This window comes from Odocoileus virginianus, chromosome 8, assembly GCF_023699985.2.
Source record: "Odocoileus virginianus isolate 20LAN1187 ecotype Illinois chromosome 8, Ovbor_1.2, whole genome shotgun sequence".
Lineage (NCBI taxonomy): Eukaryota > Metazoa > Chordata > Mammalia > Artiodactyla > Cervidae > Odocoileus > Odocoileus virginianus.
Genome location: NC_069681.1, coordinates 39,384,443 through 39,528,621, shown reverse-complemented (window position 1 = coordinate 39,528,621; position 144,179 = coordinate 39,384,443). Strand labels below are relative to the sequence as shown.

At 41.2% G+C, this 144,179-nt stretch overlaps 2 protein-coding genes and 1 long non-coding RNA gene across 4 annotated transcripts; 2 read left to right on the top strand and 1 right to left on the bottom strand.

The window, feature by feature from the left end:
• Positions 1 to 3,475: 3,475 nt before the first annotated feature.
• Positions 3,476 to 9,196, bottom strand: SOX21 (SRY-box transcription factor 21). Of its 2 annotated transcripts, none has more exons than XM_070471517.1 (2): positions 7,496 to 9,196; positions 3,476 to 4,789 (listed from the first exon to the last, which is right to left on the bottom strand). In XM_070471517.1, the coding sequence occupies exon 1, from the start codon at positions 9,181 to 9,183 to the stop codon at positions 8,350 to 8,352; it is 834 nt and encodes a 277-aa protein (XP_070327618.1). In that variant the 5' UTR covers positions 9,184 to 9,196; the 3' UTR covers positions 3,476 to 4,789; positions 7,496 to 8,349. The 2 variants fall into 2 exon arrangements, with proteins under 2 accessions (XP_070327618.1, XP_020740081.2); XM_020884422.2 differs by lacking the exon at positions 3,476 to 4,789 and having other exon boundaries at positions 6,779 to 7,760; positions 8,296 to 9,196.
• Positions 9,171 to 12,558, top strand: LOC110131647 (uncharacterized). The gene is made up of 5 exons (XM_070471518.1): positions 9,171 to 9,707; positions 10,424 to 10,547; positions 10,822 to 11,050; positions 11,553 to 11,749; positions 11,874 to 12,558. The coding sequence occupies exons 1-4, from the start codon at positions 9,369 to 9,371 to the stop codon at positions 11,650 to 11,652; spliced, it is 792 nt and encodes a 263-aa protein (XP_070327619.1). The 5' UTR covers positions 9,171 to 9,368; the 3' UTR covers positions 11,653 to 11,749; positions 11,874 to 12,558.
• Positions 12,559 to 32,701: 20,143 nt separating this feature from the next.
• LOC139036241 (uncharacterized) lies at positions 32,702 to 94,463 on the top strand. Its single transcript, XR_011488947.1, has 3 exons — positions 32,702 to 32,872; positions 85,691 to 85,780; positions 94,112 to 94,463. It is a non-coding gene; the product is annotated as an uncharacterized lncRNA (long non-coding RNA).
• Positions 94,464 to 144,179: the final 49,716 nt, after the last annotated feature.

Here is a 144,179-nt window from a genome sequence, read left to right as displayed (position 1 = left end):
TGGTGGTTCAGGCGGTAAAGAATACGCCTGCGATGCGGGAGACCCGGGTTCGATCCCTGGATTGGAAAGATCCCCTGGAGAAGGGAACGGGCTACCTACTCCAGTATTCTTGCCTGGAGAATCCCATGGGCAGAGGAGCCTGGCTACAGTCCATGGGGTCACAAAGAGTCGGACACGACTGGGCGACTTTCACTTGCAAGCGTTAATATGGTGGGGGGGAGAGGCCGGCCGCACTTTGAAAGACTCCTCTTTTTCACGTGGCTCCAGCTACAGGAGAAGTCCCCGAGTCCACAGGACTTTCAGGATCCTCCCCCCGCTTCCAGAACCCTCGGTGGTGCGGCACCTTCCAGAGGCCACGCCATCATCGCTTCCCGAAGTCTTCCCTTCCCGACGAGGCAGTCTCTGGCCTCAGTTGGGGCTGAACCAGCGGTGGAGGGTGGGGGGAAATGTGCTGAGGAGTTAGGGTTGGGGGAGGCTGAGGTCTGCGATCCTTCACCTCCTCTGCGGTTCAGCTCGTCCCGCCGCACATCAGCCCTGGCAGCGCCCTCCCCAGGTGTTGAACCTGAGGGCAAGAGGGAGTGTCAGTAGGAAGGCTGTTCTTTTTCTCGTGATTTTTCCCCCCGTCTTCATCCTCTCTTCCTTTCTGCCTTCTCGCCCGAAAGGCACTTTTCCTGTGCTTCCCTGTGTGATCTTCCGTGTCCTCTCCCGGCCTCTATGTGCGCTCTGTCAGTCCCCGTCATGAGCCGGTCCTTGCGGGCACAGGGAGGCCGTCGAGGCCATTTAGATGGTCCAGTTCAAAACACACACCATAACCCAAACTTCAGGCAAGTGGGAGAGAGCGTGTGCAAACGTTTGCTGGGCAGAATTCGCGTGTTTGTGCGCGAATATAACCCCACCCAGTTTGCCCCGACTTCTGATGTCCGCGTAGGTCTCTAGTCTGTCGGAGACTACTCTTAACCTCGGGGGTTAGCATTTGATGACACATAAACCGAGGTCCGCTCCCAACCGTGTGTGTTTGTGTGTGTGTGTGTTTGTGTGTGTGTGTGTGTGTGTGTTCTTGTTCCCATCTGCCCGTGATGAGCTCCTGAATTCAGTGGCACTACCTGTGGGGGACTCCACGGAGGACAGGCTGGGCTCCCTGCGGAGGTCGCGGTGATGACATTGTAGGAAGCGCCCCCCACCCCCCCCACCTTCTGGGAGCCCTGTTAAACGTATTTCCTCTTCTGAAAACATATTTCTCTCCACTCCTGACCTTATGAAAAGATGGCCCCAGTGGAGCACCCGATCTGAAAAGCCTCACTTGGTCTCTGTTATCATAGGCTGCGCCTCTCCTTTCGGGATTTCAAGCTTTCTGAGAGTGGCTAATTACCTTGGGGTGATCCCAAAGTAAAACGGTGGGGTGAGGTGTGTCGGGAGGAGGGTGTTCGAGTGAAATTGACAACCCAGTAATATCATTCCACGAAGAGAGTCTGAAGACGTCCTCATAATTTCCCCTAAGAAATCTGGTTTTACTGGTCGATCTCAGTAGGAGAATTCTTTGCCTAGAGGCTTGAAATGAGTAATAGGCCATGAGTTTCCAAGTCCTCATGTATGATAATAAATACATTCAAGGAGAGCAACCGGGTGTTTACAATTAGCACCTCAACTTCTTCTGTTTGTCAAAAAGTCCCTAAATAACCCCTCCCCTAATCAAGCGAGGACCCCAAAGGAGGTAGAAATCTGGTGGAGAAATCTTCAAAAGGAATTAAAAAACCAAAGCCGATTTTATTTCCTTCAGCCGAGTGTGAACGACGGAGCTGCCTCAGCAAGGGTGATGCAGCCTACCTGACAAAGCGTGCAGTGACCGGCTGGGCGAAGAGGAAGGAGTCACAAAAAGGAAAGCATTAAAGCTATTGCCTTGTGGGTGCCACTTCCCTGCTCTGTGCCTAGGTGATTGGCAAAGGCCCGGTGGCCACCTTGAACCTGGAAACCCACTCCAACAGGTCACTGCCTCCACCAATGCCCATCACCCCATCACTGTGCGTTTTATCGCTTCAAAGTGACTCCCAACCAGTTTATCCGAATAGAACGCTTCGGAAGTTTTTTTCCCCCCAGGTTTGTCAGTTTCTAAGAACTTTCATGTTTTAAGTGAAGCTGAAACCGCGAAAGCTTGGGTTAAACTTTAAAATATGCGAGGCTTCCGAGCGGCCCCCATCACTTGGAAAGGCTCAATTGCTTTTTTAAAAAGAAGGAGGTAGGGGAGAACACTGCTTTTAAAGTTCGGGACACTTCCCCTTTTATCCCAACAATTCAGAAGCAGTTGTCATATTTTCCCAAAACCCAGCTTCTCGCCCGCCGTCGGGGAGGTCGAAGCGCTGGTGCTGAGTGCCCTCTGAGCCTCCGCTTGTTGGCAGGGACTTGTCAGCCCTGCCGTCTACAATTTGTCTTGTTCGTTTAAGTTAGGGCATGGCTGAAAGCCGCTGGAAAGTTCGACGGCTGGGTGGCCCAGCAGCCGGGCCGGCTCGGCGGTCAACTATAGAACATAAAACAGTTGACAAAGTTACCGACGCCCGCCTGGGGGACAGCGCAGGGAGCCTGAGGACAACCGAGATCTCCGCGGGTTCGCGCCCTGCCTCCGCCAGCAATTCAGGCCAGGAGGTCCTCTGGCCCGTGGGGTTCAGTTAAAGGCTTAGAGGGGAAAGGGGAGCGGAGGCCAAAGGGAGAGATCCGCTAGAAAGAGCTAAGCTTTAAGAGTATTCTAATTCTTTCAGGAAGTGTTAGTCTCTCAGTCATGTCTGACTCTGCCATCCCATGGACTGTATAGCCTGCCAGGTTCCTCTATCCGTGGAATTCTCCAGGCAAGAATACTGGAGTGGGTAGCCATTCCCTTCACTAAGGGGATCTTCCAGACCCAGAGATCGAACCCAGGTCTCTTGCATTGCAGGCAGATTCTTTACCGTCTGAGCCGGAGGGAAGCCCAATTGTTTAAGGTGGTGCGTATTATGTTCTTCGCGCTTAGGGATGGATTTGGGGACAGAGAATGAATGGGGTGGGGCAGTAGTTGCCCATCGGTTGTTTGGTCTCCCCATCTTTTCCAGCGGCCCAGATAGACTGAAGACAAAAGCCTCAAAACGCTTGTGGTGACCTTTCCTCCTGGACGGCTACCTTAAAAAAGTGAAGGTGGGGGCGGTGAAACGCAAAAGCCCTCCTTGGTATTCTCCTCCCCCACATCTGCGAGAAGGCTAGGGTTTCTCCATTTAATTTACATGCCTTCATTCATTCCATAACTATTCATTCGACACCTACCACGTACCAGACGCTGTATTAGACTCTCAAAATGCAGTATAAATGGAATTCAGGCCCCAAACCCAGAGTCTAAGGATCGGCTCCCTGGAATGTTCTAAAATCAGCATGCATCTTGGAATGGCCACACTCCCTGCTCCACGGATTCCAACGCTGGGCAAAGGGACACGAGGAAACATAACTTCTGCATAACTTTGACTTCTCCTTTCCTTTATTCTTTTTTTTTTAAGTAGCAAAGGACCATTAATTAGAAGAATAATTACTGCTACCCGACATTATCCCAACCTGTTCAATTTCTATCTGTTGCAGACAATGCTAATAATGGCAATTATTGCTTCTATAAACACCCCGAGGCAGCACTCTCCTCCCTGCAGTGTGTGTGTGTGTTTAAAGAATATATATAAAAAGTTCCCCCGCTCATTTGCATAGCTTCATCTTTACCTTTTCCCATTCAGCCCTTGCAAAAAAAGCATATCTATTCAAAGCCCTTGCAAAAAGCATATCTATTCAAAGGGCATTTAGTCCATTTCTTTCTTGGCCGGTAAACCTATTCATCAATTGTTCTGCCTTGTAGATCGCATTCTAATGCTAATCTAGCGTGTTAAATATCTTTTTGTTCCCCTTTCACCGTTTTGTCATTCAGTTTATCCAGTTTTGGTCACCCATTTTATTTATTTATGCGCCTGCTCCTATTCAGGGGCTCATGTATTTTTTATTATGTTGTTTCACTGTCACGCAGTGTCAACTTAGTCTATTCAATGGGGGCTACTTGAAGGCCGGAGGGACAAAGCGTGTACACATTGCGCCGCTATTCATTCCGGCCAGCTGGATCGGCTGAAAAAAAAACCTTGTGAAAAGAAACGCCTCACAATGGACACAGTAGAAGTGCACAATGCTAACAGTTTTCCAAATACCACTGATTGGTTTCTTCACAATGAGGAGAAAGCCGCCGCTTTTTCTTAGCTCCACTTCAACAAACAACACTCTCACAAAACCTCCCAACCCTGCGTTTTGTTCCCGGACAAAACCTCCTCGACTGTCTAAACGCTCCCACTGAAGGACAAAAAAAAGGATAAAAAAAAAGCCCTCTTTTCACTATCCCCCCCTTTTTTTTTCTTGCAAGAGAGAAAAAAAGAATGGGGGGGGGGGTGGAGGGATTGTCAGTGAATTAATAATATCAGTCTTTTAAAAGAAGAGGGCTGACCTTTGAGATGCACTGGGCTGAGGGAGAAAGAACGGGGAGAGATTAATAAAGTTTGGTTGGCGCGCTCTCTGCCTCCGTGGGGCTGCGGGCGCAAGAAAGACCCGGACTCTTGCGGCGGGCGAGATGCGGGAACTTCACTCGCCGGGAGGGTGCGGCCGAGCGGCGCTCTGATTGGCTGGCGCGCGAGGGTCCTATCTGCTCGGGGAAGACGGTCAAATCTTCTCTCCATCTTCTGCGCCCCTCGCCTAAGGCTACGCAGAGCCCGGCGGTGAGAGGGAGATCCACGCTGTTTTGTTCTACTTTCTTGCGGGGGCGGGGGAGGGGGAGACGGGTAGGGGAGAAAGGGAGGAGGAAATTGTCAAATGAAGTGACAACAGCGGCCAGCCCTACGGCTCCCTGGAAGCCATCCCTCCCCTCCGCACTGCAGCATTCCTCCCCCTGACCCCCCCACCCCCACCCCAGCTAAGTCCTTACGGTTCCACAGAACAATTCCACCTGTTTGCTCAAAGCCTGAGGGCAACACGCCTGGCCCCTTGGGTGTGAGGCTTGTTTAAAGCCCTTAGGCAGCCGTGACTACCTAAGGAATGTCATCGCTTTTTTAAACCTTAAACGAAAACTTCAAGAGCAAAACGAAGGAAAGCAGGAGATGAGAGAAGAAGGGAAAGAGACAGATGGTTAGAGAGCAAGCGAGAGATCTGGAGCAGGCAGCAGCTCTTTGCCTAGTCCCAGGGCTCTATGTATGGGTCACTTTCTGACTCACACACACCCGGCCTTTTCTCCACGCCCTCTTGCCCTCGAGTCGCACCCCCTTTCTTCTGCACAATCTAATTCAGAGAGAGACTTTTTCTAGGCGCAACTAGTTAGCAAGACCACTGGAGTCAGAGGGGTGGTAAACCAGTCACCCCTGTGGCCCTGTGGACTACTCAAACAGCCGCACAACCTGTTGGCGGTGTGGCCCTCTGCGCTCACCCCCAGCATCCTTCCCCCTCCTCCCCAACGCATCTCTCTAGTCCTATTCTCATTCACCAACATTCTGGAGCGCTGCTCCCAGAAAACGCAGATCATTAGAGAAAGGGGAGGGGGCGGGAGGGGGCGGGGAACTCTTCAGGCCGGTGGGGCCGAGCTGGAAGGCTCAGGGAGGTAACTAAGATTTAGGGCTGGGGTGATTTCCAGCGAGCCGCAGGAAGTTCCGTGTTGAGAAGTGATGGGCTGCTACAAAAGGGAAAGACGGAGCCTTGAAAGGATTTAATTAACCGTGTCAGGGATAATTACCCCTGGACAGTCCAAATTAGTTTTGCATAATCGCTCAGAACCATATGAATTAACTTATAATATTGCAAAGAGCTCGGGGAATAACAGGAGAAGGATCGTTTTAATTAGTGAATCAGGGTCAAACCAGCAGAGCCTATTTCTCACATTTCCAAACTTTTCATGGTTCTTAAAATATTATTCCGTAGGGGGAAAACAATGACTTTAAAGAGAGTTGGGTAGCTTATAAAGACGTGGAGCTCCAGAGACTGTCTCTTTTGGAGAAACTAGTTTAGGACTAGTTGAGTCTTGTATCTTTAGAATTTCTATCTTGGTGGGGCGAAAATAAAGATCTCCCTCCAGGTAATTTTTTTTCTCCTGATAGTCTTCCTGGCATCTTCTAATTTCTTTTTTGAAATTAAAACCTGGTATGATTTCAAACCTTTCTCCAGTGAAAGCTTGTGCAGCTTTGGAAATTCAACCCTCTCCATTAGAATTTGTTGTTTCTATTTTAATGCCATTAGCATGACAGACTAAAGCCTTAAAGAGGTCAAAAGTTGTACAAAGTCTTAATTCAGGGATCATCCTTACAAATAAAATCTTAAGGTGTAAATAAGGAATATACCAAAGATACAAGAACAAATTACACTGATTTAAGCAGTGGGGCTCTCCTGCTAACAAGATAAAGTGGTCAGGCAACTTTCGCCTCTTAAAATGTTACTGGAAACTAGTGAAATGCTTTAAACGGTCTGGATGTTTTCAATGGGCTCTGTTCTACTGGTTCATGAATGCCTTTTTTTCCCCCCAAGATAATACAACTACTTGGTTTTTTTTTTTTTATCTTCTTTCCTATTCACGATTAAAAATGTGATAAATCAGGTTTTTGGCTCTGAATAACAATGGCTTGATTTAGATTTCCTAGTAAATCTATTCAAAAGTGAAACAAAGACTGCCTTTGGAGGATACCTTACACTTCACCTGGACCAGGCACGTAAGGGCAATTCAGATAAAAATCTTGTTAGGAACTCAACAAGAAATAGAGGATTTTCTCTTTTCCCTGGTTCAGGCTTTATTTAAACTCTTTGTTCAAAAAAAATGAACAGAGTGATAGTCGGGTTCTAATTTACAGATATAGTTTAGACGTCTAATATTAAATTAGAAGATCACACAAGAAAAACCATTTACACATAAAGGTTAAAACCAATACTTAAACTTTCAAAAACTTTATATTACATAAAGCCAAAATGAAACTAAATACATGTTAGCCAACTTCATTCACAAACAGTAGTCAAAATATATACACTTAAAAAGAAAAAAGCTACAAATGAGGTTCTTTTCTCTAAAATGTGTTTTATCATCATTTGCAAATGAATTGCAGGTGATCTAAAAAATAAACTAATTAGGGAGGGAACTCCAAAACACATTTAAGCGGTTTGAGTTGGTGGAGAAATGCTAGCTCAAAGAAGAGATATCTGTCAAAACAATTCTGGTTTTTGTTTTGTTTTGCTAAATAATAAATATATAATTACCACTCAGACAAAAAAGTCTGATTTAGTCTTAGATAAAATTGCGGGTCTGAAATAGTCCCGCAATTTTTAAAAGTTAACTTTGACATTAGTTCAAAATGTTTGAGAGTCGAAAACTGACTCAAATTTAGGGCAACGCAAATAACACATTTTCAGGCTTAATGCTTTCACGGACATATACACATTTACAATCTGAAGGTGAAACTCAGCGATAATGAGAAAATAGGAACAATACCTTTTTCTGTGTAAACTGTGTCAAAAATTCTAGCGAGTGGACTCAGGAAGACTTCTAGTAGATTTTTTTTTTTTTTAAGGGAGAAAATCCAATTGACAACTTTTCATTTCACACACATTTCTTGTTTGCGGTCCTTGCTCCTGAGAAAGAGCTCTTGGTCTGATTTGCATATGGCAGGATAAACAAAAGAAACCGTGATCGTCTCACACACAAAAGGCCAGATTCGAGCCGGTCACTGGTCAAGAATGGATCCGGTCTAGGGGTTCTGCTTGAGAGAACAGAGATTTGCAAAGTTCAAATAGTACAAATAGGGAGCAAGGCTGCTCGGAGCCATCCCGTTCCGAGAAACTAATGACACAGATCAGCTTTTCCCTTGTGCTAACCATTTCAGACCTAACGTTTGAACAGAGTGCATGCAACACAGACCAGGAGAAAAGAATAATAATAAAAGAAAAACAATGGGCAACAAAAGCAAAACCGACAGTAAACTTCCCACAGAGAAAGCTGGAAAGCCCAACATGTAAAAAAAAAAAAGTTACTCCTCCACCTCTGTGGGCCAAAACGCAACAGGTTCCGAAGTGCAAAGCAAACAGCCACTGCTGTCGGATACAACTGCCCTCTTGAAAGTTGTCTGCGGGGTGCAGGTCTGAAAGGATCCTGTCGAATTCACACGCACACTCGCCCGCGCACTCGCGCGCTCGGCCACTCGCGCCCCGACTGGCATCTATACACTTTATGTACACACACACCTGGGGGCTCCCGTCGCGGGAGGGCGCGTGGGGAGGCCGCAGAGCTCGTACCTATACATATGTACACGTGGGCACACCGGTCCCGGCGAGGCCACCCCGCGGGGGTCATAGCGCGGCGGCGTAGGCCGCGGGGTAGGGGTCTAGTTGGGGCTTGCCCATGCCCGGCAGCAGGATGTAGGCGAGCGGCGGCTGCAGCCCGGGGCTGGGCCACGCGCTGCAGTTGCACGGGATCATGTAGCCCGGGTTGCCCGGGCTGGGGTGCGAGTGCGTGTGCCCCCCGGCGGCCGCGGCCGCCGCTGCAGCCGCCGCCGCCGCGCCGTGGAAGGCGCCGGCGCCCGCGGTCGGGTAGCCCAGCGACGACGCGTACGGGAGGCCGGACGAGGACGACGAGATCTCTGCCATCTTGGAGCCCAGGTCGAGCAGCGAGTAGGGGCTGCCGGCGGCGGCGGCGGCGGCGGCCGCAGCGGCGGCGGCGGCCGACTGCGGGAAGAAGACGCGCGCCGCTGCAGCGGCGGCGGCGGCGGCCGCCTTTTCAGGGTTGGCGAGCAGCGACTCGGGCACCAGGCCGCCGCTGCCCGCGCCCGCGTGCAGCCCGGCGCCCGCCTTGAGCGCCGGATGCTCGGCGTCGGCCACGCCGCCCAGGCCATAGGGCACCGGGAAGGCGAACTTGTCCTTCTTGAGCAGCGTCTTGGGCTTGCGCCGCGGCCGGTACTTGTAGTCGGGGTGCTCCTTCATGTGCATGGCGCGCAGGCGCTTCGCCTCGTCGATGAACGGCCGCTTCTCCGACTCGGTGAGCAGCTTCCACTCAGCGCCCAGGCGCTTGCTGATCTCCGAGTTGTGCATCTTGGGGTTCTCCTGGGCCATCTTGCGCCGCTGAGCCCGCGACCACACCATGAAGGCGTTCATGGGCCGCTTGACGTGGTCCACCGGCTTGGACATGCTGTCGCCCTGCCGCGGCTGCAGCCCGCCGCCGCCCGGGCCGTCGCTCTCGGCCCGGAGGAAATCAATGTTGGCTGTCGGCGGGGACCCGTTCGGCCCGCCGCCCCCCAGTTTTCACACCGGCGTCGCTCCCGCCGGGAGGAGGGGGCCGAGGGACCAGCCCCGGGCCGCGTCGCGCCCCCTGGATGTTCTGCTGTCTCCGGCCGGCCAGGCGCTCGGGGGTGGGGAAAACAAAATCCTCCCCGGGGCACGAGAACTTCTCGGCGGTGTCCCCACCCCCACGGTGGCAGTTTGCCCTTTTCTTTGTGTCCTTCCTGTCCGGTGGCGTCCGCTCGCGAACTCCCCGCAGGTGGCCGCCACCCAGCAGCACGGTCCTCCTCCTCGGTCTTTCCCCTGTTAAATGCACAGCGGCCCCGAAAGTTGCGTCGCGGAGGCGCCACCAAGTTGAGCTGAGGAGTCAGCCGCCGCGTGCTGCCAAGTGCCAAAGGGGGCTCTCGGCGGCTGGAGTGTTTGGGTTCTCCTCGGTGACTTTCTCATTTGACAGTGGCAGATGGGGGTGGGGGAGGAGGGGGGGGCGGCCGGGAGGAGGAAGAGGAGGGGGTCCCGGCGCACCGAGGGAACGCAGAGCGCCGCAATGGATATAAATACAAATACCGCGGCACCGGCCGGTCTTCCTCGCTTGCAGCAGGCGGGGTGCGCTGATGGGAACCCCCCTGGTGGGCTGGGGTTTGGGGGGGGAGCTTTCCACACCCCAGCACCTGCCTCGTGGGTCTTCCTCTCCGGCTGCGGGTCGGGGCAGGAGGTTAGCTGAGGATTCAGCAAGCTTGGGATCGATCTCCCGGCCTCAAAGGAAATCCTCCCGGCTCGCCGGGGCGGCGCGTCTCGCTGTCCCTGGGGCCATGCTGGCTCGGCTCTCTCCAAGCCCCTCCTGGCGCGCCGGCCGACTCGGGCACCCGGAGCGCGCTGGGCGCGGAGCCGCGGGCCAGGCACCGGCCGCGTCCCACTCGGTCCTCTGGGCCTCCGCCCGGGACTTGCAACTAACTTCGCCCAAGTTTCCTGCGCCGGCGCCGCCGCGCCCCTCTCGGCGCGCTCGCCTCGGAGCGTGCGCCCGCGTGTGCTCCGCACCCGGAGCCCCTCTGGGCGGGCTTTCTCGGCCGGAGCCGAGCGGGCGGAGGTGCAAGGGGGGCGGGGGGTGGCGGATGGGTGGGTAGGATTTAAAGAAGGCGCGCCATCACCTCAGTTCGCAGGTCCGCGCTGGGGCTGCTCCCAAATTGCCCCTCTCCTGCAGCACTGGGGGCCCCTTTCCGGCCCAGGTCGCCTTCCCGCCGCTCCCGAGGCGACAGGAGCCCTGTGCACAGGCTCAGGTGAGTGTCGCTACCTGCGTGTACACGTGCCCGAAGCCGGCGCTGGGTGTGCATGGCCGGCCGCCGCTGAGTGTGTGTATATCTGGGGGCATGCGGAGGAGGTGGAGCCCAGCACTTGGGGAGGGAGGAGGGACCAGCCGATCCGCCTCCCGCTCCCACACCCTCAGGACCGCGAATTAGACAGGATCCCCGCCGCCTCTCCCCCTCCTCACTCCCCCCCCCCCAACCCCCACCCTCGTACTCCTCCTCCCACCCGCTTTTCGCTTGAGAACAGGTTTAGGCGAGCGGAGAGTTCGGAGCGCGCCGCCGAGTTTGCGCACTGTTTGGCTTCCGCCACCCCTGGGGTCGTCCCGGCGGCCCCTGCCGGCCGGAGCAGCGGTGGTCGCGGTTCTGGGATCCTCTGCCCTTGGAGGAAGGAGGCGCGCACGTGGAGGAGAGCCTCGCGCGCTTCGGAGGAAGAGGGGACGCAGCCCAGAAAATGCTGGAGACTTCCTAGCAAGAAGGTGCTTCCTTGGAGGTCCAGATGTTACTTGCCGCAGATGCTTCGCGAATTTTCTGGCACTGGTGATGCACCCAGTGGGAGGTAGTGGAGTGAAAGATAACTGAGGAGGGGCTGAGCGTGCGCCTGGCAACCCTTTCGAGAAGGAACTAGCCCAGACTGACAACTGGCATCCTTGGCTGACTCTTCAGATCTTTTAAAATTCTGGGGGTTTGTTTTTATTCTAGTCGCTAGTCATCCATATGCTGATCGGTTTATGGTACAGTTAGCCTCACAGTATTTCACGCACAGATAGGATGAAGGTGTTCAAAATCAGTAAGAAGTATAAAACGTTTCTCTGAAAGACAGAAGTGAAACGTACTAGTCAGTGTGTACTGGAATATTTTTATGCTGTTAAGAACAATTTCCTTTGGTAGGAGCAGCTTTTTCCTTTATATTTGACAATGCAAAGATCAAACAGCATGATTTTGTTTGCAGATTTTCCTTACTTCTTGGTATGCTTGCAGCACACCTTCTAACACGATCAGTCTGGAAGTTGCATTCACAAGTTGGCCTGCCCTTCAGGGGAAACTTTCTTGCCTCTTTGGCAGTGTGGATTTGACCTAGCCATGTGGTGTGTACAAGTAGGAAGTTCTACAATCAGTTAACTCTTTTAAGTTTTCCCTGCAATTCATGTCCAGTTCGAACACAAACACATATGCAGGTATGAAGAACTGATTGAACTTAAATGAAAACATTTTTAGGCCATCAGTTTTATTTAAAAGTTAGCCTTGTTTTATTGCTCATTTTAATAATAGAAAAGTGATTGTTGCTTTTTTTTTTTTTAGTTGCTGTGATGACATACAGAAATGCAAATCATCAGTGAAATGTATGGGAGTGACTCTCTTTCTTAAGATACCACACAAATGTTTACTTTGCATCAGCCCTTGTATTGCTAAAACAATTGGACTGATTTCTTTAGAACCATATTCCTTTACAGGCTCTATAAAGACACTCTGTTCACAGACTCTGGGTGGAGCAACTGTTAAAACCCTAGCAGGAGTAATTATATAGACTTGAGTATTAAATATACTGTTTTGTGATGATAAACTATGAAACTATCATCCCCGAGCTTTTAACCTACTAACTTATATAATAGGTTTGAGACAAAATATACACTGTCATACAAAGGACATATATATGTACAGGGGCACAAGATGTGAAAACTGTTACTAAGATTATTGTGAATAAAGTTGAGTCTAATCTTGAAAATTATTTTGATATATACAAAAGGATAAAGACTGAGAAACATTTTTATATTGGTGAGTTAAATTATTGTGTATTTTCAAATTTAAGTTTAGAAATCAATTGCAATAAATTATTACCATGAAATGTTTGCATATATGATTGAAATGTATGCCTGTATGTCAAATATCTTATAAAAATAAAATGTATAAGCTTCCTAGGATATGGTTTTATGAATTGTGTGGTATTGCCTGTTTAGTGATATTAAATGAACCAGATTTGAAAGTTCTTAAGTTCATGAATGTTGAACTGTGGGGAGAAAAAAAAAAAAGATGTTCCCGTACCTAAAAAGAAAATGGTTATTTGTGTGCTTGTTTGCTATTCCCGTAATACAGTTTCACACTAGGAAAGGTATGGTTTTCAGTTTTGGTTTTTAGGGGATCAGTATTCTTGGCCTAGAGCCTTTTCATCCAGGGAGAGGTCCCCAGGATAAACCCTCATGGGGAACAGCAGCAAATCACGGCTGCTATTCACGGGCCTTCATGCCTCTTGACTGAGTCTGGTTAAGCTTTTCTCCATAAGTTTTCTTGCCATTCCCTTTCTTATGTACTGAAATGACGATTTAGTTTTAATGTCCACAGAGCTTACGTTTGAACTCATGGAACCTTATATATTTGTTCTTTTACATTTCTCTGCCTGCGTGTATGCTCAGTCGCACCTGACTTTTTGTGACCTCGTGGACTGTAGCCCACCAGGCTCTTCTGTCCGTGGGATTCCCCAGGCAAGAATACTCGAGTGGGTTGCCATTTCCTTCTTCAGGGGACTTTCCTGACCCAGGGATCGAACCCGGTCTCCTGCATTGGCAGGCGGATTCTTTACCACTGTTCTTGTACATTGTGACCTAAAAGCGAAAAAATACCAAGATATAGGAAAGAGAGCAGTCTGTCTGAGTGGACAGTGAAGGAAAAATACATTGAAAGAGAATTAGAAGTTCTATGGGCTTTATATTGCCAAGTGGATGGCAAGCACCCAAAGGACCGTGTACTCCATCCGTGGAGCCTATACAGGCTCTGTATTTGCCTTGTGGCCAAGGAATACCCGTGACCACAAATACATCTATTCTGCAGCTGAGAGGCAGACCCTTTCTCAGACAAAGTTTGGGGAAAAGTCTGCAAAGTCACTTTCTTCTTTTTCCCTTAGATCCTCCCTGTGAATGGTCTTTTTTCAATTCTAAAACTTTCACTAGGAGGCAGCAATGAGATTGTTGGGGAATTTTTTTTTTTTAAATACCTTGGCAATGCCAAAGTGACTGGCTTTCTTCTTCTTTCTCTTTCTCTCCTATAAAAGGGAGGGAGGATATTTGGATCCCAACAAAAGACAGGGGCTCAGAGTGAGCTAAATCATTTTTCTCCCTTCATCGATTCCATCTCCGTTCTCACTGGATTTTCACCCAGATGGCTCATTGTTACATTTTTCTAGAACCATGGAGGTGAAACCCCAGCAAAGAAAGCAAACTGGCACGAGGTGCCCAGGTGGAAGTGACAGGGTGGGAAAGGTGATGCCTTCAAATGCAGAAGCCAAGTCATGACACCTGGAGCACTGGGAGCAGACACTGGAGTTAAGGGAACTTTGGGCTTCTGGTCTTAAGCAAGTGCAAGGAAAGAATTCATAAGCTTTCAACCTGCATGGAAAAGTAATACAGCCTGTTTGTCCTGTTAAGGAGGAAATGAGCAAACTGACAAAAGCCAGTCTCAGGCTTTTGTTACAGTTCTCTAATCCTACTCCTTTAGTTCCCTAGTTGTGTTCCTATCATCCCCACCCCGACCTGCCCCCCCATAAGGGGGGAAGAAAACCCCAAACACATGGTCCACATAAAACCTGAGAGATGAGGAATTAAGTCAGGTAGTCATGGTTAGAGTGAATGGCTGCAAGAGCGACCTTTGACTGGTTACTGCTAAATTTTCATTCTTTTGAGATTTCTGTCCCTTTATTCTTACTGCTCCTGCCATACTGGGACTATACAAATCAATTATGAGAATGCCTTTCTTCATTCCTCCTTAGCAGTACTCAACTCAGGCTGGCATTTTCTAAATCAAGTTTGCCTAGATGGCAGAGCAAGAAATACAAAATTTAAAAGCCCATTGTCCCCCTCCACCCCCCCCCCCCCCCGCCTCCCCCAAATAAAACAGCTAAGGGGAAAAAGCCAATACAAATAATCCAAGACAGACAACTTCACAAAGTACAATTTCAGTTCCTGAGAATACTGTGAAAGCAATTGACTTTTCTCTAGGATAAGTGCTTTTTTTTTTTAAGTGGAAGAGAACTAACATTGAACAAAACCAGAAATGACTGAGGAGGGTTGAACAGTCAGCATATCATATAATGAAGAATCCTTCCAACTCATAGTTTTCAAATGAGGAGACTGGATTCTGGTGTGGTAGGCTTACTTGTAAATTTCACCACCGTGTGTGCCCCGGTTGATTTTGAGAAAGATAGGAATACTGCTTAAGTCTTCCAGCAGGGTGTTGGATAGGCCATGTTTCTGATTTTACAGAGTCCCTCTGTCTGGCTGTTCTTTCCAGCTTCCAGACCTCCTTGATCTGTGTGTTACTCTCTCTTAGGTTCAGTTTCCTATCTGAGGATGGATCTGCTTTGATAAGCAGTTTGATTTTAACTATCATTTAGTGAGTTCTTAAGACACCATCCCTTTTGCATACACTATCTTATTTAATTTTTAGGAAAGCTCTATGAGGTAAGAGTTATCTCAATTTGCAGTTGGGAAATGGAGCCTTAGAACTGATGTGTAAGTAACTCACCCAAAGTCACACAAACGCAAGTGAAAGACATGGGGTGTGAACTAAGCTGATGCTCTTCACCAGCACCACTCTGAGCTGAAGAAGCAGCTGCTTCCTGGCTCAGATTCCCAATCCCACCTACTTCCTCAAGCCTCCTTGTGATTCACTCAGCACCATGCTTCCTCTGAGAGGGAGTGGCCGAAGGGAATCCTCCCAGTAAGGTGGCCCATGCCTACAGCAACATGCTGCCCGAGGTCCAGTCCTGGCGCCGAGCAGTCAGCTCCCCAGCTGGCTCCTGTGGTGGTCAGCACGGGCTTGGTCTCAGCTGCCACTCAATACCCCTCACTCCCCAGGCTTCCCACTGCAAACTCTGACTGATTGCCAGTGCCAAACAGAACCCAATCTCTACCCTTTCTCTGATAGCCACTGACTGCTAAAAGGGAAGCCTTTAACAATGATATCTAATCTCAGTCTGTATATTTCCCCAACCCTACTTGTCCAAACCACTCTCTCTCCTTCCCTCTTTCTGTCCCTCCTTCATCCCTCTCTTTCTTTTATGAAATCCAAGTGCATGAAACTGGTTTAATCACAATTCCCAGTGCTTGATACACTCTCATAATTGCTCCATCAGTAACTGTCTTTTCTTCTTCCTTCCTTCCCTCTTTTCTTCCTTCCTTCCTTTCTTTCTTTCTCCCTGTCTCTCTTTCCTTCTTTCATCATGTAATAAATGCCTATGAATCCACCATCCAAAACAGAATCTGCTGGTATACCTATTATAAGGGCTTCCCTGGTTGCTCAGCTGGTAAAGAATCCACCTGCAATGCAGGAGACCCTGGTTCTATTTCTGGGTCAGTAAGATCCCCTGGAGAAGGGAATGGTTACCCACTCCAGTATTCTGGCCTGGAGAATTCCATGGATTGTTTAGTCCATGGGGTTGCAAAGAGTCGGACAGGATGGAGCAACTTTCACTTTCATACCTGTACAAAACCAAATCTTCTCCCCCAGGAAACTTCACACTACATCTATGTTTATCATTTTTAAGTATGTTTTTCTTTATATTTTAACTTTAAGTGTTATTATAAGTTAAAACTTTTCTATGTAATCTTTAGTGATGAACTTTTTTCTTTTAATTATGTTTGGATTCAATGTTAATGCATGTCACTGAGTTGATTCATGTGCTGCCTAATATTTAATTGTGCATATAAACCACAATGTATTTGCTTATACTCTCCTGTTAATGAGCATGTGGGCTGTTTCCAGTTTCTAACGATGTGCACTTGTTGCTGTGGGTTTCCCAGGTGGCTCAGTGGTAAAGAATCTACTTGCCAAGCAGGAGACATGGGTACAATCGCTGGGTTGGGAAGATTCCCTGGAGGATGAAATGGCAACCTACTCCAGTATTCTTGCCTGGAAAATGCCATGGACAGAGCAGCATGGTGGGCTACAGTCCATAGGGTGGCAAAGAGTTCGACATAAATGAGTGACTGAGCACACTCACACACACTGTCTGCTATAGACATCTTGTTCATGTCTACGACTGTGTATATGTGAGGTATTTTATAAGCAAAAAACTGTAAAAATGGGAAATTCATCTAGTACTGTACCCTTTTTCCAAGTGTGTCCCCTTGTGTATCTGTTTACTTTTGACTTTTCTGCAGGCATTTAGAGAGTTGTTTTTTTTTTTTATATTTTGTCCGAAGCTTATGATTATTATCTAAGTGAGAGTTGGTCTTCTAGAAGCTATTTTTCCATTCCAGAATCTATCTGATATTGGTTTATTTGTATGGTATAAGTCTTGATTTCTTTCCATATGGACATTCAATTTTTTGAACCAGTCATTGTAAAGGCTGGCTTTATATGATTATTATCTAAGTGAGAGTTGGTCTTCTAGGAGCTATTTTTCCATTCCAGAATCTATCTGAAATTGATTTATTTGTATGGTATAAGTCTTGATTTCTTTCCATATGGACATTCATTTTTTTAGAACCAGTCATTGTAAAGGCTGGCTTTCTATACTGCTCACTATTGCTCCCTTTGCTGTAGGATGTGAGCTGGTTTCTGAATTCTCTATTTTGCTTCATAGTTTTCAGTTTTTCAGTTTTTGCACTAGTGTTGCACTATCCTAATTCTGGCTGAGCAAGTACTTTCGTTTCTTCTTATTGAAAAGTATCATGGCTGCTCTTGACCTTTCCTTGTCCATATACATTTGATTTATTTTTTATTGGAGTATAGTTGCTTTACAATGTTGTGTTAGCTTCTACTGTACGATGAAGTGAACCAGCTATATGTATACATATATCCCCTCCCTCTAGAACCTCCGTCCCACCCTTGTATGTACACTTTAGAACAGATTGTCAGATTCCAAATATTCTTTAAAAACCCAAGTATTTTTAATTTAAAAGCTTAAATTGGGGTATAATTATATTAGTTTCAAGAAAAAAACATAATTATTTGATATTTGTATATATTGCAAAATGATCACCATAATAATTCTAGGTAACATTTGTCACAGTATATAGTTATACATTTTTTCTTGTGATGAGAACTTTTAAGATTTACTAAAACCCAAATATTTTTAAAAGCCTTTTAGTTAAGATTGTTATGAATCTCTGGGTTGACTTAGGGAGCATTGACATGTTTACAATTTTAGCACTTCTAATCCATGAGCTTAGCATTTTTGGTTAATTTTGTTGTTTTTTAATTTCTCTGAGTAATATCTTACAGTTTTCTGGTAGAATTATTACTTATCTGTTATTACCAGGTTTTAAAATTTATCTTTTGATACTAGAGAAATACTGTGTTTTATGATGACATATATATTTTAAAATATAATATCTTTTAAATAATCTTAATTAAAATTAATTTAATTAAAAATAATTTTATTTTCTGTTTGCTGCTGGTCTGTAGAAATACAATTGATTTTTGTCTGCTGACTTTGCAAGTGGCAACCTTGTGAAACCATTTTTAATTCAAGTAATTTTTATTCGTGGTTTATTTTGGATTTTATACATACAAATTATGTCATCTGTGAATATTGAGAGTGTTCTTTCTTCCTTTCCAATTCTGATACATTCTACTTCTTTTTCTTACCTTTCTGCACCGTCTAGACTCTTTGGTTCATTACTGAACAAGAAGTCGTGATAGTAGATGCTCTTATCTTTTTCCTTATCTATTTCCTGATAAATGTATGGCATCGTGGCAGGGAGGGTCTCCACATTTTTTCCAGGGCTTGAGGCTTTTAGCAATCTAGTTCTGTTCTGGTCCCACTGTCGCCCAATCACACACATCTACACATTTTTCCTGGAATTCTGCTTGGTTATGCTTTTCTTAGTTACTTGACCAACCAAACCATCCAGGCTTTCTCTAGAACCAGAAAGCCACATGTTTGGGTCCATGAACCCTGCATACTAGAGGTGTAACTCTATTGGTATAAATTTCTCTGTCCTCCATTCCTCCATCAGACTGGCAGAGGTTTTGCCAAATACCGCTGCTCACCACCCGCCTGGTTACTATGCTGGCCTTTTTGCCCCAACTTGTTTTTATGCTGTTGTGCTATCTTGCATTCCTCGCATTAGGAACCACAGCCCTTCTATCTGCACCATTAGGGGCTGAGGAGCCAGTTTCCTGTGGCTTCTTGCACCACCTTTGGGGAGAGTGCCTGCTTGGTCCAGTGTGTCTAGGACAGGCCCAGCCCCCCATCACTCCACAGTCCATGCCTCAGTGAGGACATTTGCTGTATTCAGCACATAACAATCCCTTTCTCTGGAGGCAGGGTGAAATAACCCATGAGCAAGCAAATGCCATAATGCCTTCTAATTTTTGTGACTTGCATGTGGTAAGAGGGCACAAGGCAGGAATCAGAAGCATTAAAGGATGGTGGTTTGGCTGATAGCAATCGGCATCTAATCATTCCAGCTGCCTGAAAAGGTGACTCATGACCTCAGTGGACTTATGGCCCCCCTGGTATTTGTAGAGCCGAATTGTATTTTAATGCTTTGTTTGTGCACTAAAGTGTTTCCATACACTAACTTCCTAGTTGACGTGTCCTTTTGTTCATTATCAGCCTCCAATTTCACATTCCAGGCCGTTGTCAGGAGTGGCCAGACGCTTCGGTCACGGGCATGCCTGCAGCGCCGCTTTTCAATGCACTTTGAAAACAGTATTTGACGTTTATGCATGTACATTGTCTGCTAGCAAATACATCCATTGCTGTCAGACAAAGCCTTGTGTTTGATAAAAATTTGTCTTTGTTTATTTACTTGAGGCAAAAGGGGGCTCTCATGGTGTCACAGGGCTTGCTTTTTAATACAATTCTGCGTCTATTATTGGGGCATGTGGGAGCGACTTAAGAGGCTGGCAACAACCTGACAAGAAAATATTATCCGATTGATTCATTAATAGTAATCTGAAGTTGCTTTGTCTGTAAACATACCTCCAGGAGGCTGGCTGACTACATTCGTCTTTATGCTTCTCTATACCCTGAACCAACTGTTATTCTAGTGTAAGTACTTGCTTGTTTGCAACTATTAACTCATTATGTCTTTCATTAACTAACTTTAAACATCCTAAGGGCAGAAACCATATCTTATTTGATCTTGATACCTAAGTACCTAGAGAGGTTCTTGGCATTGAATAGGTGCTCAATAAATTGTTGAATAAGTGAATCAGCCACATGGTCTGTGTGTGGACAGCCAAGGAGAGGTGGAGGGTTTAGCTGCATGATTCAGGTGCAAGATTATTAAGCTAATCTTAATTAATTATTTAATTAATTAATCTTAATGAAGTCTAGAGTAGGCCTGGAAGTGAGATACTAAGTCGTGTTTTTGATATCCCTAGTGAAACTCCCATGTGCTTACCCTCTATCATCAGGGTATTTCAAGTATAATCTACTCCGTCCCACCCCCAAATAATTTGGTCATTATATGAGTCCTTAATCTTAAATTGCTCTTGAGGATATGTCTGTAACAAAGATAACAGCTTTTAAACTTCAACTCCAAAAATTGATTCACCTCTTTTTTTGAAAGCTCCTTGTTATAAAATGAAAATTTATAGTTGAATTAAATCAACATATACTCTTATATTTTTACAAAATGAATGAACTATTTAAAGAACTGGTGGTTGTATTTTGATGTAATGCACTAGATTTGCTAACAGAAATTTTTTGATGTTTTATTGGGAAGATTTATTTTATTTTACTTTACTTTTGGCTGCACTGGGTCTTCTTTGTGGCACATGGGCTTAGTCGCCCCACACCATGTGGGATCTTAGTTCCCCAGCCAGAGATTGAACCCACATCCCCTGCATTAGAAGGTGGATTCTTAACCACTGGACCACCAGGGAGATCCCTAAACAAAAAGAGTTTTTAATGCATTTAGATCTGAAGCAGTGAATCCTCAAGGAGCTCTCAACTATGTCAGACTCTCAGTTGTGCCAGGAGTCATCGATTTTCAAAACCATCTTTGAGTCACAAAGCAAGGTATGGGAAGAGGGCCGGTGAAGGGTGACTTAAAGATATTGTTCTGAACTCTGCTATTGACTGAATTGAGCTGTATCCGCCCCAAATCCATAGGTTGAAGCCCCAGCTTCCAGAATGGCTGTATTTGGAGATGGGGCCTCTAAGGAAGTTATTAAAATTTAAAAAGGTCATAAAGGTGGGGTCCTGATCCCATAGGATTAGAGTTCTTGTAAGAAGAGACATCAGAGAGCTTGCTCACGCCCTCTGAGTGCACTTGGAAGAAAGGCCTTGTGAGGCCAAAGTGACCGTCTGTAAACCAGAGAGAACCCTGATGGAACATTGATTTTAGATTTCTCAGCCTTCAGAACTGTGGGAAAAAATTTTTCTGTTGTTTAAGTCATCTAGCCTGAGGTATTTTGTTATGGCAAATTGAACCAACCCGGGTTCTATATATACGCTTCTGTAATGTTTGATATTTTACAGCAAAAATTTATTTTTGTATTAGTTTTATCATACATACACAAAATAAATGAAACTCTCACCCACTGACAACTTTGCTTCACCTCACCCCAGAAATTAAGGTTTTCATTATGGGGTGGATAAAGTCTTTTGTTATCCTCAGATTATGCTAGTTCTGTTTATAAGTACAAAATGGTTCAGTGATGTTATCTGTGAGAACTGGTAAGTTTTCGATCTTATTTCTTAGATAAGTAGGGCTCTGGGATTTTGAGCTTGGACTCAGGTCTTCTATCTTGGAGTACAAGGCAGAGTCTTTGAGACAGGATTTTGTTTGAGTGAGTCTGCCATGCTTCAGATAATGACCAGAGAGGTAAAATTTGTTTGTGTGGGGCTGGCTGAAAAAAACTACTATGAGCATTCACATTTCCCTACTTTTAAGAACTCTTGCTGTTAAGTCTACCTGGAGTTGGGATGGTAGGCTGAGGATTAAATATGTGAATATTTACTTTTGTATTACCGTAGAAACTTAATTTTGTTTCTAACAACCTGTGCTCAATGGCTACAGACTTTATGGTAGATTAAAGATTGAGGCACATTCTCTGTTACTTCTTCATTAAGAAGTGAAGTCTGATAACTTACCCTATGAACATAGGCTTACTTAGCAACTTGCTTGGTCAACAGGACACAGCAAAATTTTCATCCTGGGACTTCTGAGTCTTGGTTGTAAAAAGTCTTGCAGCTTCCACTTGGATCGCTTGATCTTTGGAAGCCCTGGGCTGTCTCAGTTCCCATTGCTTTGAGACAGCTTGTGTGGAGATATTTTGTGATTGTCAGCACCTATAGATTCAAACTTTCTGGTTATCCCTGCCAATGTGCCCAATACTCTAATGAGTAATGCTGTCTCGGATTCTGCAGAGCAGCTCATCCACCAGCAGAATACCACCAGATAACCATTTTATGCCATGTGGGAAAGAAGAATCACCCAGCTGAGCCCTGCCCACATATGTGACCTACAAATTCATGAGATATAAGAAAATGCTTGTACTAAGGAACTAAGTTTTGAGATAGCTTGTATGCATTAATGAATAACTAGAATAGCCTTCATCTGATCATCAATGTCTAGAGGTACATAAATAAACAAACTAATTTACTGCTTTACAAGTTGATTCTGTTGAAGATTTCTTGGTTTCCTTTAACCCAGATAAGCCAGATTTAATAAATCAATAATAATTAAAGGAGGAAGGCTGCAGGAGAAGACTTTTTCTTGCTGCAAAGGGAATGGCTTAATGCTGGAGAAATACTGTAGTTGGCAGCCCATGCCTCTACCTTGATGAAATTAAAGACAGATCTGGGGGGAGGAGGAGGGAGAAGCTAGCAACCCCTATGAATAGCTGGGTCTTCTCCATTGTAATTTCTTCTGGTTCCCAGTTCAGTAAGTTCAGTTCAGTTCAGTTCAGTCACTCTGTCCTGTCCAGTTCTTTGAGACCCCATGGACCACAGCCAGACTTCCCTGTCCATCAGCAACTCGCTCAAACTCATGTCCATTGAGCCAGTGATGCCATCCAACCATCTCATCTGCTGACATCCCCTTCTCCTCCTGCCTTCAGTCTTTTCCAGCATCAGGGTCTTTTCCAATAAATCAGTTCTTCATATCAGGTGAACAAAGTATTGGAGCTTCAGCTTCAGCATCAATCCTTACAATGAATATTCAGGACTGATTTCCTTTAGGAGTGACTGGTTTGATCTCCTTGCTGTCCAAGGGACTCTCAAGAGTCTTCTCCAACACCACAGTTCAAAAGTACCAATTCTTCAGTGCTCAGCTTTCTTTATGGTCCAACTCTCACATCCATACATGACTACTGGGAAAAAACATAGCTCTGACTATATGGAACTTTGTAGGTAATGTCTCTGCTCTTTAATATGCTCTCTAGGTTGGTCATAGCTTTTCTTCCAAGGAGCAAGCATCTTTTAATTTTATGGCTTCAGTCACCACCTGCAGTGATTTTGGAGCCCTAGAAAATAAAGTCTGTCACTGTTTCCATTGTTTCCATCTATTTGCCATGAAGTGATGGGGTCAGATGCCATGATCTTACTTTTTTGAATGCTGAGTTTTAAGCCAGCTTTTTCACTCTCTTCTTTTACTTTCTTCAAGAAGTTCTTTAGTTCCTCTTCGATTTCTGCGATAAGGGTGATGTCATCTGCATATCTGAGGTTATTGATATTTCTCCCAGAAATCTTGATTCCAGCTTGTGCTTCATCCAGCCCAGCATTTCACATGATGCACTCTGTTTATAAGCTAAATTAAATTAAGGTGGCAATATACAGCCTTGACCTACTCCTTTCCCAATTTTGAACTAGTCCATTTTTCCATGTCCGGTTCTGACTGTTGCTTCTTGACCTGTATACAGATTTCTCAGGAGGCAGGTAAGGTGGTCTGGTATTCCCATCTCTTTGAGAATTTTCCACATTTTGTTGTGATCCACATAGTCAAAGGCTTTCACATAGTCAATAAAGCAGAAGTAGATGTTTTTCTGAAATTCTCTAGCTCTTTCTATGATCCAACAGATGTTCTCAGTATGAATCTTAATTTTTAATCCTGAAAAAAAATTAGCCTTTTCTCAGTCACTGCCTAGATCAAGTTAAGTTTTCTCTTCCAGCCAGGCGTAAAGGAGAGAGACCAACTTTCTATGGCCCATATGTCACTTTTCATTTTTATGTGTATAGTTTACAGGAAATCTATAGTATTAGAATATCTTAATTAAAAAGATGAACACACAGACTTTGAATATTTTATATTCCATGGTAATATTTTTCTAGTATCAGGAAGATTCTAGAGTCTCTAAACGTAACTCCAGTTTTAGGTTATATTCAGAATTACATTTCTTTTTCTTTTCAAGCTCTTAATTTCTAGTTTTATTTTATTTTGAAATATGTGTGAATAAATTCTCTTCATTGGATTGAGGAAATAATATTATTTAATGACAGTCACTTACACAGCTAACAATGATTTTTTTTTTAAGTAGAAGCAGAAAATGTTGCTATAGGACACAAAAATGTTACTAAAAAATCAGCATGTAATAGTACACTTCAATGATATTTCTTTGGTGAGGTTCTACTTCTACTCTTGTTGCTTTAGCCATGACCTTTTGCTTTCATCTCTTTTTGGAGATATGTTGCTTAAGGAAAATATTAGTAATGTCTACAGAGATGGATTAATAAATTCCATAGCTGATTGAACTCCTACTCAATCTGATGAATCAGTGGTTTTTGTGGTTTCTGCCATCAGCAGAGCCCATCAATTAAAATGCATACTGCAATTAATGAATTTTTAATTATAAACACTCTGAATAGGACACTGTCATAGAGAATAAACAATATGTGTTTAAAAGGCAGGTAGGAGCAACACAATATAAGGAACACTGAACTGGGAATCCAACATTCATTCGTGTTTGGGTTCCGTGTTGATGTTGTACTGCTTGCTAGCGTAACTTTTGTAGCCTCTATCTTATTATCTGTAAAATGAGAGTAATATTACCTGTGTTAGCTAACTCATAAGGTTGTTGTGAAGGTTAGAATGAAATGAGGCAATGCAAATAAAGAGTGCATTGTTATTTTCAGATAAAATATCACTAGAGAAGAAAGCATATATTTATTAGGAATCAATCCCATTATTCTCTAGCTGCCTCACCTCCACTCAGCTCTAGGAAACCACTAATCTCTTTTCTGTCTGTATCAGTTCAGTTCAGTTCAGTTCAGTTGCTCAGTCGTGTCCGACTCTTTGTGACCCCATGGACCACGGCACACCAGGCCTCCCTGTCCATCACCAACTCCGGGAGTTTATGCAAACTCATGTCCCTTGAGTCAGTGATGCCATCCAACCATCTCATCCTCTGTCATCACCTTCTCCTCCCACCTTCAATCTTTCCAGCATCAGGGTCTTTTCAAATGAGTCAGCTCTTCACATAAGGTGGCTAAAATATTGGAGTTTCACCTTCAACATCAGTCCTTCCAATGAACATCCAGGACTGATCTCCTTTAGGATGGACTGGTTGGATCTCCTTGCAGTCCAAGGGACTCTCAAGAGTCTTATCCAACACCACAGTTCAAAAGCATCAATTCTTTGCTGCTCAGCTTTCTTTATAGTCCAACTCTCACATCCATACATGACCGCTGGAAAAACCATAGCCTTGACTAGATGGACCTTTGTTGGCAAAGTAATGTCTCTGGTTTTTAATATGCTATCTAGGTTGGTCATAACTTTCCTTCCAAGGAGTAAGCATCTTTTAATTTCATGGCTGAAGTCACCATCTGCAGTGCTTTTAGAACCCAAGAAAATAAAGTCAGCCACTGTTTCCAGTTTCCCCATCCATTTGCCATGAAATGGTGGGACCAGGTGCCGTGATCTTCGTTTTCTGAATGTTGAGCTTTAAGCCAACGTTTTCACTCTCCTCTTTCACTTTCATCAAGAGGTTCTTTAGTTCTTCACTTTCTGCCATAAGGGTGGTGTCATCTGCATTTCTGAGGTTATTGATATTTCTCCCGGCAATCTTGATTCCAGCTTGTGCTTCCTCCAGCCCAGCATTTCTCGTGATGTCCTCTACATATAAGTTAAATAAGCAGGGTGACAATATACAGCCTTGACATACTTCTTTTCCTATTTGGAACCAGTCTGTTGTTCCACGTCCAGTTCTAACTGTTGCTTCCTGACCTGCATACAGATTTCTCAAGAGGTAGGTCAGGTGGTCTGGTATGCCCATCTCTCAGAATTTTCCACGGTTTATTGTGATCCATACAGTTAAAGGCTTTGGTATAGTCAATAAAACAGAAAGAGATATTTTCCTGGAACTCTCTTGCTTTTTCGATGATCCAGCGGATATTGGCAATTTGATCTCTGTTTCCTCTGCATTTTCTACAACCAGTTTGAATATCTGGAAGTTCATGGTTCATGTGTTGCTGAAGCCTGGCTTGGAGATTCTTGAGCATTACTTTACCAGCGTGTGAGATGAGTGCAATTGTGTGGTAGTTTGAGTATTCTTTGGCATTGCCTTTCTTTGGGATTGGAATGAAAACTGACCTTTTCCAGTCCTGTGGCCACTGCTGAGTTTTCCAAATTTGCTGGCATATTGAGTGCAGCACTTTCACAGCATCATCTTTTAGGATTTCAAATAGCTCAACTGGAATTCGATACCTCCACTGGCTTTGTAGTGATGCTTCCTAAGGCCCACTTGACTTCATATTCCAGGATGTCTGGCTCTAGGTGAGTGATCACACCATCGTGATTATCTGCGTCGTGAAGATCTTTTTTATACAGTTCTTCTGTGTATTCTTGCCACCTCTTCTTAATATCTTCTGCTTCTGTTAGGTCCATACCATTTCTGTCCTTTATTGAGCCCATCTGCATGAAATGTTCCCTTGGTATCTCTAATTTTCTTGAAGAGATCTCCAGTCTTTCCCATTCTATTCTTTTCCTCTATTCCTTTGCACTGATTGCTAAGGAAGGCTTTCTTCTCTCTCCTTGCTATTCTTTGGAATTCTGCATTCAAATGGATATATCTTTCCTTTTCTCCTTTGCTTTTCGCTTCTCTTCTTTTCACAGCTATTTGTAAGGCCCCCCCAGACAGCCATTTTGCTTTTTTGCATTTCTTTTTCTTGGGGATGGTCTTGATCCCTGTCTCCTATACAGTGTAATGAACCTCCATCCATAGTTCATGAGGCACTCTATCTATCAGATCTAGTCCCTTAAGTCTATTCCCCGCTTCCCTTGTATAATCGTAAGGGATTTGATTTAGGTCATACCTGAATGGTCTAGTGGTTTTCCCTACTTTCTTCAAGTCTGAATTTGTCAATAGGGAGTTCATGCTTTGCCTATTTTGGACATTTCATGTAAGTATGATAACTTAATAAATGGGCATTTTTGAGAGGCTTCTTTCACTCACCAGAATTTGTTCAAGGTTTATCTGAAGGAGTCTTTTGGGCCTAGAAAAGAGAACAACAGTCTCAAAGGCCCCTCGCTGAATCATCGAACTTCAGAGAAAGCAAAGCATAACTTTAGTTCCCTCCTGATGCTCCAGGCCAGCTGCATCTATCTGGGACTTATCTCCCCCTGTCCGGAAACCTACCACCCCCTTCACCCGCCCAGAAGACTCATCACCCCCTGCCCAACTACAAGTGTCATCTCAACAAAAGAATACTCAAAATATCCCACCTGATTGACGTTTCCCTTATCGCTTCCACAAACCTCCCTATAAGTATGAAGCCTCCCTGATCCCTTTTGGCGCTCAGCCTGGTTGTTAGGCCGACTGTCGCCCCTCCTTGCCTGAGTAAAGGTAACCTACTTCTGTTGAGGCCGTCTTCCCTTTTCTGCCTCGCTGGAACTGCACCTTACATTATCCATGTTGTAGCATGTAAGAATGGTTCATTCAGTTTTATTGTTGAATATATTCTATGGCAACCCACTCCAGTATTTTCATCTGGAGAATTCCATCGACAGAGGAGGCTGGAGGGCTACGGTCCATAGGGTTGCAAAGAGTCGGACACAACTGAAGCAACTGAACATGCGTAAATATACTGCATTTTATTTATCATTCAGTCACTTGACATACATTTTGGTTGTTTCTACAGTTTGGCTATTATGAATAATGCTGCCATGAACATTTATGGAGAAGTTTTTGTGTGAATATCCATTTTAATTTTTCTTGTATGTACACCTAGCAATAAACTTGCTGGTCATATGATAACTCTGTGTTTAACCTTTTGATGAACTCCTCATCTGGAGAATGATAATAATAATAACTGTCTTAACTAACTGTCTAATTTCCAAAGCAGTTATATCATTGTAAATTCCTATTAGCAATGTATGAGGGTTCCAAGTTTTCCACATTCTGGTCAACACTTGTTATTATCTGTCTTTTTGATTGCAGTTATCCTAGTTGGTGTAAAATGGTTTGTCATTATAGTTTTGATTTGATTTGCATACTTTGTATAATTTCAAACGTTTAAGATTTGTTTTGGATTATTTCATGGCCTATCATATGGTATCCTGGAGAATATTCCATTTGTACTTGAAAAGAATGTATATTCTACTGTTATTGGGTAGGGTGTTCAATAGATGTCTTCTTTGCCTAATTTGTTTGATCTTTTAGTTGTTCTATCTAGTATCCAAAGTGGGGAATCAAAGTCTCCAAATATTTCTGAATTGTTTCTCTTTTCCTTCAATTCTGTCAGTTTTTGCTTTATGTATTTTGGGGTTTGTTGTTACGTACATACATATTTATAATTGTTATATCTTCTGATTTATTGACACTTTTATCATTATATAATATCACAATTTATATTTCTATCAACATTGTAAGTTATGTTTTGTCTGATATGAATACAGTCTTTCCAGTTTTCTTATAGTTGCTATTTGCCAAATGTATCTTTTTCAATCCTTTTAACTCTTTATTTGTTTGAATCTTTGGTTCTGACATGTGTGACCTAAATACATTATATATTTGGGTCTTTTAAAAAAAATCTAGTCTGACTATCTCTGCCATTTGATTAGATGATTTAACCAATTAGAGCTTAATTTATTATTGATATACTTGAATTTATGTCTATCAGCTTACTTTTTCTATATGTCGCATTTTTTTTTGTTGTTTCTTTCTATTTTCTTAACTACTTTCTTGTGCACTGTGTGACTGTTTTCTAGTTTAGCATTTTAATTCCTTAAGTTAGTTGCACATTGGGATGGGGCTAAGTGAGGATATATGTGTAAATCTATTTCCACTACTGTGTGAATTATTCAGATACTTTTCATCAACACAAAGGAAGATATTATCAGATAAATAATACATAAGAGAGAGTACTGTTCCCATGGCATGAAAGAATGCAGAGGGGAAATACAGACCTTATTATATGAGACAGGAAATTCTGCTTAAAGGTTAAAAATATTATGGTTAAATGCATTGAGAATTAACTTAAGAAGGAATATCTGTCTGTGAAAAGCTGACATATAATTTATACAAAGCTACAAAAACTCAAATTATTAGTAGATGTAATTATTTTCTTAATGCTGGTGTAATTTATCAGTGTCCATGGAATTATATGGAATCTCCAAGGATAATATTTCAAAATTAGAGGTAAATTCTAGATCTGCCTCTGCCATTATTTTCCCACTCAATTTTTTATTCACTATGCTTAAAACACTTTGTATCTATAAGGAACTATATGACTTTTCTTATACAAACTATTTAACTTCTTATTCATAAAATAAAAGGATTAGATTTGGTAATCTCTCAGGATATTTTTCCTGCCCTAAAATCTGATTCTAAAAGGCACATTTAAAGTGATCATTCCCTCATTAATTCAGCAAATGTTTCTTGATCATCTCTAGGTGTGAAGCATTGTTTTGGAAACAGTGACCCTGGTAGATGTAATTCCTGCTTTCATGAAAGTAGCATACATTTAAACAAATAACAACAAGGATGATGTCTTTCATGAAAGAGAAAGCATACAATGTTGTAGGAATATAGGTCAGAATTTTCCAACCAACCCTGGTGGAATAGGGGATCTTTCAAAGAAGGTTTCCCTGAGGAAGTGAACTTGATCCTACAACTTGAAGGATGAGGAAGTGTTAACTGAAAAGAGACAGTTTAATAGAGGGAAGAAAACATGTTTGAAGCTCAGGGATGAAAGATAGCTTAAAAGGGGTTTGAGAAACTTATAAAAATCCAACATGGCCAGGATTCAAGGCCTAAATGAGAGAATGAGGCTGGATGGGAAGAAGGGAGATCTCACAGAGAGCCTTATGTCAGCTGCTTAAAGAGGATGTCCATGGATGTCTACTTCATCCATGGACAATAGCAGGATATCTAAGCTGAACTGAATTTGTCTTTAAAAAGATGACTCTGGCTGTGGAGCAGAGGGGAAACTGGAGGTCTATGAAGTGTATGGATCATCTGCACTGGGTGTGTGTGAGGATGGAGTGAAGTGAGTGATTTGAAAGATATACAGAAAATTAGGTGGAAAATATTTGCTGATTGAATGGGGAAGCTAATTAAATAACTAATAAATTAGAACTTTACTTCTTGCTTAAAATGATTTAATATACCTTATGAAGATGTTTACAACTTAGACAGGTAATATATATTTACATAGTTTCTAAAATGAGGACTAGGGAAAATAAGAATTTACAATATAGCAGCCAGGAAAATTAGTCCTTGAAATAAAAGCCCTAAACTTCTATTAAAAAAAAAAAAGAGAAATGAATGCCAAATGTGGGAAGTTTGGGCATATTTGTGATTATCTCAAGAACTGAGAAGCAAGAAAATGTATTTGCCTTCATGAATGTGTGCTCAAGTCACTAAGGCATGTCTGACTGTTTGTAACCCATAGACTGTAGCCCGCCAAGCTCCTCTGTCCGTGGAATTTCCCAGGCAAGAATAGTGTTGCCTGAGGAGATGGTCTTTAATAATGGAATGCTGCTGCTGCTGCTAAGTCGCTGCAGTCGTGTCTGACTCTGTGCAACCCCACAAACAGCAGCCCACCAGGTACCCCTGTCCCTGGGATTCTCCAGGCAAGAACACTGGACTGGGTTGCCATTTCCTTCTCCAATGCATGAAAAGGAAAAGTGAAAGTGAAGCTGCTCAGTCGTGTCCGACTCTGAGCGACATCATGGACTGTAGTCCACCAGGCTCCTCCGTCCATGGGATCTTCCAGGCAAGAGTACTGGAGTGGGGTGCCATTGCCTTCTCCATAATAATGGAATAGTGGTTTTCATTTCAATGTGCACGCTCAGGTGTGAAAGATCTTCTGCTTCTCTTTATCTTCCATGAATGAATTTGATGGACAGGGTGGCTTTGAGGACAGGGTGGCAGAACGGGAACATCAGTTGCTCTGGGGGTCTCATCAAATTCCTGCAGTGCCGTTCAACCCTTTGGATCCCTCTGTGACTTCCATGCACTATCTGGGATTCAGGGGTCTGAGTCAAGTATGGGACTTGGATATCAGTTAGGTCTCATTAGGTAAACAGAAGCCACACTAGGTCGTTTAAATAGAAGGGACTTGATATGGAATTTGTTTCATAGGTGACGATAGACTGAAAGAGCAAATAGGAATCACAGAGTAACCAGAGATAATACAGGAAGTCACCACCACCCCTAGCAATAGAATAATAAAAGGAGAATTGGGTGTACCAGGATCTAGAAGTCTGGAAGGGGTCCGGCAGAATCTGTCCTTAGATTTCTAAGTAGGAGTTAAGACGTACCTTGGAATGTGAAGCTTGGAATGATGGCGGAACCTTGGAATGATGAGGCTGATGCTGGTTACATAAAAAGAATGTGTAGGCAGAGGCCAACTGCTGTTGTTGGGGTCATGCAGACAAGACCCCAAAAAAGGAGTGGGGTTTTCACCCTCTCCTTCCATCCTTTAATCTTCCCCTAGAGCCGTCCTGTGGCAGAGCATAGCTAGGATGCCAGATGACACAGGGGAAACAAAACTTTAGAGTCCTAGTTCTTGCACCATAGGTCAAAACATAGAAGGGTGATTTGGAACTGAGATCATCAGGTAAATAACAGGCCTATAGGGGACCATGTTCCTGGCAACCTTGCTGTCTCATGGATCCTTCTCCTTCCTGCTGCTCATCCTCTCCCCCAACCTGAGGGGCCTCCTTTCTGCCACTGGCTTTTCAAAGTCTCTCAAATCCTGCTGCAGCTCTGTCCTTTCTTGCAATCATCTGTAGGAAATGTTCCTGGTCCATGAGAACTGGAGCCTGAATCATTAACAACCAAAAGACCAATTCTCCTTTCCTTGAGGACAGATCTCCAGGGGAGTGATGGTAAATGTTTGCGTTCTGTCCTTCTTATATAGAGAAGAAAATAAAAACAAAGATGTCACCTTCTGTAATAAAGCCGAGAAGCCGATGATGTCCACAGTTCTGACTGTGGTGATCACATTCACACTCGCCCTTGATGACATCCAAAGCTTATTCCCAGGAACCTTATGTTGGAAAAAAGGCTTTGTAGATGTGATTAAGTTAAGGCCTTTGAGATACGGGGGTTGTTCTGGATTATCTGGGTGGGCCCAGTGTCTCCCCTGGAGTCCACCAGGTCTTCGCTAGTGGCTCAGACAGTAAAGAATCCACCTGCAGTGCACGGAGACCCAAGTTTGATCCCCGGGTTGGGAAGATCCCCTGGAGAAGGGAATGGCTACCCACTCCAGTATTCTTGCATGGAGAATCCCATGGACAGAGGAGCCTGGTAGGCTATAGTCCATGGGGTCTCAAAGCATTGGACATGACTGAGTGACTAACACTGGTTCAAGTGTAATCATACTGTCCTAAGGAGGAAGTAGGGGGATCAGAGTCAGAGAAGGAGGCCATGGAGGCAGAAGTTGGGGAGCTGTAGGGACAGGAGTCGAGAAGTGCAGGTGGCTTCTAGAAACTAGAAAAAGCAAGAGCCTTCCTACCACTTCCAGAAGGAAAGCAGCCCTTCTGACACCTCAATTGAGCCCAAGCCCCATAAGACTCATTTCAGACTTCCGACTTCCCCATCTGTGTTGTTTTAGCAAAGTTTGTGGTAGCTTGTTACAGCAGAGATAGAAAACTAGTACACTGACCGTCTTCTGCATGGCTACAGCTGAGTCTTCGTCCCTGGGCTAAAACCTGTACAAGCACCAGTTACATTAAATTCACTCAACACCTCAATAAGGTTGAATAGTATTATTCTCATTTCACAGATGAGAAAACAGATCCAGAGAGATGAAATGAATAAGCCCCGCATACTCCGGAGCCGTATGGTCAGCATGGATGGAGTCGGCACTGGGAGGCTGTGAGTCTGTATTAAAAGTCTGTACCTCTAACCCCGATGAGAACTGCCTCCCCTTGAAGCCTGTTAACGGGACTATTGCATAAAAGGTGAGCAGTTTTGTGTATATGTCTACACGTTTGCATATTAGCAAGCAGAGCAACAAAGTGTTAAATGTGTTGGTTGAAATGGCACCTTGAAGTTTTGTTTATGATATATATATATATTTAATTTAATTGATTGATTTACTTTGTTTATGTTAGACTGAGTCTTCATTGCACACAGGCTTTTCTTCAGCTGCGGCAAGCAGGGGCTGCTCTTCATTGCGGTGCATGGGCTGCTTGTTGGAATGGCTTCTCTTGCTGCAGGGCGCAAGCTCTGGAGTATGGGCTTCAGCCACTGTGGTGCCCCAGCTTAGCTGCTCTGAGGCATGTGGAATCTCCCCAGACCAGGAGTCAAACCCATGTCCTGTGCATTGGCAGGTGGATTCTTATCCACTGCACCACCAGGGAAGTCCTATATGCATTTTCCACTAAATATTTTTTTAATTTCTGATTTAACTCAAATCAGAATCTCAATGAGTCCTGCATATTACATATGATTGCTGTCCCTTTAGCGTCTTTTAATCTAAACAGTTTTCTTCCCTTTTGTTTTCATGTTGCTTGTTTATTTTTTCATGCTGCGTATTTCTTGGTTTGTTTGGAGAGGAAGTGGAACTGACAATCTGCTGAAATAACCATGTTCTTATCCTACTTTTAATTTTATATCTTTAAATGTCTGATAAATAAAATTATTTTTCCTGTTTGCATCCCAAATATTATGCACTTTGCCATCATATTGTTGTTGTTTAGTACTTAAGCCGTATTTGACTCTTTGTGACCCCACGGACTGTCGCCCTCCAGACTCCTCTGTCCATGGGCTTTCTCCAGGGAAGAATACTGAAACAGGTTGCCATTTCCTTTTTGAGGGGATCTTCCCGACCTAGGGATCCAACCCATGTCTTCTTCATTGGCAGGCAGATTCTTTACTGCTGAGCCACCATGGAAGCCACTTGCCATCATATAGCCACTTTAATTAGACTTCAATTAGTATTGTATTATTTTTGAGACCCAATTACAGCAGCTTGAAAGGTATTTTTATATTCTGCGAAACACTGCCACACGTTGAGTTTATAACCTCCCCTTTTTCTTCAATTTCCATGAGGATATTCAGACTTTTAAAAAATCCACAGATGATAATGTTTAACCATGCTACCCTTTAGTAATCCAAATTTTACCAAATCATCTTGGTATATCAGTTGTCACTGTGTTATATTTTGATGACACTGAAGTCCCTCTTTAGATTGCTCAGAAAAATATGTAAGCAAATAAGAATACAAGGTAGATGGTCTCTGAAACACATAACGTATATAGAAATATCAAGTGGATCTCCTGCTAAAGTGATAGCATATTTAGATTTGATATGTCAGGAGTCACTTATGTACTGAACATAGAACATGACTGATCTGCAATGACCAAAACTCTTATCTATTGCCTCCTTTATAGCCATCATAAACATATAAATGTTTTATTCCAATGTGTACTGCATATAGCCAGGTTCTATTTCTGATGCAGTTAGCATTTATGTTTTTATTCCACTTGAGAAGTTTTTGGACCATGAACTCTTCCTTCTTTTATATTATCCAGCAAGTTTGGAAACCAATGCAACAGCTGAGATGTTTTATTTTCACTCGATTGGCTTCCATAGGTACATCATGATTGATCAAAGAACTATAATGTATAATGTATATATATACATGCTACTGGGAATACACAGCTAAAACAAAACATACCCGAATCTCCTTATTTAGAGGGAGTTGAAAGAGAGAGATCATAGGAAAGTCAGCAAGTGCAATTCAGACTCATCTTTCTCTTTGGCAACCGTCTCCCTATCTACTTTTCATATGTTTCCAGTATGTTTGGACACAGGAATTTAATCTGCATACTAGGAAGCCCAGTGCTATTGGAAGCTGATGAGATGGTGTTTGTTACAACTTCATTCAGTTATGGGGTGGAAGGGAGGTTAAAGGATGAAGAAGAATAAGGGAAGGCTGAAAAGAAGAGGGGAGTCAAGAGAGACTGTAGGTAGACAATGAGAAAACCAATGGAGACTAGAAACATGAAGAAAATAAAGTACCTTTAGGGTGGAACAGAATTTTAAAGCAAGTAACTCAAAACTCACTAACAAAAGTTTGCATAAATTGCAAACGTTGAGTTTGATTAAAAGATAATCTCTTCTAAGTCATAACAGACTTCTCTTTATTTTATTCTCCTATTCTAAAGTTTCATTGTGTTCATAGCTCAGCTTTTCATTACTCTTAAAAAGAAGAAAGTCAATTAGTATTTTCATTGGTTGCAAGGTTACCTTCTTTTGTAGATATTATTTTATAAATATAACCTTGGCTAACCATTATTGTAATTCACATAAAATAACAAGGCAAAATACTAAAAGGCGACATTTTGCTATTTCACATTATAGTCATTCATTTTTACCCTTTGTTAGACAAATATACATATGTACCCAGATCCTAATGCCTGGACAAATCATTTTCACCCTTTATGGCATTATTTTTAGATATTTAGGTTAATATTTTTAGATACTTAGGTTACTATTTATAAATAATCTCTTCTTTCAGTATAATCCATGATTTCTCTTTATGTAAAATTAAATACTAATTTGTAAAAGCTGTAAGTTAAGATTGAACATTTTTAACTTAGCCAAAGCTATAAAGTTCAGTTTATGCATTCTTGAGCTATTCATAAGCCCATTTTCAATACTCTTGTGTTATAGAAGTATTAAATTACAGCTTTGCAGTAGATTAGGTTTCTTTGTATTATAGTATTTATACATCTGGTTGGTCTATTATCCATTTTCTCCGTACTATCTTATAAACTGATTAGGACATAACTCTTTTCTCTATTGTATTTATAAGAGCCCACCATAGCATGGATTTAAAAAGCAAAATTAAATACCTAATATTTCTGGCTTAGAAAATCATTGGTTCTCAATCCCTGTATTGTAATTCTGTCTATAGATCTACCTACCTACATTGAGCTTTAAAAAGAAAATGCAATTAGAGACACAGATTGCTGTGAAGGAGGAATTATATTCTGCCAACAGTAATGAGTAAAATTTCCCCATTCCTGACCCCAGATAGGCCATCTTTGAGTCTCATTATAGGAAGACTTGGATGACACTCATGTCTTAATACAATACGTAATATATAAGTATGTTCACAGATCACTTGGCATTTCTTTGGGCTTTAAGAAGCTGAGCCTTTGTGTCCTAAAATTATAGGCACATAATCCGTGAATCTGCTGTGTGGCCAAAAAAAAGAAAAAGACTTGAGCATGCTCTTTTTGTTTGCTGAAGACTCAATATGCAATATGAAAGCGAGATGTTTTGTATTTTACTAAGCGATAAAATGTCATTCAAGTGATAATACCCTTCACCACTTAGCAGTTTCCAGCTTTCATGTTTAAGAAAAACAGACTAGGTGGACTGGTTAAATCCAGCTAAAGGTAAGGGGGCTTTGAAAGCGCTTACTTATGGTTTTGGGGATCTGGCTATATAGTCTACCAAAAATGGGTATGCCAATTTAGAAATGCAAGCTGGGCAGAAATGGGCAGTGGTGAAGGTTTGGGTATGTAGGAAAATGTGCCTGGAAATTGGCCTGATTTGTAAAATCCAGGGTCATTTTCATTTGAAAACAATGAGAGTAAGAGTTGAAACTGTTCCTGTTGTCCTTCCCCTGAGCTTCCCATAGTGGCCAGGACTTCGTACTCTCTGTGAAAGTGAAAGTGAAAGTCACTCAGTCATGTCTGACTCTGCGACCCCATGGACTATACAGTCTGTGGAATTCTCCAGGCCAGAATACTGGAGTGGGTAGCCTTTCCCTTCTCCAGGGGATCTTCCCGACCCAGGGATCGAAGCCCAGGTCTCCCACATTGCAGGCAGATTCTTTGCCAGCTGAGCCACATTACTCTCTGTGATGGTTTCCTCATTGTCCCTCTGCACAGTTGTTCTATGAGCTTCTTCGGGGCAAGGACGCGGTTTATCTGAGCAGTAGCCCAGTCACAGTGGCTGGCTCAGTGGCAGGCACTTAGTAGCTGTTTGTGAAATGTATGTAGAATGAAATGAGTGAGTGAGTGAATACAACGAGCTTCTTTTGAGATATTCTTACACTCCTGTCTATGAGCTCCATGGACCAAACCCTCCACTGGGCATATATGTGTGTGTATGCATGCTTAGTCACTCAATTACATCTGACTCTTTGAGACCCCCATGGACTGTAGCTCCCCCCAGGCTCCTCTGTCCATGGAATTTTCCAGTCAAGATTACTAGAGCAGGTTGCCATTTCCTACTTCAGGGGATCTTTCCCACCCAGGGATAGAACCTGAGTCTCTTGCTCCTCCGGCACTGGCAGGCAGATTCTTTACCACTGCGTCACCTGGGAAGCCCACATCACAAATACTCAGAGGTTTGTTGCTTGATAGACTTGAGAGGAGCATTCAGATTTGTAGATGGGAAACCAAAAGTCACCAATAACTTACTTACATTTAGCATGCTTTTTCTTTCTAATAATATGTCTTCAAGTATCTTAATATAATTGTCCCAACGGCCTTTTAGCTCATCCCCTGGGTACACTTGCACAGTCTTAGAAAGGGAATGTAGGGATCAAAAAGTTGCCTGTATAATTAGCTTATACTCCTTTGCCTTGGCTGCATAGAAAGTCTGGAAAATCCTAATGAGTATTGAGAGGTGTTAAAAGAAGGTTGCAGACTTAGTCACAGATCACTCATATTATCTGATGTCTTCTCAGTCTTCCTCCTTTCTCCTCTCTCTCTCATTTCCTTTCCCATTACTCCTCTTCCCATCTTATCTCTTGTCCTCTTCTGCCTGTAGGAGCTTCCCAACCTACGAAAATGTGCACTGGACCGTGGCCTGTATAGTCCCTGGAATTGTTCTCAGGGTAAAAAACCTTCATGAGTGTTAGAAACAATTAACATTTCCATTTACAACTAGACCCAAAGCTTTCTGAGTGGCAAAGATGTAAATTTATTTTAACCTTAAACCTAACGTATAATTTTTGTGTGAGAAACCAGTAGTGGGAGACTAGTGTGATTGGGAGATACATTTCAATTAATTCTTCCACCAATACCTTATCTCTTCTGCATCAGAACCTTTTATAGTGGTAAAATTAACAATTATGCAGCTGATGGCTGGCTAAATCCACCGGGGGACTGGAGAGAGCCTCAGATAACACGACACATATAAATCATTCAGGAGAACAATTCATGAAAGAAAAGTTATCTATGTTTGGGATGACATTGGAAGAGCTAAATAGGAGTCGATTTGAAGAAGGGACATTTAGGCCCATTGTCCAGCTTGCCTTTTTTTTTCTAATTGTGTCATAATATACATTTTTAAAATTAATTATCCATTAGTGGCAAGATAAATGTGTCTTCTTGCATGAAGGAAATAGCAGCCTTGGTGGTGAAAGATTATTTTACCTGAGTAGCACTCAGAAAGAAAGCTGTTACCAGGTAAAGTGGCAACCATCCTTTGAAGAAGCACAATGAAGGGTGACAGGCAAGCCCATGTTTACCAAACTGCATAGAGGACAAGTGGACTTCAGCCCACCGGTCAGTTACATCTGGAGAGGGAACCATGCCTGGAATGGTATTACACCAGACCACACACATCACCATGTAGTGAGGACTTCAGACTACAGCAACCCATGAAAACTGGATCCTAGGGAGTACCAAGCAGTATTTGCAGGATTTATTGTCCTTAATATTTGGCAAGCACCTGGAGGACTGACCTCATGCCTAAATCTTCAGTCACCTTTAAAAGACGTCTATGCCGGTACTTTTTATAAGTGTCTTGTTCCTGATGTGGGGAAAAGATATATGCATGCATGGATTCTGGGACAAGCTAGAATTTACTTATTTTTATTGGGGTATAACTGATTATGACAATGACATGGTTAGATAGCATCACCAACTCAATGGACATGAGTTTGAATAAACTCCAGGAGACAGTGAAGGACAGGGAAGCCTGGCGTGCTGCAGTCCGTGGGGTCACAAAGAGTAAGACATGACTTAGAGACTGAACAACAACAACAACAAAAACAAAAACAAAAACTTAGTATATTAACAACGTTGTGATAGTTTCAGATGGACAGCAAAAGGAACTCAGCCATATGTATACATGTATCCATTCTCCCCCAAACTTTCCTCCCATCTGGGCTGCCACATACCATTGAGCAGAATTCACTGTGATATACATTAGGACCTCAATGGTTATCCATTCTAAATATAGCAGTGTGTATATGTCTATCCAAAACTCGTTAACTCTCTCCTCCCTCCATCTTACCTTGGGCAACCATAAGTTCAGAAACAAACCGGAATTCAATAGGACCAATTGCCCCATTCTACAGTCTTGCAAGGGATCTGTTTTATTTATTTATGGGCTCAGTCGCTTCAGTCATGTCTGACCCTTTGCAACCCCATGGACTATAGCCCACCAGGCTCCTCTATCTATGGGATTCTGCAGGCAAAAATACTGGAGGGGGTTGCCATGCCCTCCTCTGTGGAATCTTCCCGACCCAGGGACTGAACCCATGTCTCTTATGTCACCTGCTTTGGCAGTCAGGTTCTTTACCTCTAGCACCACCTGGGACACCCAAGTACACGTATAGCTATGACAATATTATGTATGTAATAAAACACCCTTTGTCCTTATACATTGTAGCTTGAATTGTTTGCTTGATTCCTTCTGTTATTTCCATAATTTCAAGGTTAAAAAACTCCTCCAGGTTTTGTCACCGAAGGATGGTTAGACAGATTAGATCCTGCCAGACCACTTTCCTCCTTTGCCCAGTGAAACCTCTTCCATACAGATAACTAAAGATAAAATCATCTGAGAATTTTACAACATGTTAAATATTGAGAGTGAACAATGTTCTGAGCCCCTGACAAATATTCCACTTTTTAAGAAACTGACTTTAGCTGTTATCATGTATGAAGTCATATGTGCTGGTACTTAACACATTGTACAGCGCTTGTCATATAGCAGACACCTCAAAAATGTGTTTCCTTCCTACCTTTCCTATATTAAGAGGTATCTATTCCTTCCCATGAGACTATTTTCTCATTGGCAGAGATGCTTTGTTACCTGACTGTTAAACTACAGCCCCTGGGCCAGGGCTTGGTACAGAATTGACCTCAAATACCTAGTTGATGCTTGAACAACTGAAAGAATGAATACACTCTCAATGAACAGTATAACTAGAAAAGGTAGGGTAAGTCCCATTTTTCAACCTTAATTAGTATTTGTCAACACATTTTACAAATTCTGTAGGCCTACTTTTATATACTTGTGTTCCAGGCTATTAAGACGTTTAGTTCAGTCTCTCAGTCGTGTCCAAATCTTTGCAACCTCATGAGATGCAGCACACCAGGCCTCCCTGTCCAACACCAACTCCTGGAGTTCACCCAAACTCATGTCCATTGAGTCGGTGATGCCATCCAACCATCTCATCCTCTGTCGTCCCCTTCTCCTCCTGCCCCCAATCTTACCCAGTATCAGGGTCTTTTCAAATGAGTCAGCTCTTCACATCAGGTGGCCAAAGTATAGGAGTTTCAGCTTCAATGTCAGTCCCACTGATGCACACCCAGGACTGATCTCCTTTAGGATGGACTGGTTGGATCTCCTTGCAGTCCAAGGGACTCTCAAGAGTCTTATCCAACAACACAGTTCAAAAGCATCAATTCTTCGGTGCTCAGCTTTCTTTATAGTCCAACTCTCACATCCATACATGACCACTGGAAAAACCATAGCCTTGACTAGACGGACCTTTGTTGGCAAAGTAATGTCTCTGCTTTTTAATATGCTGTCTAGGTTGGTCATAACTTTCCTTCCAAGGAGCAAGCGTCTTTTAATTTCATGGCTGCAATCACTATCTGCAGTGATTTTGGAGCCCCCCAAAATAAAGTCTCTCACTGTTACCACTGTTTCCCCATCTATTTGCCATATATAACTAATTCCATTCTCTTTCAAACTGACTCTCAAGATTTGATGGTTCAAGGGTTACTTTTAGATTACTTTCAACTCATCATCATTTTCCCAGGCACATATGCAATTCCTTTCCCTGTGTGTGAGGGACCCGAGTTATAGTCGGTACTGAAGTAAGAGCTGTTGAATTTGAAATCAGATTCTTTTCTTTTCCACAGTTCTTATGAATGATCCCATAATCTTCTTTACCTCATCTTATGTATTTTGAACAACTACTTTTGAACAACTTCATTCTCTCTACTGAAGCTTGCATTGTTTCTCTTCTAGAATGGCAGATTTAGTACTAGCTTTTAGACAGAATATTTTCATCAAATATTAACATTACAAAGGTGTGCATCTTTAATTAGTAAAAATTATTCTTTTTCCGTATTTCATGATTTCAAAGAGCTCTCTAAGTTTCGTTTTGCCTTCCTCTTCTTAAAATCACCTGGGCATTGCATCTCTTCTCCCTGCCTAGCAGTGTGCTCTTTCCAGTATTCTTCCTTCTCCTGGGACTCAGACTCTGCTAGACTTGCTTCTCATGGGCTGCGGTCTTTCCCTTTATTGATGGTTTCCTCTACCACCCCCACCTTTGCCTCTTTTCCTTTTCCTTCCTTCCGTTTCTCTTTTGGGAGACTTCAGACAAAGCTCTCCAGGCTAAGGAAGGGTTTTTCATCTTGCTCTCAGTAACACTTATCTCCCTTCTCTCTGTGGTTTTCCTGACTAGTTTCCAAACGATCACTTGTGTTTCATTTTCTCCTGTGTCCCTTCATGAAATCTGTTTTATTAACCTTCCCCACCACTCCAGCCCTGTTCTCTTCAACCCGTGTCCTCCTCTTACACCCAGAGAACTTCATGCACTTTTTAGGACTTCTGCTTCCTGTTTTGGTTTCCATGTTCATTCTGGGCCCTTAGAGCTGGCACAGGGGAGACCTGCCTGAGCTTACCAGCAAACCTGTGTCCTTTTTTATTACAAAGAGCAGACATAGCCCCACAGCAAAGACATTGTGGGAAAGCAATTTTTGTGTGTGTGGTTTTCCGTACCTGCTTTAGTTTTTTGGTGACTCTGAAAACCAAAACAAAGCAAACAAGACCACCAAACAACCAAACACTGACAAGTTTTTAAACAGTAATAGTCCCGCTTGCCTCAATTCTACGTTTGTGTCTGTATTTCCAGTCAAAAGTTTACCATTATTTTTATGGAAATTATTAATGCAGCAAAAAAGCTTTCTGTTGCGATCATGATGTTTTCTATGCCCATGGTTTTATTCCTGAAGAGAATGAATTGCGTTCTGAATTATTAGGGCTGTCTTTCCAAAGTACTTATCCTTTTCTCTCAATGCTGTGTCCAACCTTATGTTTTTCCCTAATCACATGAATCACCCATTAAACTCTTTGTTTCCTGGAATTTGAATTGGAAAAGTTCTTGTTTAAAGAAAAAACTCAGTAAGTTTTTGTTGGATGAATGGGGAAACCTTAATTTATCTCATGCCAGTTGTAATAATAATTAATGTCTTCATCTCTGCCACTATTACATCATCTTTACCACAACAGCTAACACTTACTTGCTCTTTGCCAGGGACTAACCCTTTAAAGACATTATCTAATCATAGTAGTTGCATGTAAGTTTGTTTTTCTTTAGAATAGCTTAATTTAGATTTCAAGCCTTCATTCTATTAAGATTGTCATGCTTTATCTCGGATACGTCAGGGTTTCCCGTTTTCTGGTGTCATTTCTAAAAATCACGGTTGTGACAGACACTATTTTTTTTTTTTAATTTACTTTCTAGTTTTTGGCTATACCACAGAGCATATGGGACCTTAGTTCCCCAACCAGGGATTGAACCTGTATCTCCTAGAGTGGAAGGGCAGAGTCTTAACCACTGGACCACCAGGGAAGTCCCAACTTTGCAACCAATGTAACTCCCTCAACTGTGTTGTTAACAGCATGCTGATATATTTTAATAAGTATAATATTAATATTATACTTTAATATATTTAATTTTAATAACATATAATTAATATTATATATTGATATACTTTGATAAGTAAGCAAAGTGTCCAACTTACTACTCCCATTTCTCTGCCTCAGTTGCGGCTAGCTTAACCAATTCTGGCCAAGGAGACATGAGAGAAAGCCAGCTGGAACTTCTAGGGTAGCTTTTGCGTCCACAAGGCTTGATGCTGGCTCCTCCCTCTCTCCTTTCTGCTTTGATCTCAGATGTAATACCTGGAGCAGGGGTAGCAATGTTGTGGCCATGCAGAAAAGGCCCTAAAGAACCAATTTGAGTAATCATCTGTTTTTGGACTTCCCATTATGTAAGAAAAATAAGTGACTATTTTTTTAAAGCCACTGGAATTGTCTTTTATGCTTCTTACAGCTGAATGTAGTATTCCTAAGTAATACAGGAGGGTTATGGAGTGCTATAAATGCAAACCTCCTTCATCGATAGCACTTCAGTGCTGTCATTCTTCAGGCACTAACACCTCATCTAGACCAGCATTGTCATTTAACACAGGCCATAACTGAGGTCCCTTGTACCTGGCTAATGGTTGTTTTACACTCTGCAAGTTTGTATTCTGGTTCTTTGCCATGATGGTGCTGGTGGTGGTGGCAAGGATGTCATTTGTTTTGGTGCCATTCTGGGATATGAGAGTATTTGCAAAGCTGATGATAGGTCTGTCTGTGGTGGACTGTTACAATGGTTGCTCCTGTTTAACCATCCCATTGGGTATTCATGCTGTGTGTAGACCTTTTCCATTTTGACTCTAGGCTTGGTCTCTTGACTTGTTTTGGCCAATGACACATTAGCAGGCTTGGTTTACACAGAGGTTCAATAAGCTGCCTGTACACTGGGGCTTGTCTGCTTGGAATGTTCCCAGACATCATGGTCTGAGAAGCCTAGTCTCATAGAGAGACCACTGTAGGAGAACAGAGACACTCCAGTTGACCTTTAGCTGAACAATCAGTCAACAGCTTGTAGAAACCAGAAGACATGCGAGTGAGCCATCTTGGGTATTCCAAGCCTGCTGAGCCTCCAAATGACAAATTTGAACCATGTCGAGCAGAAGAATTGCCTAACTGAGCCCTGGCAATCCATAGAATCATGAGCATAATAAAACGCTTGTTGATTTAAGCCATCAAAGTTTGGGATGATTTGTTACCCAATAATAGATAACTAGAAATTGTCCCTTTCCCCTAGATACACCATGATTTAGAGAATTGCAGTATTGTAATGACTAGCACAGCTCTAAATTTTTTTTAAAGATAAGTATTTGATTTTGACTTTTTGCTTCAAGGCTTAGATATAATTTTTTGTACGTATGGAACACAAGAAGCCTGATACATTCATGAGCCAATTCAAAACACTGCATTTTCTATTTTATTTTACTTAGCATTTATATAGTACTCATTATCACAAAATATAGGTGCTTTACAATGTTATTATTTAGCATTTATATAGCACTTTTTGCTTTCAGTGTATGCTACAAATTAATGTTTATGATTGCAAACTGACTATAGTCATTTAAATTTTAAAATTATTTCATAATCTTCCTTGTAGAGGATAAAATGTATAACCAATATCGGGCTTAATTTATATGTCCCTTGAGAATGTGCATATGTTGACTGTGTAGAGGGCTGGGTCCAAGACAATGAGTAGAAATGGGGCATCAATGCAATTGTGACAAAGACCACACCAGAAAATCTGAATTGAAAAAATGAGTCCCAGCCAATTGCAATGTTTGATACAAATATCCTTTCAAGCAGTATTTGATACAAATATCCCAGAAACCATAACTATTTGCACAGCAATTCAAGCTGGAGTAAGTACACCACAGTAGACCAGAGCAGAAGTTCTGGAATAAGACAACTGGAGAATGTTTTCAACCTCTCAGATTATGAACTTTTTTTTTAAGACTTCTTTTTTCATGTGGACCATTTTTAAAGTCTTTATTGAATTTGTTACAGTATGCTTCTCTCTTATGTTTTGTGTTTTTGACCAAAAGGCATGTGGAATCTTAGCTCCCAGACAAGGGATCAAACCTGCACCCCCTGCATTGGAAGCTGAAGCCTTAACCACTGGATCACCAGGGAAGTCCCAGAGATTACTAGCTATTTATCCATAAAGCAGATATTGATTTTATAGAGTGATTGTGATAATGAAATTGGATAACACCAGGAAAAACACTTTGTGTAGGCCTGATACAGTGAAAATGTGTAAAAAGTTAAAGCTATTCTTATTACTAAGATTCTGTTAGTTACTAGCTGAGAATTAATTGTTTAGTGTCACAGAGCTCCCTTGGTTTGAAGGATGAAGGAATGCTCCAGCCCTTAGGTGATGAAAGTGCCAATTGTACTCTATTATACTCTACCATCTTGTACTCTCCACAAATGATCATAAGGAGTGAATCCATTGTAGGGTTTAATAAACCTCTGGTCTTTTTTGTCAGCAGAGAAGACGATGTCTTGCTCTGCTTAAGAATGCTCTTTATTGTTATGAAAGGAGATGTGGTCTAGGATTTCTCCACTGGTGGGAGGAGAGAGCATCTGGCTTTCTGGTGAACCACCACTGCCCTGCTATACCCTGGGGAGTAGAGATTTTCTTACTTAACAGCAGAGTCACCAAGATAGTAGTCCTTTGTTCCTAACAACGGGAGGAGTGACCTTGGCATCAAAATTCCCTATTGGGCAAGCACACACTTAACTGGTACTGTCCAGGTTCAAGGAAGAAAATAGAGCCATCTTCCCTCTATTTCTGACAAAAAGGAAGTTGCTGAATCATTGTTAAATGGCTCTTTACACCATCTTAGTGTCAAAGTTATCATTTGAATTCAATCTTACGTTCTAAAAAGACATAGTCTTTACGTGCGTGCGTGCTCAGTCTTGTCTGACTCTTTGTGACCCCATGGACTGTAGCCCACCAGGCTCCTCTGTCCATGGGGATTCTCCAGGCAAGAATACTGGAGTATTCTCCAGTATTGCTCTCCTCTAGTGGATCTTCCCAACTCAGGGATCGAACCTGCAGTGTCCTACGTCTCCTGCATTGCAGGTAGATTCTTTACTGCTTGAGCCATCATGGAAGCCTATGGTCTTTACAGAGCTACCCAAAGAGTTCTCCTGTATATTCTTAGGTTTTTACTTTCTACAATTATCAGTATTACAAAATACTTGATTTGGTTCCCAAACCATTTGTCCAGTTGCTTGATCATAACATTTAGGGGCTTGGTTTCCTACCAGAGATTCATGTTTTCAGCTTGTTTTCAGATATAGCAAGGCAGAAACCTGGGCTTGAAAAAAAGAGTATGCATCTGAATGCTTTTGCACTTAAAAAAAATCTTCAAAACTGGAAGTCAGATAGAATGATAATGTAGAAATTATTCTGTTACCTCTTTTTTTCTTTTCTTTTAGAGATTGTTAACCACAGGTGTACAGTTTTCTAAAATGCATTTATACTTTCGAAGTGAAATGTAAAATAGTGGGCTTGTGCATTTGTTTCAGGAGACCCGCTGTCTTCAGAAGGAGCAGTTTTAATGACTCTTGAAGTTTTGTTTCTGTTTTGAAATTTATTGGTTCTGAAAAGCCGTGCAAACATTTGTTTGAATATTTTATTAATTCTTATACAGATAATTGATAAAACCACCAAACTTTTCTGAGGTGGTCTTGAATCATGAGACTTCATCATTCTTGTGTGCTAAGTCACTTCAGTGTCCAACTCTTTGTGACCTTATGGACCATAACCCACCAGGCTCTTCTGTGCATGGGATCCTCCAGGCAAGAATACTGGAGTGGGTTGCCATGCCCTCCTCCAGGGGATTTTCCCGACCCAGGAATTGAACCTGAGTCTCTTATGTCTCCTCATTGGCAGGCAGGTTCTTTACCACTAGTGCCACCTGGGAAGGCATTTTCAAATCTTCTTTTAATACTTAAGGATTTGGCCTTTGTGTCATTCTCAACTTCATTCTCCCCTCAAAACAAGAGCTTCGGAGAAAAACATGAAAGGTGAAAACTAAATTTAAAAAATGAGAGGGATTTCCCTGGTGGTCTAGTGGCTAAGATTCTGTACTCCCAATGCAGGAGGCCCTGGTTCAATCCCTGGTCAGGGAACTAGATTTCACATGCTGCAATTAAAAGACCTCTTATGCCTCAGTGAAGATGGAAGATCCTGAGTGCTGCAACTAAGACCTGGTGTACCCAAATAAATAAATAAATATTTTAGAAATTAAAAACAGGTTAACCTTGAACTGTGCTATGGGCATAAATATAAAGTGTCAAGTGAGGACAGTATTTAAGAGTCCTGTCCTTTTGATGCCTTTGTAAGATCCTAAAGGCTGATTCCTGACCAAGTAGGCAGGAAAGCCTGCATAATTGGGGAGATGTTTCAGTAAGAGCTGAAACACAGTGGAAAGAGGAAGAACTGGAATTCAAGAAGAGCTAATAGGGAATATTTAAGAAGAAAAAAAGATGATAGGAAATATGTTTGAAGTGAGAAATAATTGATACTTGAATATGATGCATGCAAAAGGGTAAAAAAGAAGCCCACAAAAGAGGTCTTAAAGAAATGTGGAAAAGCCCTGGAGATGAAATGTTATATAAATATTGCTAGTCAGTTATAATCAACCATGGCAAAGCCACATGTTTTGTAACTGAAAGAACTGACAAAGGCAAAACGACCAACTCAGCACTGGATAAAGGGAGTTGGGGGAAAGAGCATTTATTAATTGCAAAAAATTAAATAAATAGGTGGAAGGAGACTGGTATTTAGGGTGGCTGAGGCAAAAATACAAGGATATCATGGATGGCATGAAAATGTTGAGAAAGTAGAATAAATGCTAGATCAAAAGATTTGGAAAACAACAGACTTCCTCCTTGGAGTTATGCTAGCATTAAATAAGGACTACTTATAAAGAACAATTATAGCCCAATTCAGGAAGACTTAGAAAAAGGAGAGCCCATCAGCAAATAAAATCCAAAGAACAATATCTGTGGCAATCAGAGGGCACAGGTAAAATACTTAACACCATTCTTACCAGGTAGGTCTCCTGGTAAAAACTCTTGGTGCTCCCGACTGCCCACTGCTCAATGAACCCACCCTCAGGGTATCTGTTCTGAATCTTCTGTCCTGCATCCTCTGCTGCTGCTGCTGCTAAGTCACTTCAGTCGTGTCCAACTCTGCCACCCCATACCACCTGCCATTTCCCCCACTGAGAATCGCCCTGCTCAGGGCGCTTGTCCTCTGTCTCTTTTTCAAGATCTGTCCCTAAATCTCCTCTCCTCACCCCAGCCTTTATGTCTCATATAGCAAATACAGCTCAGATCACATCCTCTGCTGTTAATTTGTTCAGCAAGTACGTATGGACCGCCTCCGATGTACCTGGAACTTTTCTAGACTCTACAATGATAGAGTTATTCTACAGTGATGATACAACAGACAGAAATCCTTGTCTTTGTGGAGCATATTTTAGTGAGGGGAGGGTGAAGAGACATCCCGTGAATAATTAAATGCAATAATATTCGTGAAACATTTGCCTCTTTCCTGTATTCGTTTCCATGATTGCTGTAAATAATTTCTAAATATTTTGGGTAACTCAAAAAACAACAGAAATTTATTATTTCAGTGTTCTGGAGGCCTGAAGTCTGAATCGAGGTACTGGTGGGCCCCCCCTACCTCTGGAGCTCTGGGGGGATCCTCTTCTGCCTCTTGAGGCTTCTGGGGGCTCCCAGGGTGCCTGGAGGACACAGCACTCCAGTCTCTATCTCAGTGGTCACATTGCCTGCTCCCCTTCTCTCACACAAGGACACTCGTCCCTGGATTTAGGGCTCACTGTCAATGAGGTCAGGATAATCTTAAGATTATTATTAAAGACCCTTTTTCCAAATAAGGTCACTTCTCAGGTTCCAGGAATTTGCATAGATATCTTTAGGGAGGGCCATTTGGGGACTACCACATCTCCAAAGTCTATCTAGAAGGAATTTCCAATTTTTTTTGAAAGCACACAAGCCATTTATGGTTTTTTTTTTTTTTTAAATCAGACTCTGTTTGGATATGGCCACCTATGGCCTTGTTTTTCATCTTTCTGATCCAGCAATTCTGCCCTTCAAAACAGATTGCAGTTGCTTTACATCTTTGCCCACTGCTTCTACTCTTGTCCAGATGGTATCGCTTTTTTGCCCATATTCCTTGCCATAGCTGCCCCTCTGTCCTTCCTCCCCATCTCGCCCCTTTACCGATGTGGTTCCATGGCCCAAGTGGAAACTTTTCCGGGAGTCCACCAGAGCCTCTGCAGGTCTATCCGACTAATGTCACCTGCTCACATATGCTTCCCATGAAGACCCTAGTTAACATTCAATGTATCATGATCAAAATGATTATGATTTATCCATTTTATCAAAATGGTTTATAGGCTTCTTGTCTGTCTTCCTGCACTGCACTGAAAGGTAACGGCCATCGGAAGAGTTTTTTTTTTTTTGAGCAAGTTAAGTGGACATCATGAACATAGGATTTAAAATGAACTTCCCAGGTAGCTTCAAGACTCTAAACCAAAGCCCTCCCTGTTCAGGCATGGTCTCATCTGCAATTGGGTGAGCCACGTGTGCCCTTTAGAAGGATTGCCCTGCAGCAGGGCATCTTCACACAGGCCCTCAGCTAGGTTTAGCAAACTGCGCTCCCTTAGGCAGGAGAAGGATTAAAACCTTTTGGAGGACTTCCCTTGCATTCCAGTGGTTAAGAATCTTCCTGCCAATACAGTGGACACATGTTTGATCCCTGGTCCGGGAAGATCCCATCTGCCTCAGAGGAACAAAGCCTGCCACAGCTGCTGAGCCCGCCCGCTGTAGCTCCTGAAACACGTTTGCCAAGAGCCTGTGCTCAGTAACAAGAGAAAGTGAAAGTGAAGTCGCTCAGTCGTGTCCAGCTCTTTTGTGACCCCATGGACTGTAGCCTACCAGTCTCCTCTGTCCTTGGAATTTTCCAGGCAAGAATACTGGAATGGGTTGCCATTTCCTTCTCCAGAGGATCTTCCCAACCCAGGGATTGAACCCCGATCTCCTGCATTGCAAGCAGACACTTCACCATCTGAGGCACCAGGGAAGCAACCAACAAGAGAAGCCGCTGCAGTGAGAGGCCACAGCGAAGAGGAGCCCCCTCTCTGCAGCTAGAGAAAGCCCATGCGCAGCAATGACCCAGCGCAGCCAACAGTTTAAAAATAAATACCTAAAACCATTTCGAAACATTTCCACAGGGATCAAATAAGGAATTTCTGGCTGATCTTTAATCCACCTAAATTTCAATAGTCATTTTATCTGAATCTTCAAGCACTCAGGTGGATTTTTCTCTAATTTGGTGGCTCCTCCAGCGTGGCCCCCAGATCAATGCCATTAACACCACCTGGGAGCTCCAGAGAACTACAGATTCGGGAGAGTCCCACTTTCCAGGCGGCTCAGACAGTGAAGAGTCGCCTTTAATGTGGGAGAACAGGGTTTGATCCCTGGGTTGGGAAGATCACCTGCAGACGGAAATGGCAACCCACTACAGTATCTTGTCCATGGACAGATCTCCATGGACAAATCTCATGGACAGAGGAACCTGGCGGGCTACAGCCCATGAGGTCACAAAGAGTCGGACATGACTGAGCAACTAACATACACACATACTCACCCCAGACCTAGGGAAAGGGAAGTTTTGGGGGCAAGCCACTGTGGCTTTGCAAGCCTTCCAAGTGTTTCTAATTCTTGATAAATTTGAGCACTAGTGCTGTAATTGATTTTAATGACTTTAACCACTCTCATTGTGTTAGGATAATTTTAATCCCATCCTTGTCATTTGAGTATTAAGCAGCCTCTTGTAATGTCACATCTTCTTTTTTTAGTAATTGAAACTTCTTGGGAAATTTCTTTTCCATATATGAATATACACATGGAATATATACTATGTATGTAGTATGTGAATATGTGTAATATATTTATATAACTCAGAAGAAAACACTGGATACATGCCAAGGTGTTGTCTGGAAATACCCCAGTTTAGGTGATCTTTATTTTTTTCTTTACATTAGCAAAATGTAATAATAATTTTTATTTTTTAAGTTATTTTTCTCTGCATCACAAACTAGTTGAGCTGAAGGAGCTCCTTCTATGAGCTCATAGAACATTCTTTCTGTAGAATTATATTAATTTTTTAAAAATCATATGAAAAAAACCCAGGAAAGACAAAGGGCTAACCCCCCTACTTTAAAGAAGAGAAGGAAAAAACCCAGTGAATCCATTAGAAAAATGAACAAAGGAACCATCAGATAAAGAAATATAAATGGTCCTTAAATATGTGAAGAGATACCATCCACCTCCATAATAGGAAAAATATAGATTAAAGCTATACTTAAATACCATTTTAACTTTATTAGATTAAATTAAATACAAAAGTTGGACAAAATACCCATTGGTCAAGTAGAGAAACAGGATCTCACAAACATTCCTATTGAGAGTTCAAAATAGTACAACTACTACTGGAGTTAATTTGACAAAATCTATCAAAATGACAAATGCAAGTCAAAGAAAAACAAATACTGCATGGTCTCACTCATATGTGAAATTGAAAAAAAAAAAAAAACAAGCCCCCCAAAACCAAGCTTGTAGACAGAGAGCAGATTGGTGATTGCCACAGGGAAGGGTGGAGAGAAATGGGTGAAGGGGGTCAACCCATACAAAGTTCCAGTTATAAAATAAACAAGTCCCGGTATATAATCCCTGGTGGCTCAGATGGTAAAGAATCCTCCTCCAACACAGGAGACTTGGGTTTGACCCCTGGGTTGGGAAGATACCCTGGATGAGTGCATGGCAACCCACTCCAGTATTCTTGCCTGGAGAATCCCCATGGACAGAGGAGCCTGGCAGGCTACAGCCCATTGGGTTGCAAAGAGTCAGACATGACTTAGCGACTAAGCATACACATGACTATAGTTAGTAAGATGTATTGCATAAATGAAAGTTGCTAAAAGAGTAAACCTTTTTAATTTAAAGATTTAAATAAAAATTTAATTTTAAATTTAAAGTTTAAAAAATTAAGATTTAAATTTAAATAAATCTTAAAAATTTTCATCACAAGTAAAAGATTTGTGTAACTATGTATGATGGCGAATGTTTAGTCTTGTGGTGATCCTTCTTAAAGGGATAGGTGTTACTCTTAGAGCTGTAAAAAGTGATGCAGAAATTTTGCTTGTTTTTTCAAAGGTAATATATTCATATGGTTCAGAAATAAAAATATTTAACAGGGCACACATTGCCTCTGCGCCTGTCCTGTTGCCCCAATCCCTCTATGAAAACTACCTGTAGCCTCCTATATTACCCTTATCTTTAGCATTAAGCAATTTTCAAACCCCCAACCATTTTTCCTTCACAGTCTCTTCTGTTTGCACTTCCTCCTTTCTATTCCCTTGGACCGCTCCCAACGTTCATGTTCATGTTCAGGGGGGTGCTTGTGTAAGCTAGTGCAACAGCGTCCAAGTCTCTCTGCTTGTCTTTCTTTTCTCTGTTCTGTTTGCCAGGCTATCACCAAATTAATCTCCACCAGATCTTATTTCAATCATGTCATTCCCCTATTTAAAAAGTTTGTTTTTTTTTTTTTTTTTAAATAAAGAGACACCTACCAAATCTAGTCCAGACTCTGTCTTTTGGAGTGTAGTCTCGGGAAGAGCTGAGCCCTGACTAGGAAGGAGATAACAGCTTCCCTCCCAATACTACTACTAAGTCACTTCAGTCGTGTCCGACTCTGTGCGACCCCATAGACGGCAGCCCACCAGGCTCCCCCGTCCCTGGGATTCTCCAGGCAAGAACACTGGAGTGGGTTGCCATTTCCTTCTCCAATGCGTGAAAGTGAAAAGTGAAAGTGAAGTCGCTCAGTTGTGTCTGACTCTTAGCAACCCCATGGACCACAGCCCACCAGGCTCCTCCTTCCATGGGATTTTCCAGGCAAGAGTACTGGAGTGGGCTGCCATTGCCTTCTCCTCCCTCCCAATAATCAGGGAGTAAAAGAAAAGACAGTTTTTTTAGAGAAAGAAACAAAATTCAAAAGAAAAATTTTCTGACTGCAAATCTTCTACACTTAACCACAAGGCTAAGGTAACACCTTGCTAAAATTTTTCAACTACGTTTATTTCACTGTGAAATTGGATGGCCCACCCTCCCACCATGCTGGAAGGGCTCTGCAGGGAAGGTGCTTATAAAGAGCCCATATGAAAAAGGACCACTTCTCCACATCCTCCTGTCTTTGCAATCCTTCCCTAGTTTTGCTGACAGTGCAAAAATCTAAAGAGAAAAGGACAAGTATGAAAGCACAAGTAGTGAACTATCCCAGCGCTGTGTCGGTTGCCAGTCAATGATGGCGCCCGTCAATGATGGTGCTCATCACAGGTACGGATGAAGTTCAGGAATTGTGTGTTAGATGACTGTCTTCTGAGCTCCTCTTCACAAACCCTCCAGAATGGTTGCCAGGGCGCCCGTGATTACTGTGGCATAACTGTCATCTTAGCCTGACCGCCAGAATCACCTGTTGAGCACATCCCGAGAGCCTGGTCCTCTATGTGCCCCGTGTGTAAAGAATGAAAGAAGAGTGAAGGCTGCAGTCCTTCTATTAATTTAGGGGTGACTTTCAAAATTCACCAGGAAGAATGAACTTTTCTGTTAACATTTCTTTTTTATGGTGACAAATATTTTTGTTTTTTAGATAGATTGCATGATTTGGGAGCACCGAACTAAAACATAAACATTTTTACACTGCCAAATTCAAATAACTGTATTTAAAGAGTTCTAATCAACTTATTATAAGAAATAATTGCAATGTATGAGAGCTGACTCATTGGAAAAGACCCTGATGCTGGGAAAGATTGAACGTAGGAGGAGAGGGGGGCAACAGAGGATGAGATGGTTGGATGGCATCACTGACTTGATGACCATGAGTTTGAGCAAACTGCAGGAGGTAGTGAAGGACAGGGAAGCCTGGGGTGCTGCAGTCCATGAGGTCAAAAAGAGTTGGACATGACTTAGTGACTGAACTGTTAACATTTCTTAAGAACAAATCATCTTTATTCTCTACTTCAGAGTCTAAGAAACTCCTTTCAATAATACATTGATATTTTAAAAATATATATTGATATTCTGAAGTCAAGTTTGAAGGTGACAAGATGGTATTCCTGTTGTGGGTTTCTCTGGTAGCTCAGATGGTAAAAAATCTGCCCACAATGCGGGAAACCTGGGTACCATCCCTGGGTTGGGAAGATCCCCTGGAGAAGGAAATGGCTGCCCACTCCGATATTCTTGCCTGGAAAATCCCATGGACAGAGGAGCCTGATGGGTTACAATCCATGGGGTCGCAGAGTAAGACATGACTGAGTGACTAACACTTTTTAAAATTTCACTGAGAAGAATGAACTTTTCTGTTAAAATTTCTCAGGAACAAATCTGCTTTATTTTCTACTTTAGAGTCTAAGAAAGCCTTTTCAATAATATATTGATATTTTAAAAATCTATTGATATTTTGAAGTCAAGTTTGAAGATAACAAGGTGGTATTCCTGTTGTTCAAATCAAATGACTTAACTATGATCCCATTTAAAATTGATGCTTTCACCTTGGGGTATTTGAAAATGAGGTGCATCTCTTTTTATCTTTCCAATGGCAGCCCCTTGGAAAATTTGTATGAGCACAAGTCTAAGAATTAGGAACTCTTGGTTCTGCCCCTGACTCACTGGGTTACCCAACTTAACCTCACTGTTTCCTCATCTGTAAAATGGGGATAATGATACTTACCTCTCTCACTGGAGTGTCAGGAGTATTAATTAGTGTTTGTCAAGTGCTTTGAGATCCTCAGATGAAAGGTCCCATGGAAGCACCGTATAAAGTATTATTATACAAAGCCTCCCTCCCTCCCACTTTCACTGAGCAGTGATTACCAATCCCCGCCAACTCTAAATGGCGGTAATGCCGCAGTCAGACACGACAAGGCAAGTTTTATTGGTCCATTAGGACATGCCTATTTGAGGGAATTAGTTTTGTGAAAATGGTTATTATGCCAAGGACTTTTTATTTTAGGCAGTTGTTGGTGTTAATAGTTAATAGTCAAATATTAAGCTATTTGGAAAGGCTGGTTTCACGTTTCAATTGGGGAGTCAGGCCTTGTGACCATGCCACTTATATCTAAAGAAGCTTAGGCATGTGGTGGAGGAGGATTTACTTCCCATAAAATGAAATTATATTTATATGGAAGGCCGACTTCAGTTTCTGAGAAACCAGCTGGGGAGTGAAGACAATGCTTGCCACTTAATTAGGAAATGAAGAAGTGTCTCCCACATACTGTAATTTTCTGGATTCCAATTTCAAAGGATTCGTAATTTGCAAAAAAAAAAATTAATTCTCTCATTAGAGTCATATTTAATCCATGGCAGCAAGCTAAATCAATTCTTGGTACCTCTTTTTTTTTTTTCCCATTCTTTTGTGGATCAGTATTACATATAGCATTTGAGAATTAACAGACTGCAGAGAGGGGGCAAATGTCTTATAGGTGATGGCTGGAGTGAAATAATGTATGTTCTTTGAAGAATTAAAGCACCATTCATTCATCTTGTTCTAGGTTTATTTTTTGATCTCCCATCAGGCTTAGCATTTTCCTGGTTCAAAAGTAACTGTTTATTTCCTCTTTGGGAAATGAAATTAGTTTGATAAGTCTATTTCAAAAGTTACGTGAGCTATTAATGTGATGACCTTATATAAAAGTTAGATGACACATTCATATTTTCATACCTGCATACTTCATTTTTTTGTTTAAAAAAAAAAAATAAAAATTTCAGAAGAACCAATATTCTTCAATTATAGCAGAATTGTGTTCTTATAATTTGTCTGAAAGGCAAGACAAATAAAGAAGTGACATGTTTTTATCAAGCTTTTCTTTCTTAATATGGGAAGTAGTCAACTATTTTCCTATCATGTAGATCACAAGGTAACATTTCATCATGAGATGAATTCATATCATGTTTATAAATACTGTATGACCTCATTTAGATTCATTTCTAATTTGTTCTAATTTGGATGTGAAGAGTAGAACCACCACTGTTTTGCCCATGAAACCAGCTTCTTAAGCAAATTCATTGAGCAAGGGAAACACTTTCTTAAGAGTGAGGTCTAACATTGTCTAGGGTCTGAGAAACCAGTTAGTAGTATTGTTGGCATACAAAGCGTATGCCAATTACAAATGACTCTTATCTACCTGTTAACAGACTTAGCAGTCCTCTTTTGCACTTAGGGCCCATTAACCTGACCATAATTTTGCTATGTTTGCTTATTAAAATATATACACACACTTTTTTTAAAATCACAGCTCTAAGTGACTGAATCAGTTTTCTCCTCTGTGTTCTGTTATTTTTAAAATTTTTTCATTAACATTGAAGATTATTTAATTATTGTTTTTAAAGATTTTTTGATGTGGACCATTTTTAAAGTCTTTACTGTGTTTGTTATAGTATTGCTTTTATTTTATGCTTTGGTTTTTTGGCCATGAGGCATGTGGGATCTTCACTCCCCAACTAGGGATCGAACCCGCACCCCCTCCAAGGGAAGGCAAAGTCTTAACCACTGGATGGCCAGGGAAGTCCCCCAAATTATTCATTCATTCAACAAACACCACATCACTGAGAATGCCATTGTCCTGGACTGGAGATAGTGGGAGGGAGGGGTGGGGAGGCAGAAAATTTACTACAAAAAATTTTTGTGTCGTGTTACATTGGAGGAGAATCTCATTTATTCTCATGGATTCTAGGGAGGGCAGATGTAGAGACCGTGAGGTCACTGTACACCTTGCAGAGAAGATTGAATGAAGTTGTGGGGAGTGGGGAGAAAGGGGGAGGGTGCAAAGAAATGAATAGATGGCTGGAGTGATTAGCAAGGCTGGAATGCCTGGTGGGGGTGGACAGAAGTAGGGGAGCAAGGCACGGCTTGGATCAAAAATGGCTCCTGATTCATGCTCACTATGTCAGCTTTTATCCTAACAATATATCCTGGAGGGTTTTAGTTGTGTGATGTGGTCAGCTTTAAGGTTAGAATGGTGTCAGATTAATTTTGCTCAGCACTTCCCAGATCTGATTCTTCCGAATGACTAAAAAACATAAAACAAAAGCAAAACCCTTTAATTTTACTTATTTTAGAAAATTTAAATGTTAAAACACTAAAATCAAGCATATGAAAAGGTAAATTATCCCCTTTCTCCTTCACACTCTCACTAACATCAAAGGTCCCAAATACATATAAACTTGCAATCGGTTTGTTGTACACTTGAAACTAATTATAATATAGTACGTCAACGATACTTCAATAAAAAAGCTTATTCCCACTTATTTTTATGTTTCTCTCCAGTATTTAGATAAACACAAGCAAATATGAATATGAATTCTTGTTTCCTTACCTTTCTTAGCCCAAAGGCAGAAATTTTGGATGTTTTTTGTTTTTAAATTTCGTTTGGAAGGAGTAACCTCAAGAATCTTAATTTTTTAGTTTTTTAGTTTTATTTTTTAGTTTTTATTTTTTTAAAATTTTTTAGAAAGGCATTTTACTTAAAATATAGCCATGTGTACATGTCAACCCCAAATTTCCAGTCTATCCCTCCCTTCCACTCTTTACTCCCAGTGACCATAGTTCATTCTCTAAGTCTGTGTCTGTTTCTGTTTAGTAAATAAGTTCATTTGTATCATTTTTTAAAATTCTGCATATAAGTGATATCATATGATATTTGTCTTTCTCTGCCTGACTTACTTCACTTAGCATGACAATCTCCAGTTTTATCCATGTTGCTGCGAATGGCATGACTTCATTCTTTTTAATGGCTGAGCAATATTCCACTGTATATGTGTTAGCAATCTATATTTTATAAGGTTCCTTGTTGATGCTGATCATCAGACAGAAACCACTGGCCTTGGGGATGAATGGGAAGGGTATAAGTTTGTGAGCAGAAGCCCAGTTTGAAAGCAGTGGAGAGGGAAGTAAGGTAAACTTCCAGAGATATTTGGGATCTTTAGGATGGGAAATCATATTGTCATCAAAATTTTAAAAATATTCATCCCAGGTATATTCAATTCTGTATAGGTCAGGTTTCACCATTACAGTCCCAAAGTGGGGATGGGGAAAGGGTAGGTATTGCAGGAGGAGAATGTGGGTAGGGAATGTTGGCTAGGTAGAGAAGGTTCAGGCAGGAAGGCACCCTTGAGCCATCCAAAACCTGATACCAACAACAGACACAAGGTCACAAAAGAACTATCCTGATAGCCCCAAGGCCCCAGTCTTCCCTCTCACCTTGATGTACATGCTGAGCTGCCATTTTGGAATGGAGCAGAGGGAGAGCCAATACATCTGAAAAAGTGAGTGTTGATCCAAAAGAGAGTACGTTACCCTAAGCATATGCTTCAGTTAGTGGGTCAGGCTGAGCTGAGTATTGCCAACAATGAAAAGCAGGTGAATTATCATGGGGGAAGAAAGAAGAGATTGTTTTCTTTCATACTTACATAATGTAAGTACACTTGCAACTCCACTATGACACTATTCACATTTTTTTCAATAGTACACAGGATTTCATGCTTCTTTCAAGACCACAGCATTCAAAGATGGTGACGAGAGTTTTGCCCAAGGCTCAGAAAAGTACTAGAAAAATATGCAGGTCAGAGAATTGAGTTGATTACAGGGATGTTTATGAGCCCCATTGCATGAAGGTGGGAATCAGGAAGGCTCTTAAAGAATTACAAGCTCAGTGGTGAGATTAGTTTTAGAGCTGCCACTCATGAGGCTTTCTCTCCTTAAGACCATTCTTTTCTCATTTATATTCACTTTTGTATTTTGCTATTTAAGTGCAAGAACACTGTTTCATTAATAGAGCTTTACAAATAGCGGTACCTCTAGATCCCTGAATGCCAGGGTCATTGAGGATTGGGCAACCTGAATATCTGTAGCCTGGCTGGAGAATTTGCTGTGTTGCTGATGACAGAGGGTTGATCTTTTTTTTTTTTTTTCCTCCAAAAAGTGAACTGCTTGTTTTGATTGGCACATTAGAGAAATCATTGTCTCTTTAAGACTGGAAGAATCCCTGCTCTCAGCAAGGATAGGATTCCTTGGTAGAAAAAAATGGACCACTAAGAAAATATACCTTTCAGCGTAGCTGCTTTCCTAGATACGCACTTTTCCTCCAAGTGAAGTAACTGCTGTCGCAGTTTCCAGATCAGAGTCCGCAAACCAATTACATCATTTGTTGTCGTTGCTGTTTAGTCATTAAGTTGTGTTTGACTTTTTGCGATTTCCAGGGTCTGTAGCCCGCCAGGCTCCTCTGTCCATGGGATTCTCCAGGTGAAGATACTGGAGTAGGTTGCCATTTCCTTTTCCAGGGGATCTTCCCGACTCAAGGATCGAACCAAAGTCTCCAGCATTGCAGTTGGATTCATTACTGCTAAGCCACCAGGAAAGCCCTACAGGTATTCACATATCACTAAAAAAATTAGATCTGCAGTGTCCCTATCCTAAAATAGCTTATTCTGTCAACTGAGGTACAAGATACAAGATCAGACACAATTTTTTTCTTGGTCTCCTAAAATGCTTATGTGGTCCAAGAACTTGTCAGTAAATGAGGTGTGCCAAATTCTTCATAAAGAATTTGATGTGAATTACTAGATCATGAAGTTTGTGTGATTCTTAGGTAAATGGCTTAATTGTATAGTATTTTTTATTAGGTATAGTTGTAAGATTCTGTATTATATAATTTGGTTGCTATTGCCCTTCAATAAAGACTTTTAATAGTAATGTAAGCCTTGAGTATGTGGTGATGCCAAGGGCTTTAACCATTAAATGTAACTATTATTAGACCAATAAAATATGCCCCTAATGTCTCCTAGTACAGATGTTACCTGTTTTTCAGGAAAAGTGATTTTAAGGAAAAAATTAAAAATAAAAGCTATTTAAATAATACCTTACTATAGGATGAGTAATTTGGAGAAAAAATAAGATACAGCTATGAATTAAAATATTTCAAGTGAAGAAGTCAAGCACTTGTTATAGAGGAAAAAAGATGGATGAGATATATTGTTTACAATTGTTTAATTTTTATGTCATTCATGCTATATAGGTGTTTTTGAGTTTTTTTTTTTTAATTCATTTTGTTCCTTAAATCCTTTCATCCTAGCTTCAATCTTTTCTTCCTTTTTGTAAAAAGAAAAGCTCTCACAGATGCCAAATTTGCATTTCCAGTTTGTTTTCGGGTGAAGTAAAAACACAAGCAGAATATTAGCTGTTTAAAATTATTATAAAATTGTTAAAGTTGCCCAGATGCTGTGAAAATTGATGGGATAAATGTCAGGGGAAATTTTACTTGGATAGCATTTCAGAGACTTCTTGAGCTCTTCAGTTTCACGACAGATTTCTCCTCTTCAGCCTACTTTTGGAAGCATTTGGGTGGAGATGGGGAGAAAGTGAGCTACTTGTCAAAGTTATTCCCTGCAAGAATATGATGGTTTGGAACCTCTGTACTTTGGGCAGGTTTCTATAAGTTGAGTCAAGGCCCAGGAATCATTCAAGGAAATGGATAAAAAAATAGATTAAGGTCTTTGTGTGAACAGATTCAAATTACAACTAATATTTATTGAGTGTCTGTTATTTTCCCAAACCTGTTTTAAGTGATGAGTGGCTTTATGGGTGGCTCAATTGGTAAAGAATCTGTTTACAATGCAGAAGACTAGGGTTCGATCCCTGGGTTGGAAAGAGCCCCTGAAGAAGGAAATGGAGACCCACTCCAGTATTCTTGCTGGGGAAATACCATGGACAGAGGAGCCTGGAGGGCTACAGTCCATGGGGTTGCAAAGAGTTGGACACGACTTAGCAACTAAAGCACTGACCATCTACAAGTGCTGAGGACCCAGCAGTGAAGGTGGCAATTCTGATGGGATTTTACTCACAATTATGCATGGTAATTCACATCTGATGAATCAAAAAATAGGTGGTTTTGAACCGGAAGCATCAGTTCTCTCTTAATCTTTGGGAAAAAGAAATGTAGCTTCTTTTTTTAAAAAACATAATTTCTAACACTTTCACATTTCATCTTTTTTTCGAGTTCCCACATTCAGCTGGGTGAAAGTGGGGAAGTCATTTATTTACTTTCAGCCTTCATATCTGCATCTAAAGTTAGGGAATTCAGTGGAACAGAAGATCTCAAAGAGGTTCTGAAACTGCTGTGTATATTAGAGTCCCCAGAGAGCTCAATAAAACACACGTTCTGAGCCCCACCCCCAGACTTTCTGACTCAGTAGGTCTGGGATGGGGATGAATTTGTATTTCTTTAAGTTTCTACCACAAACATGCCCATCCAGGATGACTTTTGGAACCACTGGTCTAGGATATTTTGACCTACCCAATATTCTCCGACTTTAATATGTTTCAAACATGATATGGACATGAACTTTCTCATTTCTAACTTCATCAAAAGAGTCTTCTCAAGATAATTCCATCTAAGGCTGTACAGACTAGCACCTAGACAACTTCCTTGATAATCCTTCATGCCAGTGTTGATTTTCAAAATGTGGACACTGTGAGAACCAGAACAACTCCCTTACACCCAGGGACGGATGAACACCATCTTCATTTCTGGGTCCACATCTTATTTATTTACTGTTAAGTGATAACCCAGCTCCACTGCACTAAAACTCTCTGCCCTTCCCCCTCCCCTCTTCTCCTCCGGTGATCCTGCAGATCTTTAATCTTTTGGCAGGTGGGGAATGGGGGGAAAGTAGGGAGAAGAATATCTCTTTGGCACTTAAAGTCAGGAAGGAACGTTGATAAGTGGATGGGTCACTGAAATCCAGGTCAGGCTGAGTTCTCATAGAGTCTATAAGTCTACCTGTGGGCTCTGTGTATAGATGTTTTGATGTCTTTGTGGAGGATGGTGAGTCTAGAATGATCCCTTACGTGACACAAGTGATAAGAAACTGGAGAAATCCCCAGGACCAGATCAATATCCTTTGGTTTCTTATTTTGTTCTCTTTCATCCTTACATAAAATTTCCCCATATCTAGTCACATCTCTTTGATTGACACCTGGCGTGGAAATCTTCTGCTCTTTCCATTGGTGGCTCAGGGGAACCTAGAACTCTGAGCAATGCTGGTGACTTGCTCTTGGTTCCTCAGATCGTGTCTGTTGGGCTGTCTCAGACCTTAGATGAGGGCAGCAGTGGGCCTCCTCACGGCCCCCTAAGCATCCCCAGTGGCTGTGAGTCCCTGGTCAGCCCATGTCTAGCTGCACCTGTCACACTCGGTTTATACTTTTCCTTCCTAAATCTTCATTAGGCCACACATTCATCAACAACCACATACACGATACTGATATCCACATCTCATCTCTCATTCTGCTTTTTTTAAAAAATTAATTAATTTATTTATATTTTGGAGGCTAATTACTTTACAATATTGTAGTGGTTTTTGCCATACATTGACATGAATCAACCATGGGTGTACATGTGTCCCCCATCCTGAACCCCCTCCCACCTCCCTCCCCGTCCCATCCATCAGGGTCATCCCAGTGTACCAGCTTTGAGTGCCCTGTTTCATGCATCAAATCTGGACTGGTGATCTATTTCACATATGGTAATATACATGTTTCAGTGCTATTCTCTCAGATCATCCCACCCTCTCCTCCCACAGAGTCCAAAAGTCTGTTCTTTATATCTGTGTCTCTTTTGCTGTCTCGCATATAGGGTCATCATTACCATCTTTCTAAATTCCATATATATGCATTAGTATACTGTATTGGTGTTTTTCTTTCTGACTTACTTCACTCTGTATAATAGGCTCTAGTTTCATCCACCTCATTAGAATTGATTCAAATGCATTCTTTTTAATAGCTGAGTAATATTCCATTGTGTATATGTACCACAGCTTTCTTATCCATTCATCTGCTGATGGACATCTAGGTTGCTTCCATGTCCTGGCTATTATAAACAGTGCTGCGATGAACATTGGGGTACACATGTCTTTTTCAATTCTGGTTTCCTCAGTGTGGATGCCCAGCAGCAGGATTGTTGGGTCATATGGCAGTTCTATTTCCAGTTTTTTAAGGAATCTCCACATGTTCTCCATAGTGGCTGTTCTAATTTACATTCCCGCTATTCTGCTTTTAAACTGGAGGGTATTCTCTTGGGGACATGGGACCACAAGTTTTGAAATCATCTATTTAGGGGACTTTTGAGTTTATCCAAAAGCATCACAGTTAGGAGGGTGCTTTGGGGCTTCAAGGGGTGAGAGCAGGGAGCAGTTTGGACCAACTCTCGCTTAGCTTTTTTTGGTCTGTTTTATATATTAAGATTCAACATAGGGTTTTATTTTTTAAAAATTAAGTATATTAAAAAAAATAGCAGGTTGAAACCCACTCATACTCTGGGAGATGGTAACGGACAGGGAAACCAGGCATGCTGCAGTCCATGGAGTCACCAAGAGTTGGACACAACTTGGCCACTGAACAACAACAACCCATCGTACATCTGAGAAAACAGCCTCAGAAACTGGCCCAAGTTCTTGCAGTCAGTTAGCTAGGAGGAAGGTATGTGTGCATGCATGCTAAATCGCTCAGTTGTGTCCAACTCTTTGTAACCTCATGGATTGTAGCCTGCCAGGCTCCCCAGTCCTTGGGATTTTCCAGGCAAGAATGCTGGAGTGGGTTACCATGCTTTGCTCCAGGGGGTCTTCCCAACCCAGGGATTGAACCTGAGTCTCTTATGTAGCCTACATTGGCAGGTGGGTTCGTAACCATTAGCACCAGCTGGGAAGCTCCAGAGGAAGGTATGGCCTCTACAAATTCAGGTACCATCCAGGTGTGTGACTAACAGTCATTTTCAGGTGCTCAGATTCATTATATTTATATTCAGATAAAATTCACATAAAATGAGTCATTTTAAAGTGTATAATTCAGTGGCATTTATTACATTCACAATGTTGTGTAACCATCACCTCTATTGAGTTCTGGAATATCTTAGTCACCCCAAAAGGAAACCCCACACCCATTCACCAACTACTTCCCATCCCCCTGGCCACCCCCAGCTCTTGACAATACCAAATCTTCTTTCTGTCTCTGTGGTTTTACCTGTTCTGGGTATTTCATATTTACGAAATCTTATAATATGTGGTCCTTTGTGTCTGGCTTCTTTCACATGCCATATTTCCAAGGTTCATCCACATCATAGCATGTATCAGCACTGCATTCTTCTTTATGGTTGAATAGTATTCCAGTATATGGATATACTACATTTTGTTTATTGTAGCTTCTTTATTTTAATTTTCTTTTCTAAGGATCCTAATATTATTCCTGGACATATGTTGCCTATATCACTGAATCCATGGGATGGGAAAAAAGTAAAGATAATAGCTGAATTACTGAATGCAGGGCTTTGTCCTCAATCCTCCATGGCTGTTGCTGGTCCCCATAGCAACTAGTTGAGTCCTGACCTTAAATCAGCCACTTCATTCCCCTGTGCCTCAGTTTCCTCGGCTGTAAAGTGGGCTTGATGACTGTTTGCTCCCTGCCCCAGAGGGAGTAAAGAGTTAACGCTCGTTAAAAGGTTTGAGGTTCTCAGATGTTAGGTACCATATATCATGTATAAATACATTGTATCAACATAATAAGCATCTACCAGGAATCCAGTTTGTTTTTTCTAGCCACGTGTTAAAAAACTGGCAAACATCAGTCAATTTTCTCAGGTGTGCTGTGTATGCTTCTCCTTCTAGCACCTGCCTCACTCCTAGGCAGGGTACCTGAAAGGGCTCTTGCCGCTGCCTCCTCCAATGTATTACCTGCTCATCAATTCTTGAAAGAATATGGGTATTAAAAATCATTGAACACCACTGTGTGCTAAATGTAAAACCCTTGGTTCTATAACCTCATTTGATCCCCACTGTGGCTGTTATGGTATAGATGCTACTGCAATTAGAATTAGCCTTCTTTAATAGCTCAGATGGTGAAGAATCTGCCTGCAATGCAGGAGACCCAGGCTCGATCCGTGGGTTGGGAAGATCCCCTGGAGAAGGGAATGGCTAGCCACTCCAGTGTTTTTGCCTGGAGAATTCCATGGACAGAGGAACCTACCGGGCTATAGTCCATGGGGTCACAAAAAGTCAGACGCAAATGAGTGACTAACACTTTGACAATTAGAGTATGAGGCTTACAGTGGGAATTTGCTGTTTGATGCAGGGAGCTCAGCCTGGTGCCCTGTGACAACCTAGAGGAGTGGTATGGGGTGGGAGGTGGGAGGGAGATTCAAGAGGGAAGGGACATATGTGCACCTACGGCTGATTCGTGTTGATGTATGGCAGAAGCCAACACAACATTGTAAAACAATTATCCTCCAATTAAAGATAAATAAATTAAAGAAAAACTTTGGGGTGTAGAGAAAGAAAGAAAGAAAGAAAGAAAAAAAAGAATGTGAGGCATGTGAGGTCCAGTGAATTTATGTGTCTGGGCAAAGTTGCAAAGCCAGGAGCAGGTGGAGATGCCATCCAATCCTAGTTGTGTGAACTCTTTCTGTTCTGTGCTGCTTCTCCTCCTAAATTGACTGTTTCCTTTCCCGAGAAGATTGGAATGGCCGTGTTGGACCCTGTGCAATCTGAAAGGCCTCGGGAGAATTATAAAATAGAATGAAAGAAGCAAACTGCACCAGGTTGAATAGTGCCCCTTCCCCCAACTCACGTCCACCCAGAACTTTAGAATGTGACCTTTTTGGAAACAGAATCCTCGCAGATATAACTGGTTAAGATGAAGGCATACTGGTTTAATCTGGACCCTAAACCCAAGGACTATAGTCTTTATAAGAGAAACGAGAGGGCTAGACAGACTCAGGGACACACAGAGGGAAGACGGCCAGGTGATGACAGAGATTGGAGACCCATAAGCCAAGGAACACCGAGGATTGCCGGCGATGACCAGAAGCTAGGAAGAGGCAAGGACAGATTATTCTAGAACCTTTGGGGGCAGGGAGGGGGGAAAGAGGGTCCTGCCAAAACCTTGATTTCAGACTTCCAGCCTCCAGAACTGTAAGCCAATAAATTTCTGTCATTTTAAATCATCCAATTTGTGATCATTTATTACAGTAGCTCTTGGAAACCTTCCTACAGAAGTTTGTGTGGAGTCTTCCAACGGACTATTAATTTCACAAAGTCACAGTTGAATGGAAAGATGTTCTGAACAGAACTTCCCAGGTGGTTAAATTAATGAAAAATTGAAACTTTGCAAAAATAAAATTCACTGCACATGTACATCCATTAGCTTCATGGCAATGATGCTTGTCGAGAAATGTTGATATAAGTGGAAAAGAAAATAAAGGAATAAAATGACATATTTCTGTAAATAATGGGATTAAAGGGATAGACTAGAAACATAGATTTGATGCTCAGGGAAGTGAAAATTTCTAGTGTTTATAACAGTTCATTCAATAAAGGAGGAAAATGAGCTGAAAACAAAACACTCAAGAAATATATTGAAAAACAAGAAAGTGTAAAAACCTGTCTGAACTAAAATATTGATTAGTACATGTTTACCAAGACTAGTTTCCTGGTTAATGAGCCTAGAAATTGAAGGTAACCTGGACTTTTTCTCTCTTGGGCAATAGGGATTAAGTATTTAAATTAAATATTGCAGACAAATAAAATTTATCAGAGTAAACGAATTGACTACGGAGGCTTTTTGGTTGTGTTGCTCTTTATTAACTGGCTCATCCTATTCCTCACTGCAGAAGCCTATGGAAAGGACTGTCATCAAATTTTAGCCAAAAAGAAACTAGTTTCCAGGCTGAGGTAGTCAGTCATGATTTTCATTCTGTTAGAGTCAAAAGAGCAAAGGATAATGACCTGAAATTCTGGTTTCTAATCCAAATTCTCATCAACAAGCCTGCAACCTTCACTAAGACTCCTATCTCCACAATTCTCAGTTTTCTCTTCTATTTCATGGAAGTACTGAGCTATGATATATAATAATAACTGCATCTGCTGAAATAGCCCTTCCAGGCAAATGAAGAGACCAAGAATGATAAAGTTGCTATGGGATGCACAGTGATAAGGATAGGAACCAGATCAAAGGGTACAGTTGCATGTGTTCTTCATACATACTATTCTCTAGCGCACGGTCATCTCATTGCGGTGGCTTCTCTTGTTGTGGAACATGGGCTCTAGGCACACAGGCTTTAATGGTTGTATCTCAGAGGCATAGTTGCCCCTCAGCATGTGGGATCTTGCCGGGTCAGGGATGGAACCCATGTTCCCTGCATTGGCAGATGGATTCTTATCCACTGTACCACTGGGGAAGTCCAAAAATGTCATTCTTAAGGAAACAGACAAATGCATTAACGTTTTGAACCAAAACATCTGACCTAAACAAAAACTGCAGTCTAAAATTAGTGAGAATGGGACAAGACGAATGCATTTAGTAAATGGAGCTGGGGTTATTGTTATAATCTTCTATGTACAAACACATGCATATAGAACTTTCAAAATGCCTTACTTTGGCAGATACTCAAAAAAGATTGGGTGAATAAACGCTTTCCTATTGCATGATACCAATATTCTCCCTTCCTGTCTCATTTTTGGTTTGTCTTCATTGTGCTTTTGTAGGGGGTTGTTTTGTGCTTTATTCTTGTTTTAAATTTAAATTTATTTTTCATTTTTTGGCTGTGCCTCATGGCATGTGAGATCTTAGTTCCCCAATCAGGGATCGAATATGCACCCCTAAGAGTGGAATCATGGAGTGTTAGCCACTGGACTGCCAGGGAAGTTTTGTGTTTTAGATTTGGAAGTAGCATCATATGAAATTGGTCACCCAGGCACTTCTCTGCTGTTTCTCTGCTAGCTTCTAACACATCCATTCAGCTAAGCTTTTGATGAACCACATGAAACTTCTTCCATTCAAGACTCCCAGGACTTCATTCTGAAAATACAAATATGTCTCTTCATGCCAAGTGCAAACTGAAAAACAAACAAACACACCCAATTCAATTTTTTAAGTAAAACCAACATCACAAATTATTTTTCAGGGCCAAATTTTTATTGTCTAGAGGTTCAGAGTATCACAAGTTGAATTTGGGCAAATAAAGACAAAGTTTCATTTTCTTGGCAGAGCTGTTTCTATAGGAAACTCACATAATCAGAATTTCTTCAGCAATCACATCTAACAATTCCTGAAGTACATAAAACTGCCAGCCCTCATCTCCATCAACTTGTAGTATCCTGGACATTACAGGCCATTTGATGTAGCGGAAGGCAGAGTTTACAGTTAGAATTTGGCAGGAGGACTAAAGTTTGTCACTTACCCTTTTGTGCCATTCTATCTTAAACTTGTGGGAATGATCACCATTATCTACAGATTCAGTTCATATTCTGGACACTGAATATTCAATTTGCAGAAATGATTATTAAAGGGGCTTTCAGATCCATGGATGAAAAACATGAGATAAGTACAGAGTATTATTATTATTATTAGTCTTGATTATTGTTATTATTATGATGGCTGGCTGTTATTATTAGTTTTATTGGAACCTGTGAAGATTAATAGTTGTGCTGATGATCTTGAAGTTCTTAGCTCCTTTGTCAATACTACTTGATCTATTTAGCTTTAAACTGTTAAGGATTTAAGCCAATTGAACTATTGGAGCTTGGCGAAAATAGCTCCAACAGAGTTGGAGGGTGAATCATATCAGATTTTGTGAGCAAGATGCAAGGTAATACTCAAAAAAATGTGAAAAGCTCTCTTTATTGGTGCCCCTCCTATCACTACGCTGAGACAGAACATTTTCATATTCTATGGAAATCAACCACCTTATAAGGAGGATAATTTGGCAAAAATCTACTCTGTTGACAGTTTGTATATAGGTTTTGAGTCTAGATTCTCTAAATGTGCGTGCATGGTAGGTTGCTTCAGTAGTGTCTGACTCTTTGTGACCCCATGGACTATAGCCCACTAGACTCCTCTGTCCGTGGGATTCTTCAGGAAAGAATACTGGCATGGGTTGCTATTTCCTACTTCAGGGGATCTTCCCAACCCAGGGATTGATCCTGAGTCTCTTATGTCTCCTGAATTGGCAGGCAGGTTCTTTACTGCTAGAGCCACCTAGGAAGCCCAGGCTCTCTAAATATATATGTATTCAATTCAGGGAGATTTTTTGGGGATGGAAATTATCCATTCTCCATGTTTCTGTATTTCTATATTATTTATCAGTTAGTCTGCAGAATGACAGTTTATGTACATGTTATTTCTACCTTCAGCAATTCTGAACCTCGTTGAAGAGAAGACAGATAAGTCAACAGTGAAATACCTTATGATGAGTTCTGTGAGAGGAATACAGATAGCACACTATAGGACCTCAGAAGATAATCACCCAGTCTATGGAACCAGGGCATCTGGTACAAGGAAATGATGATGATAGGAAGGGAAAAGGAGAGAAAGGGGTTCTCAGAGCAGGTGAACCAAGTAGTGGAAGCTTCTGAAAGAAGGAAAGTAAATTTCATGATGCGTTTTAAGAAATTTCATGTGTCTGGAGAAAAATGAGACATTATTGGTCCTAGTCCCCTCTGGAGCCCAAGAGCCCCAGTCATAGTTGCCCCAGAGCACTTTACTGCTTGTACATGGTTAACAATAGGAACTGTCTATGTGGATTTCTCTGCTTAGACCACATTTTAGACATAGTTATTTGGGGACAAGTTCAAAAAGTTTTAAATTGCCTTATTTTAAAAATGAATTTAAAAAACTGTAAAACTCCTTGAAAAAAACAGGTATAAGTCTCTGTGAACTTGGATTGGATAAACACCTAAAGCATGAGCTATATATATATGTGTGTGTGTGTGTGTGTGTATACACACACACACACACACACACACACACAAATGTATATATATACACATATTCTCCAAGCAAGAATACTGGAGTGGGTTGCCATTTTCTACTCCAGGGGATCTTCCCAACCCATATATACGTGTATATATATATGTACATATATATACATATGGTTTATACATATATATATTGCACATCATCAAAATAAAAAACTTTTGTGCATCAAAGGATGTTATCAAGAAAGTAAAACAACAACCCACAGAATGGAAGAAAATATTTACAAATTCTATACCTTATACGTGTCTTATAGTATCCAGAATACATAAAGAACACATGCACACATACCAGTGTATGTACATACATGTATACACACAAATGTATGTTTTACATTTACACATGTACACACACATACACACACACACACACACTTTCCCCTGCTTGATTTCATTCATCATCAGTGTGATGAAACACTGATTCCAAGTGAAACGAAAACATACAAACAAAATTAATCCCAGTTCAGGCCTATATGAAAGGCCAAACTCAGTCTGCTTTAGATGACAAAAGAACCAAGGATAAAACCCCTCCACTCTTAAACAGGCTATTTTGTTTTAAACTCTGGACTTCAGGTATCAGCTCGAAGCAGCCTTTCCCCTTCCCCATAATGGATTGCCTTCGGCCTGTCTTTGGCTGTAATCAAAGTTCGACTCAATAGTAACAAATGGCTCAAGTGTTGAGGCTCCACTTGACAGGCTATAATTAGAAATACTTTCCTTGACCTTTTATAAGCTACGATCCCCCACGAAATTGTGCGGAATCACATTTAAAAATTGCTCTTGCATCTTTTGTGAGTACAGGCAAGATTACAGGATACTTTTATTTTAGAATAATTACATAGTGACCTTCAGAGTTATTTGCAAAGGTCATATTCTCTTCACATACCCTTGATTCCCTTTCAGTGTTTCCTTTTGTCCCGCCAGACATAAATTTAGCAAAGGAAGAAGAAAGCGAGTATTTTTTCTGCGGATGGAAACTGAAGAAGATAGTTCAAAGTCCCCATAGGCACCCAGAGGGCTGTGGGCTATGATAGACTATTTTCTACCATTTAGCTCCTGCATTATCACTACTCCTTTTTCTTCATTATTCTCCACTTATCACATGCGGCATCACTGCAGAGCCCAAATAGAGAGTTGTAATTACCCGGCTACCACCTGATAGCACCCCTTCTATCATCTTTATCTCACCAGGCCTTGCTGTTTCATCATTGGATAAAACTTGCCCGTGGCAACGCCTGTGATAGTGCATCTCAGAGATACATTTAAAGTTTACTCATTTATCGCAGAAAAATGCTGAACCCAGGCAATTATTAGATACACTTGCCGGTTTATTTGTTCAGTAAGGTTAACTTTCACTACCTTTTGTATCAGCCATTTTTTCCTTTTCTTCTTGGAAACACCGAGGTCACAACTGGTTACTGAAGTGGGATTGTGATGAAATTGTCCAGCATCAAGAATACTGAGACTGCCTATGGGTGTAGGTGTGTGCGTGCACACCAGTGTACACGCTCGGACACCACCATGCTGCCCATGGAACTCAAGCGTCCCTCTCATCAGGCACACCTAAACAGGGCAGCACCCTGCTTTTAAGGGGCTCTTTGCTCTGAGAGAGTTGCTGCATACCAAGACATTAGAAAGCATCACTTTTTGTAAAAGGTGGACTTGCTGATGATTTAAAAAGTCAAAGCACAGAAAAGTAGATTTCTAAAAAAGTATAAGAAGGTTATCATGGGTACCTCTTTGACAGATTCCTTGAGCTTTTCCTTTGCCAACCAAGGATATAGCCCAGGGGTAGAATTTCCCTTGTCATTTCAAGAATAAGTGGTGTGTGTGTGCATCTCTGTGGATGTGTGTGTGAGTGCATCACACATGCAGTCTTATTCTGGTTAGTGCAATTAGAGGGATGTGCTTATATGCATTTTTCTGTATTTCTATTTTATATGTGATAATTTACTTAGCTGATGGCCACTGTCCTTATTAAAGTCTGTTGGGAATTCAAGAGGATATTTTTAACAGTATTATTGGAGTATAATTGATATAGGAAAATGCCATACATTCTTTTTTTAAATTTTTTTTTGAGGGATAATCGCTTTACAGAATTGTATTGTTTTCTGTCAAACCTCAACATGAATATATCCCCTTCCTTTTGAACCTCCCTCCCATCTCCCTCCCCATCCCACCCATCCAGGTTGATACAGAGCCGCTGTTTGAGTTTCCTGAGCCATACAGCAAATTCCCGTTGGCTGTCTATTTTACATATAGTAATGTAGGTTTCCGTTTCACTCTTTCCATACATCTCACCTCTCCCCATGTCCACAAGTCTATTCTCTATGTCTGTTTCTCCACTGCTGCCCTGTAAATAAATTCTCAGTACCATGTTTCTAGATTCCATATATATGCATTCGAATACAATATTTATCTTTCTCTTTCTGACTCACTTCACTCTGTATAATAGGTTCTAGGTTCATCCACCTCATCAGAATGGGCTCAAATGCATTTCTTTTATGGCTGAGTAATATTCCATTGTGCATATGTGCCACAATTTCTTTATCCATTCATCTGTCAATGAACATTTAGGTTGCTTCCATTTTCTAGCTATTATAACTAGCGCTGCAATGAACAATGGGATACATGTGTCTTGGAAAATACCATACATTCTTAATGTGTATAATGTGAGGAGTTTGGACATAGGCATACATCTGTGTATTACAGTCAGGCAGACAAACCTATCTATCTTCTTCAAAAGTGCCCTCCTTTTTTGTTGTTTATGGTAAGAATAAGTAATGGTAAGAACAAGTAAGATGAGATCTATCCTCTCAATACATTTTTAAGTACATAGTATGTGTTAACCCTAGGAGCTATGTTGCCCAGCAGATCTCTAGAACTTGTTCATCTTGCATAACTGAGACTTTAAATCCATTTAACAAAAAAGCATTTTTTTTTACTCTGGCAGAAAGACCTATTATGAAGAAAATAAATTCTAGTTCTAATTTTTGTAACACTTTTATATATGCTGAGAATGGTAGTGGTAAAACTAGTTAATATGAAATGAACTTAATTTAATCAGTGAAAAAGTCAGTGAAATGAGCAAAAATTATTCACATTCATTTTAACAATAACAATTGCACATAAGTGGACTTTAAAAAACTCAAGGAGAGTTCATTTGAATAAGTAACAACTTGAAAAATTCTTTTATCTTACACAATTTTGCAAGCAATCCTACCCTTTTTGGAAAAAGCAGATTTGTGTGTGTGGTTGGACTTTGATACTAATAAAAGGTGCACATTTCCCAAGTGTTGGATTTAAAATGTGGTTTTACAGATGTGTTTTTTGAAATTATATCCCTCATGAATATTTAATCCGACTTGATTAATTTGCTTTATGAGATGATCTATTTAAAACAGCAAATAGTAATTCTTCATAATAACCATTCTCCATCAGTTCACTATAGATACACACACACACATACACACACACACACACACACACACACATACACATGGATAGCAGTGTACCCTTTACCTGATTTACCAATTTGCTTAGAAGTCCTTCTGCTCCAGTTTGGTTTCTCTTTGACATGAAGATAAATTCGAATTGTGCCCTGCACGTCTGTAAAACACTTCTTTCACAGAGTAGTTCTGAAGAGTGGAGGCTTGAGAGAAGTAATGTAGCCGTCCATGAGAAATAAAACTACTATAGATACATGAGGTTTTACTATTGAGTCTGGAGGCTCACATAGAATAAGAATGAATTTCATTGAGTCTCATTTTTTCTGGAATTTTGACCATGTTTTGTTTGTTTCTGTTTGAGTTATTTTATGCTATTCTTGGATTGACTTGCACGTGTGTGTGTGTGTGTGTGTGTGTGTGTTAGTTGCTCAATCATGTCTGACTCTTTGTGACCCCATGGACTGCAGCCCACCAGGCTCCTCTGTCCATGGAACTTCCAAGGCAAGAATACTGGAGTGGGTTGCCATTTCCTTCTCCAGGGGATCTTCCCAATCCAGGGATTGAACTAAGGTCTGCATTGCAGGAAAATTCTTTACTGACCGAGGCACCAGGGAAGCCTACTTATTTCAGGGGAAAAAGAAGTGTTGGGATTATATGTTTTCAGTTCAAATGTAGTTTAATCAATGAAATGAATATTTACTATGACTGAAAATGTATTTCCTGTGAAGAGCACAAAGAGCCAATTAAAGCTTTCAACAGGCCAACCAAAACATAACTACAAGTATGGAATTCTAGTTTTCTCTTCTATCAACTGGAATTAAAAACTGACACAAAGTCCAAAAGGATCGCCCCACCCCTGGTGTTCGTGGCTCTCCACTGGCCAGGACAGGAAATCTGCTTGGCCCCTGTGTGAGCCACTAAAAATGCTTGTCTCCTGGGGCTTGGAGCCTCGGCCAAGGAGAGCATGGGAAAGCATACAGTGGTGGCTAAGCTTGGTCCAGTCATGCAACCTCACTTACTGATGAGACCTCGAGGAAGTAACTTAACCTCTTTAAGCAGGCAGAAAAATACAATCTATCTGTCAGGGAGGGTGGTAGATTGAGAACAGATCTTCTTGACTTATGATGCAGTTCGTGCTCATGCTCACAGCTGCTCAGTCGTATCTGACTCTTTGCGACCCCATGGAGCCCACCAGGCTGGTTCTTTTGTTCATGGAATTCTCCAGGCAAGAATACTGAAGTGGGTTGCTATTTCCTTCTCCAGGGGATCTTCCCAATCCAGGGATCGAACCCACGTCTCCTGCGTCTCCTGCATTGCAGACAGCTTCTTTACGGCTGAGCCACTGGGGGATGCCCTATGATGAGTTTACATCCCAATAAACCCATGTATGTAAAAAATATTGTAAACCAAAGTTCATTTAATATATATAACCTACTCAGCATCCCAGCTTAGCATAGCTGTCAGCATATCCTGACAACTTTTTGTCTGTTAGGCAAAGAGTTTTGTTATATATTGAATATTGATAATGAGAAAGGACACTGGTTTTTATACACTGTGAAGCCAGACCATCACTGGGATTAGGAACCTGGATTTCACTTTGGGTTTAAGATGCAACCAGAAAATTTTACATTAAAATTGAAAGTATATGTATGTGTGTATATACATATATATATGTATATACACACACACATATAAAACTTTCTCCATAAAGTTCTGTTTGGTGAGTACACAGAATCCTATCTAGAAACGCAAGATCTTTTTCTTTTTTTTTTAACCTTTACAATCTACCAAGGCCATCAGGGGCAGGGCAATAGCAGGCATGTCTCAGGATCAACGTTGTTATGGCCACCGCCCAAGGATAAGGCAGAGAAATTTCCCAGATACACAGGACTTCCTCCAGAGTCAGGATAAAATTCAGGTTGACAAACCGACCAGCCGATAGTGATGAACTCATTACTCTCTTTAAGCTATGGATCACAAACAAAATGCCTTTTAGACCTAATATATTTCTAGAGCAACTCTAAAGGCCTGTTCTTTTTCCTTGTTCAGTGTCATTGAAGAATCTTTGAAGGGATCTTCACTGGAGGTCTACATGAGTTTCAGAAGATTCGTGGAGCTTCTGAAACTTTCTGCAAGGTTTTGAATGGATGCCCTTTTACTTTGAGAGAGAGTGCAGAGTTTGGAGTGGATTTTCAAAGGGGTTTGTGTCCTAAGAAACAGTGAAGAAGCAGTCTGTTGCAACAAATTCTCCAGGAAAGGGAAGTATAGAAAATCTAGTAGGAGAAAGTACAGTGTATATAAAACAGCAGAAAGAACGGGATGGAGGTTTTCAGTGGAGACAAACACATACAAACTTATTCCTTCTTTTGTGCTACCTTCTCATAACCCTGGATTTGCCTTTGCCAAGCCTTTTGGCTGCAGTTCAAGAAGGACCAAACCTCGGGTATTCACCCCGCTCAGGAATGGCATGAAAAGGTTTCATGTAAACCCCCGCCCACTTCAGAAACAAGAGCCAGGTCATTAGTTTGAATTGGCTTGGATTTTTCTTTCTGTTTCAAAGAGCTGTAATTTGTGTTACGTGCACCTCGACACAAAATGGCATGTTGTGTCATGCATGTTTTAGCTCAAAGCTTATTGAGCCCGTATGTGTCATCTCTCCCAACTACTTTTTACCACTTTGAATAAAAGCGTAGGTGTTATTAAGGCAGCTCCTAAAAGCAAGTCTATTGATCTATTAAAAGAAGCACTTTTAATTAAGCAATAATGTGTGGTTGAATCAAGATGCCAAGTTGTAAATTTCTATGAATGATTGCCAAGGGAAGACATTGCAGAAATTTTAGTTATTCGCAGGATTTGAAAGCTGTTCTTCCAAGAAAATGTCTCTTCCTCATTGGGAAGGCCATATACTTAAGAGTTGCACCTTTTATACTGTTTATGCTTTAAGGACATCAAGCCTGAGGTTCACCACATTTCAAAACGGATGATTCCACCTGACTCCTGCTGGGACGTCCACTTGCAGATAGGGCTCTTCCTTCCCTGGTGGCTTAGATGGTAAAGTCTGCCTGCGGTGCACAAGACGTGGGTTTGATCCCTGGGTCAGTAAGATCTCCTGGAGAAGGGAATGGCCACCTACTCCAGTATTCTTGCCTGGAGAATCCCATGGACAGAGGAGCCTAGCGGGCTACAGTCCATGAGGTTGCAAAGACTTGGACACGACTGAGTGACTAACGCTTTCACTTTCACATTGAAAGGCATTTTTCCCTAGTGGATAATTTCTCCCTGTTCTCTTCTAAAAAGAGAAAAGATTGATAAGCAATTATAACAATCTCACATTGTTGTAGACTTTAAAATTTTCAAATCCTGTGCAATTAGAACAGCAGATTTGCTAGGGGTCCAACAAACCCAGTGTGGAGCCTTAGAATCATCGGGTTCTTATCGCCTGACCCTTTTAGTTGCCTGAGTGTCCCTTTCTGTAAAAACATTAATGCTGTAGCATCAAGGTCTTGCTCAGTCTTAACTCCTGCCCTTTCTTATCCTGAAATCAGTCCCCCCTGGGGGGTTCTTCCATCTCTCTCCTATCTATCCAGATTTCAGCCACCCTTAAGCCCATTCAAAACCTACCACCCCCATCAGACTTCCCCTAAAAGCTTGACACGTTTTCATGTTTACATCACAAAAATGTATTTGTTACATTTAGTATTACATCACTGTTGTTTCACAAGTGTTCCTTTTATGTTTTGAACCATATTGAAAACTCCCTGACCATGTCTTGAATATTTCATAGCACAGTACTAGGCATATAATAGATGCTCACTAAATAGTAGTGCTAAGATGAATAGCCTCTTCTTTTTTCTTCCAATTTTATTGAGAACTGATATACAGCACTGTATAAGTTTAAGGTGTACAGCATAATTGGTTGACTTATATATATCATGAAATGATGACCATGCTAAGTTTAGTGAACACATCATCTCATGAAGGTACAAAATAAAAGGAAACAATGTTTTGTGTGTGATGAGGGCTCTTAGGATTTACTTTCTTAACAACTTTCATGTATAACACACACCAGTGTTAATTATATTAATCATCTTGTACATTACATCCCTAGTGCTTATTTACTTTATAAATGGGAGTTTGTACTTTTGACCTTCACCTAATTTCCCTACCCCCCACCTCAGCCTCTGGTTACCACAAATCTGATCTCCTTTTCTTTTAGCCTGTTTACTTGTTTGTTTATTTTAGAAGTATAATTAACCTCCAACATTGTGTTAGTTCCTGGTGCATAACACAATAGTTCAATATTTCTATACATTGCAAAATGATCATCACATCGCTTGTTTTCTTCATGTGGCTATTTGGCATTGTACATTGGATAAAATTGGATAAGCAGGTTTTAGCCTGTGGTATTACATTTCCCTCTATATTTGGTTTTCTGTCATAACTTTTTTTTTAAAGGGGAAGAGGGAGGGAGGTGGAAAAGAGAAAAAAAACAAACCAAGGCTATATTAAGGTTCAAAAACTTAGATAATAAACATGTATTGTGAGCTAAAGGGTAAATTTATACTAATCAGCAGGTCTCAGCTGCAATATTGTGATTTATTAAACTGGACTCTCCGAATAAAATGAATTGCTTCAGTACACTAATATTTAAACATTATCTTTTCTGCTTTGGTCTCAAGAGAAAAACAGCATGTATTTCATTCCCCTTTAGCTTAGTGGAGCAGCTAAGGGTTGAGCATTCTTAGTGGAAAACAGTGGGGAAAGGATTTTGTGTCAGTTCTGAAGTTAGACTGGCAATGGTGGGTCAGACGCACATAGCGAGAGTGGTGGGAAGCTCCTCTGGCTTGCCCTGTATGATGTCATTATCATCACCATCATCATCACTATTATCACAGCAAGGGTGATCATGCTCCTAGGTTTGACCAAAACAATCCTAATTTAAGCCTATTATGCTGCCATAATTATTTTTTTTAAACAATTTTCAAAAATAATTTTATTTGTTTTTGGCCTTGCTGGGCCTTTGTTGCTGCTGGGCTTTTCTCTAGTCGCAGCGAGTGGGGGCTACTCTTCTTGGCAGGGTACAGGCTTCTCATTGCAGTGGCTTCTCTTGTTGTGGAGCATGTGGTCCAGGGAGCGAGGACTTCAGTAGTTGTACACTCGGGCTCTGCTTAGTCGCTCTGCGGCATGTGGGATCTTCCCAGACCAGAGATCAAACCTGTGTTTCCTGCATTGGCAGGTGGATTTTTTACCACTGAACCACCAGGGAAGCCCCTGCCATTGTTACTAATAGTACACCTTTTCACTCAAAACTGTTCCAATTTGATGATAAATGATAGCATCATTCATATCATAGATAACATTTACTCAGCACTTACTATCATACCAGGAATCTAATATATTATTTGCTTTGGTTTCATGACCATCTTACCAAATAGATTCTTCTTTTAGCCTCATTTTACAGATGATGAAATTGAAGCATAGAGTTTAAGAAGTTTGCAGTTGTTAAGGTGATATTTGGAAACAGGAACTCTGACTCCAAAACCCAAGAACTTAATCACTACCCTACTTTTTACACAGAAAATATCCTCATCTGACCCCCATGATCTCCCAATGTCATGTCTATCATAAGGTATTTCCATGCAGGAGGAATGCTTGGATCTCAGACAATGTTTTATCCTGTGGCCAAAAGCAGGGGAATGGGGATCTAGTTAATTGCAGCCATTTTAATCTTTACTTTGTTGTCCATCTGGCTAATAAATGAGCTTCTTTTCTTATTAAGAGCCTGGCTATAGAGTGCTTAATTCAGTTAAATCACAAGAGCAGGATTAAAAGGACTAAAAAGGCTGCAAATTACTCAAGTTAGCCCACCATCATCTGTTAAAAGCAACCTTGTGTTGGTCACAGAGGCAAATTTCTTCACACACACACACACACACACACACACACATCACAAGCATCTTTCCTTTAATCACCACCCCACCCCCATGAGGTATATTATTATTCAAATTCTACAGATGAAAAAATGTACTGGAGAGCTTAACAGACTTATCCATAATCATCTAGCTGACACAACTCAATGCTAGGATTTTCAACCAGGTATCTGACTTTTTTTTTTCATTTATTTTTATTAGTTGGAAGCTAATTACTTTACAATATTGTAGTGGGTTTTGTCATACATTGACATGAATCAGCCATGGATTTACATGTATTCCCCATCCCAATCCCCCCTCCCACCTCCCTCTCTACCCAATCCCTCTGAGTCTTCCCAGTGCAACAGGCCCGAGCACTTGTCTCATGCATCCATTAACCAGGTATCTGACTTTAAAGTCCATAATGTTTCTTTCATTCATTTATTAATTTACCCTTCCCGATAGTATTGAGGAATAATTGACAGATACAACTGTGCATATTTATAGTATTCAACATGATGATTTGATGTATGTATACATTGTGGCATGATTACCAAGATCAAGATAATTAGCACACCAATCACTGTACATTGTTAACTTAAGAATGCTTAAAGAAAAGGAATGCTTAAAATCTACTGTCAGCAATTTTCAAGTGTACAGTACTGAATCGTTAGCTAGTATCATTGCTATGCTGTACATTGAAACCTCAAAACTTACCCTTTTATAACAGAAAGTTTGTACCCTTTGACCTGTATCTCCTTGTCCCCTCCTCCCCTCAACCTCTGGCAACTCCCACTCCACTCTGCTTCTGTGCAAAATCATCTTTTTAAAAAATTCCACATGTAAGTGATGCCATACAGTATTTGTCTTTGATTTATCTCATTCTGTGTAACACCCTCCAGGTTCATCCATGTCATTGTAAATGTCAGGGTTTCCTTTTTTATGACTTAATAATATTCTCTGTGTGTGTGTGTGTGTGTGTGTGTGTGTGTATCATTTATCTATTCATCCATGAAAATTTTTTTTGACCTGCTGTCTCTTTTCAATTAATTATTGATTAATTGATATATGAGAGTATGTACACAGAAATATTTTTCCTGATGGTCAACACAAATTTTGGCACCACTGCCTTTAGTAATTTATTCAGCAAATATTGGTTAAGTACTTTGTAAATGCCACGTCCTGTGCTTAGCATTTGGAAAGTGGTGTTGAACAAGATCTTCCTTCCTCAAGTGTGTATGCTTTAGAAATGGGAGCAACAGACACACAAAATGATATACTGCAATGTGATAAATGGCATAAATGCTGATAAGAGAACCTAATGATGGAGAGAATTACTCCCCCTGCGGGAGGGTGTGGGAAGAGCTGATACAGACTGGTGGTAGGAAATGAGCCAAAATGTAGGTCAAACTAGATAGTGACAGAAGTTAGACACCACATGAAAGTTTTGGATTATAGTCGTAGAAAGACACACAAGGTAATTAAACAGAGCAGTGATCCAGCTACATCTGAAACTGGGGCAAATGGTCAAGGGCAGTGATGGAGATGAACTGAACGCAGAAGACACGGAGGCAGACATGGAGAAGACATGGAGGTTGGAGTGAATCAGTGCTTGAATCGGAGTAAGAGCGATGAAAAAGGAGGACAGTAAATGGACTCAAAGGCCATTTCAGAAAATCTACAGGGCTTGTACTTACGGTTGGATTTGATGTCAGGTACAAAGAACTTAGGTTAATTCCCAACTTTCTGGTTTCTATACTTGGGGCATAGTGGTGCTCTTCAGTAAGATAAAGAAGAAAATGTGTTTTGTTTTAGTCCAAGTTGCAAATATGAATCAGGTGCTGGTAAGAAAGGCAACTGTTGGAGAAATGGGTTAGAAATCATTTCCAAATAGGTGGTATTCAGAAGTGCAGAAGCGGACAAAAGCTTCCACCCTGGCTTTGATTAGTGAACATTCCAAAATAGCAAAGTAATTGGCCAAAGGTAGTTTGGGTAGTTTGCATGAGTCTACTGTAGTATTCTTGTTTCCTTCGGGGACTAACTTCCAGTGGAGATGACTAGGTTTGCTTTGCAGCTGCACTTCTTGGTTGTCAGTCCTTACAAGCTGTGTGTACAGTCTAAGCACCTCAGGCAGGTGGTCTAATTCCAATTCTGTTGTTCAGTCATGTCTGACTCTTTGTGACCCCGTGGACTGCAGCACGCCAGGTTTCCCTGTCCATCATCTCCCGGAGCTTGCTCAAACTCATGTCCACTGAGTCGGTGATGCCATCCAACCATCTCATCCTCTGTCATTCCCTTCTCCTCCTGCCTTCAATCTTTCCCAGCATCAGGGTCTTTTCCAGTGAGTCAGCTCTTCCCATCAGGTGGCCAAAGTATTGGAGCTTCAGCTTCAGTATCAGTCCTTCCAATGAGTGTTCAGGGTTGATTTCCAATTCTGAGCCACTGCCAAATGAGACTCTAGGCTGCAGCAAAGTCCCGGAGAGGCAAGGGCAGATCCAGGAGTTTATATCCCATCCAAGTTAGACCTAAAGCTCTGAGCTGAACTTCTAAGAGCTAACCAACTTACTAGAAAGTGCATCTAAGGTTGGGAAGGCAGTTTAGAAGCTGTCCTTCCTGACAGCATTGCTGACTCATGGGACTTACCAGCAATCTCTGGAGCACTGGGGAACTTTCCTCTGGGACTTGAAAAGACTAAAAAGCATGTAGCCACTTCAGGTGCCTTGAAAGCTGTTGTATATGCTTACTGGAACCTTAAACTATGGCATCTCCCTGGTATGTAGGCCATGCCTCCAAGGATGCTCTTTCCCAATACAAAGAATGGGTGGAGGTTGATTCATGTTAGCTCCTTATAAGAGAGGTTATAGGAGACTAGACTCAACTCTCTTAAATCCTGGCTCCACCATTTCCTGTTTCCGGGGTTTGAACAAATAGCTTAACTGCTCTCTGCTCACATTTTCCCATATATGAAATAGAGGAAATAATTTCTCTGAACTCATAGAATTAAAACATAATCTACATAAAGCACTTAGAATAATAACTAACATATTATAAGCCCTGGATAAATATTAGCTTTTATTATTTTTTATACCAAGTTTGGGGGCTTCCCTGGTGGCTCTGCAGTAAAAAATCCAGTTGCAATGCAAGAAATGCAGGAGATGCTGGTTTGATTCCTGGGTCAGGAAGATTACCTGGAGAAAGGCATGGCAACCCACTCCAGTGTTCTTGCCTGGAGAATGCTAAAGACAGAGGAGCCTGGCAGGCTGCAGTCCATAGGGTTGCCAAGAGTCGGACATGACTGAAATGACTGAGCATGCACACATACCAAGTTTGGGTTAATTCTCTGAGTGAAATTGCAGGGCCTGCCATTTTCTCATTGCATTCTTTCTGAGGATTGCCAGATTTCCATGACTTTGGAGACTTGGGACTCTGCCTTCACATTTTCAGTAGAGATGTGTCTATAGGACAAGTAGGATTTTGGTTGTGTGATGACTTTGAAATGACAGGTCAGTGTATTCCTGTTTCCAAAGTACTTTAGTTTGGCAATTCCTTTATTGCTGAAAGAAGATTAACACTTGACATGATAAGAAAGTTAGGTCAACAAAAACCTTTGATGCAGGCGATAGGATAAGATAGAAAGTCACAGACTTCTATGGACTGGGCATAGAACAAGGCTGACTTCCAGGAAAATGCCTGCTGATGACTCAGTTTATCTATAAAAGAAGAATCAAGCAAAGGCTAATCATGAAAGAAATGGATTAATAGCGTTAAAGATTAGATAGGAGGGAAAGGCATTAAGGAAAGATTGTCATGGTTAATAAGAATAAGGAAGAGAATGACTCCAGACTGAATAATCTCATCCGATCATTCAGTTGATGTGCTGCTGATGGGAAAAGATTGAAAAGCAAAGAAAAAGAAGTCAAAGGACAGACAAATCTCCCTCTGTCTGGCTTTCAGTCTTTCCTTGGCAAAATGTGGGGGTTGAACTAAATGACCCCTGAGACTTCTTCCAATGTTACCGTTGAATAATTTGTTCAATCCTACCATGGAGCAAAAAGAGAAAAGTCCTGGGCTGGAGTTACTATATATGTTACACACACACACACACACACACACACACAGAATATATATTCATGCACAAACACCACAGCCACTTATTATTTTTCTAGTTATTAAAATTTTCATATCATTTGTGTGCCCGTTGCTTCTCAGCAGCTATGTTTTTAATCAGTTAGGAGCTGTAGGCTCTAAGATCTTTCCCACATTTGCTGCTTTTGTCTCTCCTTGTTTGTTTCACTTTAGCATTTAGAGGGAGAAACCTGTGAATGAATTGAGACCCTGTGTTATCTTTAGAAGCAGTGAAGAGGCGGGAATAGCAACCCACTCCAGTATTCTTGTCCAGTATGGACAGAGGAGCCATAGGATACAGTCCATAGGATCGAAAAGAGTCGGACACAACTGAAGAGTCTTAGCAGAAGAAGCGGGAAACATGGGCCACCCTGCAGACAGGTTGGGGAAATAGCACCTTCCGGGAAGGCTGGATGGTGTTAGTTACCCAGAAGAGAAGAAAGCGAGCTCTGTTCTAGGATCTAAGAGTAAAATAAAGGAAACAGGACATGGACCACTGGGCTGATCAGAGTCTGAGCAGGGCTCTGGAGCCGAGGCCTGTGTGTAATGCTACATTATAAAAGAGCTCATTGTAAGCTTTAAAAATATCCTTAGAAAAATTGCCTTTGACAATCTTGAGGAGCAGCCGCTAATCAGAGACTGATGTTCTCTTGGTGTGTTTTTATTTGCTTTGTTTCATCTCAGACACATTCAGAAATTTTAGCTCCTTTTTATGCATAGATTGCCCAGTAAGCCATTAGATACTGGAAATTGTCATTTTCTCATATTCTATTATTTTGAACTCATTTTTACTTCAAGTTTCCATTCTGAAAAACACCAAAAACCAACAAAAAGTCCAAAAACCAACAAAAAGTCCAAAAACAAGAAAAAAAAATTAAATATGAGACAAAGTATTTGTAAAGTCCTCAAAAACTAAATCTACATAGGAAAATCCCTTAGTCATGTCTGACTCTGTAACCCCATGGACAGAGGATCCTGACAGATTACTGAACTACAGGACTTTACTATCCAGCCTTCTTTATTTTTTCTCCAGGTGAGAATCCTGGAGTGGGTAGCCATTTCTTTCTCCAGGGGATCTTCCCAACCCAGGGATCAAATCCAGGTGTTCTGCACTATAGGTGGATTATTTACCGTTTGAACCACCAGCAAAGACTCTTGAGAGTCCCTTAGATAGCAAGGAGGTCAAACCAGTCAGCCCTAAAGGTAATCAACCCCGAATATTCATTGGAAGGACTGATGCTGAAGCTGAAGCTCCAAAATTTTGGCCACCTGATGTGAAGTGCTGACTTATTGGAAAAGATCCTGATGCTGGGAAAGATTGAGGGCAAGAGGAAAAGGGGGTGACCAACAATGAGATGGTTGGATGACATCATCAACTCAGTGGACTTGAGTTTGAGCAAAATCCCGGGACAGTGAAGGGCAGGGAAGCCTGGTATTCTGTAGTCCATGGAGTTGCAGAGAGTCAGACATAACTGTGCAACTGAACAACAACAAAAACTAAAAAGTGAGTGTATATGCTTCCTGTTGTACCTCTTAATAGACTTGCTGGTGGCTCAGCAGTGAAGAGTTCTGCCTTGCACAACAGGAAAGTCAGGTTCGATCCCTGGCTTGAGAAGATCCCCTGGAGAAGGAAATGGCAGCCCACCCCAGTATTCTTCCCTGGGAAATCCCATGGACAGAGGAAACTGGCAGGCTACAGCCCATAGGGTCGCAAGAGTTGGACATGACTGAAGTGACTTGCTGCTGCTGCTGCTGCTGCTAAGTCGCTCCAGTCGTGTCCGACTCTGTGTGACCCCATAGACGGCAGCCCACCAGGCTCCCCTGTCCCTGGGATTCTCCAGGCAAGAACACTGCAGTGGGTTGCCATTTCCTTCTCCAATGCATGAAAGTGAAAAGTGAAATTGAAGTCGCTCAGCCATGTCTGACTCTTCGCGACCCCATGGACTGCAGCCTACCGGGCTTCTCGGCCCATGGGATTTTCCAGGCAAGAGTACTGGACTGGGTTGCCATTGCCTTCTCCAGAAGCAACTTAGCACGTACCTACTAACAAATGGGGTCGCAAAGAGTCGGACACGACTGAAGCGACTTAGCATTAACAAATTGCCACAAATTTAGTGGCTAAAAAACACAAATTTATTAGCTTATGGTCCTTTAGGTTCCTAAGTCTGACTCAGGTCTCACTGGGCTAAAATCAGAGTGTTAGCAGGCCTGCACTCCTTTCCAGAGATGCCTGTTCTAGAGGCCGCCTGTTGTTCCCTCCCCCATCTTCAGAGCCAGAAACATTGTATTTATTTGACTCTTCATTCCTTAATGACATCCCTCTCTAACTGCAGCTAGGAAAGCATCTCCAATTTTAAAGACTCCTGATAAGATTGGGTCCACTTGGATTATCTCTCCAACTCAAAGTTTTTTCACTTAATCACCTTTGCAGAATCTCTTCCGCTCTGAGTGGTAACACATTCACAGTTTCCTGGGTTTCGAGCATGGACATCTTTGGGGCACCCTCATTCTGCCTATCACAGTGAGTATTCGAGTCACTCTATGTTAAAATAAGGCATGAAAGTGTTAGTTGCTCAGGCGTGTCTGACTCTTTGGGACCCCATGGACTGTAGCCTGCCAGGCTACTCTGTCCATGGAATTCTCCAGGCAAGAATATTGGAGGGGGTTGCCATGTCCTGCCTCCAGGGGACTTTTCCGACCCAGGGATCAAACCCTGGTCTCCTGCATTGCAGGCAGGTTTTTTTTTGTTTTTTTTTTTTTTACTGTCTGAGCCACCAGGAATGGGTATGTAATATTCTATAATTAACCAATCCTATTTTGAGAGACTTTAGATTGTTTCAATTTTTCTAGTGATACAAGGTTGCACATTTGACCTGTTATATTTGTAGGATAAGTTTCTTTAGCAGGATTCTTTAATAGTTCAAAGAGTATGAACATTTAAATACCTTAAAAATTAAACAAATAAGATACATCAAAATAGTGTAAGGTGTACAAATCTAAGCATACAACTTTGAAGAATTTTCATGAATAGAACACACACAGGTCAATAAATAAAACATTATTCCTACCTAGAAGCCATTCCTCTGCCCTTATCCCAGGTACTCCCTCCCCCTCCCTAAAGGAATTAGTACCCTGCCTTCCAGCATCAGACTGTTATGCCTGCTTTTGAACTTTTTAAATGAAATCAGGCACTATGTACTTTTTATGCCTGACCTTTCTTCCAGCCTTTTAGAGATTCATCTGTATTTTTGAGTGGTATTTGTTTGTTAATTTCCATTACCATTCCACTGTATGAAATGCTAAAATATAGTTACATCTTCTACTGGAAAATTAGATTATATCTAGGTTGGAGTTAAGAACATTCTTGCAGATGTCTTTTGGTGCATACATGCACACTTTTTCTAGGTATATACCTAGGAGAGGAATTGCTGAGTCCTAAGTTATGTTTATGAGCAGCTTTAGTAGATACTGAGAAAGATTATCCATTTGTACAAAATTTTCCCCTTATCCAAAGACGTGGGATATTAGTATTTTAAAGTCTAATAAATATTTCAAGGCTCACCTTCAGAAAAGTTATACTGGGAATTCCTAACCCAGTTAGATCCAGGAGGAACCTAACCCTAACCACTAGAAGAGATCCAGTGGTTAGGACTCGGCACTTTGACTGCTGGGGTCCAGGGTTTGATCCCTGGTAAGGGAACTATGATCTGGCAAAAAAAAAAAAAAAAAAAGCTAATTTATACCCCCACCAAAATCAGATAAATTCAAGCCCTACTACATTCTCACCAACACAAGGATTGTCAGTCTCTTTAATTTAATCAATCTCATAGCCAGGTATCTTATATTCCCTTGCAATAGTGAAATAAACATACAATACTTCCATTCAAATGGTAAAAATCCTTTCTCTCTTCCTCTCTTTCCTTCCTTCCCCCCTTCCCTCTCTCTCTCTGTTACATGTTCTTTGCCTTTTATCTATTAGAATGTCTAATTTCTTTCTTTTTTTTTTTTTACTTTTTCTCCAGACCTTCAGGCTTATTAATGGTGCTTTTTTTGTCTCCACAAAAGCTTTATGCTTAAATGTAGTTAAATCCACTAATTTTTTCTTTATGGTTTTGTGCTTTTGTGTCAGGAAAGTTCTCCTCGTCCAATATTATAAAAAAAATTGTTAGTTATTTTATGGGGTTTTTGACACTTAAAATTTTAATATATACAAAATTAATTTTGATATAAAGACTAAGATAAGGTCTAGTTTAATTTCTTTACCAAAGCATTAAGCAGTTACTGCCTTTGCAATGCTTCTACTTCCTATTTTGTTCTTTTGTTTTACTTCATTGGCTTGGAATTCCAGAATAATGTTAGGTAGTAGGGGAAAGAGCAGACATCCTTGTCTAATATTTCACCACTAAGCATAATGATGCTATAAGTTTAAAATATATGCTTTTATCATATTAAAACCCACATTTCTCTTCTTGTTTTTTGCAATGTTTTCTAAGCATTTGGAATGGATAATGCAGTTTGTAAAAAGTCTTTTCAGCATCTATTCAGGTCACATATTTTCCTTTAACCTTGAAGCTGGGAATTATATTAATCTTTTAAAAAATATTGAACATTTCTTAAATTTCTTGAATAATACCCATTTGATACGGTGTATTATTCTTTTGATATACTGCTGGATTCTGTTTATTGGTACTTTATTTTGCATTTTTGCACCAATAAGTAGAATTAATCTATATTTTCCCTTTTCTAAACTAATTTTATCATTATTGTCTTCACAAAGAGAACTTAGAAACTGTCTATCTTCATATTCTAAAAGCTTAACAAAGGCTCCGTGGAGTTCTAAAATTATTCAACTCTGAAACAAACTAGACCTAGCATATTTTGGTATGTAGGAAGGGAGTAACTCCTTGACAATATGTTTTTTTTAAATATATATACAGATATTTATTAAACACCAACTCTAGACCATGCACTATACTACGTACTAAGAATTTAGTATAAAATTTTTAATGCAATTTTTAGAAATATATCTTTAATTGGAGGATAATTGCTTTGCAATATTGTGCATGTTTCTGCGGTACAACAGTGTGAATCAGCTATAAGTTCACATATGTCCCCTCCTTCTTGGAGCTGCCTCCCACCCCCTCTACCCCCATCTCACCCCTCTGGACCATCACCGAGCACCGGGCTGAGAGCTCTTATGTAGCAGCTTCCTACTAGCTATGTATTTTACACATGGTCGTGTATATATGTCAGTGATACTCTCTGTCCCACCCTCTTCTTCCCCCGCTGTGCCCACAGGTTCATTCTCTGTGTTTGTCTCTGTCTTCCTGCCCTGCAAATAAGTTCATCAGTGTCATTTTTCTAGATTCCATATATATGCATTAATAGATGGTACTTGTTTTTCTCTTTCTGACTTACTTCATTCTGTATGACAGACTTTGGGTTCATTCACCTCACTACCACTGACTCAATTTCATTCATTTTATGGCTGAGTAATATTCCATTGTATCTATGTACCATAACTTCTTTATCCATTCATCTGATGGACATCCAGCTTGCTTCCATGTCCTGGCCATTGCAAATAGTGCTGCAATGAACGCCAGGGTACATGTGACTTTTTGAATTACAGTTTTCTCAGGGCATATGCCCAGTAGTGGGATTGCTTAGTCATATTGTAGTTCCATTCCTAGTTTTTAAAGGAATCGCCGTACTGCTCTCCATAGTGTCCGCATCGATCTACATTCTCACCAACAGTGTAAGAGGTTTCCATTATTGTTTGTAGATTTTTTGATGATGGCCATTCTGTCTGCTGTGAAGTGATACCCTTCTGTAGTTTGATTTGCATTTCTCCAATAATGAGCAATGTTGAGCATCCTTTCATGGGTTTGCTGGCCAACTCTGAAACAAACTAGGCCTAGCACATTTTAGTATGTGGGAAGGGAGAGGTGACTCTTTGACAGGATCTTCCTACCTCTGTCATACCTCTCAGAGCCAGGACACCTGTGGGTACTGTCCTACAGCTTGGTGGTAGCTTGCTTAAATAAGGATAACCAAATAGTCAAGTGGCAGAACCAGAAGATGACCCCAAATCCCAATGACTCTATAAAGTTTTTCATTCTTTCATCATGCTGTATAGTCTTTCCCCCTGAGATCCAGGAGGGCTAAGTGCTGAAAAAAACAGTGCCACCTTAGAGTGTCTGTGAATCTCATTGACTATCATCAATACACAGTGATTTGTCATCCCTTGGTTAGACACAGTACCTATGTGTGCATGACTCAGAAGCTTTAACTAGCCCATTGCATCTATACATACTGCAGACTTAGAATCATGAGTTTGTGGTGTCATGTACTAGGGAAGTTGCTTCCTGACATTTCTCTCCATTCACCACTGGTTTGTCCCACCACAGGCCAGAAGAAGCCTAGCCTTCTCTAACTGCACTTTCCTAGTTTCATTGTGTAACCGTTTGTGCCCTTGGCTTTTTCTGTTTATTTTACTTTTGGCCATGCCACAAGGCTTGTGGGATCTTAACTCCTCAACCAGGGATGGAACCCATGCCTCCCATAGTGGATGCGCAGAGTCTTAACCACAGAACCACCAGGCAAGTCCCTGCCCTTGACTTTCATTCCTACTAGACTAGGAGCATCCAAGAATATCCATTGTTGTATTTCCAGCATTTTGCACACTTTCTGGCATATATTGAACTGAGTATATAGATCTTTTGATGGATGAAGCATTTCTTTTACAGGTTCCAATTACTCTTTGAAATCAAATTGGAAAGATGAAAATTTAGCTTTCTATTTCATGCATTACATACAAAAAATTAACTGAAAACATTTCCTTCACACTAGAGACACTAATAATCATTTACAAACTATTAACCAATTAAGAAGAAATGCAATAATCACTTTTAATTTGGAAAATCAAATCTGTAGAGGAAGATTAACTCAATATGACATAAACTAAATTCCTTTTGCCAACTTGGGATCATTTTCCATCCAAGTTGTTAGAGTGCATAAGAGCTTGTTAATCCAAAGGCACCTACCAGTTTAGTAAGATCATTTAAAGCCTCAGACAGTGACAGATCTGACATTAGCTATGAACTATAATTGCCTGGCTCAGACAGTAAAGAATCTTCCTGCAATGCGGGAGACCCAGGTTCTATCCCTGGGTTGGGAAGATCTCTTGAAGAAAGGAATAGCTGCCCACTCCAGTATTCTTGCCTGGAGAATTCTATGGACAGAGGAGCCTAGTGGGCTACAGTCCATGGGGTTGCAAAATGTCAGACATGACTGAGCGACTGAAACACACACATGTAATTGCATATCTGCTAAATCTGTAAATGATATAAAATGGGTCGTCTTTTACCCAATGCTTTGAAATGCCACTTTGGCATAGACTCATTTTTCACATATTTTTTGAGTCTATTTCTGGACTTTCTTCTGGTCCAGTGACTTATTTATTTTATAGTAGCTTGATAATACATTTTATATGCAGTAGGGCTGATCCCTTCTTTCTCTGCTTTAAAAAAAAAATCTCTTGAGTATTTTAAAGCATTTACTTTATGATATTTGAAAACAGCTTAATTTTTTTTTAATTGGAGGAAAATAGCTTAATTAGTTAAAAAGTCCTGGTGGCTTTTTAGGTGGGATTGTAATAAGCTTATAGGCGAATTATGGGAGGATAGTTATATTTAGAATAATGATTTTTTAATCTTTCTGTACAAAAAGTGGGTACATCTATTTATTTAAAACATCTTCATGACTCTCAGGAGAAATTTAAAGTATATATATACTTTACACACACACACCTGAACTTATCATGTTGTATTGTAATTTCCTGTTTATTAATCATTTTCCTTCAGTAGTTATCAGTTCATTAAGGGCAGCTCTTTATTAATCATTGTATTATATTGTATTGTACTATACTGTATTGTATTATTGTCCAGCCCTATGGCAATGCTAACATGTAGTGAATGTTCAATAAATAAATGGATGAAGTAGCTTCATCACAAACCCTGAATGTTTTTGACTATTCCAAGAGACTGTATACCAGTGTGAGGAGGTGGGGAAACTAGAAGCTTGTGGAGATTACTGTACACCAGTTCTCAAAACCAAGTTTTGTCCTAGTTCCTCTTACCCCTCATCCCACAGTTCCCCACCAGTCCTGAAAGCCCAAAGAAACCATCTGAAAGACATGTGACACTCATTTCTCCATGTAAATAACAATTTTGAAAGTACTATAAGGGGGTCCCCCATTTGTATTCCCTTTCCTTTAAGGGATGGAAGAAAATTGACTCTCAAAGAAGGGCTCTTTGGTACATGAATTCTTTATAACGGAGGCATGGAGACTTGAAATGATGTCCTCAGCTCTCTCACTGGAAGTGTCACTGTTCTCAGGATAGGGTAGCTCTTGTGGAAAATGCCTCTTCTTTTGTCTATGGTGATAGAACAAGGCTTCCAGGCTCAATTAGCTCTTTGCTTTTTACTAATTTTTTTAAATTGCAGTATATAGTTGCTTTACAGTGTTTATTAATTTTTGGCTGCGCTGGGTCTTTGTTGCTGTGCGGGGCTTTCTCTAGTTGCAATAAGCAGGGTCTATTCTCTATTTGCAGTGCATGGGCTTTTAATTGCAGAGGCTTCTCTTGTTGCAGAGCATGGCCTCTAGGCATGTGAGCTCAGTAGTTGCAGCTCCCGGGCTCCAGAGCACAGGCTCAGTAGTTTTGGCACAGGGACTTAGTTGCTTCCCCAGCACGTGGGATCTTCCTGGACCAGAGATCGAACCCACATCTCTTGCATTGGCAGATGGATTCTTTACCACTGAACCACCAGGGAAGCCCCATCAAACAGCTCTTTGGAGAGAAATAGAAACACTCAAAATCTAAACTTTACATGTGTGCATGCTCAGTTGTGTCTGACTCTCTGCGATCCCATTGACTGTAGCCCACCAGGCTCCTCTGTCCATGGGATATCCCAGGCAAGAATACTGGAGTGGGTAGCTATTTCCTTCTCCAGGGAATTTTTCTGACCCAGGCACTGAACCCGTGTCTCCTGCATTGACAGGCAGATTCTTTATCTTTGAGCCACCTGGAAAGCCCACACTTCACATACCTGCATTCAAATTCTTGAAAACTAGAAGTATCCTTGCTCCCAGGATGGGGTGGCTCTTGTGGAAAATGCCTTCGGAATTACTTCTGGCAGCCCATCTCCTGTGCCCAGCAGTCTGTAGAGCACCCTGCCTTCTTGGCTGTGGGTCCGTGTCCCATCCTGGGAGGCCAATGGCCTCACTAGCTCAGGGGGAGATAAGTGCCCACAAGGGGTCTCTACCAGCACAAACCTCTTGAGTCTCTGTCTTTAGAAGTGATCGCCCCAGTATAAGAATGGAAATTGACCCACGGTCCTGCCGGGAAAAATATTGGAATAGATGGCCACGGCTTCCAGCTTAAGCAAAGTTGGAGCAGATCCTCCCAAAGGTAGGATACCTACATAATGAAATTTTGTAGGATGTATAATTTTGAATTTTTGATAATTGCTTAGGTACTTGATGAATCTCTTTATTTTACATATTGCAAAGCCAAGACCCAGAAAGATAAAATGATTGGTTAGTAGTTACATGGCTAGTTAGAGATAAAGCTGGAATGAGAGCTTGAGTCTTCAAGCAATTAGACAAATGTCTTTTCCATTCTTTCGCTTGCCATTGAAGTAAAGTGAAGTGAAAGTCACTCAGTCATGTCCAACTCTCTGTGACCCCATGGACTATACGGTCCGTGGAATTCTCCAGGCCAGAATACTGGAGTATGTAGCCGTTCCTTTCTCCAGGGGATCTTCCCAACCCAGGGCTTGAACCCAGGTCTCCCATATTACAGGAAGATTCTTTACCAGCTGAGCCACAAGGGAAGCCCAATAATACTTGAGTGGGTAGCCTATCCCTTCTCCAGGGGATCTTCATTTAATCCCAATATATTATTCCAATATATCTTATATTTAAATTCATATTTTATTCAAAAGCATTTGCTGTTAGATTAAGTGGAAATAAACCCAGGCTTCAGAGTTTTACTATAAATCTGGTTTTAGAAAAATTAACACTTGCTTAGAATGCTTTTGAAAATGTATTTTAAATATACCTTTTCAGCTTAACATATTTTATGTCAGAGTCAAGTGAAGTAGCAACTGTTGATCAACACTATTATTATCATAGAAAAATTCAGGCTATTAACTCTCACTTTATGCTGAGCACAGACAGATAGTGATAAAAATCACAACTTTAAACTTTTTTTTAAAATCACCAAACGTGTGAAAAAATCTCTTCTTGGCATTTTGGATGGTGATAACGCACCTTTCTTCTTTGCCACATTCATGTAGTTTTTGACAGATGTAGGAAATCTGGCAATTCATTGCAGAAGATTTTGATGCCAGGCCTAAGATTTGACTATGGGATATAAAATCATATTGTAAATTATTATATAATGAACTCATTTGCAAAAATTCAGCTTTCCTGTGCATTCCCCAAGGTGTAAATGCTGAACTAATAATGTGTGCGTGCTAAGTTGCTTCAGTTATGTCCAATGCTTTGCAACCCTATAGACTGTAGCCCGCCAGGCTCCTCTGTCCATGGGATTCTCCAGGCAAGAGTACTGGAGTGGGTTGGCATGCGCTCCTCCAGGCGATCTTCCCAAGCCAAGGATCGAACCAGTGTCTTATGTCTCCTGCATTGGCAGGAGGGTTTGTAACAAGCGCCACCTAGGAAGTGGAAATAATACTGGATACAAATATAAATGGACAGTTGCATGTCACTTTTCATTTATGCATTCAAGATGTGTTTATTCATGATTATTTGTGCATTTATTCACTTCAGTGGACATGAGTTTGGGTGAAGACCGGAAGTTGGTGATGGACAGGAAGGCCTGACGTGCTGCGGTTTGTGGGGTCGCAAAGAGTCGGACACGACGGAGCGACTGAGCTGAGCTGATTCACTTCAGCGTGTCACATTCTGTGCTAGATATCAGGATTCAATGGTGAATAAAGCAGAAGCAATATCTACCTTCAAGAAGTTGACAGCATGGCCAATTCGAGACCTGTTAGGAAGAAAGATTATTATGCACCCTAGAAATGTATAACAAGGGACTGAGGAGAAGACTTAAGACTAGAAGGATGGATAAGAATTACCTTATGTAATTAATTACTTTTAAAAATTCTGTATTTATTTATTTTTGATTGCGCTGGGTCTTCATTGAGGTGTACAGGTTTCTCATTGCGGTGACTTCTCTAATTGTGGAGCACGGGCTCTAGGCGCACAGGCTTCAGAATTTGCCGCACGCAGGCTCCTTCACTGTAGCCCCCTGGGTTTAGTTGCCCTTGGCATATGGGATCTTCCTGGACCAGGGAAGATCGAACCCATGTCCCTTGTGTTGGCAGGTGGCTTCCTATCCACTGCGCCACCAGGGAGGTCCTCTAATTAATTGTTGATGGAGAAGGAAGAGACAGAGGAGAGTGAAGCAGTAGGAACAGTGAAAGAAGGGTGTTTTCCTCTCCCTATTTGAAGGGCCTTTTTAGTTTTGGTTGATTTTGAGGTTTATAAAATGGTATCAAACTCTATGCTATCATCTGCTACTTGCTTTCATCCCTCAACATTATATTTCTAAGGTTCCTCTATGTCAATGTGTGTAGTTGTGGTTTCTTGAACCTTGTTACTATGTGGTATTCCACCTGGCAGATGTATCAGAATTTGTTTTCCTGTCAATAAACATTGGCTTTTTCTCTCTCTCTCCACCCATCCCTCTGCTTATCTATCCATCCTTATAAACAAGGCTGCTATGAACATTCTTTCACATTTCTTTCAAAGGCTGTATTTTCTCCAAGGCATGTACACATTTTCTTCAGGATTAGAACTGGGTGATAAAGTATATCAAGTCAACTTGATTAAAATAACGTCAACTTATTTTCCAAATACTTTTGAATCTTTACATTTTTCATCTTGTTCCACTGCCTCGCCAATACTAGGTATTGTCAAATTTTGATTTTTGCCAATTCAGTAGCTTTAAAATCATATCTCACTATGTTTTAAATTTATATTTCCCTTATTACAAACAAAGATGAGTTTTTTGATGCTTATTCATCATTTTTAAAGTTCTTTATATGTATTGTAGATAACTCTTTTTAAAATAAACTTTTTAAAATAGATGTGCTGCAAATAACTCCCCAATTAGTGGCTTGGGTTTTTGCTTTTAAAATAATTATCAAATGAACAGAACTTCTTAACTTTAATGTAGTTCCATTTATAACTATTTTCCTGTTCTTTGTGACTAATGCTTTTCCATGTTTCAAAACAAATCTTCCTGTTTCCTAAGGCCACAAAGATACAATATATTTTATTAAACAAAACACAGCTGTTTTTTTATATTCAGGTTATTATTCATTTAAAATCAATTTTTGTACATGGCATAAAGGAAAGAGCCAGTTTCCTAGTGGTTAATTAACTGACCAACACCATTTATAGACTATTTCCTTCATTTTTCCACTTAACTGGGAAACATGTCTAGTTTTCATACAGATATGACCCTGTCTCTGGGCTCTTAATTCAGTTGCACTGATCAGTTTTTTCTCCTTCTTTGTCCTATTTCATACTACTTTTTTAAAAACTTGTTTTAAATTGAAGTAAAGTTGATTTACAATGTTGTGTTAGTTTCTGGTATACAGTAAAGTGATTCAGTTATATTCTCTTCAGATATATTCTGAATAGATTCAGATATATTCTTTTTCATATTCTTTCCCATTGTAAGTTATTACAAGATAGTGAACATAGTTCCCTGTGTTCTACAGTAGGACTTTGTTGGTTATCTATTTTATTTATGATAGTATGTATCTGCTAATCTCAAATTCCTAATTTATCCCTCCCCACTATCTTAATTGCTGTAACTTGATTACAAGCCTTGATATATGGTAGGGAAATCTCCCCTACATTCTTCATCAGAAATATCTTTTTTTTTTTTTGTTCTGTGTACCATGTGGGACCCGTTTCCTGACCAGGGATCAAACCCATGCCCCCTGCATTGGAAGTGTGGAATCTTAACCACCAGACCACAAGGAAAGACCCCTTCAGGAGTGTCTTGACTATTCTTAGCCCTTTGTTAATCTGTGCAGATTTTAAAATCAGCTGGTCAAATTCCTCAAATAATGCTGTTGAAGTTTTGATTGAGAGCACTTTGAATTTATAGATAACTTTAGAAAGAATTTATATCTTTCCAGCATTGAACTCACACTGTCCATGAATATTATGTGTTTTCTTATTTATTTAGGTTTTACACATCTTTTAATGGATTTTTTCATTTATTATTATTATTATAAGTGGTATGGCATTTTTGAAAATTTCTATTATTTTCCCTTAAGAAAAATCTGGTTTATTGAAAATTTTAAACTTATATAAAAGTAGATTAACATAATAAATCTCTGTGTATCCGTCATCATCCATGATCTCCATGGCTTCCAACTCATGGCCAATTGTGTTTCATCTATACCTTTCCTCACTACTCCCCTGCTAAACATTTTGGAATAAATCCCTGGTATCTTACTATTTCATGAATATTTGGTTATATTTCTCTAAAATATAAGAATTAATGTATGTGGCTCAGTGGTAAAGAATTCTCCTACAATGCAGGAGCTGCAAGAGATGTGGATTTGATCCCAGGGTCAGGAAGATCCCCTGGAGAGGACACGGCAACCCACTCTAGTATTCTTGCCTGTAGAATCCCATGGACAGAGGAGCCTGGTGGGTTACGGTCTGGAGGGTTGCAAAGAGTCAGACTCTTTTCTGCAGTCTGGGTTTTGCAGACTGGTCAGTGTGGTGTTGTGTGTGTCCTCCTGCTGTTTATATATTAAACTGGTTGTTTGAGCCTGAGGCTTGATCACACTCTATGTTGATTTTATGGCAAGACTACTTCATAGGCAGTAATGAGTACTTCCTTTGGGAGACACAGAATGCCTGGTCTCTCTTTTTTTGTAATGCTACCAACTCATGATGATTATTCTCTTAGATTCATTTATTTATTAAAGGGTACAGAAAATTGGAATACTAATTGTATCCTTTTGTCTTCTTCTGTAGAGAAAGTTTCCCTCATCAGTTGTTTTTCCTGAGGTACATAAATACACATAGAAAGACAGGATAAATGCTTAATCTCTTCTCTTTATTTTACCAAATTTCAAAACAGTGACCTTAACTTTGAATTCATCCTTTAAAAATAAATCATATTTTTATTTCAAAGCTGTTCCCCATTGATGAAAACTGCAAAGATGGATCTCTTATTTTGATTTTGCCATCAGAGCAACTTTCTAAGACATCAATTTTGTTAACTTCATATTTGCGTTGGTTTTCATCCCCTTCCAATAAAAAAAGATTAGTTGCATTGGTTACACAACATATTTACTGATGTAATTCTGTATGAGTTTGATATTTTCCAAAAATCAAATTCACTATTCAAAAATTAATTGTTTTGTATTATCAGTGTGTGTGTGTGTGTGTGTGTGTGTGTGTGTGCGCGCTCAGTTGCTGAGTCATGTTTGACTCTTTGAGACCACGTGGACTGTAACCCACCAGGCTCCTCTACCCATAGAAGTTTCCAGGCAAGAATACTGGAGTAGGGTGCTAGTTCCTATTCCAGGGGATCTTCCAGACCCAGGAATCTAACCCATGTCTCTTGGGTTCTGCATTGGCAGGCAGATTCTTTACCACTAGGGGCACCTGGGAAGTCCTATATCATCTATGAATCCATTCAAAATGATGTGCAGAATTCCAGTTTCTTCTCTATCCCCCAACTCCCCTCCTCCATCCCTCCCTCTTCCTTCCTTTCTTTCCTTCTTTCTTCCTATCTCTATCGGTCCATCTACCATCTGCCTATTCTACACTCATATGGTGAGATTAGCACATACTACTGCATCTGCTATGGCTCAAACGAGCTTGCCCTGTGTGTTTTGGTGTCAACACATCTGTCAAGGTCACATGCTAAACCAGTTGGAAACAGGTAGGTGCTCCCTGAGGTGTCACGATGACTCACTCCTTGCAGCAACATTTCTCGGGAGGACTTTTCCCACAGTATGCTCACTGTTTTATCTCTGACACTTAAGGACTGGGCCGAAGCTTGAAGCTAAACCCCCTTAACTAAGCACTCTTTTAACTGGTTCTGCCAAGTCATGCATCTGCGCTGGGGGCACTGAGCAAAGGGGCCTTCAGCTTCAGTTCTCTGCTGTTAGAACCAGGTCCCCCAATAAACCATCCAGGGTTTATACACCCATACCTCTTTGGTCAGCTTCCTAACAAGGAATTTTGAAAGAGATATGCTTTGTCACCATTAAAAAAAAAAAAAAAAAAACAAATAGCTTAAATGTCTACTTGTCTTAGTTTTACAAAATTAAGAAAGGTTATTACAGTAATTCTTCCCAGAGCAAGTAATATCTCCCACATGACTAAACGAATCCGCCTCTAGATTTAGAAGCAGCTGATGACTTTCAAACTGAACTTTTCTCAACATTGGTTTATTTTTCTTTGTAAGTGTATCTCCTAGCCTCTTAACCAAGACGTTAAGTTCTGTAAGGTTGTAAGTTCTTTATACATAGTAAGTGCTCAGTAAATAACTAATTATATTAGCAATAGGGGTAGAGAAAAACTACTCAGGATGTAGAAGGGTGGGTGAATGGTTTGATCTATTTAAATCTCCTCTGTCATGGGAGGCAGCATATAGCCCAACTTGGATAAGATGGATCCCAGGCATCAACAGCACTGCTACTCAGCTTGGTCTCCAGATCCACAGAAGCAGCACCATCTAGGAAATTATCAGCAGTGCAAATTCATGGACCCCACCCCAGACCTACTGAATCAGAACCTGGAGATGTGGGAGGCGGGGCAGGCCGATCTGTTTCTACAAGTCCTCTGGGTGATTCTCGTAGATGATAAAGTCTGAGAACTGCTGGTCCACATGAGTGCAGCAGGGGAAGAGCTGTGTTAACAAAGGAAACGGGAACCACTTCCACTCAGTAATCCACCATACCTCAAGTTCAAGCAATGAGATAGACGCTGGTGATGATTTCTGTGCCCCAGAGTAACCAAGAGACGGGCAAGTAGTTCTTTAAAAATAGACCGGTGGAGGTACCTATGAGTGATGGCCCTCCATAATTGATGAGATATATATTTGTAGGACATCAAGTTAAGATGATGCTTAAAAATAAATCATAGTTGTCCATTGTACTGCAGGCTTTGATGAGAAATCTAGTTTTCTTTCATTGATAAAAGCAAAAAGGATAAGCCAAAAAAAAAAAAAAAAAGCAAGCAAAAGCAAAAACAAACCCCAACAACCCCACAGTACTCAAGGCCTGTCTAGACAAGATACCTCTACAGAGTTTTTTATATGCAAAATAGGACCTAGAGATGGCTCCAGAAAACAACAGACTTCTCTGAAACCCAGACTTTTTCTGATGCTTTAGACAAGTATAGATGAACATTTTCTGCCCGGGACCAGATAGTAAATATTTTAGGCTTTGCAGCCATAAACAACTGCTCAACTTGCAGTGTGAAAATAGCCACGGCCAATATAGAAACAAATGTGCATGACTGTGTTCCAGTAAAATTTTATTTATGGACAGTGAAACTAAAATTTGTGTAATTTTCACAGGTCATGAAGTGTTATTCTTCTTCCAGTTTCTTTCAATTACCAAAAAATGTAGAAATAATTCTCAGCTTGTAAGTGGCACAAAGATAAATGGTGGCCAGATTTAGCCCTTGTTCTGTAATTTGCTGACCCCTATTCTAGACTAGAGATGGCATCACTGACTCAATGGACATAAGTCTGGGCAAACTCCAGGAGATGGTGAAGGTCAGGGAAGCCTGGTGTGCTGCAGTCCACAGGGTCGCAAAGAGTCAGACACGACTTAACGACTAACTGATCTGAATCCAGACTAGGGGCTGCCAAAGGCAACAGGGAATATTTTGCATGTGCCCAAGTATGTAGAGGAGAATATAACAGAAACCATATAAACTAATTAATACAAAGTTTATTTAGGAGAGAGGAGAGAGGGAGGAGGAAGATGGTCTCCACCAATTACCCTTAAACAGAGAAACCTAAAGGTTGTGATCACTGATGACCACCACTTCCTCCTGAGACTACCATTGGCTGCAGAAAACTCCGGGTGCCCCACCATGTGTAAAGTGTTAAGATCAATAATGTACATAAAATGCCTTCTTCTGAGGATGATGATGAAAATGACAAAAACAGCAACAAATTAGAGGAAAAGAAGAATCTGTTAGTAAGAATCCAAAACAGGAACATAGACTCCTAATTCCCTGCTCCTTCTTAACTCCCACTTCCTGTTCCGTCCTAAAATAAAGGTGTAAGTATACAAACAAAAGGCAAGCTCCTATTTCTTTGATAAATAGCACACTGTTTACACTTTTTCACCTTGCTTTTTTCTCCCCAACAGTGTATCCTGCACATCACTCCACAGCAGTGTATAGAAATGTTCTTTATTCCCTTTCTAAAGTTACACAGTACCCAATTATTACAATGTGAATTTACCATAGTTTATTTAGGCAGTCTATCATGGGTGGACATTCAGATTGTTTCTTCCTTTACTTCCACAAACAGCAGCCATAGTCTTTAGTGAGGTGTACATGTATGTGCCAATGCTATTCATTTCACACATATCATCCTGTTTAGTTCTTCTAAAAATGGATGTAACATTGATTTATAACATTGTGTAAGCTGTGTGGGCTTCCCAGGTGACTCAGAAGTAAAGAATTCTGCTTGCCAATGCAGGAGCCGCAGGAGACGAGGGTTCAATCCTTGGGTGGGGAGATCCCCTGGAGAAGGCAATAGCTACCCACTCCAGTATTCTTGCCTGGGAAATCCCATGGACTGAGGAGCCTGGCGGGCTACAGTCCTTGGAGTCGCAAAGAGCTGGACACAGCTGAGCACGAACACGTCGTGAGTTGTGTACGACATTGACTTCTATACACACTACCAACAATCTAGCATACTCACCACCAAAAGTTTAGTTTCCATCAGTCACCATACAATTGATCCACTTTACCCCTTTGTCCTTCCCTCACCCCTGTTTAATTCTTGCAGCAATCTTGTGAGAAGGGGTTATGATTGCCCCTTTACAGGTAAGGAAACTGAGGTTGGAGAGATTAAACAAGCCAAGGGTCAAACTGCAGTAAGTGGCAGAGCAAGGATGTCTGACATTGTGACTGGTCCTGGGCACTCTGCCCACTTCCTCCTCTGATTCAGATCCACGTGAAGGAGCAGAGCAGGTTCCTCTTCACCCTCCCCAAGCTTCCTGGCACCAGCTCACATTTTTTGCAAACTGACCGAGACCGAGTGTCCTACCTCTTCCAGCTCCAGCCCTCAGCTAGAAGCCGATTTATTAAATAGCTGCACAAGGTTTGGAAGGCTGCCCGGGATGTTCCCATCCGGACAAAAAAAGAGAACCCAGTGGGACAAAACCAAGATCCTGGGCATCTGCACTCTCTCGGGGTCTCCAAGCATTGCCCTCCATGCCTCTGGCTATAGTGGTTCCCCAGTGCATTTAGGGGAGAGGGGAGAAGCCGGAGTGAGAGAGCTGGACCAGGGATATTCAAACCATCATTGCCTCCCTCTCCTCTGGGCCTCTACCCTAAAATGCCCTTATTCCCTTCCAGCCAATCTGGGGCAGGAGAGTGAGTTGGGTAGGTCAGGGAAGCAGGGAGTAGGGGTGATTGGCGTCAACTTCCTTTGTCCCCTCAGCCTGACCTGAATTTGGGTAGAGTCCAGACATCAGAGAGTGTCAATCCTGTGGCCACAGGGGGTTAAATGCCAGCATCGCCTGGGAGCAGGTTACAGAGGCCAAGGCAGACGTTACCCGGAAACTATAGGAGTGGGGGTAAGTGGGGGTAGGGGGTACACCGGGGCTACTTCTCTGAGCTTGCTGTGTAGTGTACTAAGTAGCTCAGCCGTGTCCGACTCTTTGTAACCCAAGGACTGTAGCCCGCCAGGCGCCTCTGTCCATGGCGATTCCCCAGGCAGGAATGCTGGAGTGGGTTGCCATGCCCTCCGCCAGATCGACCCAGCTCAAGGATCGAGCCCTGGTCTCCCACATTGCAGGCAGATTGTTTACTCTCTGAACCAGCAGGGAGGCCCAAGGGGAACTTCCTAACCCAAGAACCGAACCGGGGTCTCCTGCATTACAGGCAGATCCTTTACCAGCTGAGCTAAGCAGTGCCATGGCTTATAGTGCCTGAGAAGGAAGCCATGTGTCTATACTGGAGGATGATTCTTAGTGGTAACTGGACAGTGAGGAGCAAAGGGGAAGGTGCTCGTTTGGAAAACACAGTTGTTCCTTTGTCTTCAGGGTGATTGTTTCCAGGAACCCCTCGGATACTCAAATCCAGTGATGTTCAAGTCCCTTTATACAAAATGGTGAAGTACAGTTATCTCTCTTTATCCAGGGGTTTCACATCTATGGTTTCAAGCAACTATGAATCACCAAGTATACACAATGGCCTTAAAAATTGGGTCAAATTAGCATTCTATTTCAGAGAAGGCAATGGCAACCCACTCTAGTACTCTCGCCTGGAGAATCCCGTGGACGGAGGAGCCTGGTGGGCTGCAGTGCATGGGGTCGCTGAGAGTTGGACACAACTGAGCAACTTCACTTTCACTTTTCACTTTCACACACTGGAGAAGGAAATGGCAACCCACTCCAGTGTTCTTGCCTGGAGAGTCCAAGGGACCGCGGAGTCTGGTGGGCTGCCGTCTATGGGATCGCACAGAGTCGGACACGACTGAAGCAACTTAGCAGCAGCAGCAGCAGCATTCTATTTTTGAAACAAAAAGTCCCCGAAGCAGCAGTTTGTAACTATTAAGCATTTAGGCGCTGTGATAAAGAACTTATTTACATCGTTTCAGTTAACCTTTATGATACACGTAAAACATACAGTTGCCATTTTGCAGATGTGAAAGTTGAGGTTCAAAGAGCTTAAGTGATTTGCTCAAGCTTCTAAACCTAGTAAGCAGAGAAGTCTTGATCCAAAAGGATTCAAAAAGTGTTTCAAACTCTGCTGACCTCAAAGTCCAGGTACTCAGCTACTTTACTATGCCAGAGCCTCCTCTATCCTTCCTCCATTCATTCAAAACGTATTTAACATCTATGAACTAAACACATGGTAATACAATTAATGAGACAGACATAGTCTTTGCCCTTATGGAGTTTATTTTCTAGTGGGGGGGAAAGTAAATAAATAACAAATATCACCATGTTGTTTAAACATGGTTACAGACTATGATAAATGTTATGGCTCTCAATTTGAGATTGTTTTAAAATGAAGTATCTAGTAATTGATGGAAGGGAAGGAGGTCTATGTAAACTCTCCTGACATCGCATTTGTCTATTTAATACGTATAGTACTTTATGGAGGTTCCTTTATATGTAGCTTTATATGTAGCTATTTTTAAAAATATGAGCTTTTCCCAAATTGAGCCAAAAGTAGTTTCATTATTATTAGTCTTTTTTTTGTTTTTGTTAGTATCCTGAATTCAGTGTTTCCAAAATCCAAAATATCCATTTCCAAGGCTCTGGATTTACATAATCAAAATCTGTGAAGTGTTTAAGGGGAAGTCCTCAGGAAAGGAGAAATTATGCCCTAGGAGGAATGGCAGATGGAACCATGTTAGATTCTTCAGCAGAAAAAAGAAGACTGTTTCCCACAGAACATGACCATCTTTTCTTCCCTGTGTTGGAGTGTTGTGAAAAATCTCCCATGAATGAAGGCAGGATATGAATTCAACCTATAATTTTAAAGACAAATATATCAGATGAAAAGTGATCTAAACAGTATTATTATAGTCAACTATTATCATTGTTCTTCCGTGTAGTTAGGAGATTTAAATCTGAGCTATCTTTTTTTTTCCTTTATGTTCATAAATACCCAGGAGGAAGGGAGGTGGTAGATGTTACTGTTCCCATCATTTCTCAAACAGCATTTGAATGAGAAACACCCACCCTCTACTTGCTTGACAGGGACCTGGAGTCTAATTAGATTAGCATCACTGAACTGCTTTAGATTTCCCAGATAGGCATTGGGTAAACATAAGGTATTATTATTGTTATCACAGTGTCATTATGTTATTGTAATGGTGTGGAGTCTCCCATAAAGCTACACGGGATAGGATCTTAGCCCAGACCATGACTTGTCCAGTGCTTTGAGCCTAGATGAAAGACATGTACATATTGTCTTATGTGAGCATCATCACTGTGATTATTGTTGAATTTATGAGTATTGAAGAGTGGACCAATTTTCAAATTCATCTCAACAACGCTCCATTTGTATTTTTTTTTTTTTTTTTTTTATGTTTCCTGTGTGATGGCAATGCTATGCTCTTTCATGCCTGTTTGATGACCTGGAGAAAAAGAGTACCTTGGGCTTCTGATATCACCTGGGGTGAAGGGGAGACAGGCAAGATCTCCTAGGATGGGTGGTGGTCTTTATGCCTGTTGGGCGAGAACCTGGTAGAGGGTACAGGGCCCCAGGCCCACTGATGGCTGCATTCAGGGGGGCCATGCTGCTTAAAACCAACTTTGACTCTTCTCTCACATTTGCTACCTTCTGGAGTCATAAATGGCGATTTTGAGAAAGATTAAGATGGGATCCATTTCAAAAAGAGGAAGGAAGAAGAGCTATAGAGCCCAACGGCACACAAGAGAATCATTTTATGAGATTAAAGTAGTTGATTCATCACTAAATAGATCAGCTGGTAAAATTGTACAGTTTATTTTCAGAATGTCTTAATAAATCCGAAGATTTATGTTATGGATGATGAAAATTGTATTTTGGAGTCTATGAGTTTGGGACCTGCCTTATTTTATCTTGCTGTATCCTGACAATGTCAAACTCAAAGGTCATTTCCATTCCGCTGTATTGTTTCTCCCTTTAGTGAAGTCTGCTATTTTCATTCTTCTCTCAGCTGTGTCCATGGCTGCGGCCGCAGTTATTCACATTAAAGCCTCACCCTTCATGTTTGCATTCGCTTGCAATTCCTCCACTGAAAGTCTAATGATCTATCCTGCTGGACAATCTGAAAGACTGTAACTTATAAATACAAGATGATATATCCTTTTATCTACTTCCCATTCCATAGTTGCAGTTCTTTGCAGGGCTGAATATCATCACATTTAAATGAAGGAAAAAAAACCTAATTGATGAGCCAGCTGTTCACTGAAATTTGTACATCTAGGCAGGCCTCAGACTAATATAGCTCTGCATGATTTATTAGAATGTGTTTATAATCAAAGTTATCATCACTTTCTTATTATGCAATGATTGGTTCTGGGGACACTGTTTCATGTGGTGCTGAGACTGTCGTGGGGGAGAACACATTCTATTTGCTGATGAACAAAATGAAAACACCTTCCACCTAGTTCCTCCTGGGGAAGGGATGTGCGTGGTGGCTGCATAGACCTTGGCTTTGGAGGCAAATTTGGAACAAGAAGAGGACGGTGGCTCGAACTGCTGTGTCTCAGGATGTGTGGGTCCATTTCGTGTGCAGCTACAGGTTGCGGCTGGTCTGATCACAGTTTTGTGTGGCTGAGTGCTGAGGCCGGCACTTTATTATCAGAACAGAACAAATCTAGGCTGATGTGCGTGGTATAAAGAACCCCAGGGAGCCTCCGTGCCTCATTCTCTGGCCATTCTTTCCAGTTTTTCTGCTGTTGCACTACGGATAATTGCAGTTTAATTGGGTGACATGAAATGAAAACTGTGTCCACATTACCCAGGATTATCTCATTTTCCTGAAGCCTGCCACCAGCTGAAAGGAGCCCATTTATCAGACCAAAGAGCTGCGCGCGGTGGCTTTTACGAGCAGGGAAGGGTGTGAGAAAAGGCTCGGAAAGGGAGAAAGGGAGCTGACAGCTAAGAAAAATTATTTCAGTTGTTTATCACGAGGAAAGTTTATCTGATTCTTTACAAAACGATATGGAGGCCGACGTGTCGAGCCATGAGTAATGAACATGGACCAAGTTTGTTTCCTCCACTGGTTGGACTCAGCGCTGCTTCTCTTTTGTGTGGGCACAGATCAACTTTAAAAGCTTCTTTCAGGCAGCATGAATGCACTTCATTTTACCAAAAAGAACTCTGTATTGATAGCCAGAAAAAAGGAAGGTTGTTTAAAAAGGAAGGGTAGACAATCGGGACAAAATGAGGAGCTTTCAGTTTCTATTATGAGCATGTCTGTCCATTCTTCCCATCTGTTTATACATTCACTGCACAATAATGTCTCTTTGCAGTAATATGTTTCCCCTTTTACACTATTCAGATTGAAAAAAGCCCTCACATCATGACCATGGAAATAAATACCATAGAAATGTGGGTATAGTGTCAATTTGCGTTCTGTGAGACCATCAAGGTAAACCAAAGGGCCAGAAGAATATTCTGCTACCGCTCATTCATCATTCCCCAGATCCAGGTAAATGAAGGACCTTGTCACCGCCTTGCAAACCCCTTCTGTTGCTATTGCATTTGTGTGAACATTTTAGCCTAATGCACCAATTGTTAGGTAGAAAGCACTGTCTTTGAAATTGTCTATTGCACTCAAATCCCTAGCTGTGCGAGGTCTGGGCAGGAGGTGTTTCTATTCAGAAGGAAATAGAAGGCTTTAGTTCAGTAAGCACAGTGTGGTTGAAGGTTACAGAGGACTTTTGAGTGTTTTAAATAAAAGTTTCGAATGGGGGGAAGCTCATTATCTAGAATGGTAACAGTGAATATGGAGTCAATGCCTGGTGAAACAGTATCGGATGGAGCTGAAGTCCTTGCGTTTGGAGTTATCCATCCATGGCAGGCTGACTCCAGGATGTCCTAAATGCACACTAAGGAGAATTTCTCACGTTGTGGAATTCAGCACTTAGTCATGCATCTTAGTTATTTGGGAAATATACGTGTGTTATCAGGCACGTGGATTCACCAGACTCTGTAATGTCTGGTGTTCAGTTTCATATTAGGAGCCTGCCAGGCTACAGTCCATGGAGTCGCAAAGAGTCGGACATGACTGAGTGACTTCACTTCAAAATGAAAAGAGGAAAGGCTATAAGTTAACATGAAAGATCAGAATTAGATATTGCATACATCTTGAATAGACTATTAACTCTATTCATTAATTATATTAATTCTATACATTGAGGTCATATACTCAGCTACCTCTAGAACTCTGGACTTTCCTTTTAATCCTTTTGGAGCAGATACTAAACTGTCCATAATGTTCCCAAAGCAATGACCATCTATAGAATTTAGATGTTCTCTTTGTATTTTCTGTAATGATTGGGAAGTACATAAGTTTAGGGAAGCAGGCATTTGAAAGATACTTGGAATTCCCTAAATGCTATCTTTTTCTCCTCTTTTAAATGATTAGATAAGACGATCTTTTAAAAATTTTTTAGACAATAAGTTGCAAAAGTTTTGAATGGATTTTCAAAATTGTTGTTACAATTTATTAGTATTCAGACCACCCCTGTTAAAGAAAGTTAAAGTCAAATCTTTTTTCCCTTTATTCTATGTCTCTGCTACATGTAATTAAATATATTCTCAGGAACTCTCTACTTTGCTTCCCTTTATTCTGTGTATCTGCTGTGTGTTTTGTTTCCCTTTATTCTGTGTCTCTGCTGTATGTGATTAAATATATTCTCAGAGCCTCTCTACTTTCCCTGATTTTTCTTTCCGAGTGAATTATTATCCTTTTATGTTTATTTTCAATAATGTGTCATTTATTCAGAAAGAAAAAAGTTATCTGTAAACTCTATCTCATTTAAACTGGGGGGTGGGGAGAAAGAAAGTTAAACAGGAAGAAATCCCATTTAATTTTTGTCAAAAATATATAAGCACAAAAGTAGCTTTACTTGAAATCTCCAAATCTTACTCTATGTTGAAAAATTCGAATGTGAATTTGACAGAGCATCTTCATGTGTTAGAAGAATAGATCCCACCACATCTGATTATCATTTTAATTTAAAATTTTAATTTAGTCCCTTGGTCATAGAAAGGATCTATCCATCTGAATGCCACTTTATACAGCCATAACCCAGAACAAGAACGTGTGACATTAGGGTGTTTTAAAAGGGTTCATTCACTTCTTTCCAAATACAGAAAAATAATGTCGGCCTGACTCATCTTGGCTTCTCTGGCAGAAATGACAAATACGCTCAGGCAGACAGAACCCCATGTCAGACTGATTTATAAAAGCCTGGAGATGGGTGTTGTGGGAAGGGAAACCTATTTGTCAAATGGCCATGCCTGCTTATGCTGGCTTCTCCAGTAGGCAAGGAAGCCACCTCGGATTAGGCTATAAGGAACACTGGAATGCTTTTCTTTACGTTAGATATCGGAAGTTCAAATATACTTATCCTCCGGAAAAGAGGTGGGTACGGAATCACAAAATGTGAGGTTGTCACAGAAGAACTGACAGCATATGTATGATTACTGCCCATTCAAGGCAGCAAAAAAGAATCACATCCCTTCAGAGCACAGACCTGGATTACCTACTTCCTGTATGCCAGCAGGAGGGATGGGTATAGAGCAAGAAAAAAAGAAATCATAACCAAGCAAGATACTGCAAAGCAAAAGAGACAAACCAACCAACACAGAGATTCCAGGCAACTCAAAAGACCAAGTGAGAGGGACTGGAGCTTTCCTACCCACTTGCTCTGTGTGTGGGTTTTAGCCAAATACACAGTGATATTTTTATTTATTATTTTCACTCAGCCACCCATTCAAAGCTAAATTGGGTGCAGAATGCAAATATCATCTTTTGAATCAGGTTAATATTTGGGCTTCCCTGGTGGCTCAGTGGTAAAGAATCCGCCTGCCAATGTAGGAGATGCAGGTTTGATCCTTGATCCAGGAAGCTCCCCTGGAGAAGGAAATGACAACCCACTCCAGTATTCTTGCCTGGGAAATCCCATGAACAGAGGAGCCTGGGGGGCTACAGTCCATGGAATCTCAAAGAGTCAGATATGACTTAGCGACTGAACAACGAGACAACACAGTAGTGTGCTATGCTGTGCTAAGTCACTTCAGTCTTTGCAACACTATGGACTGTAGCTCTCCAGACAAGAATACTGGAATGGGTTGCCATGCCCTCCTCCAGGGAGTCTTTCTGACCCAAGGATCAAACCCAAATCTCTCATGACTCCTGCATTGGTAGGAGGGTTCTTTGTCACTAGCACCCCCTGGGAAGAACAACAAAATAGTAGTACTATCATCTAAGAGAATCATCAGAAGTTCTAGGACGTGGTTATAGGTGGTCCCCCAGAGACATGGACCCCATAGACTGCTGCAATACAATAATAGCAAGTGTACTGTTTTTTAAAAAGTACTGCAAATGAAACAAAAACCATATTCATAATAATAGCTAACAGTTATGGAATGCTCATTATGCCTTTGTATTTCACAACAACCCCAAATCATAGGTATTAGCAATTAAAATACACAAAGGTAAAATAATTTGTCCAAGGTAACAGAATTTTATGTGTTTCCTCCACCCCAACACCCTATTCATATGCTGAAATTCTAAACCCTAGTACCTTCAAATGTGACCTTATTTGGAATTCTGGTTATTACAGATACAATGAGTTAAGATGATGTCATCTAGAGTAGGGTGGGCCCCTACTCCAATATGAATGTGCACTTATACAAAGGGAGAATTTGGACATACATACACACAGGGAGAAGACCACATAAAGATGAAAGCAGAGGTTAGGGGAGATGCCAAAGAAAGCCAAAGATAGCCAGTAAACCACTAGGAGTCAGGGGAGAGGCCTGGAATTGTTTCTCCCGCTCAGCTCTCAGAAGGAATCAACTCTGCTGACAATTTGAACTTGAACTTCTGACCTCCAGAACCAAATGACAGCACGTTTCTGTTGTTTAAGCCACTCATGTATAGGACTTTGTTTCAGCAAACTAACATGCAGAATGGATAGGTGGTCAAATTGGGACTTGAACCCAGGTCTTCAGATTCAGGCCATGAGCTGGAGTCAATGTACCATGTCACCACTGCTCTGGATTCCCCGTGCAGTTCTGAGCCCCTTAGCTAGGTAAGCCCTAGTGGAAGCCTGGGGCACTTCTGCATGAAATCCAATGAGATTTCTGGTCCAGAACAAAGAAAGCCTACTATGACTTGAGGTCTTAGGATGTTAAAACTCAAAGAGAACTTCAAGATATTCTAGAGCAATGGTTCTCAAATTGTGTTCCATAGAACCCTAAGCACCCCTAGGGGTGCCTCAGAGGCTCCTGTAGTGTCGGAGGAGGAGGAGAGGCAGATTTCTAGGGCCCTTGCTCCTATTTCACCCTGAACATTGAACTTTTGTATACTTTGGCCTTTGACATATGATCTTTTTTTAAATTGAAGTATAGTTGATTTACAATGTTGTGATAGTTTTAGGTGTAGAGCAAAGTGATTCAGTTACACATCCACGTATTCTTTTTTAGATTCTTTTCCACTGTAGGTTATTACAAGATATTGAACATAGTTTCTTGTGCTGTATAGTAAGTCTTTATTATCTATTTTATATATAGTAGTATATATCTGTTAATCCCAAACTCCTAATTTATCCCTCCTCCCTCCTCTCCCCTTTATTAGCTATAAGTTTGTATTTTATGTCTGTGAGTTTATTTTTGGTTTGCCAAATGGTTTTGTTTGAATAAAGAGTTTTGCAGTTTAAAAGATAAAAAACATTAATCAAGTCCAAATCTGTATCTTATTGATGAAGATCCTAATGTCCAAAAAGGTTGAATGAAGTTCTCAGGGTTGTGGGTGAGCTTGGCAGAGCCAGGATTGGCTGTCACTACGTTCTGCTATACCTGACTGCCCTTTGTAGGAAGAAAAAGCAGTGAATATTGCCTGAAAATGAGGACCCCAGGGGGCTTGGCTGACCTCAGAACCTTACCATCCATTGCATCTGTCCATGGGGGGCATAGGTACCCTGATTCCCAGGGGGCTCATGTGGTACCATCCCTCACACCCACATAGGGGAAATAATGGTCCTGTCATGGAGATTCATGTACAGGGTCAGATTCTAGACATTTCCCTGTTCATAGCCCATGTGGGAGCACTTTGCATAATGGGACTCTTTCTATCTGGCTACTAGCGGGCTCTCCTGATATTCAAGAGTTGCTTTTTGATTCCATTATCCCACAGAGTCAGAAAAAATTGGTAACAAATAAATGATAAGAAAAAGAAGAAGTAATGTCTGGAAAAATAAAACCTGCTTTCAAGCCTACGGATCCGCAAGTGGCTTAACATGGCACTGTTTTCTCTCATAATCTACTTCCATTTACTGACTTACATGGACTAAGGAGAGTGAAAAAACTGGCTTAAAACTCAACATTAAAAAAACTAAGATCATGGCATCCAGTCCCATCACTTCATGACAAATAGAAGGGGGAAAAGTAGAAGCAGTGACAAATTTTATTTTCTTGGGCTCCAAAATCACTGTGGATGGTGACTGCGCCATGAAATTAGAAGACGCTTGCTCCTTGGGAGGAAAGTTATGACAAATCTAGGCATCATATTAAAAAGCAAAGGCTCACTTTGCTAACAAAGATCCATCTAGTCAAATCTATGGTTTTTCCAGTAGTCATGGACAGAGATAAGAGTTGGAGCATAAAAATGGCTGGGTGCTGAAGAATTGATGCTTTCAAACTGTGGTGCTGGAGAAGACTCTTGAGAGTTCTTTGGACTCCAAAGAAATCAAATCAGTCAATCCCGAAGGAAATCAACCCTGAACATTCATTGGAAAGACTGATGTTAAAGCTGATGCTCCAGTACTTTGGCCACCTGATGCGAAGAGCCAACTCATAAAAGACCTTGAATCTGGGAAAGATTGAGGGCAGAAAGAGAACAGGGTAACAGAGGATGAGATGGTTAGATAGTATCACTGACTCAGTGAACATGAACTTGAGCAAAGTCTGGGAGATAGTAAAGGACAGGGAAGCCTGGCGTGCTGCAGTCCATGGGGTCGCAGAGACAGACATGACTTAGTGATTCAATGGCAACAACAACAACACGGGACTAAGGAAGCCCTTTTGGGAGTGTGGACATTGGAATCCCAGCCATAGTTAGTGGTTAGCCATATCAAACACTGATGGTTTGGGTGAGGGAGAGGTGACAGGAGCTAGTTTCTGTGCAAAGGGAAGGAGAGGGACAGAAGGAGCCAGACTGAGCAACAGAGCCTAAAAACCAGGCAGGGATTCCTGAATGTGTTGCTACTGTGGAAGAACTGCTGTTCATGTGAATTAGAAGAGTTGCTTCACTAAACCGTTATGAGATCTGGCCCTTCCTTCTTTTCCACCAGAAGAGATGAATAGACCAAAGTAGAGTCTGCCCCCTGCCTACATAGGAGACTGCCAAGCAGTTCCAGCGCTGCAAGGACCAAGAACATCATCAGTCAAGTGGTGAATCCTAAAGGGAATCAGCACCAAGATGGCGCCTCACGCTAATGTAGAAGTGCCATGGTTGGTTCATACTAGAGAAAAAAGCTGTTCCTGAAAATACTCTCAAAATTGCGGGGCTCTGGCAACTGAAAGAGGGATCCTTTCTAATTGGGGATAACAGAGAAGGGAATGTTCAACCTTCAGCTTCACAAGATCGTGGCTGGCCAGAATGAACTGGCAGGTGTAGTGGAGGTAGCGGAGTGCCAACTCCACTGGCACCAGGACTATAGTGGCTCAGCCAGGATGGGCTGAATTCCAACTCTAATAGCCCTGAGGTAGCAGTGGTGTTGTTTGGTCAGGACCAGCGGTAGCAGAGTCCTGGATTGGCAAAAATACGACTATACTGAGTCAAGAAAACATGTAAAATGCTTCTTGTGAATTAGCAGAAATGTTTGGAGGAAGGTGATCCACAAGGAGTTGGGTTTCCCACGTGTGTAAGTCAAGGGGGACTTGCATATTCATGTTGATATGTGTACAGGCCAGTGAAGAATGGGGCATTTGGGTTGTTGGTTACCTTCTAATGGGCATAATGACAGAACAACTTGCTCATTTTTTAAAAAAGGAATTATTCATTTGGCTGTGTCCAGTCTTTGTTGCAGCATGCAGAATCTTTGCTGTGTCATATGGGATCTTTGGTTGTGGTGCATGGACTCTCTGGTTGTGTTGTGTGGGAGTTTAATTCCCTGACCAAGAATTGAACCTGCGTCCCCTGCATGGCAAAGCAAATTCTCTACCACTGGACCACCAGGTAAGTCCCAACAACCTGCTACTTAAAATACCAATTTCCAAGACTTCAGTAATAAGAGTGAAATTCAGATTCCTTCTCAACATCAAGTCTCTGTTTCTAAGAATGAGTTCTGGCTTCTAATACAAGATATCAGACTAAATGTCAATGTTCACTTTCTACTTTTCCCCCAAATACCATCATGATAACAAAAGAAGAACAGATGGGAATAACTGGACTTGAGAGAAAGGGGAAGAAGAAACATCAGCAGATGAGAAAGAATGGTGAATTTCTGAAAGGCAGGAGGCAAAAGGAATCATATTGAATGAGTCCTGGAGTGGGGCAGCTCAGTTCCTGAAGGAGCAGTGAGTGTAGAGACCATTCCCACCGGGTGAGCCCAAGAGGGGCTCCAAGCACTGGGGGCAGTAATACAGAGCAGGACTGAGCAAAAATGGTAAGAAACAGAAGCAGTTTACTGAAGGAGTTTTTCTGGAAAATTTATACAATTGCATGCCTCCTCCTCCTCCCCCCACCCCCACCAATGTGAGGAAGGACCTTAGCCTCAGATTAAAATCAGATGGTTGCTCTTGAAAGAAAACATTTCTTGGGGAGTTCTGGGGAGCTGAGTGTCTATGGGGACCCAGAGCTTTATTTTGCCTGATCAAGAGAGATGCTTTGCCAGCTCCTGGCCAAGCCACCCTGAAGAGAGGCTACCAGTTTACTTGCCCTAGAGGCACATGCATTTCTTATGGTGAGCCCTTTCTTCTAGGGAAAGGCCTAGAGGGAAGGTAGATTACCCACTTGTAGAAACTGTCCAGTGCCCACAAGCTTCTTTATTAGGATTAGGTATGAGGAAGGACAAGCTAGGATGCCTAGAAATTATTCAGTGGCTTAAGAAACATGAAAATTCTTTTTACTAGAGTCCCTTGGCCGGCAAGGAGATCCAACCCGTCCATCTTAAAGGAAATCAGTCCTGAGTGTTCATTGGAAGCACTGATGTTGAAGCTGAAACTCCAATACTTTGGCTACCTGATGCGAAGAGCTGACTCATTGGAAAAGACCCTGATGCTGGGAGGGATTGGGGGCAGGAGGAGAAGGGGACAACAGAGGATGAGATGGTTGGATGGCATCACCGACTCAACGGACATGAGTTTGGGTAAACTCCGGGAGTTGGTGATGGACAGGTAGGCCTGGCGTGCTGCGGTTCATGGAGTTGCAAAGAGACGGACACGACTGAGCGACTGAACTGAACTGAACTGACCATGGCAGCCACTCATCCAGTCAGTGGATGGCTCTTCTGAATGCTTCTGGGCGGGCAGCTCAGACGTCATCCACCAGAGGTGTCCAGGGTCACTTCAGCCTGCAGAAAGAGGGACAGAGTTTAGGGAGGAGTCATGATCATGCTCTTGAAAGGACCCACCTGCAAGGGGCTGGTTACCTTGGATAGAACACTCCACTGCAAGCACATCATGAAAAGGTCTAGCTGTGAACCAGGAAGAAGAGCTGATGTTAGTGCACACACAGAACCTCTGCACAGATTCAACAAAGGACCAGACATTCAATGCTAATCAGTGACACCAGAAAGAAGGAGTTAAGGCAGAAAAAAGAGAACAACCAACCTCAATTCAGTGAACAGAAGAACCTTCAGAAATTCTATCTAGAGCTTTGAAAAGATATTGCATCTATTAAAAAAATGTATTAGGCTGCTTTGAAAAAGAGGAACCCAAAGGACAAAGAAGCATCATAAAGTCTGATGACTCTGAATTTAAAAATTCTAACAGATGGGTAGATGGTAACATTGGTTGTTGGTTTTGAATTTATTAGACAAATTTACAGAAAAGCCCAAATTTAATTATAGTTGAAGAACTGAATATAAAAGTCGTGGATTCTGTAGGTAGAGGCAGAAAGGTGGATGGACAGATAGGGTTCTCATTTCCTCAGATCACAAGGTAGAAGGTCAGGACATACAGTCTAAAGTTAGTAGATTCTGCCCCCTCCCAATAGGGGATTAGTTATGTTACTTTAATTGATTAAATGAACTAATAAAACTGGAAATAAACCTGTGAGATTGGGGGTGGGATGAAGAGAGAGAGTAAAGAGTAATTCAGCTGAGCTCTCAGATCTGTTACTCAATACAGCTTAAAGCTGACAAGTCAAGAAAGACAGGTATAAGCAACATAACCAGACATGTGGAGGTAATCACTAGAAAAAGATCAAAGAGAGAAGTGGTTAAGAGTGAGATTACCCTTGGTGAATAGAACTAAACTACAAGGGGGTGGATGGTTTTGCTTTTACTTTTGTATCCTTGGTTGTTTTCATTTTCATTATCATATTTTTCTTGCATTGAAGAAGTTCTGGAACGACACAAACTGCTACAGTGGTTATTCTGGTGAGTTGGAGTGAGAGATATTGGTGGAGGGGTAGAAAAATTTAATATTTTTCTTTCCTTCTTTTCTTCTTTAGATTATATTTTTACAATAGCAATTATTAGCTTTGTATTAAAATACCTTATTACAATTTAAAATATCATCTTCCCCCATATTTCAGTTGATTTAGGAGAAGAAAAGACCCTTTTCAACTGTAAAGAGTGCACTTATCAGAAAGCTGTAGGAGGTCTATCCAAAATTCTGTTCTGGAAACTCTGAACTTCAACTTCACCACTCACTGCATCTATTTTTGGATAGAATGATTCTCAAAGGCTGCTGTGTCTCACTTCCTGTAGGCACACTTTACAACTTTAATTGACTAGGTTTTTTTCGGTGATTTATATTTTATTGTTAAATGAATGAAGTTTCACCATGCTTTTCAAAATACATATTTCAAAAATATCTGGTTCTTTTTATTTTTAAAAAATAATTGGTTAGTTTTTCCAACATAACTTATTGCATTATTGTGTCCTTTTACAGGCTCTATAGGTGTACACTGTCTTTTTCAGGAGCTATCCCCCAAAGACATTTGGTACAAGATTTTTGAAGAATTATATTTAAAGCACCACATCACTAATTTTTCAAAATTGTTAACTTTTAACAATTTATTTAAAGCTATGATGTGTAAGAGTCCAATTGAATGCCAGAGGGCTAGCTTTTATGGTTTTTGTTTTAATAATCATATGGTAATGTTTTTATTAATACCATTTTGTAACCAAAGCTGTGACTTTGACAGATTTAATTTAATGACCATATAACTTCCAAAGATATCAGGACCTACCTTAGGCCAGACAAGATTGGAGGGTTCAGAAATGAGAAGCCACAGGAAGAAAAAACACATTTGTTCACATAAAAATGTTTCTTCCTTGTTATATTATTTCTATTTAATAGCTGTCAAAATTTGATGAGATCACGTGACTCTCCTGTTTACTATACCGGAAGTCCTCTGAGAGCCAGGGCCTGCTAATTCCCCTGGTGCTGGCACTGAGGATGTTCAATAAATATTTGTTCAATGAATACATCTGTATACAAATGAATGGATGAATGAATGAGTCACAAATAGACTTCAGTTTTCAAAGTCTCTATCCGGTTCTCATGCAGAAGCCCACACCACCTCTTCTGTAATAGCCACAAGATTACCAAAGTGAAATCTTAAAAGTTTAAGGACTCCAAAGCCATAGATTGACCCTGGAAGACTTATTTTCCAGTTCTGACCAAACGAAGCCATAGGGACAGCCTCACCTCCTCCATGACTGGCATTTATGCCAAATAGATTTCATATGCTCAACAGTCCATTCTTAAGTGTGTGAATTTATTTCAAAGTTTAGACTGTAAGTAGGGCACCATGGAAACCGTAAAAATGAAGATACGGTGATTTACAGGAAGATGTGTGTTTAAATCAGAATATCTCCTTAGGTGAAAACATATCACCATCCAAACAGATTTTATCAAGGGGCAGATTCAGAGGTAATGATGGGCTGACTGGTGTGAGAGATAAACTTGAGTAATGGCTGGCGGGTCTATTGAATTTGGACATTCATGAGGATTTCCTCCCAGCAATTCGTTCTAGAACATGCCCCAAAGGGAAAACAGTTCTACCAGCATGATATCTCTGAATCTCTGCAGCTTTGTGATGAAGTTTTTAAGAGAGCAATACTAAAATCAGCTCGGCTCCTCTGTAATCCCCATTTCCCCAGCACCATCACAGACCCTTCCTACCAAGGATGGAAGTGGAAATCATTTATCCCAGGGCCCCTGGACTCCATGACAGAATTGAAGGCCCCTTTTCCCACAGTTTGAAGGGCAGAGAGGGTGTCCTGGAGCTTCAGACTTCCCATGGGGCCCCTTCTTTGGGTGTCTGATGAGACTATGGCAACATGGGTCTTGCTCTGCCAAGGACCCCTTGATTTATTTGTCTTCCATAACCTGGAAGCCTGTTGGTGATATACCTTGGAAAGAAACACTAGCTCTGCGATAAGCATTTTAGTTGTATTCTAACCCCTTCCTCACCATCCCATCCCTCAGTTAATTGCTGGGGGGAATCTGACAAGTTTGCCTCTGCACAGAGGCTCCTTGGCAGGGCTCCAGTAGCTGCAGTAGGACACACCCTTAAATGTAATGTAGTCAAAGTGCTATTAAATTAATTACAGCATTTATCATAGGCCTATTTACAAGGTAAAGTCATGCAACATAAAACATTAAAGAAACATGATTACACAGAAATGGAAGGAAGAGCACTGGGTATCAAATATGAAGCACTTTTTAAAAAACTTTTTAAAAAAATATGTATTTCCTTGGCTGCATTCTGAGTGGGATCTTCATCATGTCATGCTCAATCTATTGTTGTGACATACTCTCTAGTTGTGACATTGCCCCGAGGCATGCGGGATCTTAGTTTCCCAACCAGGGATCAAACCCACATCCTCGGCACTGGAAGGCAGATTCTCCACCACTGGACCACTAGGGAAGTCCCTAAATATGAAGTACTTGATTAATCAGTTGGCTCTGAGAATGGGTTAGTTAGATTTATTCAGATGAACAGAGTTGGAGCCTACCTCCTTGGGGAACATTAGGTATCTTGGCATCTACAGGCTTGCTAGTTCTCTATTTTCTCTTCATTTTAGCAATAAAACCAAATACATTTTTTTCCTCTAAAGGAATAAAGCCTTCCTGTGGAATCACTGTAGTTGTCTCTCTCCAAATCAACATATTTCTAAGTGTTAATAGCTGAGATAGGATCTTTGTGCATAGCCTAGATACCTATCTCATTATCCTTTAAATGAAATGAACTGCTACTGGCTACTTTGCAGTATTTCCTGTACACAACTTCCAACAACATGCAGGGTTTGTTTAGAATGATGAGGACTTTTGCTGCACCATTCACTCTCTTATTCATGTCTCCAAATCATTCAGAATAAGATATTTAGGCTCTATTAATAAAATTCTGTTTCCGGGATTGGTTCTCTGGAACCAGGAACCAGAGATCAAATTGCCAACATCTGTTAGATCATAGAAAAAGCAAGAGAATTCCAGAAAAAACATCTACTTCTGCTTTATTGATTATGCCAAAGACTTTGACTGTATAGATCACAACAAACTGTGGAAAATCTTTCAAGAGATGGGAATACCAGACCACCTCACCTGCCTCCTGAGAAATCTGTATGCCGGTCAAGAAGCAAGTTAGAACTGGACATGGAACAACAGACTGGTTCCAAATAGGGAAAGGAGTACGTCAAAGCTATATATTTTCACCCTGCTTATTTAACTTATATGCAGAGTATATCATGCAAAATGTTGGGCTGGATAAAGCACAAGCTGGAATCAAGATTGCCAGGAGAAGTATCAATAACCTAAGTTACACAGATGACACCACCCTTAGGGCTAAAAGTGAAGAGGAACAGAAGAGCCTCCTGAGGAAAGTGAAAGAGGAGAGTGAAAAAACTAGCTTAAAACTCAACATTCAAAAAAAACAAAAACAAAAAACCCAACATTCAAAAGACTAAGACCATGGCATTTGGTCCCATCACTGCATGGCAAATAGATGGGAAAACAGTGGAAACAGTGGGAGACTATTTTTTGGCTTCCAAAATCAGTGCAGATGGGGTGACTGCAGCCATGAAATTAAAAGACACTTTCTCCTTGGAAAAAAAGCTATGACCAACTTAGACAGCATATTAAAAAGCAGAGACATTACTTTGCCAGCAAAGGTCCATCTAATCAAAGCTATGGTTTTTCAAGTAGTCATGTATGGATGTGAGAGTTAGACTATAAAGAAAGCTGAGCACTGTTGCTTTTGAACTGTGGTGTTGGAGAAGACTCTTGAGAGTCCCTTGGACTGCAAGGAGATCCAACCAGTCAATCCTCAAAGAAATCAGTCCTGAATATTCATTGGAAGGACTGATGCTGAAACTGAAACTCCAATACTTTGGCCACCTGATGCAAAGAACTAACTCATTTGAAAAGACCCTGATGCTGGGAAAGATTGAAGGCAGGAGGAGAAGGGGATGACAGCAGATGAGATGGTTGGATGGCATCACCGACTGGATGGATATGAGTTTGAGCAAGCTCCAGTTGTTAGTGATGGACTAACATCTAACTAACGCCAGGAAAGCCTGGCGTGCTGCAGTTTATGGAGTCTCAAAGAGTCGGACACAACTGAACGACTGAACTGAACTGAATACAATTCACCCATAGAGGGTCTCCTTCAATTTGTAAGTCTTTTCAAGTGTGTTTCCAATTGGACACCCTTCCATTTTGATCCCATTCAGTCATTCACTCAAAGAAAAGCAACTTCATTCTTCCAGTTTCTCAAGCTCCAAATTGGGAGTTATCCTAATATTCTCTCTTTTTCTTCACATTCCACGTCAAATCCTTTAAGTAACCCTATTGGGTCTACCTTCAGAATACACTCAAAAACATTTGGGTTAGTTAACTTCCCAGAACTTCAGTTTTCCCATCTGCAGTATTGGGGTAACAGTGTTTACACCCACCCCTGCCCCCACTGGGAAGATTAAATGACAGTGAAATATTGCAGGATGGTGAGTGTTCATTAAATAGTTAACACTCAGACTAGTACCATTACTAGTCTTCCACAACTAAAGTTATGTGGTATATGTCATACTTTTGTGGGATGCTGAACAATTCAGAAGAATAATAAGAAAGAGACATCAAGAAAGCATCGCCTAATGAAAGAAAATCTTGGTAAACATGAAAACAAAGCCAATGCTATTTGAAGTTGGAACATAAAGTTAGCAGAAAGAAACATTGGTATTCTTAAAAAGACAAACAAAACTGTAAAAAAAATGATGTTGGCAGCCAAGTACTTCAATGTCCTAGCCAGAGATTTTCATGGAAAAGCCAAAAATCTATGAATTTTGACAAATTATTATATTTTAAAAGACTATATGCAAAATCTGAACACCTCTCATCACCTGAATTTTTGAGTTATTCTTGGAAGATTCTATTTCTCCATATTTCCCAAATTTTTTATAAAGAATATATATAACTATTGGCTTCCCAGGTGGCTCAGTGGTAAAGAATCCACCTGCCGAAGCAGGAGACGCAGGAGACCTGGGTTCGATGCCTGGGATAGGAAGATCCCCTGAGGGAGGAAATACCAAACCACTCCATATTCTTGCATGGAGAATCCCATGAACAGAGGAGCCAGGTGGCCTATAGTCCATAGGGTTGCAAAGAATTGGACACAATTGGACACAATTCACACACACATATGTGTGACTGAACACACATATGCAATTTTTACAATCAGAAAAATAATATTTTTAAAATACTTGCTTTGATGAAAATGTCATGGCAGCCCTATACTTTTTAGTTAACCAAGATTCTAATAAAAGAATAAACAACTTCAGATTTAGCCTAATTTGCATGTATTATATTAAGTTCTCGAAGGTTACAAGTTTTTATTTTTAAATTATATAGGGACTTATTACCTTCTGTTTATTAGTAACATGATTTTTTAAAATTCCTTTCTATATATATATATGTATATATAATTAAAACTACACATACAATTGAATCTTTATAAAACAGGTAAATTTGAGGGGCAAATTCTAAATTCAAAGCTTATAAGTTAAGCCAGTCTTCACCCAAGAAAATAAAATCTCAGTTTACTTGTAATTTTTAAGGTGAATGAAAAATATCAACTTTTAAGAACTAGCAACTTAAACACTTATTTTTTTTTTTAATGAAACTTATCCGTACACATACTTAATGTTATACGGGTTTCTGAGGGTGGGGGTGAAGGTGATGTGGTGGGGGCTGGTTTTACAGTGTAGTTTGTTGTTTGGTTTCGGCTGGTAAGCTATATTATTAAATATGTTTATAAAAGTTTGGAGTATATAAAACTAATAAAATAATCTTCAGTGTGCCTTTCCCATAGACTTGCCTTTGAAGTACAGTGTTGTGGTTTAGGTAGTTTCAAGGCTATATTTATTCTATAATTTTAAAATATAAGAGTTAATAACTTAATAGTAGCAACTTGAACTGTAATTTTAATTGTGAAACTGTTCTTCCTCTTGACATCACAATTCAATATAGTTAGGGTTTAAAAATCAGGCCACAAACAAGGGCAAGTGCACTCAGATTCTATTCTCAGATACTATTTCATGGCAAATGATTTCCATACTCTTTACCGTTTGTCATTAAAGCTCCCATCAGGTAGACCAGTAGCCTGAACTTTGCTGGCAAATATCCCAATGAAACAGCATCAACCCTATGTGTGCTTGGAACATTGGGTGCTTGCAATTGTGTAGGGGTGAGAGAAGAAATACCCATTCTTGAAGTTCAAAAACACGTATTAATCTCCCACTCTGTGCCAGAAACTGTGCTGGTTGTTTCTACCCACATTAAGTCATTCAATACCTGTATCAAATCCAGGAGCAAGGAGTTAAGACCACCACATTCCACAAAGAGACAAAGTGAAAGCGTTAGTTGTTCAGTCGTGTTCGACTCTTTGTGACTCAATGGACTGTAGCTTGCCAGGCTTCTCTGTCCATGGAATTCTCCAGGCAAGAATTCTGGGGTGGGTAGCCATTTCCTTCTCCATAGGATCTTCCTGACCCAGAGATCAAACCTGGGTCTCCTGCATTGCAGACAGAATCTTTCCCATCTGAGCCAGCAGGGAAGCCCAGAGGGAAAATAGAGTGGCAATATCAGGGTTTGAACTCCAGTTGTCTGATTCTAAGCTCACTGTACACCATTCAAAAGCCGGGGTGAAAATGAATTTGGGAAAAGGAAGCGGTGTAACCAAAATATAAGCCATGTTCCAACAGAACACATTGCAGAGCATGATATCCTATCATTCTGAAAATAGGAAAGCAAAATAAATTGAGGTCTTGCAGACTTGTCTGCAAGGATGCTGGTAACTTAGGCCGTTACACTATTCTGCTCCCAGCTCTCTTTTGGTTATCGGCAGGGCACCAAGAAGACAGAATCAGGCAGGCGAGGACTCTTCTCTGAATGGCAGCCCACCCTAAAGACACCACTGAGAAGGTAAGGCCTGTTTCAGACTTGAAAGCCTTGTGCCACCCATGTAGGTGGGAGGGATGGGGAAGCCTGTGGCTTCGGTGGTCCAGATGTCAGGGTAAGTTCATGCACAGGATCAAACTCTAAGGAGCAGAAATGTGATCCCAAGCTGATCATTTTGAGGATGTTAGAGTAGATTCAATTTCTTTCTTTCAACAAGGGTCCTGGAGCTGTCAGTAGGCATTTTCTTGGCAGAACTTACAAATGTTACACATGCTAAATTGCTTCATTTGTGTCTGACTCTTTTCAGTCCTATGGACTGTAACCCACCAGGCTCCTCTGTCCATGGAATTCTCCAGGCAAGAATACTGGAGTGGGTTGCCATGCCCTTCTCCAGGGGATCTTCCCAACCCAGGGACTGAACCCACATCTCTTGTGCCTCCTGCATTGGCAGGTGGGTTCTTTATCGTTAGTGCCACCTGAACTATAAATGGTAGAAAATGGCCTTTTATTCAACCAGTGAATAAAAGAAAGGTCCTGATGAGACTGATGCTGTGTCTATTGTAAGGATATTGTCCAATGCCCTGCACAGAAAATTTTTCTAGCTAGAAAACACATTTGTAAGTATCAAAGTATGAAACATACCTCTTGGCATCTGGTATACATCCTCCAGAAACTTCTTCCCATATATCCTGCCACACATACCCTCCCCTAGTCCCTACTAGCACCCAAATTTCTTCCCCTCCAACATATAGAAATGGACAACAAACTTTCTGTTCAATGTCTCACCCTAGAGGGACTTGCTTTCTCTATTACATTAAAATAAATAAATATTAGTTAACATCTTCCTGGGACTCTCAATAAATTCTCTTTCTGTTGCTTAAAATCTAAATCCCAAATGCATCCTTTTCCTATTTTATGATGCTTAGAAATAAGGACTGCTAGCCATTTTCTTCTACTGAAAAGCTGTTTGAATGTGGCCGCTCTGATTTATAGGATCTGTGGAGATTTGGAGACTTCTTTGAAAGAAAAACTGCAACTTGACACAAGATATTATGAATTTACTGACCAGAAATACCTGATGAGTCTCCATGTTTTATATGCACTTACAAATATAGGCAGACACACATATTATAGGTACACATTTCTACCACAATCACTGGATTACCGAGTTTAAATGAGAGATTTAAAAAAAAATGGTCTGTAAGTATCAAGAAATTAATACATATTTATTCATCTCAGATGATTGAAAATTTTCTTTATTTCATTCTTATTTATTTATTTTGGCTGCACTAGGTTTTCATTACTGTGCACAGGCTTTCTCTAGTTGCAGTGACTGGGGGCTACTCTTCGTTGTGGTGCGCAGTCTTCTCATTGCATTGGCTTCTCTTGTGGATCATGGGCTCTAGGGTACGCTGGCTTCAGGAGTTGCAGTTCGAAGGCTCTAGAGCAGAGGCTCAGTAGTTGTGGCTCCACGGCTCTAGAACCTGGGTTCAGTAGTTACGGCGTATAGGCTTAGTTGCTCCGAGGCATGCGGGATCCTCTGGGACCAGGGATGGAACCCCTGTCCCCTGCATTGGCAGGCAGATTCTTATCCACTGCACCACCAGGGAAATCCTAAATGATGTTTAAAATGTAAACTTTTGCTTTATATGTTTCCTAGAGAAATTTTATAATTTATTATTATTTTAAAAGTTAAGACCAAAATAGAATAGACTGTATTGGAGTTTAACCAACAATTTAAAAGTAATCAGGGGACTTCCATGGCAGTCCAGTGTTTAAGACTTCATTTCCCAGTGCAGTGGGTGTGGGTTCAATCCCTGGTTGGGGAACCTACATGCCTCGTAGCCAAAAAACCAAAGCATAAAACAGAAGCAATATTTGTAACAAACTCATTAAAGACTTTAAAAATGGTCCACATCAAAAAAAGAAAAACTTTAAAAAATAAAAGTAATTGGAATGAAGATAATTAAGAGTGTTATTATGCAGATATGCAATAAAACAATATTTGCTTTGGTGACTCATAATAACATTAGGCATTTGAACTGAAACCAGTGAAATGTTATGTGATGGGAAAACAATTGATCTTGGTTTTTATGTACACATTTCATTGCCTGAAGTTTCTTCTTGTTAAATAAAGTTCCGTCCTCTTAAATAGTTTATGTTGCATCTTGGCAAATTAATAGTTTAATTATTCACAAAAGTAATATGGCTTACTGAATAGTTCTATGCAATTTTAGCCTTATTAACACAAAATATAACAATATATTTAAGAAAAATAGGTAAGAATCATAAGTAAATCTTCTGATATTTTTGGACTATGTTTGCCTTTTAAAATTGATTATAGGGATGTCTCTGGTGGTCCAGTGGTTGAGAATCTGCCTTCCAATGCAGGGGATATAGGTTTGATTCCTGGTCTTGGAATTAATATCCAACATGCCTCAGAGCAATAAAGTCTATGAACCACAAATACTGAGTTGGTACACCACAATGAAGACCCAGTGCAATGAAAAATAAATAAACAATTGAAAAATAAAATTGACTATAACCGTATAATTTCCTTTTTCCTGCAGCTTTTTCTATAAGAACTCTGTTTGGTTTTTTCTATTTAACTCAATTTTTATCAAATCACCACATTATCAGTCCATGGGGTTGGAAAAAAGTCAGACATGTCTTAGCAACTAAATAAGAAATATATTAGAAATGAAATATTAGAAATAATAGAATTTTGTGCTATATAGGGACTTAGTAATCATGATGTGGTAATTGAGGGTGGATTTTCTTAAAGACTGAAAAAAACAAATCTTTTCCTTCTAACAACTGATTGTATATATCCCAGTTTCTTAACAATAGCTTATTAAGTATTTAAGAAAATAGGTATCATAACATTGCTATAGAAGGTCAGAGAATATTCTAAAGGATCAAAGTAATACATCAAGAGGCAATTTGAGAAAAGCCACATTCTTCTGCATTCGTGTGTGTGTGTGAAAATACAACTGCAATAAAAATATTTGATGATTTCCTGTAACTAGTAACTAATAATTAATCAGAACTGACTTTTCTAGATGGACAGCTTTTTCATACTAAAAGAAAGCAACATCATTTACTTAAATGTTGATTATGATCTCTGGTTTCTGCCCCAAATGCTGATGTATTAATATGATATGAAATAGTTGAGCCGGAACAGCCTGTTCATTTACTGAGTGAACAGAGGAAACTTCTAGAAACTAGTTACGTCTGATGGACCACATTCTGTGGTCAAAGGAAAAGGAGAAGTTAGGTAGTTTTTCTAGGCAATTTACGCAAAAGTGATTGTGGATCAGAGGAAAGAGGGCACAGGAGAGAAGTGCAGAGTGCCAAGAGGAGGGAACGTAATCTGGGTGATTTATGACCCTGCCCCTGCTGCTTCAACTTTGGAAACCTGGCTCTACTGTGGCAAATGGGCAGCATGTTAAATATCCTTTTAGAGTCTAGGCCCACCGTGGTTTCCATCAAATTCCACAGCCTTTGGGGAAGGCACATTCATTCAGGGGGTTCAACCCAGTGTGCGCCATTATCCAGACTCATTCATTCTAGATTTCATGCCTAGGAAATATTTAGTCAATATTTGCTCAGTAGCCTTTCAGTTATACTGTGAGAGCCAGCTATCAGAAAATCTTTAAGCCCGGAACAGTTGATCCCAGCCAATTTTCATGGCACTTCTGTCTATTTGTTAATGGAATCATGGCCATTGTCTGATCGTGTATTGATTGTGGATGAATGCCCATTGTCTAGCTCAGTGCCAGGCACAAAAAGGAGTTTGATACATATTTGCTGAAGAAATGAAAGAATGAATATCACTCACACTCACATATACTCACCCTTCTCCTCATCCTCCTCTGTTTCCATGCCTCAGAGCCAGTAGCAAGGGGCACTGTTCTCTTTGGGACACAGATTTTGGCTCAGACATGTCTTCAGACTGAACACCCATCTTGAATCCATTATCTCAGGACCACAGGTCTACAGTAGCAGCTCTTTGTGTGAACAACTGAATCCACATTCTTCTAATTGTTAATAGATGATCATGTATTACTACATTTTCCATTCTGTTATATATAATAATGGTGACTTAATTTAAGAGGGTTTTAAGAAGCCACTCAGACCTAGTTGCTTTTCCACTTGTCCTTCTTCACTGAATGGTCATTATCCTTCTCCATCACTGTCTTTGCCACCTAAACTGGGGGCTCCTGAAGAAAACAGTATTTTTTTAAAGTTATATTTTAGTCATCTTTGTAAATTCCCAACACAGCTTTTGGTCTGTCAGGAGATAATCTTAAGAAACCACTTCCTGAAAGGTTGTGACGTACCTGGCATATCACAGCCAGTCTCCAATCCACAATCCAGACAATGGGGAGAACTGAGAACCCTCCTTTCCATTTAAGACCACTGAGACTCAGAGGGTGTAAGTAATTTGTCCAGGGTCCAGCAGATAGACATATGAACTTGGACCACCATCCAGATCTATGCAACTCCAAAGCCCTGGTTTTTCCCATTGCACGGGGCAGCCACCCCTATATCATGGATGCGTGTTTCTAAGATGTTGCATTCTAGGCACTTAAGGGGAAAAAATGGTATTATAATGTGGTCTGAAATGGTCGACTCTGGCGCATGTGGCTTCACTTCCATCCATTAGACCTCAGAGCAGAAGTGGAGACCACCTCTCAGGATGTCAATGATTCCTATCTACAGACAGTTGTGTAGACACAAAGACAGTGAGAAACTGGGTCCTAAGGATGTCACTTTGGAAACACTCTGGTTCCCTGATCTCTTTCCTTGCTTCTTTCCTACCCTGACTATCAGTGCCCATCATCTTAAGTGACCCCAGTATATCATTAATTTCTGAAATCTTTAGGGTCCTCACTAGAAATCACAGAAATGATTTGAGTTGGAAGAAGGAGGTTCTCAGTCAGATTCTGTAAAGGACAAGTTTGGAAATGTGTCATTTTCACAAGCATCCCTAAACATGACACTAATCTACTTCCCTTCTATCCTCTGAAGGAGTTCATTCCTCTGCAAGCCAGGGGCTTCTAAAGCAAGCTAATATTCTCATGAATTTCATCATTCATCACTGTTGAAAGTGATACTCTATCGCTTCTCGGCCTTTTGGCTAAGATTAAGTGAAAATGATACTCTGACAAATACTCTTGACCATTCACTTTTGCCATCTCTGACTATTCCCTTTGGACAGGTTCATAAATGGTAAGACAATGTAAAAGGCATGGACATTTGCTTTATTAAAATGTTTAAAAATATGCATTATTTCCAGATTGTTCTCTTAAAAAACTGAAATAGTTTATAGGCTTGCAAATATTTAGTGAGTGTTCTTTTTTCACTATGTCTTCACTAACATTAACATTTTAAATGTTTAAGGTATCAAGTAAGCAAATATTTTCTTTGTCGAATTTCTTTGTTTATGGGTGGACTGAACACTTTAAGAAATTTTTATCTTGTTTAAGGAAATGATTGAGGCATTATATAAGGACTATGCCAGTCAGAATTGATAAGTCAACAATAATAAAGTAGGAGAAGGGACTAATATTTGCAGGGCATTTGTAATTTAAGGGAGAAGGCAATTTTAATTATTTACTTAGTCATTATGCCTGAACAATGACCTCCAGCATCTCTTAGCTGGGGTTACAATGAGTCTTTTAAACATTTCACTGGAGGTTTGTGCCTGGTTTGCTTAAGTAGTGGTGAATAGTTTTAATTTATCTTACAGGGAGAAGTTGATTCATTTTTTTCTTTCGATGTCCCCATCATCTCAGGGTTCTGCAATTTATCTGAGAGCTTAGAGAACTAGCAGAAATACAAGAAGATGCTGCCCCAAATTGCCATATGCAATTTCTTGCCCAAGGAAGACTCCCTCCCTAAGAGCATTTTCTTCCGCGTTTTGGACCGAGAGGATATAGACAGATGTTTCATCTCAGAACTTTTAAAAACAAATCTCGTGAAAGGTTGGCAGTTTCCTCAGTAACTAACTTGTTGAATGTACCCCTAATGGAAAAGCTCACTAACCCACTTTTTAGAGTCATTTTCCCTGGGACTGGCTGGTCAATGTATTAAGCTTTATGGAAAAGGTACAAAGCATTTGAGGCCACAGTAGCCTATCTGATGGTGAGAAATGGGCTTCAGTTTGCTGATGGACAAAGAGGAGGGATGGTTGCTTCCCTGACCATCCATGGCTCTGCAGATAAACATGACATCTGACCTGATGCCACTGTTGAAGCCCACAAAGGATCTTGTGGGGGAACAGTTGGGAGCAAGGAGCAGGTTCAAAAAACAGGGCTTGGTGCTTCTTCTGCCCTGTTTTCCTGAAGGAAACTGCTACTTATGCCTGAAGCTCTTCTCTTCTAACCACCTTGCTCACTGCAGGACCATGACATGGAAGGCTAAAACATTGCATGTAAATGGAGGGAGACCCAGAAATTTCTCTCAGCTCCACAAGCATCTGGGATCCCACCAAAGCCTCAGAGAATAGGATTGCTTCACAGGCAGGATTTTTAAAATCAAACCTTTGTCAGTTGTGTCTTCTCAAGAAGCACACGTATACACATACATGTCGTCTGCCATGACTGGAGGAACTCATTGGCTGCACGCAGGGTTGCCCCTGTGCATCGAACAGTCTGGAGCTATCTTCTGGATATGATCTGAAGGCTGAAAGTCATTCAGTCACAGTCCCAGAACAACCCCACTAGAGCAGGCTCTTCTAGGGGGAGTATTGGCTCCAAAGAATCTTCTTTAGGTGTCAACACACTAGCCAGAAGGAGGAGATATTACATTTACCCATCAGCATGACAGTCACCTTCCCCATTAATACAATCAGTATCTTGGCTTAGCTAGCTGCCACCAGGCACAAGGATGGACTTGTTAGGGGTTCTGGGCACCCGGGGGCCCCAGTCGAAAAGCTTTGTAGGACAAACTTCTCCCTAATGATTTTCTTTCAGCCTATTCTAGATATCCATTGTAAGTTCATCAAGTAAGTAAGAAATAATTCTGAAATACATCTTAAATTCTGCTTATGAAAAGGTAGACTGCCATCTTCATGTTTAATACAAGTGAATTATCTAGAAGCCTTGGGAGTCTGCTCCAGTACTGAGCACAGCAGGGCTATGCCTTGGCTAGTGTATAGGATTCTGGGATGCTCTGCTCTGCCTGTTTTATGTTCCCACCTCCATTTGATAAAGACATCCATCTTGTTGTAAAGTGGGTTGGGCTCAGAACCTGTATGCACCTTTATCTCATCACACTGGCGTACATATATGGCTGCTTCCTATTTCCCATTTCCAACCACAGTCAATCAAACTGGGTGCCAACCCAGCTCCTGCTCTTGGTGGAGAAGAGAGACAAGTTGCATGACGCAAGACCAAGGGACTTTGGACCCTGACCACTCGGGTTCATTCAGGCACCTCATTTGCCCTAAGCACAGCCATTATCAGACAGGAACTACGGAACTGGATTCAGAACTATTACCGAATGCATCTAAAGGACATTCAATTCTCCAGTCCACCCACATTTGATTATTTTTATTCTTAGTCCCAAGTTGCCTTTTCCTGACAGTCAGCAAGCTTCGGAGTTGCCACTGCCTCCCTTCCCAGCCAACATCATTAACAGGAATATATACAGGCTGCAAAACAACATAGTTCAAAAATAAACATTTAAAAGCCAGCTAAAATTGTTCAAAATAAATGATTTAATTGAAGTCAGCTATGACAGTATTTTGTTATATACTTTAGGTTGGTGGCACACCAACATTAATTTCCAAAAACAACTAAAGACAGACCGTATGAAACCAATGAATTTAAACATCGTCCACTTCAAGTTTTGTTTTTATTTTGCCAGTGTGTCAGCCAATACTGAAATATGAGAGTTTGCTAATGCAGCAGGCAGGTAAAAGAGTAATCCATCTTCATCCATTCAAAAATATTTATTGAATGGCTATTGTAGAGTTTGAGGCCTCCCAGGTGGCTCAGTGATAAAGAATCTGCAGATTCAATCCCTGGGTCAGGAAGATTCCCTGGAGAAGGAAATGGCAACCCACTCCGGTATTCTTACCTGAGAAATTCTATGCACAGAGGAGCCTGGTGGGCTACAATCCATGTGATTGCCAAGAGTCAGACACGACTGAGCAACTAAACAACGACAGGTGCAGTTTGGACTGGGTGAGGGCAGGGACTGAGCCTGCCTTGGTGCTGGCCAGAAGGAGGAGGCAAGACATGGATTCAGCACATAGCACTGTGTCCAGCATTCAGGGAAACTCCAAGAATCATTTCTGAACAAAGATGACGGAGTGCAGAAAGCTCTATGCTAGCTGCCTAGGATGAAAATATAGGTGCTCTCAGGAGGGTCAGAGCCTAGAGTTGGAGAACAGGCATTAAGCTAATTTTTCAGACTTTCTGCAGGAAACTGGGAAAACCGTAACCAAATCACGAGGGCCAGGAGACAAGGATGCCAGACTTGCTTCTGTCACAAACCAGGGCTGTGCCTTCTGACCCACGTAGTAGGGTCCCCCTTTCTCTTTCTAAAAATAAGAGCTCAGGCTTAGAGAAACCCAAAGAACCTTTCTGAACTTTTTTCACTGCATAGGATGAGTCGAGTTGGACCCAAATATATTTAGTGACTTTTCTGCTTTCTGTAGCATTTGGACAGAGCCGCAGGATTGGGGTCGGTGAATGAAACGCTGGCCTGGGACAGAGGCACGAGTGTCTCTTGGCTGGGCACTTCAGGGGAGGCTGGGTCATATCCTGAGGAAGCCACTGGCAGAAACGGATTATGTAAGCACTTTGTGGAAATGTCGCCAAGGCGAGATGTTTTCCATCCTCCTGCAGCTCTGCATTGCTGGGCTGTGGTTGGCCGGCTCTCACTGCCCTTAGCAGGCAGGACAAGCCCTGGACAAGCCCCAACTGCAGCTGTGTCTGGGAGGACCATCCTCAGCAATTCTGTTAGCTGCTGGAGTCAGCCCAGGGCAGTTCTGATGGGAGATGCCCTTCCCCACCTGCCCTTGGTCCTCTGCAGATTCTCTATGCGCTGCCTCGTAGGAAAGGGAGCTTGCAGGTATGCAAAATGCCACTGGAGGAGGGGGCTAGGCCAGGCTGTCCCCATGCGTTCACTCCTATTAGCATCAAATCACACCAATCTAATTTAAAATAAAAGACTTGGAGCTTGCCATTCTTGTACCTCTGCCTGACACATGCCCCTATAAAGCTGTATGCAAAGCATATTCCCCAATAGATGGCATGGTGCCTAAGAAAAATTCAGTTCCCCCATTTTAAGTCAAATGCTATAGTTACCACATCATCCGATGCTTATCCCCTTGCTTCCCAAATTGAATTTTGTCCCAGCTTGCCAAACAAGCCCATCAGGAAGTCCTGAAATTTCCTGGTTACTAAAGAGGGTACATTAAACAAACAGAACAAATCGAAATGATGTCTGGATTGGATTCCTGGCATGGCTGTTAGCATCTCAGTTTCCCCACTGGTAAAATAATGAGCAAAGTATCTCAAAAACCTGAGCAGAAATCTACCACAGATGCAGCTGTTATTGTCATGGTGTTGTTCCAACAGGAATCAAAACTACTAAGGGACACTGAGTTTTCATTCGGACAAGAATGAGGTTTAGCAGTGCCGTCATTTGGAGCCTTTGCTTAGGTTCTGATGTAGGATTAAAAGGTGACGGCTCCAGAAATATCAAATAGAGCCATAGAATTAGAGCAGAGAACACACACACATCCTCACCACAGTGTAGTTAGCCTGTGGCAGTACAGACAAGAAACTGGAGAGGTGGCAAAGGAAAAGAAAACCTCAAGTTCAAAGTAAGCATTACACGTCCAGGTTAAAGAAAGCATTGGTGAAGTCACTGATGAAAAGTATTTCATCTTGAAAGAGATGAGCCTAATTTCAACAGTCCCAAGTCTCCAACACTTAACAACATATTATATAAAGTTCCACGTAACACAGCCTGGACTGATGTTAAGAAAATAAACATCCACAACGCTACTCTGAATAGCCACCATCATGAACAATGTGCAGTGGGGTCAGAAAATGTGGGTTCAAATCTCTGCCTCAGTTAAGCAGCTGTGTTGTATGATTCCTCCACACTGTTGACTTCTGCCAAAAGGAGCCACGGAGTGTACGTGAATACCTTCATATAAACAACACAGTGGGACTCTTCTGTTACTTCTCTTTACATCCTGAAACTTTGATGCGACGACATTTGACTAAAACCTCCCTACTCTTTGTTCCTTTCTTCCACTGTTTGAACCAAATACTGTTTCATGTACAGCAGACTTAACTCGTGTCCAGATTGGTCCAGCTAGGAAGGGAGGGAGGAAGAGAGAAAGAAGAAAGGGGAAGAGACAGACACAGAGATTGTGTCTCTGTGTTAGAGAGAAAGTTTCTGTCTGTCTCTCTGGATTTTTTTTTCCTGGAAAACCAACTTTCTCTTTTACAGCAAGGCTGCCTACCTTTATGTGAATCAGCACCATGGGCTCTCCAGATACCTGAAATAAAAACTACATTTCTTCCATGATTGGAAGCTATTTCCTAAGATAATTCATATTTGCTCTAGTGTCAGTGGCCACCAGGAAGAAACCAGAATTATCTGCTGAAAGTCTTAGGGCTAAAGCGTGTGAAAGTGCTGAACAAGGTGTACCTTCTATGCACTTCCTGGAGCTTGTGGGGAACCTTGTGAAGGTTTGAACTCAGAATATACCATTGCTCTGTCAAATTCAAGGGCAAGCTGACAGGGGTTGTATTGTGAGAAGTGATAGCCGTCCCTTGAATATTATTTTGATGATTATGTCAGAGTTCAACTGGAAGGCAAAGATGCCAGGCTCTTACTTGAATTTTACAAAACATAAAAGATAGCTCACCACTTTGTGGATTACCAAAATAATTCACCCTTTGATTCAATAATTACTTTTAAAGTCTTCGTGATGGGAAACCACCTTCCAAAAACTACAGGGAAGTCATTTCAGTGGGTCGAGACACCGGATCTGTTTTCTCAGTTGGACAGCATGAAAGATCAGAAACTAAACACAATTAATATGTGCGTTCCACAAATCTGTGATTTTTTATGCTATTTGAATATAGGACTTTATAGGTTGGAAATAATACATATGCTACTTATTTTATACATGGCACTACAAAATCAGCCAGTCAGCACACTTGGTAAAAATGCCTAACATGAAACAGGAAGACCTCTGGGAAATAGGGCAAAAGTAGAAACAGATCCTGCCTTTTATATTCAACATGAAAATATTTTATTTGTGCCAACAAAGCCTTACTCATAAGACAGTTTCAGAGCTGTCACATTTGAGATAAATTTCACATCTTGTCCAAACCTTGCATTTTCCCTGAAGGTAGGATCATTTAAGAATAAATGTCCAGAAAACATTGTATCTGTTCAGGTACCTCTGAAATGAATTGCTAATAATCATGTCCCTCAGATTCACCTTGATATGTATGATTTTCTTTGCTTGATCTTACAAACTATTATTCTGAAAATTTCACATTGGGAAAAGTTACAGGTAGTTACATGAGAAAAAACGACGCATGAAAAGAGAACCTGACCATTGAAAGAAAGCTGCTGAGAAGTTTCCTGATGAGGCAAGAATAGGGGAAGAGGGAAAGTGCTGTCTCCTATCCGAGTGTGAGCATCCCTCACCCTCCCCTCTGGCCTTCATGTGTTTGTTGGTTCTCTGTACAGCTGCTCATTTCCATCCCAGGCTACCTGTGAATGATGCTTCCTCATTTCAGGCAGAATGGCTGCCCCGGCCCCATTCCTACTGGCTCAGGGCAGGACCAAATTGGAGGACGGCATCAGAGACCATCTGCTGATACTGGCTTATCACGGTGGCCTTCTCTTCCTTGTTTCTCCCCTAATTCTATTGTGAAAGCTCCAACACTTTGGCCACCTGATGTGAACAGATAACTCATCGGAAAAGACCTGGATGCTGGAGAAGATTGAAGGCAGAAGGAGAGGAGGGTGACAGAGGATGAGATGGTTGGATGGCATTACTGATTCAATGGACACGAACTTGGGTAAACTCCGAGAGATAGTGAGGAACAGGGAGGCCTGGTGTGCTGCAGTCCATGGGATCCCAAAGAGTCGGGCATGACTTAGCAACTGAACAACAGCTATGCACACAGGACTGCCTCCCAACTCTACCATTCTGTTGTGTTTCTCATTATAGAACTAGGTTTACAGAGTGAACTGGGATGGAAATCCTGATTTACAATAAGGCCTATTAGAGGAGAAAACCAGCCCACTTTGTTTACCCAAGGGAGAACAGGATCCATGATTGCTCAGATGTGTCCCTTTGTCCTTCCTGAATGTTCTGTGTGGTCAGAACCCAGAAGCAAATGGACAGAGATGGTATTTTGGAGTCTCCTTTGATGTTAGGGTTCGTTACTTGTTGCTGTTGCTATTGCAATTTCTAAAATCCACAAGCAGAACTTTATTTCATTCATGGGATGTTAATATGTTCTTCCAGTGGGTTTTGATTTCATTGTATTTTCTCAGGTTTTGTAGTAGTGTTATTTTTATCACAAATGTAATGAAGGACAGATTTGAGGATGGCTTTTAGTAGACCTAATTTCTCAATCATTAATTAGTTTCTGAATCACTTATTTCATTAATGAATCATTGTTATAAAAGATGGCACATCAAGACTTTTCTTGCTACCCATCTGCTGGTCTCTAATTGTTAATATAAACTCTACTGTTATGTACACCCGTGCATGCACAGGCACGCATAAACACACACTATGCTATTTGGAAAAAGTCAGATTCAGTCCTGTGATATTGTACCTTCTATCTCCAAAATGTTCCCTGACTGCTGGAAAGAAAAGACTGTACAACCTTGGAAGCTTTGAATCCAAGTGTGTGATGTCATTTCCTGCACAGTCTATGGACTGTAAATTCCAAAGAATATTAGCAACACAGTTAAAAATGTACCTGGTTTTGTTACCCTGAAGCATCCTGATTTTGAGAAATAGTCTTTTGGGCAGGAAGAAATTTGGGGCACAAAGAAAATACGAAAAGCAGCCCTCTCTTCCAATCTGCATAGACTTTGGATGCAATTGATAAACCACTTATGTTTTACCGAAAAATGCTCAACAAAGAATTTATTGAAATGTGGCCCTTTCAGTTTAATGCCATCTGCATCTTTTTAAATCACTTAGAAATACTTGCCAAGATAATTAACCTCTGCCGCCCTGGCATTTTTCAATTATGTAGCTGAAACCTGGAAACATATTTATAGATTGTATGATTCTTAAAGGGTTAAGACCGAAAATGTCTGAATAAAATCAGCTTAAATATGTTGTACAACAAAACATGTCATTGTGGGTATTGGAGTTAGGCTATGATAATGAATTTCAGACTCAAATATGTTCTTTGATTGTCACAAAAATATGTGAGGATCCAAGGGTTTGCTCTCAGTGTTCAGCTTGAAGTTGGTTGCATTTCATTACCAGAGGCTAATTGTATGAAAACTGTTTTCACATCCAGAAATCCTGAATGAGTAAGGGCGAGCGAGGGGAGTTTACTGGGAATCCAGACAGCCTATGTGGATGATTATTTAAAAGAATTACTAGTGGCCATTGGTATTTAAATGTGTTCTGAAGGGTGGCTCAAAAATGAAAGCTGGTCCCTCAAAATCGCACCCATCTTTAAAGCCCTGCCAGTGGACTGCTTGCTTCTAAGGACCTCAGTGAAACTGAAAGTCACTCAGTTGAGTCCGACTCCGCAACCCCATGGGCTGTAGCCCACCAGGTTCCTCTGTCCATGGGATTCTCCAGGCAAGATTACTGGAGTGGGGTGCCATTCCCTTCTTCAGGGGATCTTCCTGACCCAGAGGTTAAACTCGAGTCTCCTGCATTGCAGGCAGATTCTTTACTGCCTGAGCTACCAGGGAAGCCCCCTCAGTAGCCCTTTCTAAAAGGATATGGACATTTCTCTGGAGTCCATAAGAGTTCTCCATTAAATCATTAAGTATGTCAATAACGTTGAACAATCAAGCTGGAAGAAAATATGCTATTCATCAACTTCTTCCAGAGTGTTTATTTATTGTAATCATTCATCACCACCAGCCCGAGAAGTTGCTTATATATATATATATTTTTTAAAAAACTGGTTTTGATGCTGTGCTTTGGTTAAATACCATATAGTACATGAATGCAACAAACCTAAGAGAAAGATGGGCGTATTGCCTGATAAAGGATTACAGTGGAAGTGAAAGGCTGACCTACAGTCAGGAAATGTTAATCATTTTTACACCAAAGTGAGTGTAACGTTTCTATAGGGAAATTACTTCAATCTGGTCAGTGCAAGGAGCAGTTTGTATAATCGGATTGCAAATAAGGTTTGATCACATTCCAGCTTAATCTACTCTCTGAGCACCATTTACCGCACTAAATCAAACCCAAGGAAGCTGCCGGCGCGGTTTTACAATCATTACACCCAAGGGGCAGGGACTCAGTAATAAACAGCAAATAAATTGAAGCACTGACTTGCCTGCTACAGGGCATTTCTAATTATCCTCTAGTTTAGCTGGAAATTGTCATGCTCTCATCACAGCCTATTTTAACTGCTACTGAATAAGAGTGATACTTTCAGGCTGAATTAATTGAGAATATGAGGAAATGTAGATTGTACCTCCATCTCCCCCTTCTCTCCCTTCCCTGTCAACTTATTGCAGGCATTTAAGAAGACCTGAGCAAACTATTTATTCTGCCTTCATCTGTCTGCCTCCTCTTTGAGAGAATCAGAAATGTAATGTAACAACAACATGCCTCGTTTATTTCAATTACAGCCCAGAGAACCACCGGAATGGACAGCGCTAATAAAGATAACTTGCAAATCCTCCCAGATGGGCTGGCAGAGTAATGATGGCTGGTTCCATGCTCGAGCTGATGGGCAAGTAGAGTTACCAGTCTGGGGCATCACATGATAGAAACTGAATCAGAAAAAGTAACTTGGCCACTGGGGCCCCATGGGGGGTGTGTGTGTGTGTTAGTCACTTAGTCGAATCTGGCTCTTTGTGACCCCATGGACTGTAGCCTGCCAGGCCTCTGTCCATGGGATTCTCCAGTCAAGAATACTGGAGTGGATTGCCATTTCCTTCTCCAGGGGATCTTCCTGACCCAGGGATCAAACTCCCATCTCCTGCATTGCAGGCAAATTCTTTACCATCTGAGCTATAGGGAAGTCCACAATTACAGAATTCTCCAAGCCAGAATACTGGAGTAGGTAGCCTTTCCCTTCTCCAGGGGATCTTCCTGACCCAGGGATTGAACCCAGGTCTCCTGCATTGCAGGCAGATTCTTTCCCAGCTGAGCCACAAAGGGAGTCTAAGAGTACTGGAGTGGGTAGCCTACCCCTTCTCCAGCAGATCTTCCTGACCCAGGAATCAATGACCTCTGATATATCTCCACCACTGACACCCCCAACCGTCCTGGGAGCAGAATCAGGAAATCACTAGTCCAGGGATCAAGATGAACAAGATCATGATCAGGTTTTGAGCATCATCGAAATCTTTGCTTGGATAATTGCTACTGGGAGATGAGGACAGTGAAGAGTTCATATCCTATGATTGATTTGAAATGTGAGATAGTGAAACCATCCTTTATGCAAAGTGATCATGAGAGTTAAGAAATTAAGGTATAAGATAATCACTTCTCCTTCAAGCTCGAGGACTATGACTCTAAGGTGAATAAATGCTCATTGAAGTGGATGTCCGTGGTACCCAGGCAGACATGGCAGTATGGAGGCCAGTCTTCCTAAACAGGAAGTTGACTTGATTATTCTGAGCTTTTTAAAGTGAGGTGAGGAAAAGAGGATATGCCCTCTCCAGGAAAGCAGAAGGTTCTAAGTAACCAGGGTCTGCTCTCAGCTTCGGCTCGCCCACCAACCTCTGTCTGCCTTCCTACTTTTAGAGGGAAGCTTTTAAAGTGATTTTACTGGCTACCCTGGGAATCTCAGGATGAAAGGTGAATAACATCCTGTATTTGTGAAACTCTCTGACTTCATATCAGACAGCACAGGATTCTACCCTGCCCACCTTTGCAGTCCACCAAAGCAACTGTAGAACCAGACTGGGGAGGGGGGATTTCTTTCTCTCTACTCAGATCAGCATGGGGCTTTCTCCAGTTGTGGCAGCAGTAAAGAACCTGTCTGCCAAAGAAGGAGACATAATGAGACGTGAGTTCAGTTCCTGGGTCAGGAAGGTCCCTTGGAAGAGGGTATGGCACCCTACCCCAGTATTCTTCCCTAGAGAATCCCACAGACAGAAGAACCTAGCAGGCTATGGTCCATGGGGTTGCAAAGAGTCGGACACAACTGAAGTAACTTAGCACATGCTCAGATCAGCATAACTTGGGGAATAGGAGGAACTTCTCTTCCACCTCCATGCAAAGCAAGGCAGAGTCACCCACAGCAATCAACTTGCATTACAAAATAGTCTTCTGCTGAGGGATTTCAAAATAGCTCTCATTACATTTGTATATTTTCTAAAATGTGAAACTTCCAAATAGGTGGGGATTTTATGATCCGGTGTTTTTAACTACAAAGAATTTCTCCATGGTATATTCATTTCTTCCCTGCAGATGGTAGGAAAGTTGTGGCCCTAAGCTTCTCTAGGGACTCTGAGGAGCAATTGTGACTGCCAGCCTCTTTCCTGCCAAACTTCCCCTCCTGCCCTCGCGGTGGGAGGAGAGCTCACCACAGAAGTGTTGTCACGATGGGGCACTGTTATTGCCTCATCTTCTACAAGGAAGGGACAGTCAAGCATGACCCGCAGGGCATAGGCAAGTCCTCTTTAGAGTGATACCCCCTAGGTCCAGCTGTGAGATACAAGTCCTTGTTCTTAAGGGCTGTCACAGAGATACTAGGAAAATGGGGCATGTGGGAAAAAATATTATAGAAGGATTCTCTGAATCAGGAACACGGAACATGGAGTATTCTAAGGAAGTCTGCAGAAATTGAAATCTCACTGGAGGTGCAAGGCGAGCTAACCTCAATTTAAGCAAATTAAGACCATCTGGACCTAGAAAAAAGGTGAAAGGTTATTGTCTACTTAACAAAAGGATTTTTTCCCTTTAGAAAGGTTATCCGCAGACTTTCTTTAAATAGACACTTCTTCTAAGTACCTATCAAGGACAGTTTCCCATAGGCTGGTGTTGCCAATCCACTTCTGAGTCACCTTGGACAGGTATATTGACTAAGCTTCCTGATCTCTAAAGAAAGGACTGATAACACCTACCTCATAGGATTATTGTGAGCCATAGAACCAAATAGATGTAATACAAATCAAAACCACAGTGAGACACCACTTCATGCCCATCAGGATGGTTACTAACAAAAATGTGAAGAGGCTGTGGAGAAATCAAAACCCTTGTGCATTGATAATGGGAATATAAAATGGGATAGCCTCTGATGAAAACATGCTGGCAGTTCTTCCAAAAACTAGACATAGAATTACCATGGTGGTGGTGGCTTAGTTGCTAAGTTGTATCTGATTCTTGCGGCCCCATAGACTGTAGCTGTCCAGGCTCCTCTGTTCCATGGGATTCTCCAGGCAAAAATACTGGAGTGGGTTGCCTTTCCCTTCTCCAGGGGATCTTCCCAACCCAGGAATCAAACCTGGGTCTCCTGCCTTGCCAGGCAGATTCTTTACCTACTGAGCTACAATGGAAGCCCTATAATTACCACATGATCTAGCAATTCCACCCTTAGACATATACCCAAAAGAATTAAAAGCAGGAACTCAAACAGGTATCCACATACCACTGTCCATAGCAGCATTATTTACAACAGCCAGAAGGTGGACATGCTCAAATGTCCAATGGATGACAAACAAAATGTGGTACACAATATAATGGAAAGCAATTCTGACTCATGCTACAACATAGATGAACCTTAAGGACATCGGTGGTGGTTTAGTTGCTAAGTCGTGTCTGACTCTTGGAACCCCATTGACTATAGACCACCAGTTTCCTCTGTCCATGGGATTCTTCAGGCAAGAGACTGGAGTGGGTTGCCATTTCCTTCTCCAGGGGATCTTCCCGACCCAGGGATCAAACCCAAGTCTCCTGCATTGAAGCAGATTCTTTACCAACTGAGCTACGAGGAACATTAAGTTAGTTGAACTAAGCCAGAGACAAAGGGACAAATATTGTATGACCCCAGTCATGTGAGGTATCTGGAGGAGTCAAATTCATGCAGGCAAAAAGAGGAATGGTGATCTCCTGGGTCTGTGGGGAGAAGGTAAAGAGGAGCTATTGTCCAGTGGGTACAGCTTCTGTTTAGGATGATAGAAAGTTCTGGAAATAGGTAGATGTGATAGTTACACAGCTTTGTGAATATACTCTAATGCCACTGAATTGGACACTTTAAAATGGTTAGGGAATTATCTGGAAGTCTGGTGGTCAGGATGCCATGCTTTCACTGCTGATGGCCCAGATTTCAACCCTGGATTTGATCCCTGGTTGGGGAAGTAAGATCCCACAAGTCTTGTGGCATGGCCAATAAAATGAATTAAAGTTAAGTAAAATAGTTAAAAGGTTAATCTTATGTCTATTTTACCACAGTAAAAAAATGCCAAAAAATACTCAATAGCTAAAAAAATATCACATCCGATACAGAGGTTTCACATATGTTAGTTGTATGTGAATAATTTGACATTTGTGAAAGTAGCTTGCATACATTTTATTTTATTTTATTTTATTTTTTCCATTTATTTTTATTAGTTGGAGGCTAATTACTTTACATCATTACAGTAGTTTTTGTCATACATTGAAATGAATTAGCCATGGATTTACATGTATTCCCCATCCCGGTCCCCCCTCCCACCTCCCTCTCCACCCGATCCCTCTGGGTCTTCCCAGTGCACCAGGCCCGAGCACTTGTCTCATGCACCCAACCTGGGCTGGTGATCTGTTTCACCCTAGATAATATACATGTTTCAATGCTGTTCTCTTGAAACATCCCACCCTCGCCTTCTCCCAGAGTCCACAAGTCTGTCCTATACATCTGAGTCTCTTTTTCTGTTTTGCATATAGGGTTATTGTTACCATCTTTCTAAAGTCCATATATATGTGTTAGTATACTGTAATGGTCTTTATCTTTCTGGCTTACTTCACTCTGTATAATGGGCTCCAGTTTCATCCATCTCATTAGAACTGATTCAAATGAATTCTTTTTAATGGCTGAGTAATATTCCATGGTGTATATGTACCACAGCTTCCTCATCCATTCGTCTGCTGATGGGCATCTGGGTTGCTTCCATGTCCTGGCTATTATAAACAATGCTGCGATGAACATTGGGGTGCATGTGTCTCTTTCAGATCTGGTTTCCTTGGTGTGTATGCCCAGAAGTGGGATTGCTGGGTCATATGGCAGTTCTATTTCCAGCTTTTTAAGAAATCTCCACACTGTTTTCCATAGTGGCTGTACTAATTTGCAATCCCACCAACAGTGTAAGAGGGTTCCCTTTTCTCCACACCCTCTCCAGCATTTATTGCTTATAGACTTTTGGATAGCAGCCATCCTGACTGGCGTATAATGGTACCTCATTGTGGTTTTGATTTGCATTTCTCTGATAATGAGTGATGTTGAGCATCTTTTCATGTGTTTGTTAGCCATCTGTATGTCTTCCTTGGAGAAATGTCTGTTGAGTTCTTTGGCCCATTTTTTGATTGGGTCATTTATTTTTCTGGAGTTGAGCTGGAGGAGTTGCTTGTATATTTTTGAGATTAATCCTTTGTCTGTTGCTTCGTTTGCTATTATTTTCTCCCAATCTGAGGGCTGTCTTTTCACCTTGCTTATAGTTTCCTTTGTTGTGCAAAAGCTTTTAAGTTTCATTAGGTCCCATTTGTTTATTTTTTCTTTTATTTCTAAAATTCTGGGATGTGGGTCATAGAGGATCCTGCTGTGATTTATGTCAGAGAGTGTTTTGCCTATGTTCTCCTCTAGGAGTTTGATAGTTTCTGGTCTTGCATTTAGATCTTTAATCCATTTTGAGTTTATTTTTGTGTATGGTGTTAGAAAGTGTTCTAGTTTCATTCTTTTACAGGTGGTTGACCAGTTTTCCCAGCACCACTTGTTAAAGAGGTTATCTTTTTTCCATTGTATATCCTTGCCTCCTTTGTCGAAGATAAGGTGACCATAGGTTCGTGGATTTATCTCTGGGCTTTCTATTCTGTTCCATTGATCTATATTTCTGTCTTTGTGCCAGTACCATACTGTCTTGATGACTGTGGCTTTGTAGTATAGTCTGAAGTCAGGCAGATTGATTCCTCCAGTTCCAGTCTTCTTTCTTAGGATTACTTTGGCTATTCGAGGTTTTTTGTATTTCCATACAAATTGTGAAATTATTTGTTCTAGTTCTGTGAAAAATACCGTTGGTAGTTTGATAGGGATTGCATTGAATCTATAGATTGCTACATGGAAAACTATAAAACACTGATGAAAGAAATCAAAGAGGACACAAACAGATGGAGAAACATACAGTGTTCATGGATTGGAAGAATCAATATTGCTTGCATACATTTTAAAGACCTGTCCTTACTTCTTCAGTGAGTGTCACCCTCATCCACAATACAGAATCCCCTGGGGCACTTTTTAAATATACCGAAGCCTGGACCTCAGCCCAGAGGGTAGTCTGTGAACAGTATTGTTTGTTTAGTCCAGGGTACTAGACAAGCATCATCTTTTTTATGTGCTGTAATGTAAAAGTGTAGGGAAGCACTGCTTGGCTAAAGATGCATCTGTACGGAGCAAGGAAGGGTTTTTAGCTTCAAGACCTGAGGCCTAATAAATACTGAGAGACAAACTTGGGAATTAATATTTATGGAGCAATGGCAATTCGCCGGGAACACATTCCCCTGTGTTCTATTAAGTACCATTTTACAGATAAAGAAACCGAAGCTCAAAGATACTAAGCAGACTGCCTAGGTTACCTATACGTAACAAGTATGTGGATTAATCTGGATTTATAGGATCTGATTCCACAGTCAGTCTTTTTCAGCTTCTCCTCTCAGCCCAGCAGTTGTCTCTTGGTGCAATATGGAATGCCAAATTGGATTAGAACTAAATCCCAAATCACAGCCTGGCTTGCAGTGGAAAAAGGTCACTCTAGGGGTGCAAGGAGGAGCCAGTGCCCGCCCTCCCCGTCCTCTCCTTCCAAGGCCCTGTGAGCTCCTTCTTGCATCTGTCTCACAGGCATTAGGTCCTGTCCTTCAGATCCCGTCCTAAGC

Coding starts and splice junctions, on each gene's coding strand:
- SOX21 (XM_070471517.1), bottom strand. CDS start 9,183: ATGTCCAAGCCGGTGGACCACGTCAAGCGGCCCATGAACGCCTTCATG.
- LOC110131647 (XM_070471518.1), top strand. CDS start 9,369: ATGTTCTGCTGTCTCCGGCCGGCCAGGCGCTCGGGGGTGGGGAAAACA. Junction 9,708..10,423: donor GAGTGTTTGGGTTCTCCTCG/GTGACTTTCTCA, acceptor CCATCACCTCAG/TTCGCAGGTCCGCGCTGGGG. Junction 11,051..11,552: donor GGAGACTTCCTAGCAAGAAG/GTGCTTCCTTGG, acceptor GTATGCTTGCAG/CACACCTTCTAACACGATCA.